Raw genomic sequence first — 137,545 nt, forward strand, 5'->3', positions numbered from 1 at the left:
GTTTTCCAGCACCCAAAGAGAGTCAGCCTGAGAGTGTCTGCCCGCTCAGACATACCAGGCCCCCGCTGGGCTTCAGCGTCTCCCACAGGTCTCAGTTTCGACAACCACTGACCCAGTGTGGCAGCTTTGCCTGCTAATTCTGCCGTAGAGACTCCCTTTGACCTGTCATGCCGGCAGCCAGCAGCTCTTTACCTAGTTGATTCGTGACACTGACGTCTCTGTTCTAATAAGTGGAGTGGCCGTTATCGCTCACTGAAGCCTGATGAGTAAGGTCAGGCTGGAGGCCCCGAGATGTTGAGGCCCTTTGGGACCAATGATACCTTTTTATTGATTGAGCTGTGATCTCACTGTGTGGCTTAGGCTGGTCTGGAACTCTAGATCCTCATCTTCCTATCTCCAGAGAAACAGGACCACAGGCACATGCCATTCATGCCAGCAACATGCCAGCGGGCCCGTGCTGGTGGCCTTCTTGGTCGCGGTTTGTTCCAGAGCATTCTCGATTGTTCTAGTTAGCTCATAAGTAATATCCAGCTGTCCTGAGAAATTCCAACCAGGATGTTTTGGCAGCTACGGATTCCATAGTCAAGGGTATCTGCTAAAAAGGAGTGCATTTCAGATAGTCTCTTTTGATAAACGAACACAAATACCTTGCTGATTCGATGCATTAAACAGCCACCCACAGAAAAGCTGTGGCTTCACCCTTGCTCACCAGCAATTAAGTGAGCGTTTAGTAAGGGTTGGTGCTGTGCTAGGCAGGGGGGATGCTGGGGAGAAGGTGTCAGTCCTTACCTGGAGACCCTGCTGCCTAACGGGAAGACAGAGGCAGCTTCCAGTTAAATACGGCAGACTGAACACACATTCTCACTTACGTTCCCTTCTCACTTCTGCCAACACAGCGGTGACGTTGATTTATTTATCCACACACAAATTCCACATCAGTGGGTTGTTTTGAAAGTGGGGCCTGGTTTTACAGGACGGACTTACAGAACGACATGAGCATAATGTGAGTTTCGTATTTGCTTACACACAATTTTGTCCGTGAGAAACCTGGGCGACTCTGAAAACTGCACCTCATATGACTGAGCCAGGTAGGAACCATAAAACACATGCTTTGAACATCTGCCAGCGGCTTCTGCTCGCTGCACACAGCTGTCTACATGGTATTAAAAACTTCCTGTTGCTGGGTTTCAGGCCACTCTCCTACCACCTCCTGGCAGCACCTCAAAAGCCCTGACTTCTTTTCTAAACGACATTCACTGCTACAAAAACTTGAATTTTGCTTTTTCAAGAAAAACAAAACAAACATTGCAATAGCAATTCCTTAATCATTCAGTAAAGCATCTACCATTTTGATCGACTCCTGTCTTTTTTTTTTTGGTGTAAACTGATGACGTTCCTGAGGACTTGTGCCCAAACGTCGCTTTTCTCCTCTAAGTGCCGTGATTCTGGGATTGCGTGAGTTTGTGCAGCTTGGTGCTTTTTAGGAACACATCTGTGGCTTTAATAGCCGCACGGCTGTAATTTTATGGCTGCGCCGACTGAACACGGCAACAGCATTCTCACCTGTCAGCACGTACAACGGACAAAGAAAACAACAAAGAGATGCCTGCAGAATGCTTGGAAAGGAGAAAGGAGAACAAGTTGCAACTTAGGCCTGGGAATGCTGACTCTGGAGGCATCTGTGGGAGAGGACTGAGCGCGCTCCAGCAGCGGCCTCGGGCCTCCGTCTGCTGCTGAATAATTAGTTACAGATGTGCCAGGCCGACCTGTACCAGGCCGGGCAAGGGAGAATGGCTGCCGAGAAGGCTGACGATGTCCAGAGCTCGAAGTGGGCGGGAAGATGCATTAAGTTGCTCTCAGCGGTGGGGAGAGTCCTTATTGAATAGTCAGGGCTGTTAGCGGAGATCCCTGAAGGGTTGTGTTTTTAACGGGAGGCCCAGAATAGCCCAGAAGACAGACTCATCTGAACACGCCATGACAGCCCAGAGCCAGTGGACGGAGGCTCCTGGCAAAGTGGTGCACAGCTGGAGAGACCAAGGTGGTCTGGTCTGGGCAGAAGGACAAGCACAGGTCACTGGAGTAGATTAGACACTAGACGCAGTTACAAGACAATCCCACAGAGAAGGAATAGCTTTTCAGAAAGTGAACTAGATATTCAGATAAAAAGTAATTTAATAATTGTATATAAATTACCTGATTGCAGATCATAGCCTCCAATACAAAAATCTAAAAGTATAAAATTTCTAGAATAGAACAAGAGAATAACTGTACAGTCTGGGATAGAGAGAAATTTCTTAGATAAAATACAAAAACATGGAGCATAAAAATTGGATGAATTGAACTTAAAACTCTTTGGTTTTTGAAAGGTGTCATCAAAAAATGAAAAGATGGGGGTGGGTACAGCTCAGTGGTAGGGCAATTGAGTAGCGCACTCAAGGCTCTGGTTTGACTAAGTAAAAATATTTGTAATTTGTATATCTGATTATGAACTTAACTGCAAAATATATAGAGGGTGCATCAATAAGAAGACAAATAGTTCGATTAGAAACTGGGTGAAATATTTATTATATACATCATGGGATAATTTATTATATGCATCATAGGGTAAGACATATAAATGGCCAATAAGCGCATGAAATATGCTTGTTACTAATCACTTGGAAATCAAATTACAACTGTCACAAGCTGTCAAAGTGGTGATAATATCAAGAGTCGATAACTGTGTTGAGCAACTAGACTGTTCATATCTTGCTGTGTGGAAATCAAAATGATACAGCTACTTTGCATCCAGGGCTGGCCTTGGACTTGCTGTGTAGTTGGGCTGGCCTCTGTTCTGGGCTTCTCCCGCCTCCAAGTGCTGAGATTATGGATGTACACCACAGTGCCAGATTTTTTTTTTTAAAGTTAAACTGTATAGTCCAGAAATTGAGGGACAGTGGTGGTGCATACCTTTAAATCCAGCCTTTGGAAGGCAGAGGCAGGTGAATCTCTGAGTTTGAGGCCAGCCTGGCCTACAGAGTGAGTTTCAGGACAGCCAGGGCTACACAGAGAAACCCTGTCTCAAAAAAACCAAACCAAACAAACAAAAAAGCAGAAATTCTACCTTTTGGTACTTACCCAGGAGAAATGAACATTGATACATAAAAATACTTACACAAAAGTATATCTGTCAACTTTAATTATACCAGACAAAAATGGAAAACACTGTCAATGTCTATTTGTAAACAAGAAAGTACAATGCTGTTCACCATACGTATGAATGCTATTCAGCAATAATAAATAATAATAATCAATACAAGCAACAATATGGACAAGTCTTAAAAAATTTAATGTGAATAAAAAATCCAGACAGTAAATAGCAGTTATTCTGTAGGTCTATTGATTAACATTCTAAAAAAGACAAATTCACATATAAGAGTGGGTGAGGGTGTGCTTAGGGACTGGGGTTGTAGGCATCAACTGTAAAAATCTTCTTAGGGTGATGGAGATGCTATTTATCTTTATCTTGGTGACAGCAACACATTCATTAGAACTCATCCAGCTGTGTACTTGAATCGTATGTAACTTGTACCTCATTGGTTGATGTCTACAAGCTGCTGGGACTTGTTAACATCTGCTTAGAAAGCCACCAGACCTTGGGACCTCCTAGCCCATCTAGAACAGCCAGACTCTGTCCCTTCACACCTCAGCAGATCTGTAAACTTATTCTCTGGAAAGAGTTAAATTGAATCTTTATTATGACAGTAATAAAGCGTTAGTAAACCCTGCTGTGGACGGGGAGAAGTGAAAGCCGGTAACAGAAGACTGAGTCCTCCAGTCCTTTTCCTTCCGTCGGCTTCCAGAAGGCTGGAGCCCGGCAGACAGCACCAGCAGCTCACCTTGGGTTGACATGCTGCCTCTCTGCACTGAGTGCCCTGCCAGCCTTTGATGACAACCCCTGAAATACGAAGCAGCCACTGGCCACTGGTCACCAGTCAGACTAATACCAGAGCTTAGAGTACAGATCAGAAGACAAACAATACACCCCACAGGACAAGCAAAACACAAAACAAACAACCAAAACCAAAACCCAAATTAGACTGGAAGGAGGCAGCTAGATGGAAATGCTGGACAGAAAGTCCTTCTCCTTCATTAATATTGTGAGAGAGGTACAGGGCTACTTCATCTAGGAAGCAGGAAGTAGAGGCACACACATTAGATAGACACATGGATATACATTGTAAATGAAAGAGCTAAAAGTCAGAAGGGGACACAGACAGAAAGGTCCCTGGGGCTCAGTCGCCAGCCGGCCTAGCCTGCTTGGGAAGTCCCAGGCCAGTGAAAGACTCTGCCTCAAAAGAAAGGTGGATATCACCTGAAGAATGATACCCAAGGCTGTCCTCTGGCACGTGCACATGCACACACACACACACACACACACACACACACACACACACACACACACACACCAGCACACTACCTTGACTGCCTGGATGTTTTTACGTAGGTTCTGGGGATTGAACTCAAATCCTCGGGCTTGCAGGTCAAGTACTTTTCGGCTGCACCATCTCCCCAGACAGCACTATCAGCTTTACTGTTTGTCTCTAAATCATATTTATGCACACTTTGACAGAAATGTATAGCTATATACCTGTCCATTTATATCTGGGAAATGGTAGGAATGGTGGGTGAAGCGGAGAAGGGTGACTTTCTCCTTCACTGTCCTGCTGGGATACTGAACTGACATAAGGAATGGCTGGGGAAGCTCCGCTGCCTGTTGAAACCCAGAGCAGATGCAGGAGAGGCTTAGGATTCTTAGAAGCCTGGGGGTGAGGCAAGACACCCCCCGAATCACCTGGGCTCAGGACCAGAAGAGGGCCCAGCCCCAGCCACTCTGCAAAAGGTCTCAAGAAAAGCATGGCTTCCCCAGGAGGGATTCACTCTGCCCCTTTCTGTTGGCAACAGAGCCAGTGTAGAAGCTGGAGGCTGTCCCTACTCTTCAGACAAGAGCGTGCTGGTTACCTGCCCACTTGCTCCAGTCAGAAGGAGGACCCCAGCTGGACCTATCAGAACAGGTGCCACCATGGGACCTAGAAGAAAATGTCATGGGACTTAGAAAGATAGACTTCTAAAAAAATATCTACAGCAACAAAAACACTTTCAGGAGACTTCAACACCAGTGATAAAGAATGATTTGTAAATATGATTGATCTGGCAAATCATGGAAACCCCACATTTAAAACCCGGTTAAAGAGGTGAAAAGAAGGCGCATTACCAAGTGAATAAACTCTCCTGCCGCTTTGAACAGAAGTATTAGGAAATGAAGTTCCGACTGAAAAGATAAGAACGAGGACGCTAAAGCCAGGAAACATTGTATCTGAGTATTGTTCTAAAGGGAACAAATGGAGTAGAATCAACAGAGAAAGAAACAATAGACAAAGATGTAGGTGACCCAAAAGAGACTCCAGGCCTGGCATAGTAGCATATGCCGGTAATTCCAGCACTTGAGAGGAAGGCAGGCAGGGGGAACAGGAGTTTGAGGCCAGCCTTAGCTACATAGTGAGTTTGAGGCCAACCTAGGCTATGTGACGCCCTGTAATAAACAAACAAACCTCCCAAAGAAAGACTCGAATACTAAGATCTAAGCAAATAATAAAAATAAGACACATATGTAATCCTTTAGACTCTAGACACAACAAACCGGAAAAGGAAGGAGACTCAGGGTGACTCTGATGAAATCCTCCGCAGCTTAGAAACCACGGTCCATGGAAAAGCCTCGCCGCTCCCGAGTCAGATCTGGAGATCGTGGCCAGAAATATTATTTAACTGTGAGGATTCTAGATGGGGAGACATTTCCAGATACACAAAGATATCCACCATTTCTAAGTAAACTATTTCATAAGTTAGTCTAGGCAAATAAAGCTTAAATTTGAAAAATAAGAACATTCCCAACTCACAGTAAACAGTAAGACAAACAGCGTGAGGAACAGTGGACGCTAACAAACCTAGCAAACTTCATAGTAAATAAATGGGTGATGATGAAGTGATTTCAAATGATCATAGATTGGAAAGGATCTTGAAATGAATGAAAATGAAGGAAAATCCTTAGTAATGGATTGGAACTAAAATGGCAGTTTATTTCAACCAAGCCCAGGATTTGGAAGGGGGAAGTTTGTGGGCTTGGGAGAAATGGGGGAGGGGAGGGAAGTAAACTCTGAAGCCACCCTGGCCTAAGCTGAGGGTCACATGGCTACATTCTTTTAACAGGGAGTTCCCGTCCAATAGGACTGGAGAGAGGAAAGGAACTCTTAATAAACCCAGATGGGAAACTCCCCAAACGCCAGGCACGGGAGCTTCCATGAGATCCTCCTGCGGGAGAGGAAGGGTGTAGGGTTGAGGGGGATAAAGAGAGGAGTTAAGTCATCTCCCCCCACTGCCTTTATTTTTATTTTCTCTTTATAGACAGGGTCTCACAATGGAGCCCTGGCTGGCCTGAACTCAGAAATCTGCCTGTTTCTACCTCCTGAGTACTGAGTGCTGAGTGCTCGTCACCATGCCCTGCTCCTTTGACTCTCTGTCTCTCTCTTTCTCCCTCTCTCTCCCTCTCCCTCTCTCTGTCTGTCTCTCTGTCTCTCTGTCTCCCTCTCTCTGTCTCTGTTTCTGTCTCTCTCTGTCTCTCCCTTTCTCTCCCTCTCCCTCTCTCTGTCTCCCTCTCCCTCTCCCTCCCTCCCTCTCTCTCTCTCCCTCTCTCTCCCTCTCCCTCTCTCTGTCTCTGTCTCTGTCTCCCTCTCTCTCTGTCTCCCTCTCCCTCTCTCTGTCTCTGTCTTTCTCTGTCTCTCTGTCTCTGTCTCTCTCTCCCTCCCTCTCTCCCTCCCTCCCCCAAACCTCCAACAACAACACTATGGATCAAATGCCTTTATAATTAAAAGTAAAGCTGTTAAAAGAAACACTGGAAGGTCAGTGTGTTCAGAGACTCAGATGGTGCTGAGGCTGTCTGGAGACTGCTTCCCACCATGGCTTCGTATCCTCCCCCAGCATGCTCTTTCCCCCCTTCTCTTCAGAAACAATGAGTAATGCTTGTCACTAGGGAAAAGGGCCAGGGAACGATGATATGTCGATAACCCCGGGAGGCCCCACAGCACAGCCGAAGAACAAGCGACAGTCAAGATGACTATCTGTGCGCTTGCAAGTTCTCGTTTGTTGACGAAGGGCAATGTTCTGGCTCGTTCTGTAGGGGATTGTTGTTCTCATCCTCTGAGAAAAATTGCCCTCTGTGATGGGGTTTAGAAGACACCACATTGGGAGCCACTTAGAACAGTGGTTCTCACCCTTCCTAATGCTGCAGCCCTTTAATACAGTTCCTCATGTTGTGGTGACCTCCCACGCCCGTCACCCCATCCCTCCCTCCCGTACCCCCATCATAAAATTATTTTCATTGCTACTTCATAACTGTAATTTTTCTACTGTTGTGAATTGTAATGTAAATAGCTGATATGCAGGATATCTGATATATGACCCCTGTGAAAGGGTTGTACAAACCCCCCGCCTTGCCCCCAAGGGGTCACGACCCACAGGTTGAGAACTGCTGCACTGGAGAAAGGATCAGTGGGGAGAGACTCCTGAATCAGAAGCTGAAGTGGCTGAGGTCAGTGCTGGGTGCTTTCCTTGGTCGCTGTCTACCATATTTTTTGAGACAGGGTCTCTCACTGAACCCAGAGCTCGCTGGGCAGCCAGACTCCCCTGTCTTTGCCTCCACAGCACTGAGACTACAGGTGTGCTTTTCACATGGGTGCTGGGAATTTAATGTGAGGCCCTCATGCTTTTTTTTTTTTTTTTTTTTTTTGGTTTTTCGAGACAGGGTTTCTCTGTGTAGCTTTGCGCCTTTCCTGGAGCTCACTTGGTAGCCCAGGCTGGCCTCGAACTCACAGAGATCCGCCTGGCTCTGCCTCCCGAGTGCTGGGATTAAAGGCGTGCGCCACCAACGCCCGGCCAAGGCCCTCATGCTTACACAAGCACTTTGGCAGCCGAGTCGTCTCCCGCGCCCCATGGCTCTGCCACTTTTGTGGACTACGCATCAGTATGCAAATAATCTGAAGCTAGAAGCATCGGGCTGCTACACAGCTCAGAAATCTCCACATGTCTGCCGACTAAATTTTTAATAAATGGAGGATGTGACCAAGGTCACCCTCAGGGTGAACTGTGTCTGCACTAGCAGCTCTCTTGAGCTGGCCTGGTGCTCTGTCCAGCTTAATACTCAGCACCCCCACGAATCTTCTTCTGGTGGTTCCCTGAGTACAGACCACCGCATCCACAGAGCCATCGGCTACCTGGTGCATGTTCTTCCTGGCTGCCACCACGAAGTGTGTGAACTGCAGCTGCCGGTTCTCTGCCATGCTCTTGAACAACAACTTCTTGAAGCTGGGTCACCCTGCACCCGGGGGGGGGGGGGAATAGAACTTGAAGTTGACCCCACTGCCGCAGCCCAGCTCCAGCACCAGCAGCTTCCCCGAGGGGCCTGCGAACTCCTGCAGTTTGCGGAAGAGCTCCTACCTCTTGCTTGACCTTTGTTCACTTTATATCAAGTGGACCTCAACAAGAAGTAGGGAAACCATGTTTGTATGTCTAGGTCCAGAACATTCAGCAAGCACATGGGAAATGCCAGGGTTTAGATGACCAGAGAGAGCACAGTCTTGTGAAATGAGGAACAAATTAGGGAAGGTGATGTCCCAGATGGCAACCTCTGGGGGCCCTCATCAGAAGAGCGACTGGAAATGTCCACCAGCATGACAGATGTGTCATTGATCAGCTGGCATGGTGGCATCTCCGTTACTGAGTCTTTCTGAGGAGTGCAGGGCTCCTAGCACATCATAAATGTTTTGTTCCTCAGTACTTAAGCCCCACAGGGTAGACACGGTTGAGCCCTGCTTTATAGATAAAGAAGTGGAGTGTCACGGAGGTCAGCTACAAGGTCATGTAGCTGGGATGAGACAGTCAAATCAGCCACCCTTCTGCTGGAGAGCTGTGTGGCTTCCCCTCATGGCTGAGCTCTTCTTACAGGGTGGAATGTCATGATGACTGAGACTAGAGAAAGCCCGCACATGGGATGGTCAGGTGTGGGGAGTGGAGGAAGCCCTAAGTGAATGAATCCCGAGTGATGTATGCTGTTGCCATGGGCACCACCGTGTCTAGACCCCAGTGTCTAAGACCCAAGGGAAATGGCAAAACCTCCCTCAGGTCAGACATAGGGAAGTGGCCACGTCTCCCCTTTTGGTCCAAATGTAGATATGGACAATGTGTACAGAAGATGTCCATCCTAGCTTCCTCTGCCTCCCAGATATTTCGGCCTGAAGACTGCTGCCCAACAGGGACTGCTCTTGCAGCTTAGTTTAACCCCGCCTCCTTGTTCAGCTGCATCAGTGACCCAGCCTCCCTGCATGATTGTATATAAGAAAATGCTGAGCTTCCGGGGTGCTGTGGCCTCTCCATCAGAGAGCCCAGCCCGCCCAATGCCAACTTTTCCATGTCAGTGTGTTTGTCTTTTCTTCATTCACTCAACAACCCAGTCCCATCAATCCTCGGAGCTGTGCTGGATGTGGCAGTCAGGTATAGCAAATTCCAGACACATTTGCCAGAAGCAGACCTAGGTAGACACTCTGGAGCCGGATTTGGCCTGCACCACCCCCTGTGAGCATCTGAATATGTGTCCTTGTCTGCCTCAGCTCCTGTTGCCACCATAGACCTAGGGCTCTTCCTCATGTGCTCCACCAGGTCTCTTAGGTGCATCCCTGTGGACCCTGCTCTAGTGACTTGAGTCTCTCATGTTTACCATCCCTTTAATGTGTCTGTCTCCCATGCGCCTACATGTGCATAGGTCTCACCTGTTGGAAGTATGCCTTTATTTAGGCTTGCCTCCTGCTTACGTCAACTTCTATGTCACCTTCCTTTCCTCCCCAGGGGTCCTTCCGGAGCCGGTGACGGCTCAGTGGGTAAAGGTGTTTGATCAAACCCGAGTTTGATCCCTGGAATCCACATGGTGGAAGGAGAGAACTGACTCTAAGATGCCCTCTAACACACACACACACACACACACACACACACACACACACACACACACACGATGGTAAGCGTGTTTCCTGCCTGCTCTGTACTTACAAACAAAGTCTCAAAGGGTCCTTCCAATTCCTGCTTCCTCACCCCACCGAGACCACAGCCTGACTTCCTGCCCCCACATCAGCAGTGATGGTGCTTGGTGACGACCAAGGTGCCAGGAGGAATGATGGCAGGCAGGAAGGACTTAATAGCAAGGAGGAGGTGGTCAGAGTGAGCGTGGACGGGGGAGAGAAGGGTATGGAAGTGCTAGGGAGAAGAGGGAGCGAATGAACGGAATGGAGTTCTGGAGAAGATGATAGCAACTGATGTCCCAGGGGCAGTTTGTCCCAGTCTGGAGGGAGGAGGAGGGTGAGGAGGAGGCCAGTTTGGGGAGGCAGGAAGGTGAAGGAGTTTCTCCCAGAGGGTCTTTCCGCAGTGAAGAACACAATGATTCTCTGTGGAGGTGAGGAGAGGGGTAGGACCAGGAAGGAAGCAGGCTGTCAGGTGGGAAGAGAGTGGAATAGCTGGGTTCAAGACCAGGGCCGCTGGTGTAGCTGAGGAATCCATCGGCAGTTCAAAGCCTCAGGAGGGAACAGTTCGGGTCTGGTGTCTGACCATGGGTGGAGTCATCAGAACGCAGATGGAAGTGAAAGTTGCTGGGACTGAGCAGCTCAAGGGACGAGGAGGGTGAGATGTGGTGGATCATCTGGTGGACAATGAGGGTGCCAGGGCAGGTGGGGGCCCGAGGACCTTCGTGCACAGGAGGCAGTGGTCAGGAGGTTAGGGGGTGGCTGTGGGCTGGCAGGAAGTAGTCACAGCAGAGGGAGGGAGGCCTGTACAACCTTGGAGGGTATTTTAAAGTTATACTGGGAGCCAGACTCAGAAAAACCACTGTGCGCTTTCTCTTGTGTGTGAGACCTAGAAGTACAATTGTGTATATGTGTGTGTGTACATGTACGGGTGTAAGTGTGTGTGTACATGTACGGGTGTAAGTGTGTGTGTACATGTACGGGTGTAAGTGTGTGTGTACATGTACGGGTGTAAGTGTGTGTGTTTAGAAAAGGACTCAGTCGATGCCTTCATTTGCTTTCTGCAGCTGTGACCAAACACTGACGAAAAGCAGCTTGAGGAATAAGGGTTTGCTTCAGTTTCTAGGCCACGTCCCATCTCGGAGGGAAGCCAGGACAGGAGATCACGGCAGGAACCTGAAGGCAGAGACCTGGATGCGGAGACTGAAGCAGAGGCTGTGAGGAGTGCTGCTTACTAGCTTGCCTTCCCTGGCTGGCTCAGTTTCCTTTTAAATACAACCCTGGTCCATCTTTTCAGGAATGGCACCATCCACAGCGGGCTTTGTCCTCCCACATCATTTAGGAATCAAGAAAATGCCCCATGGGCTTGTCCACGGGTCAGTTTGATAGAGGCAATTCCTTAATTGGGAGTCTCTCTTCTCAGGTGTGTCTAGTTTTGTGTCGAGCTGACAAAATGAACTATGACATAGGGTGATGGAAAACATGCTGAGGAAGGTGAGGGAATACCTGGGGGGAGAGGGAACCAGCTGAAGTCCGGGGTGACATGAGAGGGGGTAGGAGAGGGGACGAAATAAGAGCAAAGTATAACGACACACATGTGCGAAGTAACGCATTACTGTGCAGGCAAAGCTAAAGAAGTCATTAAAAATAAAGGAAAACCACACCAATTTTTCAGTGGATATGTAAAGGTTACAAACTCAAGGGAACTGGAGAAGCGGCTCAGCAGTTAAGAGCACTGGCTGCCTTTCCAGGGGACCTGGGTTCGATTCCCAGCACTCACATGCCAAGTCACATCAGCTCTAACTCCAGTCTTGGGAGATTTGACATCCTCTTCTGGCCTCCTGGGTGCTTCATGCATGTGATGCAGGCCCATACATGCAGGCAGAGCATCCATGCACACAAAAATCAACTGTATAATTAGAAATTTGAAAACTCGGTCAACATAGAAAGATGCATTCACTTCCTTGAACGGCGATCCACTGAACGAAGCAGCGACGACAGTTTGAACGGGATGCCCCCGTAAGATGACAGTTTGAACGGGATGCCCCCGTAAGTCTTACCCATCTGAATTCGTGGTCTTCAGTTGGTGGCTGTTTGGGGAGAAATAGGAGCTGTGACCTTGCTGGAGGAGGCATGTCACTGGGGACAGGCTTTGAGTTTCAAAAGACTTTCTGCTTGCAATTCAGGATGTGAGATCTCAGCGGCTGGTCCCACTTCCTGATGCCTGCTACCCCTGCCCCACTCTCAAGGACTCTAACCCTTTGGAACCATAAGCTGCAGAATAAACTCTTTCTTCTATAAGTTGCCCTTTATCACAGTGAGAAAGTGCTGACTAATACAGCAGCTAGCTCAACTCATTATTTGGGCTCCCTGTTGACAGGCACTTAGGTTTCCAAATTTCCTTGGATGTGAGACAGTACAGAAGGGACCCTGTGTACATGTGCAGTTGTTGTGAACTCCAGGAAGGGAAGAGCTCACAGCAGAACTTCTCGGCCGAGGACTGATGGGTTCATCTGGTTTTACTAACACATGTAAAAGCTGGTGACATGTTTTTTGAAAAGACTTATTTTTTTTTTTTTTTTTTTTTTTTTTTTTTTTTTTTTTTTTTTTTTTTTGGTTTTTCGAGACAGGGTTTCTCTGTGTAGCTTTTGCGCCTTTCCTGGAACTCACTTGGTAGCCCAGGCTGGCCTCGAACTCACAAAGATCCGCCTGCCTCTGCCTCCCGAGTGCTGGGATTAAAGGCGTGCGCCACCAACGCCCGGCGAAAAGACTTATTTTTTATCTTATGTGTATTTGTGAGTGCCTGTGTGTATGTGTGTTCACTGTGTGCATAGCTGGGTCCCATGGAGGCCAGAAGAGGGTGTCAGGTCCTCTGACATTGGAGTTACAGATGGCTGTGAACTTCCATGTGGATGTTAGGAACTGAATTCGGGCCCTCTGCAAGAGCACCCAGTGCCAAGACTCTTAACCATTGAGCCATTTCTCCAGCCCCTGCCGATGTCTTTTTAATTAATTCTGAGATCTTTTGCCAACTTTCCCTGAAAGAGGAAGTGACAATCAATAACCCTGGTAGCAAAGGACAAGATTTGCTGCGGCCTCCACAGCCACAGCCTGCGTGGATGCTGCTAACGTCAACTTCAGTCTTGGATGACTTGACAGTCACAAAAGGATCTCACGTCCGTTGTGCTGCAGGCTTCTGAGACAGAGTCTTGCTCTGCAGCTCAGGCTGATCCCCAGCTCACCATCCTTCATTGTCAGCTCTAGCAGTGCTGGGATCATGGGCGTGGCCATGACACCAGCCTGGCTTCCTGTTCCTATTCTTTCTCCCACTCCAATTTGAGTGGTGCCGAGCACTCTTTCATATTTGGAAGTAGTTTTCCTTCTTGCAATTATATATACTTTAGTGTGTGTGTGTGTGTGTGTGTGTGTGTGTGTGTGTGTGTGCACATGTATACACCTTCAGGTACTCACAGAGGTTGAAAGTGCTGGATCCCTTGGAGCTAGAGTTCCAGGTAGATGTGAACCACCTGCCACAGGTGCTGGGAACCTAAGTGCTCCTAACCACGGAGCCAGTCTCCCATCTCCCTAGTCTCATCGTTATTATTTGGAAGTAATCCAGTGGTTCCAATTACTGGGCTCCACATCTTAGCTTTTCTATGTACTGGCTGTGGAAGCCTGGGCAAGTGACTTACATTATTTGTGCCTTAATGTCTTCTCTTCAGATGGGGACAATAACTGGGTTTGGTGACACATGCCTGTTATCCTAGCACTTAGGAGACTGGGACAGGACCGTTGAGAATCTGAGGCCAACTTGGGCTATGTGGTGAGAGCCTGTCACCAACAGACCAAATGGTTCAATAGGTTTGAAGCAGGCACATGTGTGGTAGGCATTAGGTAAGCAGCAGCCCACACCCTCCGCATCTGTCCCTCTCTTGGATGGTGGTTCACAGTCAGGAAAGTAGCCTGCTGTCGGTCACACTGTTCTTAGCCTTTGTCACTTGGTTCCTCTGTAAGTGTTACGTCTGTGCATTGGTGTGGAGTGTGTGTGTGTGTGTGTGTGTGTGTGTGTGTGTGTGTGTGTGTATCAAAGATTGAGAGTAGGACCACATGCATGCTGGTCAAGCATTCTGCTACAGAGCCATCTCGCCCAGTAGTCCACACAGAATGTTAAGTGGCTTTTTAGTGTGGTTAGAAGCATTCACATTCTAAAATAATGAAAAAAAGGATTTTTTCCCCCTTAAGAATCAGAAGATGTGGGGCTGGAACTATGGCTAAGTTAAGAGCACTAGCTGCTCTTCCAGAGGTCCTGAGTTCAATTCCCAGCAACTACATGGCGGCTCACAAACACCTATAAAAGGATCTGATGCCTTCTTCTGGCATGTAGGGATACATGCAGAACACTCACACATAAAACATTTTTAAAGAATCATAAAAAAAAAGAATCAGATGTGTTTTTACATTGCTGGGCTATGAGTAATAGTTACGAATGTTTCCCCTCCTGTGGGAGGAGCCACAGCGTCCATGGGCCAGGATGTCAGGGGCCAGGTGTCCAGGTCAGGAATTGTAGACAGAGGTAGGGCTAAGAACCTGGGTCTCCTGCTGTTGATGGCTAGGTTCCAAAGGGTGCTTAGTAAAGCAGCCGAGAGAGTCAGAGGACAAGTAGAGTCTACACTTGGCTTAAAGTGAGTGAGTGTGAGTGTGTGTGTGTGTGTGTGTGTGTGTGTGTGTGTGTGTGTGTGTGTGTCTGCTCTCTGTCTCTGTCTCTCTCTGTGTATATAAGTAGCAGAATGCTATCACTGAGTTGGGCAGAAGACAGTGAAGGAAAGAGTTTGTGGGGCTAAGACAGGATCTAGGAAGGTGGTCTCTGTGAGGGCCAGCAGGAGCATGTGGGGCGTGTGCGTGCGTGCGTGTGTGTGTGTGTGTGTGTGTGTGTGTGTGTGTGTCTGGGTTCAGATGAACACTAGACTGTGAGCTCTCTTGGGGCAAGCATTTGATGGGAGGCTTCCAGGGCTGTGAAACGAGAGTGGGGGAGGGGGAGCGAGAGGGGCAGGGAGAATGCTGCTTTCACCTGGCACAGAGTGGCCTCTCAGGTTGGCCTGGGAATGTGGGGTTGGGAGGAATCTAGCCAGCACTGGAACCTTTAAGAATGTTCCAGGGAGGGGCAAGAGGCCCAAGGAAGACGTGGTGCAGACTCTGGAATGAGGAAATCTCTCTCAAGTCTGTGTGCGGTGGTAAAGAGGGGCTGAGGCCTGGACTGAAGTGTCCAGGCACCTTTCTTCTTCACAGTGTGCTTCCCGGCTTTCTTTAGGCATCCGCCCTGAAGGAGCTGTGCCCTAGGGAGGGCCAGTGCCTTGTCTGGGTCATTGTACCGGCTGTGCCCTGCTAGGGTGTCTCAGCCCAGCTGGAGAAAGAGGAGCTCTTGGGGTGGGCAGGACCCAGCCTTTAGAGTTGGGGACGGAGTGGGAGGGATGGCAGGGGATGCAGTAGATGTAGAGGGGTACAGGGAGCCGACGAATTGAGGAAGCACTCTGAGGGATGGGGTCTTCTTTGCCAGCTTAGGGCTTTCTAACTGAAATGGCAAAGCAGGAAGAACATTCCCTCCCCACCCTTCTCTACCCAGGACTCCCCTGAAGACTCAGTCAGCTCCCTGGGCGGGGTGGTGGGCTAAAGGCTGACCAAGTGAGTCTGGGAAAACGGGAGTGGGGGAGCACTCAGATGTCTAAGTGTACGGCGCTGGCTGCTACAGAGTGAGGCCAGGCTGGAGCCGTTGGGTCCCTTCTCAGGTACAACCTGGTGGACCTTTAAATAGGAAAATGCGGCAGGACGGGGAGGAGTGTTTGGATGTGAACCGAAGCCGGGACACACAGATGTGCATACAAGTGTGTTCAGTTGTATATCCAGGCCAGCATGCAGACTCCACTCATGTATGCGCACATGAGTGTGTCTAGGAGTGTGAACACACAGGAGTGTACATACGGGGCATCCTAGAAACCCAGAGAGTAGTTTGAGTAGGGGGTGAGGAAGGCCCTCCAAACTTGGGTGGAGTGGGGAGGGTGTACCACTGTTAGGGAAACAGCGGTGAGGCTCATCACCGGGTCAGGTTACTCAAGAACTGAGCATCAGATCTCTCCAGCAGCAGCTGGCCTGGGGAGGGAGTGTCCTAGAAAGCCTTGGGCTTCCCCAGCCACTGGGTGAGGGGTTTCAACTTTCTCAACCGGAGCGGAAGTTTGTCCTCGACTTCCTTCTGTAGCACTTGACTTCCCTATCTGGGTAATCACTCCCCAGGCCTGTTCCAGAAAGCCTTCCCCTGCCAGCTGTAAGGTGGTCTCTTTGAGGTCCAGAGACTTCTGGGCTGCGGGTGTCGAGGGCAGTCTGAGATGGGGCTGCCCCAGGACGGCGTTCTGACATTCTGCACACATTTCTGGCCTGGACGAGAGCCTGGGCGGTGGCTGGGGGCGGCGCGAGGGCGGAAGGCGGCCTCAGAGGGCCCTGGCGGCAGAGAAAGGTGGCCGGCGGCCAGCCCCGCCCCGTCCCCACCTGTGTGTGCTCAGCCAGCGGCCCCGCACGCACGGAGGGATAAAAGGTCGCCGTCTGCCTGAGGTCAGCGAGTTCCCTGCTTCTCCTCGCCCACCCCGTCCAGCTAGCCGCGTCCAGCCGCTATGTCTATCCACTTCAGCTCTCGCTCCACCGCCTTCCCGGGCCGAGGTGCCCAGATGCGCCTGAGCTCGGGCCGCACAGGCAGCTTCGGCAGCAGCAGCCTCTATGGCCTGGGCACCTCTAGGCCGCGCGTGGCGGTGCGCTCCGCTTATGGGAGCCCGGTGGGCGCTGGCATCCGAGAGATCACTATCAATCAGAACTTGCTGGCACCGCTGAGGGTCGACATCGACCCCACCATCCAGCAGGTGCGCCAGGAGGAACGTGAGCAGATCAAGACCCTCAACAACAAATTTGCCTCCTTCATCGACAAGGTGAGGCCCATGTGACCCAGTCCCAGTCATGCCCTAGCGGTTCTTACCTGCCATGCCTGCGTCGGTCCTGCCCCAGGAGGCCAGGCCTGGGTCTCCTTCCTCCGGTGTCCTGGGTGGGCTCTTTAGAGGTAGTATCTCTCCTTACACCTTCCTTAAGTCTCCAAGCTCCTTCTCTCCTCCAGCAGCTGGCCCAGGGCCCCTCCCTTTCCTTAAGGATCCAAGGATGCCGGCTAAGATCTGCCCAGCTTCTTTGGTCGACTGGTCTGAGGTCTCTGGGGCTTTGGGTGTGAGGCTGGGAGCTCTGGAAGTCAAGGCCAGCAGTTAGTTCTTTGCTGTCTGGGTCCCTTTCCCTGCGAGGAGGTTGTGGGGAGTCAGGAATGATGTGGAATGATTGTCCTTTCCCAGCTGAGAGAACGATGTATCTGAGGTAGAGGCTGAGAATAAAGGCCTGGGGGAGGGAGGCTTCTGCCCTACCTACCTGCCTGTTCCTCTACCTTCCTTTGCTGGTTGGAGGTGAGGTCATCTCTGTCTGCCTTTGGAGATGGCCCAGTGTGGGATAGGGACTGGGTTGATGGACCATCAATAGGAACCCTTTTGAAGGTACGTTCCCTGACTGTCCATTCCTGCCATTCATGGGCTCTTAGGGATGAGAGAGGCAGACTTGGGTCTCAGAGAAGGGGCCCAGGGAGCTGAGGCCTGTAGTCCTGCCTGGGCCTCTGGCTAGGACCCACTCCCCTGCCTCAGTGTCTCCCTTCCAATCCTCCTGCCTGTGCTATTTTGCCCTGGAAATCCTCAGCGGAAGTCCATCCGTCCGTCCGTCCATGGTCCCCCCCCCCCCCAGTCCCCCTGGCTGCCCTAGACCTGGGTTCTTGCCTTGATGTGGGGCCGGACTGTCCTAACAGAGTTCCTGGTTCTCCAGGCTGCTGGTTTCCAGGCATCTCCTCTTGCCTCCCACCTCAGGCTGAGTGTTCCTATTGGTCCAGGGATGGGTGCCAGCGCTTCTTTTCATTGGTTTGATCCTAACATGCTGCCCTGAGGCCTGGCTGGAGGGAAGGGGAAGGAGATAGGATGCTGAGGAAGAAAGAGAAGTTCCAGCCTGGAAGGAGGGGCAGTCCAGTCAACCACCCAATACCCCCTCACCTCCAGTTTCAGAGAAGAAAGGACTAGAGGGCAGAGGTGGAGAATACCATTGAAACAAAATTGGCTAGAAATCCTGATACACCACCGAACTGAGACCACCCACTCCACACCTCACACTTGAAATAGGGTTCTGGGGGGGGGACTGAGCATGGGGGACCGACTGGTGGGTATGTGGGCTCTGCTGGGTGACTCCAGACTATTCAACACCTGTGGTGGTGTGGTCTGGCTCCTCAGGCGCCTCTTCTTCCAACACCCCTCCAGGTGCGCTTCCTGGAGCAGCAGAACAAGATGCTGGAGACCAAGTGGGCCCTGCTGCAGGAGCAGAAGTCAGCCAAGAGCAGCCAGCTTCCCCGGATCTTTGAGACCCAGATTGCGGGGCTGAGGCAGCAGCTTGAGGCGCTGCAGCTGGATGGGGGCCGCCTGGAGGCGGAACTGCGAGGCGTGCAGGATGTGGTGGAAGAGTTCAAGAATAAGTAATGTCCCTGGTGCCCCTTGGAGGACCCCAGCCCGGGGACAGTGTGCCTGTCACGCATGAGCATTCTGCAGGTGTCTCTGGTTCAGGGGTCAGAGTGCTTAGCTGCCCAGCACTGGAACTGCCTGAGCCATGGCCTTGGCTGACACACAGTCCCTGCCTCACCTCTCCCCGCATCCCCCCAGGGGATGTTGCTGGGGCATTCTGGTCATGGCTTAGTCAGGAGAAATAGCACAGTCTACCCTGACAGCCCTGGTTCCTTTTGGGTTCCTAAGTCCCAAGGCCCCAGGCGCCATAGAAAGAAGATACCCCATGAATGAGTGCTTCAGAACTTGAAGTACCCTTAGATTATTCTAGAACAGGTGTTTTTTTTTTTTTTTTTTTTTTTTTCCTGTGCAGATGAAGAATTGGAAACCAGATAGTCCATGGGACTTAGTCGAGATTTCATAGCAGGTCACGGGAAACTTGGCCTTGAATTTGGGTCCCTAACTCCCAGATGTGAGAAGGGAAGAAATAGATGGCAATGATGGTTTTGAATGGTAGGCAGGGCTCAGGGTAGATGGGGAGAGCCGCCAGAGACAGGAAGCCTGGGGCTTGTGGGCAGGCCTTTGAAGGCCCCTGTGGCTCTTTTTTCCCCCCACTGATCAGAAAGCAATGCCTAAAGGCTTGAGCCGGGCGCACCCTGGACCCCTGCCACCGGGCACTGGAGGCAGCCAGTGTGCTCTGTGGTTGTGTGACTAAGCAGAGCCAGGCATACCGGCTCTGACTGGAGAAGAACAAACAGGCCCTCCGGGGAGTGTCTCCCACCAGCTGCTTCCCTTGGGCGAAAGTCAACAGATGCATCTCATAGCAGGTGGAACCAGATAGGTGCAGGGCAAGGGGGTTCTGGGTAGCCAGCCAGTTCCTGTTGTCAGGAATTCAGCCGGCCACATCTCCCCTCGCCAGCTCCCCTCAGAGCACCTGGCTTCTGTGGAGCCAGGCTGAGCGCTAGGCAGAGGGTGAATGAGAAGCTGGCCGCGGGCCCAGGGAAGGGCAGGGGTGCTCCGAGAGCCCCAGCAGCCCAGCAGCCCAGCAGCCCAGCACCAAGGCAGGGCATCAGAGAGCCCTGCAGATCTGCAGCTTCTATGGGACTGAGGTGCCATTCTGGATGCATGCACGAGCCCGGGCTCCTGGCTGGCACGCTGCTTTATACCCAAGCTCCTGCCTCTCTTGGCAACTCCTGTGTGCTGCTGAGCCCTCATTTCTTCACCCCCAATTCCCCACTTTTTTTGATCCCCATATATACTCTGGAACAAGCTAATGCACTCTTCCTCATCGCCCTGCTGGCAGAGGTCCTCCCAAAGCCAGGTGCCGGTTTCTTGAGAGGAGGAGGGATCTGGGGGAAAAGATGCAGGCTATACCACCCAGCTTGGTCACTCTGTCCTGATTCTACAAGTGTTCCCCATTTGAACTTCCTCTTTGCACCTCAGGGGTGGGCCTAGCTAGCAGTCAGAGACATGAGCCAGGTAGTCAGCTGCCAGGGGTTAAGCCAGGGCTTTGTCCCTTTGCAGTGCAGTGACCCGGACAGGTGACCCGCCTCTGTGTTTTCAGCTCTGACAATTACAGTTCTATGTTGTAGGGAGTGAGTTATCCCGCAGGAAGTGCATGCCAATGCAGGCCGCATATAACAGCCGCTAAGCATGGCCATGCTTGCTCGCTCCACCGGTAGGTACAGCCTTTGGCTTCTAATTCACAGACATCTCCCAAGCCCCTTCCCTCCGCACTGAGACACGAAGCCTTGGGATGATCTGCATGAAAGCGAGAGGAATCAGGGTTTGTAGCTGTGCCACCTGCTCCCTCAGGCACGTCACTGAGGCGAGCGTCCTGTGTGACTGTTGGGAGACAAAGCTGGGCAGTCACCATGCCCCTCCCCCTCCCGTGCAGGTATGAAGAGGAAATCAACCGGCGCACGGCTGCTGAGAATGAGTTTGTGTTGCTGAAGAAGGTGAGGGGTGGAGGCGCTGGAGGGTTGTTTCGCACACAGGGTGAGACCAGCTGGGGACCTTATACCCCAGGGCTGGGTCTGTGGTCAAGGCCTGCCTTGGACAAAACAGAAGGGAATGATGAGCTGGGGGAGTCTCAAAGCCACACATGCCCTGCGTTCATGTATGCTTGTATGTGCCTCTCTCTCTTCCTCTCACTCTGTGTGTGTGTGCACATGTGTGCGTGCACGTGTGTGCCTCTTTCTCCTCCCTCTCTGTGTACCTCTGTGTGTGCCCCTCTCTCTCCCTCTTGCTCTATGTTGTGTGTGTGTGTGTGTGTGTGTGTGTGCGTGTGTGTGCGTGTGCATGTGCGTGTGCCTCTCTCTTCCCACCTCTCTGTGTGTCTCTGTGTATGTGAGCCTCTCTTTCTCCCTCTTACTCTGTGTGTGTGTGTGTGTGTGCGCGCGCGCGCACACGCATACACGCACCTGTGCATATGCACATCTCTGGGGAATGAAGAGAGTTTTTTTCCAGACCTTTAGGATTAGAACTAAGACTGGAAGACAGAAGTTTGAGAGAAAGGTCTTAGGCTCATATAAGGGAGTGTCTCCTAGGGGTTAGAACATTTTACCCCAGACCCCATGGCTCCTGGGTGGCCTCAGATGTTTGCAGAATGAACAATGAACTGTCTTGAGTCAGGATGAGCTCTCTGTCCCTGAAGATGTGCAAGTGGCCTTTGGGAAGCATAGGCGTGTGTTAGAGGGATCTGTGCTTCCTGCCTTTTAGAATTCCGAGTCCAAACCCTCTCACCAAGGAGCTCTGTATCCCAGACCCTGCTGTAGGCATACAGCCTGGCCACAGAGGGGGCCCTTGAAGACTCACAACCCAGAAAGTGTAGGTAGGAGCGTGCGAGGGCTGGTCTTCATCATCAGCTTGGCTGGGCTTGAAATCACTTAGGAATTGGATGTGGTAGGACACACCTTGACTTCTAGTGCTTGGCGGGCTGAGGCAGAGGATTGCGGGCTTGAGGTGTGGACTACACAGTGTATCCCAGGCCAGCCAGGGCTACACAGTAAGAACCTGATTTTTAATTAGTATTACTGTTAATCACTTGTAACATTGGTGAGGAGCACTTCTGGGTGTCTCCAGAGTGGGTTAACTGAGGGAGGAGGCTAGGGCCCTGGACAGAATAAAAGGGAAGGAGAGAGAGAGAGAGAGAGAGAGAGAGAGAGATTATAGATAAACAGATGATAAACAATAGATATAGATAGATAGACAGATAGATTACAAATAGATTATAGATAAATAGATGATATATGATAGATTATAAATAGATTGATAGACAGATAGATTATAAATAGATAGATAGATAGATAGATAGATAGATAGATAGATAGATAGATAGAGCCAGAGTCAAATGAGCATCAGAATTTCCTCCCTCTGCTTCTGGTCAGCTATGATGTGACCTGCCATGTCTTTCAGGCTTTCTCTGCTGTGGTGGGCTGAGGCTTCTGAAGCCCAGAGCCCGAACAGACTCTTACATTGTTTCTGTTGACATTTTGGTCACAGTGATGTAAAAGTGCTGACAGAAGCCTGGCTGCCACCTGGGCTGTGACCTGGGTTCACCAAGTCACCCAGTGATTCCAGAGAAGCAGGCCAGTCGAAGCTGCTCATCTTTAGGAGGGGGGAGGGGAGGCTGAATGATTGATGCTCTATTCTTACACGGACTGAGAAGTTGAGGCTTTCAATGTGGAAGTGACTTGTTCTAGGTCACACAGCCAGTTGTGGCTGAACCAGGATTGTGTCCACACCATGAAGCCATTGGGACCTGGTCACACGTTTGGTTTGGGGCTCAGCTTCTCTGGGCTGAAGGTGTTGGGGAGGCAATGGTGGTTGTGGGGATGCATGTCACCAGTTCAGCATGCAGCCTGGAGGGCCAGGGAGGAAGTGTCTGGGGAGGCAGGGAGAGGGGTTTTGTCCTGAAAAACTGGGCAGGATTGGCTGACTTGCTCTCATCTCTACCGTCCCCTGTCTTGAGGACATGGTATCACTCTATCCTGTCTCTCAACCCCAGGACGTGGATGCCGCCTACATGAACAAGGTGGAGTTGGAGGCCAAGGTGGATAGTCTGAATGATGAGATCAGCTTCCTTAAGACCCTTAATGAGACGGTGAGTTCCAGGGTGGGTGGTGTGTCATCTTCTAGCCTTAGGAAGGAGATCTGCTAATCGTCATCTGGCAGAGGGTGGGCCAAGGCTAGGTCCTCTGAGGGGACCTCACAGGAGGAGTCATCATGTGCCCCACATTGCCTGCTTTTGCTATCTGCCCAGGGTGGGCAGAACTATTCACATGTGCTGGGTCTGAGTCCCTCACTACCTGGCCATTCTGCCCACTCCAGGGTCTGCTTTTTCTTTTCCTTGGGTGGGTTCCAGTGCGGTGTGGGAACAGGGATGGGTCATGTCCCAGACACGCAGCCCAGTGTCCCGTTTGGTCCCTCAGGAGTTAGCAGAGCTGCAGTCTCAGATCTCAGACACATCTGTGGTGCTGTCCATGGACAACAGCCGCTCCCTCGACTTGGACGGCATCATCGCCGAGGTCAAGGCCCAGTATGACGAGATGGCTAACCATAGCCGGGCTGAGGCTGAAGCCTGGTACCAGACCAAGGTGAGTGGCCATTGGGGGGCATCTTTCCTCTTTCTGCTAGGCTCTGGGTGGCAGCCCCCTTTCTCCTCACCTTGTCTCCAGCCTTTGGGACCTGTCAGGCACCAGTGATTAAGGCCGTGGTACGCTCTGGGGTTCAGGACAAAGGAGGTGCCAAGGCTGGTTCCCTGCCCTAGGGTTGAGCCCAGGCTGGTGGGGCGGAGACAGAGGAATGAGACGCGTATTGATAACAGTTCCGTTTCATAGTGCTGATCAGACAGGGCACACTTGCACGGGACTAGGCAGTGTCTTAAGTGTTCTGTCACTTTTACAAGTTCAAGCCACAGAACAGCCCTTTTTGTGTGCACCGCTATGATTGCCATTGAGGCCCAGAGAGGCCAAGTGAATTTTCCAGCTCTGCACAGCTAGTAGGTGAAAGAGCGGGGACTAGATCCTAAAGTCCAGTGTTCCAGGAATGGGAGGCTTGATTGTTCCTATAGAGTCAAAACAGCTGAGAGCAATCTGCTAAAGACATGGGCGGGACATCGGCTAAGCCAGTGTCATGAAGGAAGCCAGAAGCCAGGTCTGAAGGGTGCACAGGGTATGGAGCCCAGCAGCATGCATGGACAGAAGTACAGGCTTGGAGGCGTGCTCTCAGATCCTGGCTGGGAGGGGACAGAGACTGCCCTGTAGTCTGACCTTTTGGGGTTGCAGTTGTGGGGGGTTGGGTGGTAGTGGTGGCTGGGAGGGGCTTTCTGCGGATGGGGAGCAGGCCCAGTGTCTGGCAGTGACGGTCCACCTTGCCATAATTGTGTTCACGGCCTTTCAGTTTGAGACCCTCCAGGCCCAGGCTGGGAAACATGGAGATGACCTCCGCAACACCCGGAATGAGATTGCGGAGATGAACCGTACCATCCAGAGGCTGCAGGCTGAGATTGACACCGTGAAGAACCAGGTGGGGCCCCGCCTTCCTGTTGCCCTCATCCCTGCCTTTTGGGAGTGAGAGGCAGCTAGCCAGGTCAAGGTCAGGGTGAGTCTGGGAGGCCTGGGCCCAGGTGGGTGCAGCTCACATCTAGGCCACTAGTGAGACCTCCAGGGTGGAATGCTTTTGGCCAGGGTCTGGCTTGGGTTGAAAGTAGGAGTCATGGCTGGGCATGGAGCCCATGGAAGGGAACTCAGGTTACCTACCAAAGAGGAACCACCTGACACTGAGCACCCTGCTTGCCCCTAGCTCGGGGCTCACAGCACATGGCTCAGAAACCCTTCTATGTCCTGCCCCTGTCTTCACTCTGGACAACACCCCTTTCTCCTCTTACTCAGGCCATGCTAGCCTGCTTCCGGAGTCTCGCCTTTACTAAGTATTCATGCTCCAAGGCCTCTCAGTCCCCCTGGACTGTGATTCTCCCAGCTCTGTCTATGGCTTTTGCTTTATCATGCGTGGGATTCGGGACCAGAGTCCTCTCGTGGGGGTTGGGTAGCCACCACACCAGCAGCCCATCTGAAGTTCTTTGAAGCACCTTCTACTGTCTCGAGTGTTCGAGGTTATTATTTAATTATTGACTGTCTTCACCCCACTGGAATTGCATGCTCCTTGAGAGTGGAAGCCATCTGTCTGGCTCATTGGTCTCTAGAGGCAGCAGACTGGCCCTGCCTGGCCCAGGGGACATTAATGCGAGAGGACTCCACTGAGTGGTGCCCATGGAGCAGAAAGGCAGAGACTTCAGCTGAGGGAAGAAGACCCTAGGATGGAGAGGGGTCCTTGAGAAGGGCAGGGAAGCCCTGGGCTGGAGTGTGGGGGATGGGAGAGTGAGAGCTCTTGTTAGTGGCTGTGTCAGCCAGCTGTCTACCCATGTGGTAAAATGCCAGAGAGAACCAACTTAGAGGAGAGAAGAGTTATTTGGTCTCATGGTTTTAGTCCCTGGTCATGGAGCATAATCACTTTGAGGGGATGGCTGTGCAGAACACCATGGTGTGTGGGGGCGCATGGTAGTGCAAAATTCCTCATCTTACCTCAGCCAAAATGCAGAGAAGATGGACCAAGCTTCCTCATTCCCCTTCATGGACATATCCCCAGTGACCTCAGTTCCTTCCACTCTCTCTGCCCCCCCCCAATGGTTCTACCCCCTCCTAATAAATGCCATCAGCTGGGGACCAAAGCATCAACATAGGGGCTTTGAGGCACATTCAAGACCCAAACTGTGACCGTGGGGGAAGTGCCCAAGGCTGGGGAAGCCCTAGCGCCAACAGTAAGTGGTAGCGACTCATGGCAGATGCCAGTCCATGGGACTGTGTCACCCTGCTCCAACCACATGATATGGTATTGGATTCAAGCTTCTATTTGGACTGCTCACACCTGGTTCCTGCTTTATCTTATTTTTGAGAAAATATCTTTGAATTAAAATGTAATCACATCACCTCCCCCTTGCCTTTCCTCTCTCCAACCTCTCCCACGGCCCCTGTTCACTCCCTCGCCAATGGCTGGTTTCTGTTTTAAAGGTACCCAGTTCTTGTCCTCTGCTGGTATTTGTTGCCCAACTGGGATCCCATGCCTTGGTGCTCTGGCTAGGGGTGAGCAGGTGCTAGGATTTGCAAGTTAGAGTAACATTGATGGAGCACCTGGTGCATGCTAGGTATCATGTTAAGACTTTGTGTGTCTCTTTTAAAAAGACGTTAAAATTTTTAATTAAAAAATTTGGCTTAGATGTATTTGTTTTATTTTATGTGTAGGAGTGTTTGGCTTGCATGTCTATCTGTGTACCATGTGCATCCTGGGACTGGCCTTATGAACAGTTTTGAATTGCCATGTGGGTGCTGGGAATTGAACCTGGGTCCTCTGCAAGAACAAGTGCTCTTAACCACTAAGCCATCTCTCTAGCCTGACTTTATGTGTCTCATCTCCCCTTACCCTAACAGTCTCCCTATGAAATAGATGCTGTGATTGTTACTCTTTTAGGAAGAGGAGACTTGGGCTTGAAGGGGTTAATCCCCCCAAGGCTACACTGCTACAAAGTGGCGGAGCCAGCATCAGACACTAGGCATGGGACCCCCACATCCTTGTGTCTAACCTTCAGGACTCGCTGGTGTTTGGGGCAGTAGGCAGGGCTGGTGAAGCCACCTTAAGCAAGGTGGAGCAGCATGGGTTGGTAGGAAGATAGTGGCCAGCTGTCCCCTCCATTCATGGTTTCATGACCTTCTGCAGCGTGCCAAGTTGGAGGCCAGCATTGCTGAGGCTGAGGAGCGTGGGGAGCTAGCTCTCAAGGATGCTCACGCCAAGCAGGAGGAGCTGGAGGCCGCCCTGCAGCAGGCCAAACAGGATATGGCGCGGCAGCTGCGAGAGTACCAGGAGCTCATGAACGTCAAGCTGGCACTGGACATCGAGATCGCCACCTACCGCAAGCTGCTGGAGGGCGAGGAGAGCCGGTGAGAGATGCAGGCTGGGCAGGAGGTCCGGGCGATCAGTGAGGTCTGGCCTTGTTCTTAATACGCCCACATGCATCTCCTAGGTGCTCTCCTTTGCAGGGCCTCGGTAGAAGAGACAGGGTGCACAAAGCTCATGATTGCTGCTTAGCTCTGTAGAAAACATCCTTCTAGATGGAAAGGCCATGTGGCAAGTTCCTTCCTAAGTAGGGCCATTAGCGGGGCTTTCTTGGTATGGTGCGTGAGTCTAGTGTATGCACACATGTGTGCACAAGTTCCCACATCCGAGGTGATGCTTGGAGGCCAGAGGAGGATACCAGCGTCCTGCTCTGTGTTTGCCTTATTTTGAGACAGGGTCTCTTCTTGAACCTGGAGCTAGGCTGGTGGCTAGACAGCTCTAGTGATCATCCCATCTCCCACTGGCTCCCCTATAGCACTAGGGTTACAGGCATGTGTGAGGCCATACCTGGCTTTGTCTGTGGGTTCTGGGGATTCAAACGCAGGTCTCCATGATTGCTCAACAAGTGCTCTCACTCACTGAGCCACCCCACCCCCAGCTCCTAGCAGGGCTCTCTTCCTGATCCTCAGCATGTTTCCAGGGAGGCAGGCCAGGAGCATTGCCCCCAGGGTCTACAGAGGGACAAGCGGTGGTTCAATTCACTGAGGGACAGGCTAGTGTGCGGCTGAGGCCTGCTGATTGCTGGCCTATGAACGAGCGGCTAGGCCACTTCTCATGGCTAACTGGGCTAACCATGTGGCCCTCAGTGTGCTAGGAGGATTTCCTCTGTCCCTAGAGCTATGTGTGTAGTCACCTGCAATGGCTGGGAAGCTGGCAGGGGCTGGGCTGGCTTCCCCCAGGACAGAGCACATCCGTCTGAGGTTGGCCTTGTTCTTAGTGGCTGCAGGGCCCGATTCCCTGTGAACGTACAGAGCTGTGCCCTGGGCAAGGTTAAGTTTTGGAGAGGTGAGAAGCAACCATGTTGGCAAACGCACGGGAGTAGACTTACTTGTTAGTCTCCATTTGTTAGAACCCAGCAGAGTCAGGTAGTATTTAAGCCATGTTTCTGCCCTCAGGGAGGAAGTGCATTCACTGTGGAGATAAACACCTGCGAAGGGAGAGCTCAGAGACCAGGAACATTTATTTATTTATTTTTAAACATTTATTTACTTGCACTTAAAAATTATTTTAAAAAACATTTATTTAGTGTGTGTGTGTGTGTGTGTGTGTGTGTGTGTGTGTGTGTGTGTGTATGTGTGTAGGTGAGGATGAATGGAGTGGACAGGAAGGTAGTGGTGTGTTGGGGCAGGAAGCCTGTGTGGTAGGAAGAGGGGGGAGAAATGTGGTTGAGAATGTAGGCCAGAGGTAGAAGAGGGTCTGTGTAAGCTCTTTAGTATTATTTATTACTCCATTTATAAATGATTTATATTTTAATTATTTATCTGCTTGGCTTCCTTGTGAGAAGAGGAACTAAATATCAGAGGCCTCTGGAAGACAGGTTGTCCTACAGGCATGTCACACAGGATGTCACACAGGCTGTCACACAGGATGTCCTACAGACATGTCACACAGGATGTCCTACAGACATGTCACACAGGCTGTCACACAGGCTGTCACACAGACTGTCACGCAGGCTGTCACACAGGATGTCACACAGACTGTCACACAGACATGTCACACAGGATGTCACACAGGCTGTCACACAGGCTGTCACACAGGCATGTCACACAGGCTGTCACACAGACTGTCCTACAGGCATGTCACACAGGATGTCACACAGGATGTCACACAGGATGTCACATAGGCATGTCACACAGGCTGTCACACAGACTGTCACACAGGATGTCACACAGACTGTCACACAGGATGTCACACAGGCTGTCACACAGACTGTCACACAGGATGTCACACAGGCATGTCACACAGGATGTCACACAGGGTGTCACACAGGATGTCACACAGGCTGTCACACAGGATGTCACACAGGATGTCACACAGGCATGTCACACAGGATGTCACACAGGGTGTCACACAGGCTGTCACACAGGATGTCACACAGGATGTCACACAGGCTGTCACACAGGATGTCACACAGGCTGTCACACAGGGTGTCACACAGGGTGTCACACAGGCTGTCACACAGGATGTCACACAGGCTGTAACACAGGCATGTCACACAGATGTCACACAGGATTTCACGCAGGCTGTCACACAGGGTGTCACACAGGGTGTCACACAGGCTGTAACACAGGCATGTCACATAGGCTGTCATACAGGCTGTCACACGGGATGTCACACAGGCTGTCACACAGGATGTCACACAGGCTGTCACATAGGCATGTCACACAGGCTGTCACATAGGCATGTCACACAGGCTGTAACACAGGCATGTCACACAGATGTCACACAGGATGTCACACAGGCTGTCACACAGGATGTCACACAGGCTGTCATACAGGCTGTCACATAGGCTGTCACACTGGCAGCTGCATCTGAGAGGCCTCTCTGCACCTTCCTAGATGCATGGGGCCCTGATTCTTCCTGTTTTAAATCCCTTAACCTCCTCAGCTCTTCTTGGGCATATCAGGAACTATGGCTGGCTCTGAAACTTTCATAATTGTTTTGAGTTTGGAGTCTTCGAGATGCAATGTTGCAAATATAGTCACTGCATAAAATAAGTCAATGCATACTTATTAGAAAGGAAGAATCAAATCAGTTGCTATAACTTGGACATCAGGTCTGTTCCCAGTGAGTCCTTTAGACAGTGCACTGGAAATTCTGACATGGAATTGCTGATTGGTGGCACCCTGCCCTTGGCTGCTCCAACTTCTAGTAATCCTTATCATTTGATCCAGCATCCTGGAAACATCCTGAAAACCTGACTCTTTTTTTTTCTCCTTCAGTTTGAGGCTTAGGCCAGTGGCTCCTCGCTGCCCCTCCCCCACCAGAGTAAGGTGTCTGTGCCGTGTCCTCCCCCCCACCCCCCCCCAAGCAAACTGAACCCTAAGGCCAAGAGCTTGGTGACGATGAGGCTATGAGTCACCAAACAAACACACCCAGCTGTCTCGGATCTGCAATTTCCACTGCAAGACCTGTTTCAGACCCACGGGCGGCCGGGCGGCTAAAGCCACCCCGCCTTCCCCCACCCTCGCAGTCCTGGCTGGAGCCGAAGTCGATCAGTCAACAGTTCATTAGTTATTTCAGCACCTATTAAGTAACTGCTAGTTCCAGACCTCATGCTAGGGGCTGGAGATGGGAGTCCACAGGCAGCAGCCCATTCTGAGACCTTCTGGTGAGGAGGGCAGGGCTGCTCACCGATAATAAGCATGGTAACCATTTCCCAAGCCCTAGGTGTTCGGGGCTTGTAGGGAAAACGCATGCAGCAATCTTCACAAAGGAACCTGTCACCTTGGTTCTGGAGGTCGGCCCAGTTTAGGGGTGGGACACGAAGGCTCTGGAACTTGGATGCAGCTCATGTAGTTGGCTGGGAGAGGGGTCTAAGTGGGCCTTCCCGCTCCTCCTCCTCCTCCTCAGTCATTTTGCAACCAGGCTAAAGACAAGCAGGGAACAAGGAGGGAGGGGCGGGGACTCTGCTGGGGTCTGGAGGCTGGAGCCTGGCAGTGCTAGGTCTGCCTTGAGGCGAGAGCCGCTTTCACAGACCTGTCCTCTTCTCCCAGGTTGTCTGGAGATGGAACGGGCCCTGTGAACATCTGTAAGTTCTCCACTACCCCCTGAACTGTGTAGACAGCTGGCTTTCTAGCATGGTAGACTGGCCCAAGGGCCCTGGCTGGTGGAGTTGGGAGCCTCCCATCCACACACAGTTCTGGCAGGTTCCATGGAACTCATATCCACCCAGCTCAGTGGCCCAGAACAAGGAGGCAGGGGTGGGGGTAGGGGGAAGCCAGGGGAAGGAAGGCTTTGAGCTCCTGTGGTGAAGACCCCCGCCACTGTCAGAAGTTAGGTTGGGGGAGGGCTGCTTGGGAGGGGAGGCGGGAGAGGAGAGGGGCAGCTGTGTCACGAAGGTGTGTTGGGGAAGGGTGGGTTCTCTGGGTAGGGGAGTGAGCACTAATCAGACCTCTTCCTCTTCCAGCTGTAGTGAATTCCACGGGGGGCAGTGGCAGCAGGCTCCTCTTCGGGGGAACCATGGGCAGCAACGCTCTGAGCTTCACAAGCAGTGGGGGACCCGGGGCGCTCAAGGCCTACAACATCAGGACCACATCTACCACCCGCAGGGGCCCCCACAACTGAGCTCGTATCACCAAGCTTGTGGGCTTGGAGAGTCCCTGTACCCCTTGGCCCCCACACAGGAGGACCCCTCCTGCATCATGTCCCTGCCCTGAGACCGGAAGATGGCTTGAAAATGCTGCTGGTTTGAATAAAGTTCCTCTCTGAGTGAGCGTCACTGGCTAGCCGGGAATGATGTGCACAGGGGACAGAGACTCGGGATTGGGGTTCTAAGGTGCTGAACCCCTACCAGGGTGCTACCTTGGCCCCTGTCCAGGCCGGGGCTGGTTCCAGCGCCTCTCCCAAGGCCATTCAAGAAGACCACAAGGAAGAGGTGGCAACAAGTGGGTGCTGAAGCCCTTTCCTACTCGGGGAGGGTCTGCTTGCACCCCATGCCCTCTGCTGCTAGCCTATGGTCTTCTTGCACACACATTCAGCTGTCCCAGGCTCTGGACTTCGACGGCCCAGCAAACTCCAAGACACCCATCCTCAGCTATTCCTGGGACCTAGGACTACGTGTTCTGATACTTACAAGGGGGCCCTTTGCAACTGAGGTTCTCTGGGAGTGACAAAGGGAGATCTAGTATAACAGGGGTCTTGGAGCCTAGGTTGTGGGTAGAGAGCCTGTGCCTAGATCCTTGGATGAAGGAATGGCTGTGTCTAGATACCTAGGGAGGGGGGAACCTCTGCGTTGGAGCCTCCAAATGTCTGGGTCTCTGCTGTGGAGGTTCACGTGTCTATGTATTGAGGGTTTTATCCCAGGACAGAGTGCATGGGAGGGGTACTGAGGAGCTGATTGAAAGTCTCCAAGAGTGTTGGTCCACAGGGCAGGGGTGGAAGCAGCATAAGGTGGTTATAAAGATCTACAAGTAAGCGTCATTGGCTAGCCAGGAGTGGGTGGGCATAGGGAACAGAGGATAGGGACCATCATCAAGGATGTGTTGACTTCTGAAGAGTCTATGTATTGGACCCCATGGGAATGGAATTTTGAACCTGGGCATGGTGTGGAGCAGGGCATGGAGGATGTAGACCACTGGTGTCTTAGCAGCTCCTAGTGGTGAGGTCCTCATCCAGGGTGTTGGTAGGGTAGAGTCTGTCCCTCGGTGCCTTTGTGGTTCTGTGTGATTGGGTTTGGGGCTACCAGCTCATCCCCTGCTCCTTGAACATTATCCTGTGCAGAGGGGGTGGTATCCAGAGACAACCCTCCTCCCTCCCTGGCTCACAGCCCCGAAACAGGAAACCTGGGCAGTGGAGCCAAGTGGAAGGAGTGGTTATTGGAGCGCACTGTGCGTGAGTGGGGCTTTATTGGGAGCGCACCGTGTGTGAGTGGGGCTTTATTGGGAGGGCAGAGCTCAAGCACAGGAGACAGAGGGGGCCCAGGCAGTGGAATTGGCCCCTGGGAAGCTGGAATACAGTCTGTCGTCACACACAGCTAAAATTGGATGAAAGGGGTAGGGTGCACAAGAGTCCCGGGGCCACTTTGTCACACAGAAGCCCAAAGTGTCCAAGCCCCCAGGGCATCCTCCCTCAGAACTGGGCCTTTATCAAGAAGGGTGAAGAAACCATTGAGACACAGTCTCCGTCATCTGCCCTGATCTCAACATCCCTATCTTCCAGAATCCTATGGAACAGCCCACTGAGCTCTCAACAATCAGTGGCTTTTCTAGTCCAAAGTTCCAAAGACCTTCTACAATCCTCCACAAAACAACTTGGTCAGGTCTGTCACAGCAATGCCCCACTGTCCTGGTACCAACTTCTGTCCAAGTCAGGGTCACCATTGCTGTGACAAAACACCATGGCCAAAGCAATTTGGGGAGCAAAGGGTTTGTTTGGCTTATGCTTCCACATCACAGTCCACCATTGAAGGAAGTCAGGACAGGAACCTGGAGGCAGGAGCTGATGCAGAGCCCATGGAGGATGCTGCTTACTGGCTTGCTCCCCATGACTTGCTCAGCCTGCTCTCTTATAGAACGCAGGACCACCAGACAAGGGATGGCCCCACCCACAATGTGTTAGGCTCTCACCCACCAATCACTAATCAAGAAAATGCCCTCTAGGCTTGCCTACATCACAGCCTTATGAGGCATTGTATCAGTGGAGGCTCCCTCCTTTTAGATGACTTTATCTTGTGTCAAGTGGACATAAAACTAGCCAGCACACCCTGTCTCAAAAGACAATGTGGAGAGTATACAAGGAAGACACTTGTCTTTGACCTCTGTTCATTAAACACACACACTACATGCATGTACACATGTGCACACACGTGTACACACACAAACATGCAAACATATATACTACACATACATATTCATGTGCACACACACATATACTTTTTTTCTAATAAAAAGTCTATAAAGGAACTTGGGTGGCTCCTGTTGCCTTGCTGAGGGAACACAGCTCTTGTTTGAAGAAGGCTACATGAGCCCCAGAGTCCTGTGGTCCCAAGAGTTGATGCTGTGTCTTTGCTGCACACAAACATGGGAACATTAAAGGGCTTACTCATGTCCTCAAAACTCTGACCTTTTCACTAGTCAGTGTGTGGTGTCACAGTTCGGGGTCTAAGATTATGTACCTCAGGTTTGTTTAGCCTGTATCCTTGTTGAGATCAAGTTATTTTCTCCAGCATGGACTCACTTCAGCTTCCCAGGAGCACAGGATGTGGCAGAGCTGGAAAGGCTACCCTGCTATCTCAAGCCCTGCTGGGGCCCAGAACACAGAGGCTGCTTCTTGCCAAAGACGTCACCAAGACCTGGCAGTCGTCCGCCCCATTGCCATCGCCTGACATTTTAGCCTCTGAAATTCGGTTTCCTTGTAGACAATCACGTGTCTTAAGTGATGTAGTGATCACAGTAGTGGTCAGGGTCCAGAGAGTCGGGATGAAGGAGGGGAAGGCTTACAGGAGCCTGTCTGGGGTCACCTGGCAAACCTCAAATGAGCAGTCAGCATTCTCCAGCTGCTCATAATCCTTCAGGCTTGAAGTTAGGAACCAGCAGAGTGACTCAGGTCTCACCTTCTACCAATGAAAGACGCTGAGAGATGGGGATGGAGGAGAGTAGGGCAGCAGAGGGGCTGGTGGACAGCACCTGCCCCAGGAGAGTGACAGCCGGTGTGTTCTAGTGCAGAGATGGAGTCTGAGGAGGCCGAGTGTTGATGGTTCCTACTTTCTCAGCTTCTTAAGATCATTCTACACATCACAGGCCTGGCATGCCCTGAGCTCCATCCTGGGGCCTAATGAAAGCTCAGAGCAGGAGACACATTCTGCCCTCAAGAAATTTCTAGATTAACCTTTTGATAAGGTCTGAAGCCATGGAAACAGATCCAGGTATCTTCAGGGTTCTAGATTCTGTGATGCAGAGGTGGTGGCCACTAGAGAAGATCACTGAGTACAGGTACAGGTGATAGATGAGGGGCACAGGACTGGCTGTGTGTCTGCTTTGGAAGGCAGTGAGGTGGTCCTGGAGCCTCAGGAGGGCAGACCTGTCTCTTTGTGGAGTGGAGGTCTGGGGAACCCGCACTGGGAGGGAAGTTGTCCAGGAAGGAGGAGTAGGTGGGGGAAGAAGCACATGCCAGTGCTGGGAGTGACCTGAGCCCAGTGGTGGGAGTGTGGCAGTGAATTTGGGAAGGGACTCTGGCTGCTAAGCATGTGAAGGGTGGGGCTAAAAGACCGCTGTGCTGGCTAGTTTTAGGTCAACTTGGCAGGAATCATCAGAGAGGAGGGACCCTATGTCAGAAAATGGCTCCGTAAGAGGCTGAGCTGTAGGCAAGCCTATAGGGTATTTTCTTAATTAGTGATTGATGGGGGAGGGCCTAGCCCATCAGGGTCCTGGGTCAGTAAAAAAAAGAGTAGGCTGAGCAAGCCAGGAGGAGCAAGCCAATAAACATTCCTCCATGGCCTCTGCATCAGCTCCTGCCTCCAGGTTCCTGTCCTATTAGAGTTCCTTTCCTGACTTCCTTCAGTGATGGAGAATTTGGAAGTGTAGGCTGAATAAACCCTTTCCTCCCCAAGTTGGTTTGGTCATGGTGTTTCATCACAGCAACAGTAACTTTAACTAAGACAGCAGGATGACTTATTTGGGGGAGAGTGCTATGGGGGGGGGACTGTGCTCCAGCCTGGCAGGGACAGAGGAGGACAAGTGGATCAGGCTGTGGGAATGGACTGGAAGAGGACGAGTCGCATGGGTGCATGGAGATGGTTACCCTGTGACATTCTCGATACTGGGTTTTCCAGATGCTGGTTACCAGTGTGGGCTGGCCTAGGGTTGGTTGGCTGGTGAGGGCAAAGAAGCAGGGAGCGGCGACCCTGGCACAAAACATCAGGCACCCTTGCATCGCAGCAGCATTTATTGAAACACAGATGGGGTCAACCCAGAAGGCAAGGCACCCACAGACAGAACCGGAAAGTGGCCTCATAGTCCCCATCCCATCAGCTCTCCAGCGGGCAGTTCCCTTCTGCACAGACAAGGAAGGCCTGGAGCAAGAATGGAGTCTTTGAAACGTGTAAAGGTGTCTTGAATAGCAAGACCCGTTCAAATCCCCCTAGCCAGGGGCTGTAGGTAGCAGAACTCCCCAGAGAGTAGACTTGTTTTCTGGGAGGCAACCTAAGGAGCCTGGCTGGAGCAGGTTACCCCAAGGAAGGCAGTCAGTCAGGGAGATGAGCAAACACAACCAATGATAGGCAGGTGCTTACTGCCTCTGAGGCCATGTTCCTGGGGCCAGAAGTGGGAGCTGCTTGGTGAGGGTTTCCTCTGGTTCTTGGTTTTGGGGGGAATCACTGGGTGGTTAGGACTATGCCTTGACCTATGAAAGCCAAGCTTTATTATCCAGCCATCCTTGGTGACTGGTAGTGTCCCTGAGGACTTGGTGAATGACACAAATCAATTATAGGTATTTGAAGACAGGTTGGAATTAAGGGAAGGCTTGGGAATAAGCTTCTAAAGTGAAGCCAGAGGAGAACCAAGAAACAACTCCCTAAAAGAAGAAGGTGAAGGAAAGAGACCCTGAGCTCTTTTCCCTTACAGAACATCTGGACTATTCTGGAAGCAAGCGCACATTTTCCATTCACACATCACTCCATTCAGGGGCAGAGAGGTGGCTCAGTTGGAGGTTCTGTTTCTAAGCAAAGCGCACTGAGCGGCTGCTCCCACAGCTGAAACTGGAGGGGTGTGGCTGGCAAGGGGAGCAGGAGTCAGGGGCCATCACTGTGAGGCTGCCCCCAGTGGCAGAGGGGCCAGAGGCAATCTGGCGCCCTGGGGTTGAGCCATATGTGAGGCCCCCACATGTGACTCCACCACGGGAGCTGCTGACACCTGTGGGAAGAGGAACAGGGAGGGATAAGGGGCTTGCTCAAGTGTCACCCACCTACCACAGGTGTCTGAGGGCTTCACATTCAGGGCCTGCCCCCTCCTCAAGGGATCAGTGGTTAACAAGACAGGTTTTGTTCTTTCAACCTCACAGCACATCTGAGAGATATGGTGATTCCTGGACCCATTTCCCTGGACTGCAGTTTCTAGTGGCCACCAGCAAGGGGCGCTCAACTTTTTTTGAGCCTCCCTTACCCCCCAACTCTGCACTCCTCACTCCCCCACCTGCCACCCTCACCCCCTGCCCAGCAGTCCTTAGGGAGGAGCCTGGAGAAGAGGAAAGACTATGAGAGTTGGGGAACATTGGAGGTTGGGTGGGGTTGGCCCGTGGTGAAGCTTTGCCCATCCCCAGACCATTTTTCTAGGGGTCATTTCCTGCAGATACTTACAGACATTCACAGAGCCCACACCCTCACACAGCCTAGGGAGAAAAGAAAGCACCATTAGTTCCAAGCAGGAGCTGGATTTCTTGAGACAGTTGCTTGGGGACAGACAAGGTCAGCTTTTATTCTAGGTTGGATCTATCTCCTGAGAGGCAGGAAGGGCTCCCCAAGTCTTCATGGAATATTCACTTTCTTTCTTTAAAGTGTCCCCCATCTATGGAGACCAGTCCTCCCAGTTTAGAGCATTAGTTAGTGGAATTGTGACTTCCACACACTACCTGCCATCAGGGTGCCTGAGCCTGCTGAATGCCAATAGTGCTCACAATAAGGATGAGGCAGAGCTACAGGGAACATCATCCTTATCGTACATGAGCCCACCTTCAAGGGAAGCTGCGAATGGGCTTTAGAAGCCCAGGACTGATTGTTGGGTCTCAGCTCTGCAGCTTAGTAACTTTGTAGCCATGGGAAAGGTGCTGAACATTGAGCCAACCCATTTCTGGTTTTGGATAGGATGGAGGATTATAAATGGGTGCTTGACACAGAGCATAGGATATATGATAGGTAACTATTATTACTGAAGTCTGGCCTGGAATAGGGATTGTCAGAGCTGTGTCACCAGGGTCTCTGCCCCTTCCATGCAAGGTTTGACAGGCCTTAGAGAGCTTGTTTGTTGGAGACAGTTTGGCCCTCAGATGGATCCCCACATGGCCCTTCTCAGCTCACCTGTGCTCCTCGCCCTCCAGCAGGCGCCTGTAGGTGGCGATCTCGATGTCCAGCCCCAGCTTGGAGTTCATCACCTCCTGGTACTCCTTGAGCAGGCAGGCCATGTCCTGCTTGGCCTTCTGCAGGGCAGCCTCCAGCTCAGCCAGCTTGCAGCGGGCATCAGTGAGGGCAGCCTCTCCCTGCTGCTCAGACTGGGTCACTGCGGCCTCCAGCTTGGTGTTCTGGGATGCAGGGAAGGTTGTTAAAGTTCCTGTTCTCTGGGAACGTCGGTTCTATGGGTTCGGTTCTGGCCATTAGCCCAGTGTTGCCGACTCACGCTTCCTTTGGAAACGTTATGGGGTGTCACCACGCTAGCCCTGCAGGCCCTTGTTGCCTGTCTCTGTTGGGTCTTGTCAGTTCTGCTGTTTTGTGTTTTTCAATTGGCCACACTCTTGTGCCTTGGACTAGCCTGTTGCTCATCATTACCAGCCTCTGTTTGCCTGAATGTGTGACTGCTGATCTCGAACGATGGGCTGGAGGAGTTAAACAGCTCACCCAAAGCCTGTGACTTGTGGGTGCCAGGACTGGTTTTAGAATCCATTTCCCTATACCTTACAACCAGTGACATTCTCTCTGCCTCATTCTGGCCTCAGGACCAGGAAGTCCTTGCATCTCCACACTGGGCATCGTCACCATGTAGCAGTATTTTTCAGGAGGCTTTCAGCTTGGTGTTGGCTTATAGTCCTACTCATTGGCAAGGAGCCTAACTCGCATCTGCCTGCTGCTAGCTGATGCCACTCTCTCCTCATGCTGGGCGTGGAGTGGGGGTTGGGCTTTTTACCTGGCACTTGGCGTTCTCAATCTCGGCCGTCAGCCTCTGGTTGATGCGGTTCAGCTCATTCATCTCCTCTCTGGTGCGACGCAGGGTCTCCCCATGACGGATCACTGTGGCCTTCATTTCCTCACACTGGGGATGGGGAAAACAGAGATGCCCATGAGGCACAGGATGCAACATCAACCCAGTGAGCACACCACCAAATGAGTGTGCAAGATCTGCAAGATGCACAGCAGCACAGTGCTCAGCCAGGGTTGCCTCCTCCACCTGAGAGCTGTCTGCAATCTTCTTGCGATTCTTGGGGTGCATGAAACCTTTTCTGATAGATCCTGGAGTCCTTCCCACTGTAGTGTCTAAGGACAGGTGTTGTGACCAACTCACCTTGGTGCGGTACCAGGACTCGGCCTCTGCCCGGCTGCGGGTGGCAATGTCATCATACTGAGCCTTGATCTCAGCCACGATGCAGTCCATGTTCAGGTCCCGGCTGTTGTCCATCTTGACGATGACAGAGGTGTCTGAGATGTGGGCGTGGAGGATTCGGATCTCCTGCAGGAGAGGGAGGAAATCTCTTTTTAGTTCACACACTACTCTTGGCAGCCTACCTTCTCCCAGTCTCTGCTCCCCTGCCTCCCCAATGATCTCAGTCTGGTGGCCACTGTGATGTCCCAGTGTCCCCCTTCCCCCCACTGCACCCTGGAACCATCCCTGTGTCATCCCTGCGGAGACACAATTGATGTCTGTAAACTCTGCTCGGTGCTTTGGCCCCAAGACCTCAGTTTACCACTTGTGATCACTGTGGTTACAGTAACCAGGGAGTCTAGCTTGTGTGGGGTGTGAGATGAGATGGCAAGCTACCATCTTCACTTGGGAGTAAGAAATACGCCTCCGATTTCTACAGTATCCTGTACCCTGCCTCCACTGGGGAGCTTAGAGACCACAGTGGTCCCAAGTCCATCCCAAAGTGTTCCAGGCTCCTCCTGCCCCACTTCCCTGTGTCCCCTTACCTCCTCATAGAGTCGCCGCAGGAAGTCAATCTCCTGTGTCAGTGCTTCCGCATTGGCCTCCAGGTCCGACTTACGGAGGTAGGCACAGTCCACATCCTAATGGGCGAAGACAAACCAAGGGTCTCACAGGGTGCTCACTAGATTTCCGTTTTCCCCCTCTCCAGTTATTGGGCTGAGCAACTCTGGGGAGGCCCTCCACTGTGGTCATCCCAGGGCCCAGGGCCGTGGTGCGAGCAATACCTTTCATGCCATTGGTGAGGAGTGGGAATGGAAAGGGAGGGGGATCTGAGGGTCCCAGGCACAGCCTTGTTGCCATGGGAATGGGTCCTCTAAATCCACAGCTGGCATCATCCCCCAAACCTGGGGTCTAGTGTGGAAGTGTGGGATGCGTCATTTCTAATTGAGGCCTACAGCTGTGTCCTGGGTCTTACAGAAGGACCAGGCCTGTGCTGGAGCTGAGGACCCAGGGCAGCCCAGCCTGACTCTCTGCTCCTGGGCCTCAGGTGCTCACAGAAGTGCCCTCACCCCGGTGGTGAGGAGGTGAGTCCTCAAGGAGGCTCACGCTTCGGAAGCAAGCAACACCAGTCATCTTTACCACGGTGTCTCCACTGTGGCTGTCTAAGGGTGCCTTGGCAACTGGTGGTCTCTCCTTCCCCTGTGTATCAGGTGCCCACTCTACTAACAGGCCCAGGGCCAAGGGAGGCTAGATGCCTAGGCAAATGAGCATGAAATAGCAGTCCCCAAGCGAGGCTGCCATGGGGCTCTGAGGCCCGGGGCTATGCAGGGGTTGGTCCTGGTGAATCTGGGAGCAGCGGCCTCTGGTGTCCAGTATATTGTGTTCCATGTCAGCTCTGACCAAAGGATGACCATTCTGAGTCACTCACCTTCTTCAGGGCCACAAATTCATTCTCAGCGGTGGCCCTGAGTGCCACTTCCTCTTCATACCTGGGGACAGAGGACACGAGGCTCAGATTTGAGAAGGGGGAAAAAAAAAGAGCAAAGCCCAGGTGAATATATCCCAGGACCTGGATCCCTGGAGGAGACCACGACAGTCCCCTGGGCTCCTAGATTGTCCTGGCTGATGTGGCCTCCTCTCTGTGCCTGGGCTGTGGCTCTCTGAGTTTAAGAAGCCTGCCTGACTCTGGAACCACCCTTTGCTCAGCGTGCATCCAGGGTCTACCCCAGTACCTAGAACACCAGCAGGTGCTCCATGAGCCTTTGTGAATTAAGAAAATAAATAAGTAAAAATGAGTATCTTAGAGCTTGCAATCTTTATTTAAAACAGCTTTTTGGGAATCGCATTTATTTTTCTTTCATGTGTATGGGAGTTTTGCCTGCATGTATGTCTGTGCACTATGTAAATGGAGTGCCCATGGAGGCCAGAAGAGAGTGCTGGACCCCCTGGGATTAGAGTTATAGACGGTTGTGAGCTGCCATGTGGGTGCTGGGATTTGAACCCTGGTCCTGTGAAAGAGCAGCTTTAATACTGAGCTGTGTTAGTCTTAGCCTCCTCTGTAATCTTTAAATTCCCAGTCTAGAAGAGAGTGTGCTTTAAAGCAGTGGTTCTCAACCTGTGGGTTGTGACCCCCTGAGGTGGCATATCAGATATCTACATTATGATTCATAACAGTAGCAAAATTACAGCTATGAAGTAGCAATGAAAAGAATTTCATGGTTGGGGGGATCACCATAACATGAGGAACTGTATTAAAGGGGCGCAGTGTTAGGAAGGCTGAGACCCACCACTCCAGAGTCATGTGCCACTGTCTCCTCTGTTGAGGAGGATCCCTTTAAAGCCCGATCTAAACCCATTGGTCTTTGACCTCACTTCGTTTTGTCTCTGCACACGCTCATCCCCACAGCACTCACCTCTTCTTGTAGCCCTCCATGGCCTCCTGCACGTGGTTGAGCTCCGCAGCCAGCCTCCCGCTGTCAGCCTCCACACACTCAGCCTCCCTCCTCAGGGTCTCGATGTAGCCCTCGAACAGCGGCTCCACGTTGCTCTCACAGCACTTGCGGTTCTGGTAGAACTGCCACTTGGTCTCCAGCAGCTTGTTCTGCTGCTCCAGGAAGCGCACCTGCCGTGGGAGAGGAGTTTGTCAGAGGGAGCCGGCCTGCCTTGCCCTCCTGAGGGCCTGGGAAGAGCCAGGCACAACTCATTGGGGAGGTGTGCAATGGCTGGGCAAACGAATGCCTGTCCAGGTGGGTCCAGATGGTGGAGCACGTAGCTGTGCAGGCAAGGTAGAGGCAATCAGGAAGGCTTCCCGGAGGAAAGGACACAGAGCAGTGAAGGGAGAGAGAAAGGGGAGAGAGAGGAGGAAACCTTTCACTAAGAGCTTCCTCAGGGCGGGTTGTGGCTTACAGGATGTCCTTGGTGGCCAGGGAGCTTGGTGAACAACTGAGAATGGACAAGGTGTGTGTGTGTGTGTGGGTGTTCTGAGTGGAGGGACGTCAGAGAGGCAGGGGTGAGTGTTCTGGGGCTCTTGCCACAAAGGAGGCCTGCAGTTCCAAGTGAGCCTGAACTCACAGGTCCTTGGAGAGCATGTGGATGATGTAGAGCGGAGATTTTGGAAAAAGATGTCACCGTTTACCATCAGTCATGTAGACAGGAGTGCCAATGTGGCCAAGACCTACCGTGCTGGCTGAGAGGAATGGCAGGGAGCTAGACTAGCCCTGGGTCTCTCGGTCTCCAGTCCCTGAGACTGAGCAGGAGAGGAGTGGACTGTCACCTGCAGGCCTGGTCCACCTCTTACCACCAGGTCTGGAGCCCCATGTACCTACTTCCAAGAGTATACATAGCTGAGCAGCCTTGGGCTGGAGCTTCCAGAAATGGGGACTAGGGTTCTCGGTACTGCGTGGGATAGTTTTGGTGGTCTTAGCTGATAGGATCTCATGGTTGTCTCAGCTCTACCTTCCCTTTTATGGCCATGGCCAGCTCACACACTGCCAGGATGGGAGGCTCTGAGGTGGAGAGAGGAGACCACTGGACCACGTCACCCAGCGAGCCAGAGGAGGAAGTAGGTGTTTGGTCAGGGGCCACAGATTCTGGGCTCCAAGATTCTTCTGCTTGACTCTGTGGCCACTTTCCCAGGGTGTAGCCTGGCTGGAGGAAACAGTGACTGTGGGCTTTGGGCCCTCTAACTCAGGGGCCTGGGAACCGACAGTTCGTTCCTGGGTCTCATCTGACTGTGGCTGGACAGCGCTGTGACCGCCATTTTCCTCTCCTGGGTACAGAGGGCTATGCCAGAGGCATTCACTCTTTAACTGCCCTCTGTTCTGAGGCTGGCTGCAGCGCTCTGCACTCCGGAGACACTGTGCTGGTTTTTCTACACAAGTGTGTGCGGGTATTTGCATTTGGGGCACACTAAAAGAGAGATCTCACAGTGTTGGAAAAGGAGCCTCGCTAGGCATGTGTCAAATGATCGCACAAAGCATGACGTCCTAGCTGAGACTATCCCACAGGGCTATGAACTCTCTCCATGAAAAGTGGGAGAAAAGGCCGAGTTAGAAGCGGGAGAAGTTAGCACCCAGCAAGCTTTTTCCACTTCAAGCGCTGGAACAGTCTGGAAGAGGCGTGACTTTTCCCATCAGTGAAAGTTACCCAGAAGCTCCCGTTCTCCCTGCGCTACACTGGTCTACTTGGTGCTTAGGCTCCAGAAAGGGGCTGGTCCAGGACACCCACCTTGTCGATGAAGGCTGCAAACTTGCTGTTGAGACACTTGATCTGTTCCTTCTCCTCATGCTTCACGCACTGAGCATTGGGGTCGATCTCCAGGTTGAGGGGTGTGAGCAGGCTCTCATTGACAGAGACTGTGGTGATGCAGGGGGGTGTGGGCCCACAGACACCTCCAGAGCGGTATCCGAAGCTGCGTCCACAGGAGCCGGAGCGGAAGGCCCCGCAGACGCTGCGGCTGCCAAAGCCCCCTGAGAGTCCGCGGTAGCAGGAGATGCCGCGGTAGGGAGCTGCAGAGATGCAGCATTTGCCAGGCCTGGGCCCGCAGGCTGAGGCGCAGCTGAAAGCGCGGACCCCGCAGGAGGCGCCAAGGCGGGAGGAGAAGCAGGACATGATGTGTAGGCGATTCAGGGCCGATCTGGACCCCAAGGCCCGCGAGGAGCCTTATATCCTGCAGGAAGGAGCGCGCCCGCCGCCCCGGCGTTTACGAGCTTGCCGGTTGGAATCAAAGCAGCCGGGGCTGCCTTGCTGCCCCCATAAAACGGCGTTCTTCTCCCGCCCGCCTGGACTTTATGGTGCCACGAAGCGCCTGGTCAGCTCGCGGGCCTGGCACTCTGGGCATCGGGCGGGACCCTCCCGCCCTGCTGCTGGGACTCGTTGGGTCATTGTGTCCATCCCAGGTTGGCTCACACCCCACCTGGTCTCCCACCCTGAAGGCTAGGAAGTCCTGGCCTTGGGTATACAGTGACCTTTGAGTTCATGGTGTGTGTTGGGGGCGGGGGGTTAAGGGGGTGTGTGCACACACGTGTGATGAGGGGCAAAGCCTTTGAAGTTATGGGTAAGTTCATGTCATGACTTTGGGCAGGTGAATAATCTTCCTGAGCCTTAGATGTCCTGTGGGGAGTAGGGATAAAGGGATAATAATTATAACATCCACCTGAGAGCAACTGGGAGGAGCTAATGGGATAATGGACCCGAAAGCCTCCGGGGCGAGACCTAGCACTTACTAAGAGCTCCAGAAATGTTTGTTGTTTATCTATTTGTTCCACTATTATTAATTTGTTATTTCTCCTGTGTCCCTTTGGGCAGAAACTTTCTCTTCTCCCTCTCACAGCTCAGCTCCTGCCTCCTCTCACCCTTCTCTACGCAGCTTGGAGAGGGAAGCCAGTAATACTGCTGGGATGCCAGCAACCTGCCTAGCTCACCGCAGAGCGATTTTCATTGTTTTTGGAGACAGGGTTTCATGCAGTCCTGGCTGGCCCCAAATCACCGAGTAACTACCAGTAGCCTTGAGCTCTCATAGCTCTCACCCCCACCTCTCAAATGCTGGCACGGCAGGCGTTAACCACCACACCCACTGTGGAGGGTTGTTTAACACTTGATTTCTCCTAACTCCCAAGGCTTTCTTCAGAGGGAGATGAGCTCATAGCGGCATTGAGACTTATGTGGAAGCTTCGAGGAGTGGACCCGGCATCTGTGAGTCCAGGGATGCTCCATGCGGTCTCTGCAGGGCATGTACCTGTGTGGCTGGGGTTGAGTGAGGCTGAGTTCTTGGAGGCAAGATTTGAGCTGCTCTAGACTCCCCCCATCTCGTTGTTGGTCAAGGGCACTGACTCTAGGCGGCCAGAACCATCACAAAGGAGGTTAATTATGTGTCCCATTATCAGCAGCGGAAACCGGAGTGTGTGCTCAGCAGTCAGCATTAAAGAGAGACATGCGTGTCACCCCACACTTCCTTTGTTTTAAAGCTAGGCTATTATTGTACATGCAGCAATTAAATCTGGGAACTCCAAGATCATCATGGTCAACCCTGACATCTCATTTCCAAGGAGTGTCCTATTCCCATCACTGCTGTGTGTTTTTTTACATACTCTCTTGGGTTGGGTTGTTTTGGGCCAGCCTGGGTTTGTTTCATATCAGTTTAGCCCAACCATGGTTCTCTGCATGAGATGGACCCCCAACTCTTTTGGCTGTAAGATTCTTTTTCTTCTTGACAAGGTCTTACTCTGTAGCTCAGAGTAGCTTTGGATGCTCTGTTCTTCTCCTGAAAGTCTGTGCTACCATATCTGACTCAAGATTGTATATTTTTATTCATTTATGTTGGAGATAAACCCCAGGACCTTATGCATGCTGATAACTTGATCCTCCAGTGGGCTCACATTCTAATTTTCTTTTGGGAACAGTAGTGTTGAGGAGTCCTCTCTCACCAAAGGAGTCAGGCTTTCTCTGATTATGAGTATTTAAATCAGATGTGTGGTAAGCCTCACACAGTTCTGGCTTGCAGCTTTTCTGGGTTTTGAGCAGACTGTGCTAGTGCATCCAGTCAGGGTGTTAATATCCAGTCTCTCTGCACAGAAAATTATGTGTATACGAAATTCAGAGACTGGGAGAGCCGCAGGCTGAGTTGAGACTGCTAAGTACACAACCTGAAAGGGTTAGCTTGACACATAGGCTACAGTGGTCCCCCCAAATGTTCATACTAATTCTGGATCCAGCCCTAGCAAAGCATGCTCCTAAGGTCCCTATATTATTTTTAGAACTTGGGAGGGAAGTAGGCTGAATCATGAGAAATAACAGATGCAATCCAAGACTGGCATTTCATCAGAGGGATAATGGTGACTGGTACTGGGGAGGTGAAGGGCTTCCCCAGTCTCAGCCCTGGAAAGTATGTCCTGGGCCTTTCATCTGTGGCATTGGGGTGGAGTTACTGTCTTGTCTTGGTCATCATACCCGTCAGGAACCAGGCTCAGAGTGTGAATGAGGAGGCTGCAGCTGGGACAGGGCAGACATACACAGGTTCTGTATAAGAAGGTGTAAGGGGTCTGACCTTTGAACCCCAAATCATATGAATTTTTCACTGGATGAACTTCCCATATTGGGGTTTTGGGCCAGATTAGGGCCGGTCCTTGGAAGAGATGGCTCTTTGATTGGATCTGGAGAATGTGAGGAGTTGGAAGGTACCAAGATTAGAACATTGTCTTAGGGTTTTATTGCTGTGAAGAGACACCATGACTACAGCAACTCTTAATAACATTTAATTGGGGCTGGCTTACAGTTTCAGAGGTTTAGTCCATTGTCATCATGGCAGGAAGCATGGCGGCATGCCGACAGACATGGTGATGGAGAGGTAGCTGAGAGTTCTACATCTGGATTTGTAGGCAGCAGGAAGAGACTGTGAGCTACTAGGCCTGGCTTGAACTTCTAAGACCTCAAAGCCCACCCCAGGGGCACACTTCCTCCAACAAAGCCACAGCTCCTAGTAATGCCACTTCCTGTGGGCCTGTGGTGGCCGTTTTTTCAAATTACCACAAACATCAACGCTCCTACCTCAGAAATACATTTCTTCCGTCTCCAAGGCGTATGTGTCAAGTATGGAATCAAACGCACCTCAGGCCCGCCATTACCACCTGAGAGAACTTGTACCTAGCATTTGAGCCTCAGCTTCCTTTGTTGCTGGCACTGGCGTAACCAGACCTGTCCAGGACACCATGAGGGCAAAGTGAGGGGTGTCTCTACCAGGCTTTTTCTATTGTGCTGTCAACCAGCTCCCAAATCATGACACCGAGACCTATTATTAGTTTTGAATGCTCGGCCTAGCTTAGGCTCGTTTCTGGCTCGCTCTTTTAACTTAAACGAACCTGCTTCTCTTTTCTACCTTTTCCCCGGGGCTTTTAACTTTTCTTTCCTTCTGTGTATCTTATGTTTATCTTATCTTTTGGCTCCAGGTCTCTCCCTCATTCTCTCCTCTCTTCTCTTGTCCCCTCAACAAGGTTTCTCCTAGTTATTCTCTCTGCCTGCCAGCCCTGCCTAGCTTTCCTCTGCCCAGCTAATGGAGTTCAGCTCTTTATTAAACCAATCAGGTGCCTTAGGCAGGCAAGGGGAAACAAATGCAATACCTCTTTACATGATTAAACACACATCCTTACATTGTTGAACACATGCGGCAGAAACAAATGTAACACACCTTTACACAGTTGAAGTAATATTCCACAACATAAACAAATGTAACATCTTTGCCTAGTTAAAATAATATTCCACAACAGGTGTCTGTACAGGGTCAGCACAATACCTGATTGACAGCTCTTCTGACAGTACATTGTAGCTGCTCTTCTTTCTCCTTTACCTGCTGGTCACTCTGGGTGCCTACCTGGTCATCACCAAGAGCTGCTAACCTCCCCAGTCTCACCTGCTCTGGGTCTGGAGAGGCCTTGGTTTCACCTTTCAGCTCGGGATCTGGTAGGCTGGACTCAGAGTTTGTGAGACAAGCTCTCATGAAGGGAGCCCAGGGTAACAGAACCGATCCGAGAGTAGCCCTGGGCTTTTGCTCACATTGAGGTAGAGGCGTGGAGTGGGACATCCTGACAGCACATAGGAAGGATGGAGGCAAGTGAGCAGGCTGGGGTACTTAAAGACACAGGTATTGGGAACTCTCCAATCAGATGCTCACACAGGCTCACCAAACCCCTGGGTCCTCAGGGAGGAGGAACACTTTTGGCTGTGTGTTGGACCTGTCATATTATTCCCTTGGGCCATGCAGAGTCCAAGTGTCCCAGGTTACCCTGAGAACTTGACCCTTGCAGCTCTGCCTGGGAGGCTCCTGAGAGGCTCTTTGTCTCAAAGCTGCCAAGGTACATGGGGTGAGCATGGCCTGTCCTTTGTTCTTGGCCACGGCTCGTCCTGTGGCCCAACTGCAAAGCCGAGGTTCTGAGTCTGGCTACTGATCCAAAGGAAGCAGCCCGATGTGGTCCCCCTTCATGCCCTGACCACGGAGTGCAGCATGCATAAGCACCAGTGGAGCTTGACATCTGGACACTCAGACCTCAACAAGGAAGAAGCCTGCTAAGATTTCAGAACTCCTAGAGCACAGGATTCGCCAAAGCTGACTCCAGGGGAAAGGAGAAATGGCCGGCAATCCCCAAGTCCAAAAGTGACAAAATGGTTACTACACCTCAGGAGGCAGAGGACCCTTGTATCTGGGTTTATAAACAGGTGGCATTGAGGGAGGCATCAGATGGTGTTCTTCCTCCTCTGGCTCCATCCTTTCTGGCCTAGAGTCACCACCACCACAGGTAGGTGGTTTTGTCTGAACTCTGGCAGTGGAGTCTGGGTACGTCTTCAGTGGTATTCCCCTAAACCCCAGCTCAGCACCTCTTGCCGCATGTGGCCTCTCCGGGGATGCAGGCAGAGCATTGGTGGGACCTTTGGCCTGGGTTCCTGTGGACATAGCTTTAGATACAGCTGGCAGTGTTGGGGGGCCCAGCTCTTCCCCACCATCACCATCATGTCTGTTGGCAGCCTTCATTAACAAGGTGGGCGTCCTGGAGCACTGCGGGGTGCAGCTTCTGGGTTGACCATTTGCAAAGCTCTAGGCTCAGTCTCCAGTAACGAAAGAGTAAGGGGCAGGGCAGCTACCCTTCATCCCATGAGAGGGGAAGTGAGAGACAGGAGGGCTTGGTTCCAGAGCACTCCCAGTCCGATGGACGAGGTGGGCAGAAATCCAGGGAACAGATAGATGAGCCTAGAGCAGTGGTTTTTAAGAATATATGATTTTTTGCTGTTTCTAGAGACAGGGTCTCCTTATGTAGTTCTGGCTACGCTGGAACTTGATATGTAGATCAGGCTGGCCTTGAACTCACAGAAATCCTCCTGTCTCTGCCTCCCAAGTGGTGGAATTGAAATCATGTGCCCCCACACCCAGCAGAGCAGTGTTTTCTATGGGCAACCTCTATGAAGAAGAAGAACGCGAACAAGGTTGTCTTTATTTTCTCTTTGCTCTTGACTGTGACCAGCTATTGAGTTCCTGCCCTGTCTTTCCCAGGAATGATGGGCTATAATTTTATACTGTAAGCCAAATAAACCATTTTCTCCCCTCAGCTGCTTTTTGTCTGGATATTTGTTACCACAACAAAAAGTTACCACAACAGAAATGAACCAGGACACCGTCCATCTGTCCATCCGTCCGTCCGTCCGTCCGTCCACCCATCCATCCATCCATCCATGCATCCATCCATCCATCCATCCATGCATCCTGCACACCTCTTCTGAGCACTGATTGTAGCCTGACTGCTCTAAGTACTGAGCACTGAGATAAAAGGACGCCGTTCCTGCCGCATGGTTCATGTTATTCCCTTTTCCCTTGATCTGAACTCAGGGAAGCTAATTTTTTTCATCGATAGGGACTGAATCCAGGACTTTGAACATGCTAGGCAAGCATTTTACTAATGAGCCATCCCAAACCTAGGAAACTTAATTTATTATGTTAAAATAACAAAATTGAAATCTTTACAGGATCTCCACGACACAGGACAACAACAGGCTGTCCAGGAGGAACGCCAGTGAGGACCCATTAGCAGTGGGGTAGCAGAGACCAGAGGCCTCGAGCCAGACCAATGACTCATTCTTGGGTCCTGTAAGGTGTGTGTGTGTGTGTGTGTGTGTGTGTGTGTGTGTGTGTGTGTGACGGTAGTGAAAGAGATAGGAGGCAATTAGTAGTTTACATCAGGGAATAGGGTGTGGACAACCTTTTTATGGTTAAAAGGCTTGAAGTGATGGGTGAAGTGGGGCATCCTGTCTTCCAGGAGAGTGATGTGTCCAAGTCCTTATCTCTCTCCAGAGCTTTGGGCCACTGAGGTGTGGTGATCTGTTTTTAATGTCCAGGCAGCAATCTTTTTTTTTTCTGCGTTGCTCATAGTAGAGTCAGTGATCTTGGAGACTGGTAGTAGAAATGTTCTAACCCAAAGAATAGAGAAAAAATACTGAAGGGAAAATGGCAGAGTCTCGGGGACCCAAAGGACAATAAATAACTGAGTATCCTTGTCATAGGTCACCTGGAAAGGAAGGAGGGGGAGGCAGGAGAAAAATATACAATGTCCAATGTTTGATGAAAACATCACTCTTAAGATCCCCGTGATCTCCAAATGCAATACAAAGACCACACAGAAGATGTTTTCTGTGTCCCTGGAGTTTATTAAGGGTCAGCCCAACGAGCCAGCTTCAGCCTCTCACCTTTAATAAGCCCGTTAAACTAGTAACAGTGAAACAGGGAAGAGATTTATTCTGTGTGATCATATTAGGAAGGGGGACAAAGAGATCTAGGATTTTTAAACAAGGCTCAGAAGACGATCAGAAGAAAATATTGATATTAATAAAATTAAAGCTAAGTACTTTTATTTATCAAAATAAGACATTGAGTGGTTCAAGATATTTGATCACACTGTGAACCCCGAGATTGTGTTGTTTACTGGGAAAACCTGTTTCTAGTGGTGTGGTTCAGCCCTAGCACACACCTCAAGCCTTCTGCTTGAATACTGTAAATAAAGTCAACCATAGGTCAAGAGGCGGCGCAAGCAACCAGTTGACAGGAAAAAAAACAGAGAGTAAGAGGTAGTCAGGAAGATGGATAGCGAGACACACAGGAAGTAGAAGGGAGGGACATTCCAAAAAAAGGAATTTTGTTTGAGCTAGCTTAGGAGAAAGCTCTTCCTGGGACGTGGATGTGAAAGAGGAAGGTCAGCTGGCTGCTTTCTCTGCCTCTCTGAGCTAGCACGGTTTTCACCCCAGCATCTGGCTCTCAAGTCTTTATTGGTAAAATGGAACAATTGAGATTTAGTTAAAAAACAGTAGAACAAAAAAAAGCTATAGCCGGGCGGTGGTGGCACACGCCTTTAATCCCAGCACTCAGGAGGCAGAGGCAGGTGGATCTCTGTGATTTTGGGGCCAGCCTGATATACAAAGCGAGTTCCAGGAAAGGCTCCAAAGCTACAGAGAAACCCTGTCTTGAAAAAACCGGAAAAAAAAAAAAGCTATAAACTTGACATTGTCTGTAGCACTTGTGAAAAGTGGCACTACCTGGAATACAAAGAACACTCACAATCCCATCAACTCAACGGGGAACAAGCTGGAGAGACCCCTTAGCCCGTGTTTGAAGTGATATTAGACTTCACTAGGGATCCTGAAAATGCAGTCAGACCCAAACCAGGGTTCATTACTGTGAGGGTTAATTTTGTCGTCAACTTGCTGAGATTTAGAATTACCATGGAAACAAACCTCTGGGCACATCGGGAAGGGAGTTTCTAGATTAGGTTAGCTGAGTTAGGAGCACACACCCTACATATGGGGAGCACCATTCCCTGGGTTGGGTCTTGGGTTGAACAGAAGGGAGAAAGTGAGTCTGGCACGGTGTTTATCGCTCTCTGCTTCCTGACTGCAGATGCAGTGGAGCATCAGGTGCCAGCTTCAAGTGCCTGCTGCCCTGCTTTCCTGCTGTGACGGGCTACGCCACCAAACCGTGAGCCAGAGCTAACCCTTCCTGTCCCAGCAACAAGTAAAGTAACGAAGACAACTACATAGTTTTAACTGTTAAGTTAACACACAGGGTCTCCAGAGATGGCTCAGTGGTTAAGAGCACTGACTGCTTTTCCAGAGGACCTGGGTTCAATTCCCTGCATCCACATGGCAGCTCACAACTGTCTGTAACTCCGGTTCCAGGGGACCCGACACCCATGGCAAAACACAAATGCACATAAAATATAAAAAAGTTAATACACATTGAGGAGGATCTCTTTTATACATTACCAATGAATGAGTAATTATAACATATTTGGAAGACGACTTTCTATCATCCTGTCAAGTTGGATGTCTGCCTATCCTGCAGTTGTACTCCTAGCTGTCTACGTGAGGACCATGGGCATGCACCGTCTTAATTTATTTTAGATTTATTTGTGTGTATGAGTGTTTTGCCCATATGTAGAGCATGTACCACCCCTGTGCCCAGTGCCCACAGAGATGAGAAGAGGGTGTCAGATCCCCTGGAACTGGAGTTACTGAGGGTCTTCTGTAAGGGCAACAAATCCTTTTAATCACCAAGTCGTGTCTCCAGCCCCATGTATACACCGTCTTTGTAAGAAAAAAAAAAACAAAATAAAAATAAAATTACACCAAGTATGAGCCAGTCACACAGAGTAACCCGGGTCCTCCAAGAGGAAACCTCACCCTCCAGACTTCTCCCCACCTGGGCTCACAGCAAGGTCTCCTTCCGACCCCTGCCTCTGAAAACTCCAATCAGAACTTGGCAACTGTAACCAAGTGAGGTCACAAACCTCCCAGGAGTGAGTGTCCTCAGAGATGAGGATTTTGTGAGCTCTTCAGGTTGGAGCTGGGCTTTGGCGCTGAGAGGCGCGAAGGAGTCAAAGTTCCTTTACCATGGTGAGGCTTGCCTACGGCTCATTAGTCACACTGTTGGGGGTGTGTGTGTGTCTAGGTATTCTAAACGCTTCCAGCCACAAGTTGTCTGCTGTATCCCACTTACCTTGGGCACATGCAACAGGAAAGGGGTCGAGAGGGACCAGAGACCCGTGTGGGAGACGATGTTTTACAATCCGGCCTTGTCCCTCCCCCATGTTCTGCCTGTGAAATTTGCACTGTGCTGGTGTGAACAGTTCCTTGTCAGGGTGGAGGCCTGTGTGGTTTCATCCCTCCTCCAGAGCGCAGAGCAGAGGGCCTGACTTAAAATGAAGTCTGGGCAGCTGGGGAGATATCTCCATCCACGAAGCAGTGCTTGTACATGTATGAGGACCCACATTCGATTCCTAGAACCCATGTCAAAATGTGGGTTTGGTGGTGTGTGCTTGTGATCTCAGAGCTGGGGAGGCAGAGACAGGAGGACCCCTGAGGCTCTCTGGACAGCCAGACAGGCCTAATTAACAAGACTTAGACTCCACTGAGAGACCCAGTCTCAAAACAACAAACAAACAAACAAACACCAAGATGAAACACACCCACAGTCAGGTCGACAGCTTCCTAGGGAATAACACTCAAATTTGGCCTCTGGTCTCCACACACACTTTCACACACATGTATACACACACATGCACACACACACACACACATACCACAAATATAATTTCAAAATTTAAATTGTTTTTAACTTTAAGAATTACCATTGGGTTTTCCTAAATGATGGTCATATGTGGTAAGTTTCAGTGTTTGATTTCACAGAGCTTAACTCTTCCTGTCCTTGAGACGAACCCCAGGTTGTCCAGCCCCTAAAGCCCCCTGAGAGATCCCTGGAGTCTGCACCAGGCTCTCTTTACTCCCTGCCAGTCTGGCCCATGGAACTCACTGAATTCTCCCAGTAACAGCGATGGAGAACTGGATGCTTGGAGAAGAGGGTTTGCTGGGGACACCAGGTGTCTGGTGGGCACTGAGGTTGCCTTATCCTCGTCTTTCCCTCTCCCTGATTTCTGCTCTGCTGCCCCATCCCAGTGCGAGGAGATGAAGGCCACTGTGCAGAAATGTGTGCGGAGCCCACGGCACAGCAAGGAGGCCCTGAATAGACTTAACCAAGCCATTCAGCAGCTGAAGACGGAGGTGAGCAGTGCTCAGAGCCAGGTGAGGGGTTGGTGGAGCGTGGGTGCCATTAACCTATGACACCTTCTCTGGATCCCCTCATCCTTAGGAAGAGGTGAGTTTTTTTTTTTTTTTTTTTTGTGTGTGTGTGTGTGCATGTGTGTGAGTGTGTGTAATGTGAATGAGTACATGTATGTGAGTGTGTGGTGGGTGTGAGTTTGTGAGTGTGTGCAAGAGTGTGTGTGTGTGTGTGTGTGTGTACAGAAGTATTGGCTGCATGTGCAGCTCATGCTTTTTTTTTTTTTTTTTTTTTGGCCTGGGCTCTGTTTTATATGGAAAGACAACTAAGAGGATATGTATCAGTTCATATTGCTTGATCTTCCCTTTATACGTGTTTTTATATTTTTTAATGTCTCTAGGTTTGTTTGGTTTTTGTTTTGCCCTGTAATAATTCTGAGCTTATTTTCAGAAATGATAAGATTTACCAGAAACTCAGTTTTCCAGTTTTTCCTTAAACACACGAAAATCAAGGTGGATGTGGTAGCACACATCTGTAACTCCAGCACCCAGAAGACCTCAAGTTCTAGGCCACCTGCGCCGTATCCTGAGTTCAAGAGGGGTCTGAGTTACATGGTTGGTTAGAGCTTTAGTTCTGGCTCATCAGCAGAATGTTCGCCCTGGTTCTCATGTCCTTTGCTGGAAAACCAAACATAAAAAGAGCCCTAATGCCAGTGCTTGGGAGGCAGAAGCAGAAGAGTTTCCAGTTGAATCCAGTCTGGGCTGCCCGATGAGGTCCAGGCAGGGCTAGAATACATGGAGTGAGACACTGTCCCAAAACAAACAAGCAAACCCACAAAAACAATACAGAGAAACAAAAGCCACCTCCTTGCTCCCCCCCAAAACCAAACCAAACATGAAGAGCTGGCAGCAGCAAACCGTGTGATTTCCTGCGGGAGCATCTGGCTACTCCTCACAGGGCACCAGCTCCCTGGTGGGCCACCGTCTCCGCCATCCTGACTGTATCCTTCGCTCTGACAGCGGTGATACTGTCTTATGGCAGAGGAAGGACTCTGACTCGATGCTTCTAGAGGAATGTGTCTCTAGAGAAAGCAAATGCTGGAAGCATGTAGGAAAAGTCCTGGCCATTCCGGGGAGGGGCGTGGGGTGGGGTGAGAGAGATCAAGTCCCCCTGGGAACAGGATTTTGTGTGTTTGGCATTTGGCCTTGCCATTTTCACTTCCTCCAGGCAGGCCCTGAAGGTGTTTGCGACTCAGGCTCAGGTGCACAGGGAGAGAATGCTTACGGATACCTTCCTTCTCCCGGTCTCTTGCTCTCCAGCCTCCTCTCTCTGCCCCCAAAGCCCTCTTTATTAAGTCTGCCTGGCTCATTCTGCAGCCCTGCCCAGGGCTTTTGTTCTGGGTCTGGCTTTACTTTTTGCAGATACAAGTGTCTGGGGCTTGAGGTGTATTCTCAGCATATGGTTCCTTGTTCGGGAGCTGGTGGCTTTGAGGGAAATGAGCTGGTGGGGTCCTAGCGGTGACAGAAAGGGTGGGGAGGCCTACAGTGGCCGAGTCTCCCACTAGCCATAGCTGCCCCCATTGCCCAAGCAGCGGGAACCCTCACCAAGACTGTGCTGTGAACACTGTTTCCAGAGATGTGCGCTCTAGGGCCTGTGGAAAAGGGGTCTTCCTGCTCACTTCCTCTTGGCTTCTGATTTGGGGGTACCGGGGGCAGGGTCCAGAGCCATTCCCATAGCAGTGAGCACTTTGCTAATACGCTGCTCCCCAGCCCTCAATCCACTTTTTCAGTGTGAGGTGAGGTCTCTGCGAGTTTCTCCAGCTGGCCTTGAGTTCTCCGGAGCCTAGGAAGGCTTTGAACTTTTGATCCTCCTGCCTCAACCTCTGGAGTAGCTGGGATTGCATGTTTGAACCTCAGATACTGTTGGTTCCTTATGAAACACTAACCCTAGTTTTCTTGATAGAGAACAGTTGCACATCCTCTAATCTTCACTCACGTGAGCTATCACCGTTCCCGTTGGTGGCCTCCAGTGTCAATCCTGAGTGCGGGAGCGGGTGGTCTTTTCTTTTTAGTCTCCTGGTCTAGACATACTCAAGTACACACATTTCAGAGCAGGGCCTCCACTTCCTCCCGACCGCAGATCATCTTCCCACCTTCATTGGCAAGGGGAAACGAGGCTGAGGCTGTCTTTCTATCTATGGCCTTTGCTTCGTTCCCAGCCCCGTGAACCAGAGAAAGCCAAAGATGTGGAGGCCCTGCGGGATGTGGCCTCAAGCGGCGCTAAAGGTAAACTGGCCTGGCTGGAGGCCGCCCTGCAGAGGGCCAAGCAGGAGATGGCGCGGCAGCTGCGTGAGTACCAGGAGCTCATGATCGTCAAGCTGGGCCTGGACTTCGAGATCGCCACCTACCGCAGGTTGCTGGAGGGCGAGGAGCAGAGGTGAGGTATCATGAGGGGGAGAATGGGCGTCAAGCTCTGGCTTTCCTGCAGCTCTTCCCTGCTGCCCTGGTGTGGGCTGGGCCGGTGTCAGACAGCAGAGCCGTTTGTCTGTCCATCAAGACGAGGAGACAGTGGTGGGAGCCAGACCCAGACCCAAGGAGGTTGCAGGCTGGAAGGCTCTACAGGATCTGGGGGCGTGGGAGTCAGAGGTGTCTGTCGTGGGGAACCTGGTAGGGGGACTGACTTAGCTGTTGCTGCCTCTTTTTGACGCAGGCTTTGTCTGGGACTTGGGGCAGGCAGTGCGGGTAAGTGACTTGGGTAAGATGTGAGCTCTTCTGGCATCCTCCCCCTCTCCCATTCCTTTCAGAAGGGGTTTATCTGTCTCTCTGTCCAGATCGAGGTTGTGGGGTACTGGTTCTTCTCAGGGGGTGATTCCCTGTGTGTGTTCTGGGGGAGGAGTGTTATCTACTCCTGTGTGGGAGCCCAGCCTCCCGTCGGGTGCCCAGGAGGGTCTTGGAGAAGTCTATGGGCCTCCCTGGCAGGGGTAGGGCGGGAAGGCTTCCCTGAGTGCTTTGGTCTCACCTCTCCCCGGCTCTCCACGCAGCTCCAGGCAGTGATGCCGCCGCCGCCGCCCCCGGAGGCCCCCGAGTCTGTTCCCGTGGCCCGGACATGAGCGCCCCCAGCGGCGTTTGCGCGCTCTGCAGCTCCGCGGGCTGTGCCGGCTGCCTTGGCTTCCGCGAATGTTGAACCCTTCCCTCCCCGCTTCCCTCCAGAGAAGACTAGGAAGGCGTGCTTCTGCCCAAAGACTTGGCCCTCTTGTCTCAGATTCCCTCGCCCACAGAGCGGGCCCTCACCTCCTCGTCTCTTTTGCACCTCACCTGGAACTCGATGGGACGCTGGTGTCACCCTGTAGACACGGCCTGTGGCTTACCGGATCCTTGTGTCCTGCCCCCTCTGACTTGCCCCATCCCTTTTTTCTAGGCTTCCCCTTTTAATAAAACTTTCAGTGGTGGCTAAGCGGCCAGCCTGTCTGATCCTGACTTCCAGGCTACCCCACAGCCGAGTTCCAGCTCTGACCCATTGGCTCCAACCAATAATACTGGGAAAGAATATGACGGTGTGTGGGTACAAAGTGAGTTACACTTTGGGTGTCTTGTTACTGTACGACTCGGATCTTTATGATGGCAGGTGAATTGCAGGGTGGAGAAAATGAGAAGTGGGTAAACCCCACAGACTGTGTGCCGGGGTCCACAGTCAACTCTCCTGGCAGAGCAGTCCTCGTCTGTCTATCACCCACTCCCTTATTCTGTCAGTCTTTGTTTTGGAGTTGAGGATAATGAACCCAGTGACTTATACATACCAGGAAAGTGCTCTACTATTCAACTACATTCCAGCACCCCTACCCAGTTTTTGAGATGGTGTGTGTGTGTGTGTGTGTGTGGTGTGTGTGGCGTGTGTGTGTGGTGTGTGTGTGTGTGCGCGTGCGTGTGGTGTGTGTGTGTGTGGTGTGTGTGTGTGTGTGTGGTGTGTGTGTGCGTGCGTGTGTGTGTGTGTGTGTGTGTGTGTGTGTGGTGTGTGTGTGTGCGTGTGTGTGGTGTGTGTGTGTGGTGTGTGTGGTGTGTGTGTGTGTGTGTGTGTGTGCGTGCGTGCGTGCGTGCGTGCGGGGTGTGTGTGTGTGTGTGTGTGGTGTGTGTGTGTGTTTCACTATGCAACTCAGACTGGCGTGGGACTTCCTATAATGGCCCAGGACTGAACTCAAAACTCGCCTGCCTCAGCATCCCGAGTGCTGGGGTTACAAGCATGCACCACAACACCCAGCTCCTACTGGAATGCTGATATAAGATCCCATATAGTTCTTAGCCCTGGAGACTTGACAGTGAGTTAGACACTCTAGCCCTGCTCTCTGGAGGCGGGACACTGGTACAGAAATAAATGGCAGTGAAGAAGGCTGGGACAGGGAAGACCATCCCTCTCCCTCTGCTGCCCTGATACACACTAAAGGCCAGGATAGACAATGCCGGGTGGCCCAGGCCTGGGTTCTAATTTAGGAAATGATGGTGGTGGTCCAGGAGCAGCACACTGAGGCACGGGGAAACATTCTCACCTCTATTTCCAAACCTGAGGGATAGTTTGGTCTGAGTTTTCACAAAGGACAGAAGATAGGGAGGTTTTCTGAAGGCGGGGTGGCCAGAGCAAGGCTGGAGAGCAGAGTGTTTAGAGAGTTCACATTCTTTCCCGTTGCGAAAAGGATTACATCATCAGTGTGTCTTGGGAACAATAGTTCCTGCTCTCCACGTCTCTGGGTGGGGCGCAGGTGCGTCATTAGCCAGAGGCCCGGCATCGCCTTTTAAGGAGCGTAAGTGCCAGAGTGTCTGCTGCTTTGCTGCTGCGGCACCTGAGGAACAGGTATCCGAAAGGCTCCTTTCTTGGGTAAACATGACAGTCTCATGGAAAAGGAATGGATGGAAACTTGGCTTGCTGGTGGCCGCAGTGGGTCATCTCTGGTCTCCTCTAATCAGATACTCATTCTTACTGACTCTCCCCACACAAGGAGCCCTGGGAATGCAGCCCTCTCTGTGAGCTTCCAGAGTCCAGCTTCATGTCCCTTGTATTTTGCTGGGAGGTAATGAGTTTGATTTTTCAAAGGCAGCTTTTTGTTTTTGTTTGAGCTCCAGTTTCAGTTGCATGCGTCAGTGAGGGGCCTTTGAGGAAGTGCAGACGAACGTCTCAGGGACGCAGGTAGCATCCTGCATCCCTCTCCCTGGAGACTGGCTGCCCACATTTTTCCTTCCCAACCCCTATGTTTTGACTTCCCTGGCATCTGTCCAGAGATCCTGAGGGCCTGGGGTCAGGTCTAGGCTAGGGCTAGGGTCATTTGAATCACCGGAATATCTGTGGTTTGGGACCTGTTCTCTGAGAGGTTCCCCAAGCCATGGGCCACATTCCAGTGAGGGATGGGGTGGGGGACCCGCCTGGTAGCTTTATGAGGAGTCATTCGCTCTGAGTTGAGGTGACTTCTGAAGGAAGCAGGGTTGTCCCCAGTTCAGTCATTGCGTCTCATCACAAGCGTGAGGCAGGAGAGGAAGACAGGAAATGAAGGGTCATGGGAAGGGGGGAAGATCCATATCCTAGGACTTAGTGTACATGTGTAACTGGCTGAATGAATTTAACCCACTGGCCAAATCACAGAAGACAGCTTGAAGAGAAAAGAGCCCTTTTTCTGAGAGGCAATTTGAAATGAGTGTTATAACAACACATGGGTCATATTTGTTAAAGACCGAGCATTTGACTTTGCATCTAACTTATGGGCATTTATCTCTTTTTTTTAATTAAGAAATTTTTTATTCATTTTACATAACAACCACAGATCTCCCTCTCATCCCTCCTCCTGCCACCCCCATCCCTCCCTGACATCCCATTCCCCATCCCCTCCTCTGAAAAGGTAAGGCCTCCCATGGGGAGTCAGCAGAGCCTGGTACATTCAGCTGAGGCAGGTCCAAGCCCCTCCCCTGCATCAAGGCTGTGCAAGTGTCCCACCATAGGTAATGCACTCCAAAAAGCCAGCTCATGCACCAGGGATAGATCCTGATCCTACTGCCAGGGGCCCCTCAAGCAGACCAAGCTACACAACTGTCTTTCTTATGCAGAGGGCCTAGTCCAGTCCCATGCAGGCTCCACAGCTGTTGGTCTAAAGTTCATGAGTTCCTATTAGCTTGGTTCGGTTGTCTCTGTAGGTTTCCCCATCATGATCTTGACCCCTTGCTCATAGAATCCCTCTTCCCTCTTTTCAGCTGGACTCTGGGCATTTATCTCTTAATCTACACCTGAACAATGCATCTCACGAGCCCCCCCCCTACAGTTTTTTTTAAGATTTATTTTTTAGTTTTATGTGTATACATGTATGCCTGCGTGAATATTTGCAACGTGCATGCAGGTTCTTGAAGAGGCCAGAAGAGGGCATTAAATTCCCTAGAACTGGAATTACAGGTGGTTGTGAGCCTCTGATATGAGTGCTGTGCACTGAACTCAGGTTCTATGGAAGAATAAATGGTTCTTAATTGCTAGGCCATCTCTCCAGCTCCCACAAGAAGGAATTCTTTAGGATAAATAAACCAGCGCATATGTTTTTTCTTAAAATTTAATCTTTACTTATTTTTTTATACTTTAATTTTTGAGCCTGATTGTAAATTACATCCTTTGACAATAAGTTACAATAAGTTTAAAAGCCACAATACACACACACACACACACACACACACACACACACACACACACAGTGCTTAGGTCTCTCCTTTCCTTTCTCCGCCTCAATAAACTGTACTCTGTTCACACAGACTTGTCAGGATATCAGGCCCCAAGGGGAAGATCCCTTGGGAATGCCCATACCCACGCCAAGAGGTGCATCCATAAAGATGGCCTTCTGTTGGCTCCTCGGACCCACTACATCCCTGCCTCACAGTTCATAGCACTCAGATGTTCCGGAAGCTGACCTGGGTTCATATCTCTATTTGAACTCCATGAGGACAGTGACTGTCTCAGTCACCTGTCTTTAGGGCCCAACCATATAAGTAGCTGTGGACAGATTGAGACTTTATGCTCTAAGTTGACCTATGCAGGAATATTTTGTGTCCCCCCCCACACTATTAGCACGTCCTATCTTACATAATCCCTCGAAGTCATTTAAATATGTGTTTACCACAGTGCTGGAGATTGAACCCGGGGCCTTGTGTGTGCCAAGTGCACACTCTGTTCCAATCTGCATGCACAGCCCTTCGGGAGCATTTAGAATCCCTTTCACAAAAGTGGTGCAAAGCCCAAGGCAGCTGCCTTTGCTCGGCTGCAGTTAGATCAACAGCAGGCAGGGACAGGCAGACAAACCCAGGGGCTGGAACATCAAAGACAGCATTTCCAGAGGAACCCTTCCCAGAATGCTGCGTGGCGGCATGCGGCTATCACCACTCTGAGTTGACTCCGCGTCCTCCTGTGACACCTGCCTAAACAGCACACACACACACACACACACACACACACACACACACACACACACACACACACGGTATAGTAATCAGGGCTCTCTAGGGGAGCGGGGCCCACAGAATGCATGCATATTACAAAGGGGAGGAATGGCTTACGCAGTATGAAGTCCAGCAATGGCTGGCTACACACCAGGGAAGCTGAAGACCACGCAGCTGTGGGATCTATGAGGCTGCACATCTCCCAGCTGCCCCCGCCTGGCACCGATGACGTCTCAGACTCATTGGTCTCAGCCCAGGATGCAAGGCTGAAGAAATGAAGGCTGCCGGTATCACTGCAAACAGCAGAATAGATGTCCTCACCAACAAGGAGCAAAGACAGGCAGACCAAAGCAGCGTCATCTTCCTCTCAGACCTCTTTATAGCTGGGCCATAACGTGCTGCCCACTCTGGGTGTGGGTCTTCCCCCTCAGTCAGTCTTTCCAGGAGACACCCTCATAGATCTGCTCAGGAACAGGTTTCTTAGTTGACCCCAGAACCAATTAAGTTGACAATCTAGATTAACCGTCAGGTGTAGGATGTTCACAAACATACTGCACTCACAAATCCCTGAAGCTTGGAGGATGTGAAGGTTGTGTAGCTGGAACAGAGGAAAGAGAGGATTGGAGCTCAGCCAGATGAAGGAGTGACAGAAGAGCCACCCAGTGGTCCGTCAAGGCCCAGTCTGGCTGGTGAGAGCAGCGAGGTTGACAGGAAGGGGGCAAGAAGTGGCCGGTCAAGACTGGAGCTTGATATGAGCTTCTGAACAGAAGGGTCCTAGAGGGCTGTGTCCGTGGCTGAGCTGGGCTGTGGCTGTGGCTGTGGCTGTGGCTGCTCTTCTAGTTATGGCCATGGCCGTGGCTGGGCTGGGCTGTGGCTGTGGCTGTGGCAGTCTGGGCTGGGTCTGGGCTGGGGCTTCAGGGCTAGAATCTGGATATAGGCTCTACTTCTTAGTTATATGATACCCTAGGACAGAGGGCTGTAAAGAAGAATCATACACTCTGGGAACTCTCTGGGGCTCTGTCTATCAGAGATGGCTGGCATTGGCTTGACCCTACCTCTGACAAAGCCTTTGTTCAGGCCACTCTCTCCTGCTCTCTCAATAGTCTTCATTGTGGGGGCTTCCATCTCTGCAACATCTTCTGAGCCTGGGAGTAGAAGTTTTGAGATGCGTTCTGCTGTAAACATGTATGTCCATGGACAAGCCTTAAAGTCATAGGACAACCTTGCTGTTCCAGCCCCTAGTTGTAGGATATGGACATTTCTTTCCATGCTTGTGACTTCTGTTCATGAATATGCGTGTAATAAGAGGCTGGTGGTAGTTCTGATCCCTGGAGACATTTTACTAAAATAAAAGAGCAATACTAATTAATGCAGATAGTGGTTGCTCCTGCCTGGTTATTGTACATTTGTGAAACTGATTTACTCTCCCATGGAACCTGAGTTGGGGGTGGGGGGTTGTCATCCCTGTCTTAGCCTTGTGTAAACAGGCACAGAGAGAGCAAGCAAGCAGCCCACTTTACCCAGCTGGGAAGAGACCGAGCAGCCTGGATTGCTGCTGCTGTGTGCTCTTTGCTGTGTTTGAGGCAAGGCAGCAGCTCTGGCAGGGCTCCAAACCCCAGCGGGACTCCATTAAGAAAAGACAGCCAAATCAAAGGCATTTTTTGAAGCTTTACATCACATTCGTATATTCATGCCTTTAGGGGTCCAGTAAATTACTCGGGTGTGAGTCTTCTCCATCAGACAGTGAGTGATGTTTTCCCAAGCTTCAGGCACTGGGGAATGTGATGCTTATTGCCCGTCATTTACAAAGGTGCTCTGGCTGTTTTCTGGGAGGTAGTGGCGGTTACAGGAAATGAACACAAGCAGCAAACGCAGGACTCATGGCAGTCGCACCCCTCAACTAAGGGACAGCCCCTGCCCCAGCCTTTGCTCATCTCTGACGGCTGTCTTTCTCCATCTTGGGAGATGTACTTTTAAGGTGGTGTGGGGAAAACTTGTCTCAGCCAGGTCTAAGACGGATGGGAGTCCAGGGACAAGACTGTCCTGGAAGCCCTGCTTTCCCCATGTGACGCTGGAGACAGGAACCCTGACTCCTCAGAGGACTAACAGAGACACAGACAAAGCTCAGGGTTGACTACATTAATTTATTGGAAACAGATCAAGACAGAGATTAGAGAGGAAGAGGCAGAGCTGCGGCTCTAGCAGCTAGCTCCCAGGTAAGCAGGGTAAGTGCTCTCTCCTCGCCCCACCGTCCAGACCCCCACCCTGCGGCTCCAAAGGGACTTCTAGAAGCCCATCCCAGTATTCACTTCTGAGAGCAGCGGGCTCATCCAGGGAGACCAGAGGGGCCGAGAGTGAGGGGGTCGCTTCAAAGCGAGCAAGTTGCTGAACGCCTTGTTTCAGGTCCCAGTACTGGGCAGCCAGAGACAGCTCAGAGGGAGAAAAGCCAAGCCCGGTGAACGCGGCTCCTAACATTTACGGCCACAGGACACAGCAGAGCCGCAGGGCGCACACAGGCCTGTGCTCACCGCCAAGTTCCCGCTGCAGGGGGCGCTGCAGACGCTGCCGGTCACTGGACGCGAACCTGACACGCACAGGTCCCCACACACGACCCCTCCGCGGGAGCTGCTGACACCTGCGGGTCCGGGAAGAAAGGATCTGAGCGAGGATCTGAGCAAGGATACGATACGGGGAGAGGCAGTAACCCAGAGAGCCGCCTGATTTCCTAAGGACCCCATCCCCATCCCTTAACTCCTGGGATTAAAAGCCAGACCCACCCACTTCCGGTGAAGCACTCGGGTTCTATCTAGACCCAAAGACCGTGGTCTTTTTGCATGACCCCAAATCCTGCTACTGTGCATGCAATACCCATCTAAATCATTCCTTTCAGAAACACTGCCTGCTGTCCCTGGGGGTGAAGCCCCCCCCACCCCCAATACTTACAGACATTCACAGCTCCTACACCTTCACACAGTCTGAGGGAAGACAAGAGAAGAATTGATGAAGCCCAACATAGTAGCAAACACAGGCCCCCAAACTGTGCTCCACATGTCAGAATTTGCCCACAAAAGACAATCAAAATATGGCCCACTATGAACACAGCCTCCAAGGGACCAGTGAAAGATTTTATCCCCAGAATCCAGCTATTGGTCAAGCCAGTCCGGCCAAAGGCAAAATGGGGTTCGGTTCCTCTGAGAGGGACTTGTTGGGGACCAGCCCCCACACTTATATACCGCAGGAACTCTTGAGGAACGAGGAATAAGAGACTTAGAAGAAGAGAAGGGAGAGAGAAAACAGAGAGAAAACACAGGATAGACATGAGTGGGCCTGGATCCTTATCCACCAGCCCAGACCATTATTCCAAAGGTCGATTTATAACAATGCCAAGGGGTGGAGCGATAGACCTCCCCCTTGCTAGTTACAGTCACCTGGTGCCCAGGTCCACAGTCCAATCAACCTCTTATGCAGTCCTGCTGGGTACAGCCACTAGGAAACCTAGTGGGCTCTAAAAGGGACTCACCTGTGCTCCTCGCCCTCCAGCAGGCGCCTGTAGGTGGCGATCTCGATGTCCAGCCCCAGCTTGGAGTTCATCACCTCCTGGTACTCCTTGAGCAGGCAGGCCATGTCCTGCTTGGCCTTCTGCAGGGCAGCCTCCAGCTCAGCCAGCTTGCAGCGGGCATCGGTGAGGGCAGCCTCTCCCTGCTGCTCAGACTGGGTCACTGCGGCCTCCAGCTTGGTGTTCTGGGGACACAGAAGAGAATGAAATCACTTATGGTCCCTGGGTTGCTCTATATATTACCTGCATGTATCTAGTCTGCTACTAGCTGGGAAACATCCTTCACCCTCAAATAAGAACTTTTTCTTATAGATGTGGATCAATCAGAGTGACCGTGGTCAGGATTCTGTTCACATGCACAGGAAGTATACTAAATGGTAAGATCAAGCAGGGCACATGCTGGCCCTATGGCACTGAGTAGGCACCCAGACTCCCTGGTCTCAGCACAGCTGACCCCTACATACCTGGCACTTGGCGTTCTCAATCTCAGCTGTCAACCTCTGGATGATGCGGTTCAGCTCATTGATCTCCTCCCTGGTGCGACGCAGGGTCTCACCGTGACGGATCACTGTGGCCTTCATCTCCTCACACTGGGGATGAGGGAAGCAGAGACGCCCATGAGACACAGGATGCAACATCAACCCAGTGGGCACACCACCACTGAGTGTGCAAGATGTGCAAGATGCACAGCAGCACAGTGCTCAGCCAGGGCTGCCTCCTCCACCTGAGAGCTGTCTGCCATCTTCTTGCGATCCTTGGGGTGCATGAAACCTCTTCTGATAGATCCTGGAGTCCTTCCCACTGTAGTGTCTAAGGACAGGTGCTGTGACCAACTCACCTTGGTGCGGTACCAGGACTCGGCCTCTGCCCGGCTGCGGGTGGCAATGTCATCATACTGAGCCTTGATCTCAGCCACGATGCAGTCCATGTTCAGGTCCCGGCTGTTGTCCATCTTGACGATGACAGAGGTGTCTGAGATGTGGGCATGGAGGATTCGAGTCTCCTGCAGGAGAAGGGAACAGCAGTCAAAAGCTTGTTGAAAATTCAGTCTATCCCCACATACCTGTGCAAGCCTCTCAGACCTCCCCTGGTCCACACAGGACTTCACAGCCCTGGAATGACTGTCTTCAGTCTACTTGCCAGGCTTCCACCTGGCTGCTGCCCTCACCTCCTCATACAGTCTCCTCAGGAAGTCGATTTCCTGGGTCAGTGCCTCCGCATTGGCCTCCTGGTCTGACTTGCGCAGGTAGGCACAGTCCACATCCTAGGAAAGAGGGGTGTGTGAGCCTGTTTTCTCATCCATCCCATGCAGCTTAGGGAAGAAGGGTCCCAGTGTTTCTATGTGCACCCCATCTCTGCTTCCCTTCCCAGCATGCACATGGCAGCGCCTCTCTGTGGAGACTCTCATGCTTTGCAGACTCTCCCTGCCTCTTAGCCTTGGCTCCAAGTGATTCTGTACTGCTCCAGCAAGCCTCCCAGATGGGTTCCAGCTCTGCCATTGGAGCCTGTCCTGCCCCCAACAATGGTCCCTGTCTCTCTTCCATCATTCCTTGTACACTTGGTTGAGTCCTGGCATCATGGTCCTGACTTGTGGAGTGGGAGATAGACCACACAGTTGCTCAGTGGCAGAACAAAGCCCAGTGGTTCCCTCGGACACAAGTCACAGACTACAGCCTTTAAAGCAGGAAAGGCGGCAGAGGTCAGTGTAACCATCCACTGTAGCAGGGCCACTAGACATTCCAGGTAATTTGCCCTATGTCCCAGACTTGACACGGCATTCATTGAGTAGCTTCTCAGGGAATTTCCCATCCTACATGAAAGGGTTCATACCCTTGCTCCCTTAAATTAGCACCAGTTACTCTCTCCCCAAACAGCGTGTCCCTCCGGTATCCATGTTACCCTGCCTCCCACACCCTGCTACTTGCCTTCTTCAGAGCTACAAACTCATTCTCGGCTGTGGCTCTCAGAGAAACTTCCTCCTCGTACCTGACATAAAGAGAGGAGAGGTCAGGCGGAGAAGGGGGTCTCTGAACCCCACATGGCCAGCCCTGCTTTAAGATCCCCTTAGGAGATGAATGAAGGCTCAGCCTCAAAGTGAACATCATGTATTCTTGGGCACATAGTCCTAGCCTTCCCTCACATACATGCCAGTTCTAGCCTAGCTGCTGAAAGACCCAGAGAGCCAGGACTGAGAACCTAAGGCCGTGGGACATTCGGGGCCTGGGGCCTGCCCCCCCCCCCCAATGCGCTAGGCTGCATTTACTTGGCCGCCACAGTACAGAGGCCAAAAGTCAGATGGAGCAGGTAGAGTGAGTGTCCTCCCCCAGAGGGGAGTGGGGCAGAGTGCTAGACAGTTTCCAGCTGAGTTAGATAGAGTCTGACCAAAGGCACCAGGTCCCCTTCAGGTGACTGTCTAGACAGAAATTCCGGAGATGGCAGGATCCAGCAATGCCATAGCCCTGGGGCCACACACTTTCCTGTCACTTCCTGTGCCTTGATTTCCATCTAGGTGAAATCCGGTGTCAGCTCCCCATACACTGTCCTCACCTCTTCTTGTAGCCCTCCATGGCCTCCTGGGCGTGGTTGAGCTCAGCAGCCAGCCTCCCGCTGTCAGCCTCCACACACTCAGCCTCCCTCCTCAGGGTCTCGATGTAGCCCTCGAACAGCGGCTCCACGTTGCTCTCACAGCACTTGCGGTTCTGGTAGAACTGCCACTTGGTCTCCAGCAGCTTGTTCTGCTGCTCCAGGAAGCGCACCTGCCATGGGAGTGAGAAGGGGTTCAGGGGCAGATCTGGGGTGATGGTGGAGAGGAGGTGGAGGGGCTCTGGGAAGGAGCCCAGCTCTCCATTCCCTTATCGTGGCCCTGCCTCAGCTTTCTCACTTGGGGAGAGCACAAGAGACCGGGGCAGTGCCCACACTCACAGATGCAGGTGGCCACTTCGGTGTCCCGTGCTGGGCTTGGTACTCTCCTCTGAAGCTAGGGAGGCAGGAGCCCCCACAAGCAGAGCACCCACAATCGCATCCCAGGATGAGGGACTGGCATGGAGCCAGGGAGACAGTGTCACAGGCCCTTTGGGGGAGCTAACTAGGCTGGCCTCTGCCCCTCCCCCAGCAGTCCACATCCCAGCTCCAGGGCAACCTTCCTCTTTGGGCTGCCCAGAGCCCCACGCTGCAGTCCCCTGGACCTCCCTGCAGTCAGCTTGTGTCCAGGGCAGCCTGGCCACCAGCCCTACTTCTCAGGACTGGCAGAAGATCCCTGTGGGTTCTTAGTGTGCCCATCTGGACACACCTCTCCCTTGAGACCAGGAGTTCAATATGAGGTCTTTCTGCCTCCTGTGCCCCTCAGTGTTCAGCCTCGGCCATGCCTATGGTGGGCTCCAGGAAGGGGCTGGTCCAGGACACCCACCTTGTCGATGAAGGCGGCAAACTTGCTGTTGAGACACTTGATCTGTTCCTTCTCCTCATGCTTCACACACTGAGCATTGGGGTCGATCTCCAGGTTGAGGGGCGTGAGCAGGCTCTCATTGACAGAGACTGTGGTGATGCAGGGGGGTGTGGGCCCGCAGACGCCTCCAGAGCGGTATCCGAAGCTGCGTCCACAGGAGCCGGAGCGGAAGGCCCCGCAGACGCTGTGGCTGCCGAAGCCCCCTGAGAGTCCGCGGTAGCAGGAGATGCCGCGGTAGGGAGCTGCGGAGATGCAGCAGCGGCCAGGCCGGGGCCCGCAGGCTGAGGCGCAGCTGAAGGCTTGGCCACAGAATCCTGATCCGCAGGTCATTGTGCTTTTGAAGATGGACTGCAGAGTTCTGAATGGGAGCTGTGGAGTCCTGACGGAAACTCCAATGTGCTAATCCAGATGCCTGGGTCCTATTTATGGCAGATTCTCAGGGGTTTGGCTAAGAACGTGGCTGAGGCAATTGGACTTTATGGGCTTGGGCGGTTAGCCCTGTCCAAGCCTCTCTAGAACGTGCTTTAATGGTGGAGTGGCCCGCACCCTCCTCTTTGTAAAGCACGCCAGCCTGTGCCTGGGGCACTCAGCTGGTTGCATCTTCAAAGTGCCTGAGGTGGGGCATGCGCACTCTGCAGCATCAGGGAGGGCAGGAAAGACCCATGCATACAGGAGAGCCAGGAATGGGGCGCAGTTGCCCTTGCGCCTTCAGTGAGTGTGTGTGGGGGGACGACAGGCACTCCAGCAAGACTGGGGAATCAACACCCAACCTCCAGAGGCTTTGGTCCGGACTTCAGCTGCTCCAATCAGAGTGGGATCTTTTCCCTCCGTGCTGTGTCCTCTGAGAAGTGCTCTTCCTGAAGTGGTAGCACCCAGTGCAAGGCTAAGTATCTGTCTGTTTAGTCCTCTGAAACCTGACTGGAGTTTCCAGAAAGTCCGACGCACAGTCCTTAGGTGCTTCAGCATCCCCACCTGAATTAAACCCAGGGTCTTGAGTGTGCTAGCAAGTGCTCTATCCCTGAGTGACACCCCACCCCCTTCAACATACATTTCTTAAAAATACGAGCAGTGCCCTTTTCACACCCAAGAAAATCAACAACAAATCCAGAAAAGCACTAGACTCTGTTCGGTATTCTGTTTCCCCAGCTGTCCTAGGATTGTTTTAAAGCAGGTTTTAACAATTTAACATGTCACTCTCACCCTGTGCCCTCTGTATGGGATGTCAGAGCTTTGGACCGACTGCTCCACGTGGGACATCCTGGGTATTGTGGCAGCTGAAGTCTCAGTCCGTTGACTCTCTTGCTCTCTGGTTTGTTGTGGACATTCGAGCCCTCACTACCTACTTGTGAGTGGTGCCTATTTGTCGCCCAGCACAGATGAGGAACATCCATCACTCTTTGAGATAGTGCTGGGCTAGAGGCTTGGCACTATCAAGTCAACATTTGGGGCAGAATACTTCATGGTGAGTTCTGGGTTCCTACTGCCTCAGACCAGGAGGCACAATAGGTCAGATTGTGGATTTCAAGTTGGATGGTTTGAGAACATTTCTCCTTTTCAAGGAGTGAGGACTCTGTAGGGAGTGGGTATGCACACCTTACTTTGATAAGTGTGCATTCCTTTGCATGGGTCATCTACTGTGTTCATCAATACAAGCAAGAATCAATCTTCAGTTATTACATCAGCTATCTGAGGGATGCACCAATCCTCTTTTTCTACAGAAGGGAAAATGGAGGCTCAGAGAGGCTGAATAATTTGCCCAAAGTCTCCTAGCTGTCAAGCGATGGGTTTAGGAGGTGCTAAGCCTTTGAGAAAACCAACCTTCTGATTTACTAGTCTCTGAGAAAGTTCCAGAAGGTGGAGAATGCTGGCGGGGGTAGATATCTGTGAACTTAGACAGTACAAGGAAGATGGCAGAGTTGGTGACTGGGACAGGCTGAGTGGGAGGGGCTGGTGGTGTGTGTTCTCCCAGGGCAGCCTGGGGCCGGCATGTGGCTGAGAGGTGGCTTCATGGATGTGAGCACTGAGAGGCCATGGGAAACAACAGTTTTAGCTATTTTGCATTCTCTGGGCAAATCGCAGTTATTTTGGTTCATTACTGGGTTCTACTTGTCCACCAGCCACTTCTCCTCCAATAATACCCTAGAGAAACCACCCGGGACAGTCCAGAGGACAGCACAGTGGCATGGTATGATGGAAGACTCTGAGCCCAGGCTAGGAGCAAGGGTGGGCTTGGTGAGAGGGTAGGAAGGAGGAAACCTCAGGGCAGGGCTCCCACATCTGTGCAGAGCGTCCAGACACTGACGGGACAGATGTTGTGGGGGTCACAGGCTGTGCCAGGGATCTGGTCCCGCAGATGGGTGTGGCACCTGAGGGCACTTCATGTGTTCTGAGAGCTGGGCTAACATGTTGGAAACTCTTCGCAACCATCCTGGGCACTGCCCACAGCAGTGGCCCCAGCCAACCAGCTGGCCAGGTGTCCCTGGAGCAAGTGCTGAGCCAAGCAGCACTTGCCAGGAGGCCGTTCCTGGCAGGGGAGCTCCCCATTAAAACACTGTGCGCCAGCATGAGCCATTAGGAATGCCTAGCTCTTGCTAAGCAATTTCCAAGCCCCAAGAAGCAATTGGAACAAGATACAAAGGAACTCAGCTATGACACCATGTCATTGGACTTCAGGGGCTATTAATCACTGCTAATTTTTGAACACCTAATAGGACATTTAGCCTGTTTACTTCCAGAGAAAAGCTGAAAAACTAAAAGGGGGAGGTGAGAAGGGTAAGAGAGAGGGAGAAGGAAGGAAAAGAGGTTGACTGAACCATGCTGTTCGGCTCTGATAGCGTCAAGTCGGTACACCGCAACTACAGAAGTTAAAACCATTTTTACTGTGAACTACACCAACAGACACTAACACTACAGTAAGAAGTAAAACATGTGAGCAGGAGTCCCTATGAGCGCCTATAGTCTGTGACTCCTTCAGAGATTATGCCTTCTGCCCCCTGGCCCAGGCGATCCATTACCTGGGTCTTATAACCATTTATTCCTTGTTTCTCTTTACAGTTTTTAGAGCCGGTGGTTCTAAAACCAGTGGCCTATTTGTCCATTTCCCAGGCTTTAAATTTTTCATACATAGATTCACATCGTATGTGTTCTTTCATGTCTGGCTTCTGCTCTGTGTTGCCTCCTGTAGCTGTCCTGTGTTGGGCTCACTTGGTGTGTGTTCACTGTATGAAAAGACCCCATCTAGCCCCCTCTCTGCCTAGGTAGGCTCACGGTCTAGTGTCCATACATGGAAGAGAGATGCTGGGGACATCCCTTCCCATCCTCTGATGCAGTTGTAGCTGGACATCAGCCTTTATAGGGTGAATTTTCTCAATACTCTCCCAACTTTGAAAAGAATCTCTCCTGATGCTAACCTTATTTCGTACAAGGTATATTCCAGCAGGTCAATGCACATGAACTTGTGTAATTAAAAATTTTATTACATTTATTTACTCTGTGTGTGTGTGTGTGTGTGTGTGTGTGTGTGTGTGTGTGTGTGTGTGTACACTACAGTGTGCACATGGAGGACAGACAGCAGCTTGTGGGAATCACTTCACTTCTCCCACCATATGAATCCTGGGGACTGACAGGTCATCAGCCCCAGTGGCAGGCACTCTTACCTACTCTTATCTTGCTGGCTTTTGCATGGTTCTTTTCTACAGTTTTTATTTTATGTGTGTGAGTGTTCTACCTGCACATATGTCTGTGCACCGTGTTCACGTCTGATGCCCGTGGAGATCAGAAGAGGATGTCAGAGCCCTTGGAAGTGGAGTGGATGGAGTTGTGGATGGGTTATGGGTGGTTGTGGTGCAGACTCCTTGCTCTTGCCTCCTGAGCCACTGTACCAGAGGCCCATCACCTTATGTAATGCCGTCTCCTCTGAGGCTAGTGTTCTGAAATACTGAGACCAGGGAAGGTGAAGAAGATACTTGTTCCAGGTGAGAGTCAGAGACAGCTGACCCCAGAGGCTGATGCACCAGACCCTGTTGGAGAGAATGAGTTTGGCTCCTTGCACACCCATCTGCTCACCATCAGCAGCACACTGCAGATGTGTTTGCATGGAGCACCTAACATACATGTTCAATTCCCTCCTCCTCAACACCCTCTTCAAGGCCTTCTTCCCACATTGCTCTCAGGGTTATGGGCTGGAGGATGGAGGGGACCTCATCTTTGCTCTTGTGAGCCTCTGGCTTTAAGAGCAAAGCTGGACACATGCACAGATCACAAATAGTGAGGCACATCCTGAAACACATTACTACATACAAAGATTTTGTTTGTGGACACATTTCAAGGGCTTGGCACATAGTAGGTGCTCAATAAATGTCTGTTGAATGAATACAGTGAGTACCAGCTACACATTAAGTACTGAGTAATGGGGCCATCAAAGCTTGGTGGCCAGTTGTACAAAGCTTTGTGGTCAAATGGGGTGGGGTCACACGAAACAGACCAGGAAGTGGCCATTCCTGGGGGTGGGGTGGGAAGGAGTGATGCTGAGGTTTGAAGGAGTGACGTAAGAGAAATGTGTTCTTGGCCAAAGAGAGCCAGCCAGTGAAGGTGAGCATTCAGAAAGCCTGGGGCAGAGTAGATGGGGTGTGAGCCAGGTTGGGGGTGGGAGGAGGGGTAGGAACGGGAGGGGATTTTTTATGGGGAGAAGGAGCTGTGTGGGAGCCACTAGCAGAAGGGAAGGAAGCTGGCGGGGTGCAGCTGGGAAGAAGGAGAGGCCAGAGAGATAGGAGGAAGTGGAGAAGGGTGGAGGACAAGTGAGTGAAGATCCAGAGGACAATGGAAACACTTCAGCAGAAATGATTGAGGGGAGAAGGAAGAGGAGGCGAGGAAGGGGGAGGAAGAGAGGAGGGATGATGATAATGATGAAGAGGATGAAAATGAGGAGGATGAGAATGAGAAAAAGGAGGACGAGAAGGATGAGGATGATGAAGATGATGATGAGGAGGAGGAGAAGGAGGATGATGAAGATTAGGAGGAGGAGGAGAAGGAGGAGGAGGAAGATTAGGAGGAGGAGGAGGAGGATGATAACGATGAGGAAGCAGCTGCTGTGCTGGAAAGGTACAGCTTGAGGTCAGGGTCTGGACCAGTCTGCAGAGGGGCAACGTCAGCCCAGATGTCAGGTGATGAGGGATGCAGGCAGATGCAGGGATTAGGGAGCGAGGCTCAGCAGGCTGAGCTCCAAGGGTTGGGCATCCTATTCTTCTGACCCTCTGGCCAAAGATACTCCCTTTGTTCCATTCTGATGGATGCTTAGCCAGTGTCCTGGGCGTGAGCAGGATGAGAAGTGGGGTTCTGATGTAGAATGCCCCCCAACTTGCCTCACATATGTATAGGCTAGACCTGAAGTCAGTTCTCTCACTCAAGAGTCCTGTTAGTGTGTAAATATCCTCCTTCACACAACTTGGAAGCCTTACTGGCCTTGGCTTCTCTTTCTGCTTATAGGTGGGAAGGACACACCCAGTAGGCGATGCTTAGGTGTCTTCCAGATGTAGAGCCCACGAGCTACTCCAGTCTAAACTCCCACTAGTGTCTCAAGGATGACACTGGCCTGCTTCCTTGGCCTTGGCCTCTGCTGGACGAGGGTCTTTCTCTCTTTCTGTCTCTGTTGCCTCTATCCATCTCTGTCTCGAATCTCTCTGTCTCCGACTCTGTCCCTCTCTCATCATGAAATCATAGCACTTCATGACCCTTCTTTCAAGGACCCTCAGCCTTCCTGGGCTTCCATCCTCGGCTCTGTCTCCCTGCTACCCATTCTCCGACTCCTCCAGGTTTCTGCCTTGTGAAAGCCCATTCTTGCCCTTCCCAAGGGGCCCCCTTTTCCCTCCTAGAAGGACACCACAGTCAGGCATTCCTCCGCACCGTCTGGCTTTCCTCACCATGGTGGCTCTGTTTTCCTTGATGTGAGAGAGCTGCAGAGGTGGAGCTTCTGTCTGTGTAGTCTCCCCTTTCCAGTCAGCACATGTTCAGGGGCTACCTGACAGGACATATCAACCCCAGGGTCCCCAGATGCCCCATCTGTGAGACACATCTCGTCTTTGCCAGCTTCCACCTTGATGCTCTGTCGCACGCGTTATACTTTCCCCGGAAGCGGGGAGGACTGAAGTGAGCTTTGAGTAAGGACTCCATAAGATGAAAATGGCCTGATTGTCTTGTCACCACAAGGCCTACCTGACCACATGGGCTGGAAGAAGAAACCATACCACGTGGGTCCCCCGTGTCCCCGCATGCAGGGTGGCCGGTCCAGAAGGGGTTTGCTTTGATACAAGGCTTCCTGAAGTAAAAGAGTTAACGCCCCTTCTTTCGGCAGGATGGCTGTGTGTTCTTCCCCCAGGAAGCTTTTCCTCAACCCCAGCTTCCAGCCAGCCTGCTCTTGCTTCCTCTGCAGTTCCGTTGTGTTAGGACAGATTTCCAAAGGCATCCCCCAACAGACCCATGGGATCTCTGGCTACCACCCCATCGGGAGGTTTGAGGATTAGATGAAAAAACAAGGCACACAAGCTGGATGTTGTTTAATTTATGACCAAGGATTTCTTTTTCTTAAATAATATTTCATTTTTTGAGGCAATGTAGCTCCATCGTTTCTCCTTCTCTTTCTTTCCTCCAAACCCTCCCATGCACCCCCTTGACCTCTTTCAAATTCACAACCTCTTTTTCTTTAATTGTTGTTGTACATATATGTGTATAAATACACATATACATCCCTGAATGTATAAATAAGACCGCCTCAGTCCATATAATGTTACTCACATGTATGTTTTCAGGGATGGCCATTTGGTACTGGATAATCAACTGGAGGCCCTTCCCCAGGAAAGGTTATTCACTCCACTGTCAGCTTTCCTTAGTTGCCTGTAATTCTTCGCCTAGGGTCGAGGCCTTGCCAGACTTCTGTCTACATTAGCATACCTAATTAGACACCTGTTGGTGTCTTCTTTCTTCCGCTCATGTTTAGGCATCCAAGCTAGTGAGACTTTATGTAGCTTCTGACATTTCTAGGCGACACAATCTTCCAGCAAACTTCCTATTCCTCTGGCTCTTCCAATCTTCCTGTCTCCTCTTCCCCAGGATCCCTGAGTCTTAGGGGCGGAGGCTGTTGTGGATGTATCATTTGGGACAGGCATCTACAACTCTGCATTTTTATTGGTTGTGTGGTCAATGATCTCTGATGCTTTTCTAAGACCAAATGAAAAATACAAATTTTTGACTTATTTTCCAATTAATGAAGTTTCAGATCATCTGAGCATTTTTTTCTCTTAGAGTTGCTGCCTAAGTATTGGCCCAGATGAGGGTCCATGAGCGGGCCTTTCCTGAAGCAGTTGGGCTGGACCGGGAAGGAGATGGACACTTAGGCCATAGTCCTTTCATCTCCTGGGACAGGCCCATATGGTAGGACAATAGTGCACTCAACAATAATTAAGCACTTTCCATGGACCGGCTGCTACATTAAGTATTATCCTTGTATTATCTTAATCAGATCTCCCACTGCTCTTTCAAGCAAGGCCATATTACTGGTAATTGAACATAAGTGGTTTGGGAAGGTGAGTGAGTACACCCCATCAAAGCTGTCAATACACCCACAACAGCAACAGCACAACAACAACAATCCACATCTATCTGTGCCCTTGGTGTGTATCAGGCTCAGACCTAAGTGCTTAGCATAGATTAATTATTTAATCCTTAAAACAACTTTACGAGGTAGGTGCTAGTATTTATCCTCATCTTACAAATCATAATGGAGGCTCAGAGATGCTGAGTGGCTGACTAGAGTTACCCAGTAGCGTGGTGGAGCTAGGATTTGAAACTAGGCACTTTGGAATCCGGATCTGTGCCCTCAACTGGTATAACATGTATTTCTACTTTTTAAGAATTACAGCTCCAGAAGGAATAATTTTATGCAATGACAGAACCACATATGTCTGAACTAGAAGGTCAGGGCACAGTAGTGAGGCAAGAAAAGCAAAGATGCCCTCTGTTCTACTCTGGATGCTTTTGTTCTGGTCTGTTCTGTGACTGAGAAATGATGGCTATTCCCCTTAGTGGGTAACAACATGAACTCAGGAAAAGCACTGCCCAGAGCAACTGGAAAAGATTGGGGGGGGGCAGCCTACCACAGTGTGCTCTGGGATTTACCAAGCCTATACACTCACATCTCTTTTTCACACTTCCAGGACAGTCAGGGGAGCAAAGCCACAGCCTGCTTCCTAGCAGAGTAAAACATCTGCTTCCATCAGGTCATGTAGAGCTGGTCAGGGCAGTGTTCTGGCCCTACCCAGCTCTTGTGAGCTCAAAGCTTGTACTGGATGGGCATCATCAGATGGCATAGTTGTGTGTTAGTGCCTATCAAAGCTACTGGTAGGCTGACGTGCAAAGCAGAAGGTCATGGGGGGTGTCACAGTGTGGGAAACAGTGGGGACTTGAGTGACAGTTGGAGGTGACATGTTTTCTTCATGTCACCTTACTGGTTTTCATATCCCAAGACAAATACTGTGTAGATACATTACAGTGAGGCCACCCCCTGCCTTGGATGACATAGGATCCTGAGGTGAAATGAAGACATTTTGATCCTTGTTTTAGGCTTTCCTGGGGCCAGTCAGCCAGTATGTACCCCTAGGGCTTGGGGAGACTGAAGGAAGATACTCTCTTGGTTCAGGCCAGCTAAGATGGGCCAGGGATAATCTATGTCCATAGATGAGTGTGTGTGTGTGTGTGTGTGTGTGTGTGTGTGTGTGTGTGTGTGTGTGTAACATAGACATGAAGTGTGTGAAATTGTGTGTGTGAAGGGCCACACGAGGAGGGAGGAGAGGAGGAGCCAGTGGGGCCAGGGGATGGAGGAGGGAGAAGATAACTAACAGAGGTTGTGCAGATAGGGGGCCTTAGGAGGCACAGAAGAGAGCCACCCTGGAGAGGAATCCCTCTTAGTACCCCAGTCTGATGCCATTGGTCTCCCTAGCCCGGTTAGGTCAGGACCACGGACAGCGGTGCCGACCTTTTCTAGTTCAGTCAACAGCTCAGCCCCTTCTCCATTTTCCTGGCAACCTGAATCACCTACCCTGTCTCTCCACCTCTGTTTCTGAGTACTGGGCACATGAGCAGAGGATGGAGTAGGTGAGCTGGCCCTTTGAAGAAGAAAATTGGACAGTTTAGGGTAAAGGACCATAAACATCTGGCTGCAACTGGGCACCAATTAAGCACATTTAAGGAGGAGCTGCAGCAGCTAAACAAGCCAAGCTCATAAAGGCATCTAATTGCTCCAGACCACGTGCTCACAGTCAGGGTCCCCACGTATATAAAAGGCCAACAGAATCTAAAGAGGTAAACACCCGAGTCCACGTCCACTGTATCCTCCACTTGGACGTCTCCAGTCTCACAGTCTCCCTTCTCCCCAAATAACCATGACTTGTGGATCCTACTGTGGTGGCCGCGCCTTCAGCTGCGCCTCAGCCTGCGGGCCCAGGCCTGGCCGCTGCTGCATCTCCGCAGCTCCCTACCGCGGCATCTCCTGCTACCGCGGACTCTCTGGGGGCTTCGGAAGCCGCAGCATCTGCGGGGCCTTCCGCTCCGGCTCCTGTGGACGCAGCTTCGGATACCGCTCTGGAGGCGTCTGCGGGCCCACACCCCCCTGCATCACCACAGTCTCTGTCAATGAGAGCCTGCTCACACCCCTCAACCTGGAGATCGACCCCAATGCTCAGTGTGTGAAGCATGAGGAGAAGGAACAGATCAAGTGTCTCAACAGCAAGTTTGCCGCCTTCATCGACAAGGTGGGTGTCCTGGACCAGCCCCTTCCTGGAGCCCACCATAGGCATGGCCGAGGCTGAACACTGAGGGGCACAGGAGGCAGAAAGACCTCATATTGAACTCCTGGTTTCAAGGGACAGGTGTGTCCAGATGGGCACACTAAGAACACACAGGGATCTTCTGCCAGTCCTGAGAAGTAGGGCTGGTGGCCAGGCTGCCCTGGACACAAGCTGACTGCAGGGAGGTCCAGGGGACTGCAGCGTGGTGCTCTGGGCAGCCCAAAGAGGAAAGTTGCACTGGAGCTGACAGGAAGGGATGTGGACTGCTGGGGGAGGGGCAGAGGCCAGCCTAGTTAGCTCCCCCAAAGGGCCTGTGACACTGTCTCCCTGGCTCCATGCCAGTGCCTCATCCTGGGATGCGAATGTGGGTGCTCTGCTTGTGGGGGCTCCTGCCTCCCTAGTTTCAGAGGAGAGTACCAAGCCCAGCATGGGGCACCGAAGTGGCCACCTGCATCTGTGAGCGTGGGCACTGCACCGGTCCCTTGTGCTCTCCAAGTGGGAAAGCTGAGGCAGGGCCAAGATAAGGGAATGGAGAGCTGGACTCCTTCTCAGAGCCCTCCACCTCCTCTCCACCATCACCCCAGATCTGCCCCTGAACCCCTTCTCACTCCCATGGCAGGTGCGCTTCCTGGAGCAGCAGAACAAGCTGCTGGAGACCAAGTGGCAGTTCTACCAGAACCGCAAGTGCTGTGAGAGCAACGTGGAGCCGCTGTTCGAGGGCTACATCGAGACCCTGAGGAGGGAGGCTGAGTGTGTGGAGGCTGACAGCGGGAGGCTGGCTGCTGAGCTCAACCATGCCCAGGAAACCATGGAGGGCTACAAGAAGAGGTAAAAAGGCCTGGTGTGGTGCTGGCATACGATGTGTCTTATGTCAAAAGCCAGGGCACAGACAGCAAAAGTCTAGCCAGGCTGAGGGCATTGTGGGATCTTGCCGTCCATGCAGTATCTGTACAGATGCTCCCTGGAGAGAATTGGAGAGTATCATTGAACTACTTCTGCCTCAGCCTTTACTTTTGCCTCAGCTTCCCTCCGGAGACTGAGACCAACTCCTCTGCCTTCTCTGGGAAAGGACAGTCCCAGGACCCCCACCCACACTTTCTGACTTTGATTCCCCCACCCCCGGCACTGAGGCCCCTGAGCAGATTCAGCCCACAGAAGCAGGAGGGCCAGGTCCCATGCTCATCTCTCTCCCTGACTTGGGTACTCAGCCCTTGGACTCTGGGTCTAGTCAGCAGCTGGGCTGGGACTGACCTTCAAGTGAGGGGAGGTTGGAGCTAGCTGCAGTCCCCAAGACCCCATCCACTCCCAGATTGGGGATAAACCCTCCTTTCCTTCCTGGGGTGACTTCGGAACAGCACCGAGAGGTTCCTTTACAGCCTGATTCCACTCCCAGACAGCCCAGCTTCCTACAGAAAGCCCTGGCAGGGCCAGGGGCGGCAAGGGCTCTTCTATGGCACTCCCTGGCAAGGAGTGTAGGGTTCCTCACACTGTCTCCTTTCCCTTTTCTGTCCTAGGTACGAGGAGGAAGTTTCTCTGAGAGCCACAGCTGAGAATGAGTTTGTGGCTCTGAAGAAGGCAAGTAGCATTGGTGTGGGAGGCATGGATACCGGAAGGACACACTATGCTTGTGGTGACCCCAAGGCTTAACCTCTGCAGGGGTTGTGACCTTCCCACATCAAGATGGGAAAATTCTCAGAGAGGTGTCCCAGCGAATGTTATACCCAGGGCTGTGACAAAGGGCTGTTGGGAAGGCGGTAGCCAACTGGAATGTTGGTACTAGCGGAGGGCTAGTGGTTCCACCGCCACGGAGCCATGGATCAGTTTGGAATGTCTGTTCGTTCCTGCCCTGATGCCCCTATTGACCTTAGTGTGCCTTTCCCTGCTTCTAGGGTGTAAGTTGGGGTGCCAGCAGCCACAGGGCTTCATTCGGTCCATTGAAAAATATCGTGGTCTACATCCCATTCTACAGTCTGACCAGAGTGTTAGGACCTCAGCCAGTGTGTACAGGATGATAGGGTCACTCGGAGTGGCCAGATGCCCTCTTGATGCCTTGCTAGTTCAGGTCAGGGTCAGTTGGCTGATCTGGGAGCCAATGGGAAGCTCTTTAGAATAGAATGGGATCAAAGAGCGAGAAGAGGGAAGGTGTCTTGGGTGGCTGAGAGGCAGGGACTCTCCAGTCCTGAGAAGCTGCCAAGTGCATGCTGGGAATTGGGGGCTGAGATGACTTGCACACAGGAATCTTTTCCCACTGTGTTGCATGGGATGTATGAAGAGAGAGAGGACTTTAGGAAATGATCAACCAAGTGATTCTGGCTCACACACCCCTCTTTCCCAGGATGTGGACTGTGCCTATCTGCGCAAATCAGACCTGGAGGCCAACGTGGAGGCACTGACCCAGGAGATTGACTTCCTGAGGAGACTGTATGAGGAGGTGAGGGCAGCAGCCAGGATAAAAGCCTGGCAAGTAAACTGAAGACAGTCATTCCATGGCTGTGAAGTCCTGTGTGGACCAGGGGAGGTCTGAGAGGCTTGCACAGGTATGTGGGGATAGACTGAATTTTCAACAAGCTTTTGACTGCTGTTCCCTCCTCCTGCAGGAGATCCGAATCCTCCATGCCCACATCTCAGACACCTCTGTCATCGTCAAGATGGACAACAGCCGGGACCTGAACATGGACTGCATCGTGGCTGAGATCAAGGCTCAGTATGATGACATTGCCACCCGCAGCCGGGCAGAGGCCGAGTCCTGGTACCGCACCAAGGTGAGTGGTGACACACCTGTCCTTAGACACTACAGTGGGAAGGACTCCAGGATCTATCAGAAAATGTTTCATGCACCCCAAGAATCGCAAGAAGATTGCAGACATCTCTCAGTAGAGGAGGCAGCCCTGGCTGAGCACTGTGCTGCTGTGCATCTTGCACATCTTGCACACTCAGTGGTGGTGTGCACACTGGGTCGATGTTGCATCCTGTGCCTCATGGGCATCTCTGCTTCCCCCATCCCCAGTGTGAGGAGATGAAGGCCACAGTGATCCGTCACGGGGAGACCCTGCGTCGCACGAGGGAGGAGATCAATGAGCTGAACCGCATCAACCAGAGGCTGACAGCCGAGATTGAGAACGCCAAGTGCCAGGTATGTAGGGGTCAGCTGTGCTGAGACCAGGGAGGCTGGGTGCCTCCTCAGTGCCATAGGGCCAGCATGTGCCCTGCTTGATCTTACCATTTGGTATACTTCCTGTGTATGTGAACAGAATCCTGACCACGGTCACTCTGATTGAACCACATCTATAAAGAAAAATTTCTTATTTGAGGGTGAAGGATGTTTCCCAGCTGGTAGCAGACTAGATACATGCAGGTAATATATAGAGCAATCCAGGGACCATAAGTGATCTCATTCTCTTCTGTGTCCTCAGAACACCAAGCTGGAGGCTGCAGTGACCCAGTCTGAGCAGCAGGGAGAGGCCGCCCTCACCGATGCCCGCTGCAAGCTGGCTGAGCTGGAGGCTGCCCTGCAGAAGGCCAAGCAGGACATGGCCTGCCTGCTCAAGGAGTACCAGGAGGTGATGAACTCCAAGCTGGGGCTGGACATCGAGATCGCCACCTACAGGCGCCTGCTGGAGGGCGAGGAGCACAGGTGGGTCCAGTAGCTCTTGACTGTCCCAACCCTTCTTGGGTCCTCAGCATTGAGCCTCAAACCTAGGGTTCTCATCAATCTTCGCTTCATCATCTCATCATCCTGCACAAGCATAGGAAATCTGTGTAAGTCCTTTAACCTTGATCTAGCTCCATCTCACTTCCTCAGCTGACCTGTCTCTGAGGTTGTCTACAGGAAGTACTGAGTTTTGCTCCCTTGAGGCCTAGCTGAGTCCATTCCTAGGGTGATGTTTCTTCTTTCCCCATCATGATCTGCATGTATTCTCAGGACCCCATCTTCTTTCCTAACCTGGCCCTGGCCAGCTCCACTCCACCCTTGGGAATTCAGGTTTATCTTATAATAGCAGCTTGTGGTAGCTAGCAGATTCCACCACCTCCTGCTTAGATATTTGGCAATGAGTGCCCTAAAGTGATCTCCCATTGCAGTTCGGAGTGCGGTATGGACAGCAGAGGAACTTGGTTAGTTTTCACTAGTCAGAGTTGGATACTGGTGGAAGAACTTCTGGTCATTCTGCCTTCTTGTGGTGGAGGACCCCTTACAACCCAAGACCTTAAAGACCCCACTCTAAACCAAGATCTCATCTTGCACTCTTGCTTTCTGTCTCCTGGTCAGTCATTGGTCGTATCCAGAGCTGCTTTTTGTGTGTAGCCAGCCCCCAGGGCAGCACACAGATGGAGAATCATGTGTACCGGGGACATGGGGACACAGACTTGGTCCCTGGAAGTCCGTGTGGTTACACAAAGAGACCCCCCAACACAGTGACGTAGCTTGGGAAGCCCAGAGGCACAGGGGGATAGGACCTGGGGATCTGGACGTCGGAGAAAGATATAGGCAGAGCATCGGGAAGGGAACCATAGCTCCTCCAACACATGGGGTGGAGAGAAGCAGTTACTCAGGAGACCAGAGAGGGCCGGTTGCGGGATCTGAGGCCGAGTTTGCCAGCTCTTGGCCATTGCCTGTTCAAGGCAATTCTGTTTGGTGCCCTTCTGGGAGATAATGCCAAGTGGACAGGAGATACAGGCCAGGTGGGGCTGGAGTTTTAGCTCTTCACTGCCATTAGTCTGTGAGTTCCCAAGGAGACAGCTGCTGTAAGTGGTTCCAAGCGGGCTCTGGGTTTCCAGTACCTATTTCTTCACAGGGAGTCATGTGTGATGACAGGCGTTGTTTCCAGAAACGGGGGCAAAAAGTCCTGGCTTCCTTTAGGCCCACATTGCCATGATGGCAATCAGACAGGATTTAGAAGGTCACGTCTGGTCCCCTGGAATGCACTCGCAACTCAGAACCAACAGGACAACAGCAGCCAGTGCTTTCCCACGCGTGTCTAGGTCTATTTGTCCCCACGGGAGCGATGGATTATTCTGGGTCAGGGGGAGACCTAGACCCCACTGGGGAGGCTAAAACTCAGGGTGCACAGAGAACAGCGTGGTGAGATGGAGGACATGCCTTGCCTTCCGAACTCACGTAGTACCCCCAGGCTTACCCCCGGTTCCTGGTTTCTCGGTCTCTCCCACACACCGTTTCCCTAGGGCAAGAGCCTAGGAGGGCCCACGATGTCCCCTGCCCCATGCTTTCCGTGTACTAACAACGTCTGCCTCCTTTTCCTCTCCCACAGGCTGTGTGAGGGCGTTGGCTCCGTGAATGTGTGTAAGTAATCCCAGCCTTCCCCTTCCCTGCGGGGTGGAGCGAGCCTTTGGGGGCGGGAACACACGCGCTTGCTGCAGAGCCGCCTGGCCGTGGCCGTGCCTGACGCGGTCTCCCGTGTTCTCCCCGCTTCCAGGCGTGAGCAGCTCCCGCGGTGGCGTCGTCTGTGGCGATCTCTGTGTCTCCGGTACTGGCCCTGCTGTCAACACCAGAGTGTGCAGCGCCCCCAGCGGTAACGTGGTGGTGGGCACCCCCAATGCCTGCGCCCCCTGCGCCGGGGCGGGCGCCTGCAGCGGAGGCTGTAAGAAGTGCTAGGAAGAAGCCGCACGGCTGCCACCGCCCACTCTGCCCGAAGTGACCGCACAGCGCGACAGTGGCCTCGGCGCCTCCATCTCATCCTGTAGCCTTCTCTAGCTTCTTGCTTTTATTTCCCCTTCTGTTTTTTGCCGGATTCATTGGTCTTAAGATCTTGGAGGATCCGCTGCCCCAGGATCCTCTTTGTCCGCCGGGTCCCTAGCATGATTTTGCCTGGGCACGGAGACAGGGACCAACACGGTTGCTGGCTTTCCTGTCACTCAGCGAGAGACCACGTGACCCAGAGCATCTCCTTCCGGGTCTGCCTGGCAGCCGCTCCCCCCAAACCAGGGACTCGGCGGCGGCGGCCTGCACTTTGGCCTTTGTCTCACTCTGCGTTCCCAATAAACTAATTGCAGCGAATCAAACCTGCGCCTCAGACTCTCCAAAGTTCTGCCTATGACAGGTGCCACCGCCAGAGGTCTCAGGATCCCCCCCCCCCCCCCAGCCACCTGGTGTTTTCAGGAGGCGAAGGCAGCAGTAGGCAGCTCCCATCGCTTGGAGAAATCAGGCCTTGGGGACAGCAAAGGCAGAGTCAAGGCAGAGAGTCTTGTGGGGTGGTCAGTATTCTACCTGAGGTGTTCTGTCTCAGCACTGTGCATCGTGGACTGGGTGACTGTCCCTGAGGTCTCCCTGGACACTTTATTTTGTAGCATCCTTGGCCTCTGTCACTAGATGCAGGCAGTATTTCTCTCCCCTTACTGTGATCAGCAAAGATATCTCTAGACAAGGTGAAATGTCACCCGGGGCTTCTCAGCCACAGTCATTTTGCTTCCCTTCCTTGAAGGGCGTTTCTGGGGTGCCGTGCTTGAGGAAGGACGGTAGTGGGGGGCAGAGGAGAGGAGGAGAGGAACTCCTGGTAGGTCAGGGTCAGAAGACCTGGTATCAGCTGTCACCTGTTGTGTGGGTGAATGAACAAGTTGCTTCCATCCTGAGTGTCCATTTCCTTTGCTGGAGGGTGAGGAGGGGTCACGCCATTCCTAGGGTGGCTCTTGGCTCTCTGAGGAGAAGGGGAAAGGCTTTGTTTCTAGAAGCTCTATCGGATCAGCAGTCCAGTTCCATCTCAAAGGGCAGGTCTCTCATCCTCACCAGACTTTGGCTCTTCACCTGTAAAATGAGACGATGGTGCCTACATTTTTGTGGGAAGAGGGTCACACAGTGATGGCACACGGCAAATCTCTCCAGAGAGGCGTCTTTTTTAAAATTTAAAATAAATGTATTTTCCCTAGTGCCGAGGACCAAACCCATGTCTTTGTACATGTTGACCAAGTGCTCTCCCACTGAGTTATGATCCCAGCCAGGAAGGCTTCAAACACAACTTCCACACACCCCCTGCTTCCTCCTGACCCTGTGGGCTGGCAGGGGAGCTCTTCCTCTTTACCTGGCATCTTTCTGGGTACTGTTCGAGAGAGGTTCTCAGGGCCTCTCTGGTAAGGCTGGTCCTGGTCCTGGCTGCCAGCTGAGAGCTTAGGTAAGGGTTGTCAGCTAGAATATATCAGCGAGGCTCAAATGGGAAGGTAATAACGGGAGCAGAGGAAATTATCACAAATAATTATTAACTACAGCGGAGGACTAGGGGAATGAGGGGTGGCTAGTAAACAGTTAAACAATAAATACAGGAGCTGTAGTGACAGACATGGCTGGGCCTGCCCGGTGGTGTGGCTAACCTTGATTTTCAGTCCATTGGATGGAGAATGACCTAGGGTATTTGCAAAGCACACCTCTGGTTGTGTCTGTGAAGGGGTTTCCAGAGGAAACTAATTAAAGGGGAGCAGACACCCTCTGAATTGGGGGGGCATTGTCCCACAATCTAGAGGACTGGGTATGACAAGGGAGAAAAGGAGGAAGTCTGTGAGTTCTCTGTTCACTGGCCACAGTGAAAAGAGCAGTTCTGCTCCCCCAACATGTTCTCAGTGACAGAGGGAAAAGCCCGCAACATTTAGCCAAAGTAATGCTTTCCTCTTTCACATAGTTTCTCTGAGACATTTATGCTATGGTGTCAAAAGGTCTAATACACTTTGCATGTGTGATGCCCTTGTTTCCATTCAGAGAGAGAGAGAGAGAGAGAGAGAGAGAGAGAGAGAGAGAGAGAACACAGAAACGCACACAGACACTCGGAGCATCCTCTCTGCCCCCCAGTATTAACATCCATTATCTCACTGTAATTAGTTCTTCCCCACATATCTTCCTGAGGACACTCAAGCTCAGCCTGAGGCCTAGCCCCAAAGCCACAGGTTCTTGACTTTGTTACAACAGTACCTCATTACCAGGTACCACATTCTCTGTACTTAGCCCTTATATCATAACTAAACTTCCCAAAGGCAGTTGTTTAAAACACTATTTTTTTTGTGGGGTCAGGTACCTGTTTTCCTTTATGATGCTGGCTTCAGGTGGCTGGAGAGCCCTAAATGCCTTCGCTGAAACGGTTGACATTTGGTGCTGCCAGCTCAGCTGGCAGGATGGTCAGGGCCCTTTCTTCTTCTTCATGGCTTCCTGTTCTCACAAGGCCAGGGCGCAGAAGCCTGGAGGGGCCCTCCCTGGTAAAGAGACCGTAGGGACCAGCCCCAAGTCAAGAGGCTGGGTCTTGAACCCTTTCTGTGGTTTGAATGGCTGTGCTCAGAGAAGGATAGAATTGTTGGGAGCCATATTTGAAGACAGTCTCCTCAGGAGGATGAACTGGAAAAGACATAAATTGTTGGACATTGTGTAGCATTAAACGATGCTGGGACAAGGGCTTCATCCTTTTTGTTACTGTTGCTATGATGGCATTGGAAACATTCCAGCAGGCCTGAAGATATACTACAGAGACTTGTGTCCCTCCTTTTCAGGCTATTGAAACAGTGTTTCCAGAGCAATAGGGATTTCCCAGGAATCTCATGTTCAGATAAGTGAAGTACTCAAGCTGGGCGCCAACCCTGAGGAATTCTGACAACTTGTTGGACAGATTGTGGGAGAGACTGCAGCAGGGTCAGACGGTAGGACGGTACCCCCGCCAACACTGCTTAGTTACGCATGCCTCTAGCTGTCGATTTAAACCTAAACCTCATGCCAGGATCCCAAAGATGGACCGGGGGTGGTCACTGGACTGTTTGTTCCTCTTCCAAATGTAGCATTCTTGGGTAGATCTTCTGTTTTCCACTGTGTATAAGACAAATTATTAAACGGTTTTTATTAATAAAAAACCCAGAGCCAGATATTTAGGTGGCCAAACTTGGCATACCAGAGCTTCCAGGGCAGGCTCCAACCTTAACAGCTCTGCTAATAGCGTGTGATACAGCATCCCTCGCCATCCAACTGAGAAGGTGGAGTGGGGTGGTAGAAAAAGGCCAGGATGCCCAGGCTCTTGTCACAGGGTTGGCAACCAGTACATGTAGTTGAGGGCCCTCACTTCCAGACCCCATATAGTTCACCTACGTCAGCAGTTCTCAACTTTCCTAATGCTGTGACCCTTTAATACAGTTCTTCATGCTGTGGTGACCCCCAACCATAAAATTATTTTCATTGCTATTTCATAGCTATAATTTTGTTACTGTTATGAATCATAATGTAAAAATCTGTGTTTTCCAATGGTCTCAGGCAGCTCCTGGGAAAGGGTTACTCACCTGCCCCAAGGGGGTCACAACCCACAGGTTGAGAACTTCTGACCTGTGTGATGATTGGGGTGATGTTGCCAGCCCACAGGATGCTCAGGCACTCCGGCTAATGCACAGAGCAGAGCAGGAACCAAGGGACAGTTATTTTGATACTGTCCACTACCTGAGCCATCTCATCTCAAGCATGTCAGCACAGAGGCTCTGCCAGGGCATTCCCATTCTTCATTAGAGATGCTGGAAAGCCTGGTCGCCATTGACCCAGCAAGACGATGGGCAAAGATGACAGGAACGAGAAATTTCTCTGTATGAGGAAGCTTTTCGTGGGTGGAGGCTGGGGTGGGGCTGGGGCCAGAGAGCGGAGTGGAAAGCAGATTGGTTCACTTGAAGCTTCCAGGGCATCCTGCAAACCAGTCCCCAGCCTCCCTGAGCCCATGGATTGTCTGTTCCCTCTTCAGCTGATACTCCGTGCCTGCCACATACCTGTCTGCCTGGATAGTTCCTCACAGACAATAACTTTTTCCTTTAAAACAAGCTTCAGGGACTGGGACAAAACCCCCCTCTCTCTCCAGTGTTCCTCCCTCCCTCCCTCCCTCCCTCCCTCCCTCCCTCCCTCCCTCCATCCCTTTCTTTTTTTTTAATTTTAATTTTTTTATTAGGAGATTTTTCTATTCATTTTACATATCAGCCACAGATTCCCCTGTCCTCCCTCCTCCCACCCACCAGTCTTACCCCCCATACCCCTCCATTCCCACCTCCAAGGCAAGATCTTCCTGGGGAGTCAACAGAGCCTGGTACATTCAGTTGAGGCAGGCCCAATCCCCTCCTCCCTTCACCGAAGCTGAGCAAAGTGTCTCAGCATAGGCACTAGGTTCCAAAAAGCTGGCTCATGCACAAAGGACAGGTCCCGGTTCCACTGCCTGGGGACCTCCCAAAGAGTTCAAACTAATCAACCGTTTCACTTATCCAGAGGTCTAGTTCCATGGGGGCTCCTCAGCTATTGGTTCACAGTTCATTTGTTTCCACTAGTTTCCTCCCTTCCTTTCTTTACAGAGTCTCTCACACTGTGGCCCAGGCTAGTCTCAAACTCATAACAACCCTCCTGCCTCAGCTTCCTGAGTGCTGGGATTACAAGTGTGTGCCACCCAAGCTGGCACAAGACAGCCATCTTTAACTCTTCTTCTCTTTACCTGAGTGAACACAGGGACTGTACTTCTTGGGTGATTCTGACGGAGACCCCTGCTTCTCCTTAAGGTCTCAATTCCAGCATTGCTTCTGACTCTGGCTAGTGATCCTCCCGCCCACTTCCTTTTTCTCCCAGCCCTAACACCCAGGGCTCTGCAGAGTCCTTTGTTCCCTCCAAACTCAAAAGCTCCTCCGGGAAGGAGGAGGGAGGCTCATAAGACCAAGGAAGACAGTGAAGACCCAGGCTCAGGAGGCTCCCCAGATTCACAGGCCCTGCCCAAGGCCATAAAGGTGGAACTGACAGGGAGCTTGCCCGAGCTCCAGGATGCCACTCTGTGTGTGTGTGTGTGTGAGCACCGCCCACGCTGGGTGGGTGGGCTCCTTCATGATGCAGCTGCCTTTCAGTCACTCACCCTTCTGTGTGTGTGGATCTCCACACACTCATTGGTTCTTCAAATAGACTTACTTAGAAACATTGCTTTTTTTGTTTTGCTTTTCATCAGTGCCCTATCTAGGTGAATATGCAGACATTTGTCTCCCCAGGAAAAGCCACATAGTAGGTGACTATTGTGACAGGGAGGCAAGCCTGGAGACTCATCATTGGGTCTAAAAGCTGAGACTACGTGCTGCTTGAATTTCTAAATGTCCTTTAAATGAAAACCTAGAGTCAGATACCAGGGTAAAAGCTGAAATATCAGAGAAGCGGAGCAGCCAGCCGCTAGTTCTTACCTCTACGAAATCCTCAGCCTAAGGAGAGTGAGTTCCTGCTTCCTCACACCTTATGCACCTTTCTCTGCCCAGACATCACTTCCTGGGATTAAAGGCATGTGTGCTTCCCAGTACTGGGATTAAAGGCGTGTGCCACCACTGCCTGGCTCTGTTTCCAATGTGACCTTGAACTAACAGAGATCCAGAGGATCTCTGCCCCCTCCCCACATACCTTTATGTCCAATCTAGTGGCTGGCTCTGTCCTCTGATCCTCAGGCAGGTTTATTAGGGTACACAATATGTCACCACATTACAGTGTCAGCCTTGGAGAGGGTAGGAAGAAGGTGACCCTCTGAGTTCTCCCTGTGCTACACTGTGATGCGCCCCCTGAGGTTGCCTGTCCTTAATGTCACCCCCTTAAGTCCTTGGGAAGAAGTATCAGTGTCCCAGAGCAGCTTCCAAGAAGGGAAGAACTGCAAGAGCCCCACAGAGCTTCTGTCCTAGCACTTGCTGGGTGACAAGGACACCCGAGGCCCCGTGGGGAGCAAGTGAAGGGACCAGGAGACCTGAAAGATATTAAGTGGGGGTCAGAGCCAGAATGTGTGTTGGGGGGGGCTAGTATACTCTTCTAGATAGCCTGAGGTCACTTGGAGGGCAGAGAGAGCCATGGTAGATGGGGCTCGTGTTCTGTGGAGGTTCCTACTGCTGTGTGGTGTGAGGAAGCTTCACCTTGCTCCGAATTATGTAAAACGATGGCTTTTGAACTGAGTCTTGCAATGGGTGATTCCATTTTATCAAACAGCAGTTGGCTCTATCTGAAACACTCTGCATCTTGTGTGTGTGTGAAGACACCATCAACTGTCTCGTATCTGACATGAGGCACACACTGATAAATCTCATTTACGTAAGCTACAAAGTGTCACCCACAAACTTATCAGAGTAGATGGAAACACATGGACACATGAGCAGATTAAAACTATATCGGAAAAACCAGGCCTGTGAACTTACCCAACACACTAAGAACAGTGAAGGCCATTCTGTCCATGCAGACCTGACCTCGGAGCTCACCTGACTGTACTGGTGGCAGGTAGGCCTGGCTCTGCACCTCTAACATCTCTCCAGCTGACTTTCTTACCTAATGGCCCATGGCCATCTGCACATGTGTTAGTTCTCTGTGCTCAGTGAGATCTCGGTGAGGTCTGTGGCCTCTTGAACTGTCTGGTAGCCCCTCTGTCACTGACATATGTATTACTGTGTGAATGTGTGTGTCATCTGAGGAGTGACATTAATAACTATTATCGGAATAAAAAGAATCTGAAGCTGGGGGTTGGTGATATGTGTGTGTGTATATATATATATATATATATATATATATATATATATATATATATATATATTCCACTCAGGAAGTGGGGGCAGGAGCATCAGGAGTTCAAGGCCAACTTTGGCTACACAGTGAGTTGGAGACCCATCTGGATGACAGGAGAGCCTGTCTCAAAAAAACCAGTCAACTAACCAACCAATTGTGATTGCCAGTGGCCATACTATTTAGTGGGATCAGAATTACCAGATAAATTGCAGTCAAGAATACTTATATAGCTAATTAATTTACTGCTATTCAATAATTCTAAGCTTGTTGAAAGACACGAGCATTTGTTGTATGGTTTTGTGGTAGGAGGGAGAGAAGCAAGTACTTTGGAGAGCTGTGAATTCAAGGGCAGCCTGGGCCAGGAGGGATGCTGGACAGGACTGTGGCCTCAAAGGGTGCTGCTCTTTGTTGTAGAATATTAGTTAAAGATATGTTGCATGCATTTATGCTGTGGAATATTTGTTCAATGATGCAAAAATGTGTTGCATTCTTTTATGTTGCATTTGTTTAACTCTGTGAAGCTGTGTTACTTTGTCTGCCTAAAACATCTGATTGGTCTAATAAAGAGCTGAATGGCCAATAGCAAGGCAGGAGAAAGGATAGGTAGGGCTGCCAAGAGGAGAGAATAAATAGAGAAGAGAGATGAGGAGGAGCGAGAAGAGGAGAAAAGGAGGAGAGGAAGATGCCAGGGGCCAGCCACACAGCCAGACATGGAATAAAAAGCAGAAAAAAAGATATACAGAAATAGAGAAAGGTAAAATCCCAGAGGCAAAAGGTAGATGGGTTAATTTAAGAAAGGCTGGTTAGAAACAAGCCAAGTTAAGGCCAGGCATTTATAAGTAATAGTAAGTCTCTGTGTGATTATTTGGTAGCTGGGTAGCTGGCCTCCAAACAGCAAAGAGTAAAAACAAAACAAAACAACAACAACAAAAAAACCCTACAGCTCTGGACAAAGTAGAGAGGAGAAAGATGTGGGGAAGGGCAGGAAGAAGCCAGGAGAGGCAGAATTCAGGGCCATGGCTGTGGGAGAGGGATCATGTGGGGTTGGGGCATGGAGCCTGCTGCTGAGCAGTGAGGCCAGTGAAGGCCTCAGGATTCTGAGCACAGCCTCGGGATTAACCAGGTAGGACCTTGAGCATAGTGGGAGCTGAGGTGGAGGCTGGTACAGTGGTCCAGGGCCAGGGTGCAAGGTAGAGGGGCCCTGAGTGCTCAAGGTGAGGCTGCAGGGTCAGGGGTGTGAGCCAATGAGTGATGTCCATGGGAGGAGTGAGACCCTATGAGGCAGGAGAAACAGGCTGGAGACCTGACACTCAGGGGCCACAGAGTGGAGGAGAGAAGGTGACAGCTGTGGATCCCAGGGGGCCTGAGACCTAAACAGTGAGGAGGTAGGGCATGTTTCAAGAGGGTGTGGCTAGGTGGGGAGGAGGTCATGGGCAGAGGCAGGGCTGAGGAAGGGGGAGTGGGGAGGGCGGCAGGGGTGGGTGCGTGGGGGTGGAGGATATTTTAGCTCTGATTCCTCTAGCCTGGGCTCAGAACTCTTCTGGGTCTTCTATTCTGGAGCATTCCCAGGACCAGTGAGGTCAGGCCAAGAAGAACAGAGTGGCCACCCTAGTGCTGGGGATGAGTCACGGAGGTACAGGGAGCAAGGCAGTGAGGTGGCCATGGCAGCAGGCAGTGGGGACCGGAGCGACACAAAGCGGTCCTGGCGGCACTTCTGATAGTTGTTGCTGTGATGTGTGTGTGGTGTTAGGATGCAAGGAGTGAACATATGGGGGAGAAGAAAGTGGTGTGTAGGTGGAAGGGGGTTAGGACCACACACACACACACAGAGAGAGAGAGAGAGAGAGAGAGAGAGGACAGACACACAGATACACATGCCCTCCCCATGAATGGACTGACTGACAGACAGACACCTACCCCCAATCCCTCACACCCACACACAGACAGATGGATGGGTAGACAGACAGACAGATAGACAGATACCCCCAGCACCCTCATACCCATGCACAGATGGATGAGTGGACAGACAGACAGGTAGATTACCGCCCCCCCGCCCCCGCCCCGAGCCTCCCCACATCCACACACAAATGGATGGATGGACAGACAGAAAGATTACCCCCCACCCCTCCATATCCACACACAGACTGATGGATGGGAAGACAGGCAGATAGACAGACAGGCAGGCAGACAGACAGACATGCAACCCTGCCTTCAGCAGAGCCTGTGGCCTCTGGTTTCCTTAAGGACTATTTGGAGGAGGGAATTCTATCGTCTTGCTGTACCAACCGCAGGGATTGACTGAGAAGGCCTCTGGGAATGAAGAAAGGACATGTATGTATGGGGGAAACGGGTGTCAGGGGTCACATCTGCCTTTGGTGGGCAGCACTGAGAGCATGCCCCCAAAGCCACACGGCCTAGTAGGTGTAGTACAGGCAACCTGAGCTTTGAGCTCTGCCTGGTGGGGATGGGGAGACAATTCTGTTTGGGAACAGGCCCTGTAAATGTCTACCACAGGGACAGGCCCCAGTGGGCTCAGTCCTTCGGCCATATCACCAAGCCAGTGCTCCCCAGATGACAGTGCGAGCTTACCCCAAGAAAGCACGACACCTTACACACTCTGAGAGTAGGCACAGTTTATTGCATAACATAGCCTAGAGGTTGGAGGCACAGGAAGCAGGACCGGGCACCTCCAGGGCCGCAGCTGAGGCAGGGGGCTGATCTATCACAGCCAGCAGTAGGTAGCTGGACAGAGGGGCAGCTGCTGGGGGTAGGGACTGTATTCTCAGAACACAAGGGCAGCAGACCTTGGGGCAGGCCACTCCCTGCTCCCTCTTGACTCCTAACACCTCCCCTGGTAACAGGAGCCGCTTCCACAGGGCGCACACATGCCAGTGCTCACCGCCACATTCCCGCTGCACGGGGCGCTGCAGACGCTGCCTGTCACTGGCCGTGAGCCAGACACACACAGGTCTCCGCACACAACTCCACCACGGGAGCTGCTGACACCTGTGGGAACAAGGGAGGGGCCTTGAAGCCTGGCTGGTGGCCACCCCAGCTAGTCACCCATCCCTTGGTCAGTGTGGTTGCTCTGGCCCTTCAGGGAAGGCCACAAAGAGCCTTCAGTTCTAGTTTGTAAGCTGTGCAGGGAGGCCTGTGGGTGGGACCCGGGAGACCTGAGTTACGGGCCTGTTTCTGCGCTGTAACTCCTGTTGTGGACTCCCTCGCTGCTACAAGGCAGACACCATACTAAGTGACTTCTGGGGTCCCTGGGGGTGATATCTTCCCCCTTTCCCACACTAGCCATTCTGGGGGCTGACCTCAGTCTCTCTTTCTGCATGAGCAACCTAGTCCCCTTGACAGGAGTTATGAGTGATATTTGCCCAGTGTCTGTATACCACACTGGGGAACCCTTGCTGATGCCCAAGCCTACAGTTTCCTTTCAGGATCATTATACTTACAGACATTCACAGCTCCAACACCTTCGCACAGCCTGAGTGGAGGAAAGGCAGAGAAGAGAGAGGAGACAGAATGAGATGTCGTCAGGTTTCCCTCAGATGCCACATTCCCATTCATATTTAACTTCCTGCCACTTAGACAAAGGTGTCTCTGTGGTGGTTGTGGCCATGCGGGGCGCACTATATTGAGCAGACGTCAGAATGGTTTCAAGTCTCACTTGCCTTCATTCGGCTGACTCAGCAATGTGTAGCCCCAACAAGTCCCTGACAGACTTGGCTAGGCCCAGCTTTAGGAAGAAATGGCCCCCACAGGCTCTGACTGCCGGTGCTGTTTTGGGAGGCTGTGGAACTTTGGGAGGTGAGGTTGAGCTGGAGAAAGTAGGTCACCAGAAGTGAGACTTCAAAGGCTCCACCCTGGTCTCTGGCTCTTGATCCTGCCTGGTCTGCTGCTGTGTGGACAGCCTCACTACATACTTCCACAGCTGTGAATGGAACTGCCTTGCCATGGTCTCCTTGCTAGGATGGGACCAGATCCCCCGAAACTGTGAGCTGGAGGAGCTCCCCCACCTCTGTCCAGCAATGCACAGTAACAAAGGCGTTCTCCTGGGCATACAGCCCAAGGGCAGAAGTTGGCCAGCAGCCCTAACCCAGGGCAAAGCCTTATGGACCTATAGGCAAGGTGCCCATCTTGGAAGACCCAAGGGAGTTCTGACCCAGAGGTAGGGCACTTTGGTTCTGGTCTTAGCAGGGTCCTATGATGGCTGGAGCTCTGGCTCTGTGGTGGCAATGGTTTGTGTCATGAGGGCCACCCAAGGCCAATTCAAGAACACCGGGCTCCAGTCAGTAATGGCTCTAGCTTATGCTGCTTCTTGGGGCTGAAACTGAGATGCGCAGGGTGGGAGACAGACAGACAAAGCAGGGGAAGTTCCTGAGGTAGTGGAGTGTGTGAGGGACCCACCTCTGCTCCTCGCCCTCCAGCAGGCGCCTGTAGGTGGCGATCTCGATGTCCAGCCCCAGCTTGGAGTTCATCACCTCCTGGTACTCCTTGAGCAGGCAGGCCATGTCCTGCTTGGCCTTCTGCAGGGCAGCCTCCAGCTCAGCCAGCTTGCAACGGGCATCGGTGAGGGCGGCCTCTCCCTGCTGCTCAGACTGGGTCACTGCGGCCTCCAGCTTGGTGTTCTGAGGACACAGAAGAGAATGAGATCACCTGTGGTCCCTGGGTCTCTTTCCATTATCAGCATGTTGTCCAGTCTTTCCCGCCAGTTGGGAACATTCTAGAAGCAGCCTATTGCCTTGTTCACATGGACCAACCTGAGTGACTGTGGTCAGGATTCTATTCACATGCACAGGAGGTATACTAAATGGTAAGGTCCAAGCAGGGCACATGCTGGCCCTATGGCACTGAGGAGGCACCCAGCCTCCCTGGTCTCAGCACAGCTGACCCCTACATACCTGGCACTTGGCGTTCTCAATCTCGGCTGTCAGCCTCTGGATGATGCGATTCAGCTCATTGATCTCCTCCCTGGTGTGACGCAGGGTCTCCCCATGACGGATCACTGTGGCCTTCATCTCCTCACACTGGGGATGGGAGAAGCAGAGATGCCCATGAGGCACAGGATGCAACATCAACCCAGTGGGCACACCACCACTGAGTGTGCAAGATGTGCAAGATGCACAGCAGCACAGTGCTCAGCCGGGGCTGCCTCCTCCCCCTGAGAGCTGTCTGCAATCTTCTTGCGATCCTTGGGGTGCATGAAACCTTTTCTGATAGATCCTGGAGTCCTTCCCACTGTAGTGTCTAAGGACAGGTGTGTCACCACTCACCTTGGTGCGGTACCAGGACTCGGCCTCTGCCCGGCTGCGGGTGGCAATGTCATCATACTGAGCCTTGATCTCAGCCACGATGCAGTCCATGTTCAGGTCCCGGCTGTTGTCCATCTTGACGATGACGGAGGTGTCTGAGATGTGGGCGTGGAGGATTCGGGTCTCCTGTGGGAGGAGAGAGAAGGAAGATAGTCAGGTTCTCTGGGCTTTTCCTCACCTGCCGTTCCCCCAACCCCCATGGCTCTCTTGGAGCCTGCCAGCCATACTTGTAGGAAAACGACTGCCCCCCAAAGAAGTGACAGCTTTCTGTTTGTAAGTTCCCTTTGAGGCAGCCAAGAATTTCTCAAATTCTTGCTTGGGGAGTTGCTTAGACCCAGCAAGCCCAGGCTGTATCCAGATGGTTCCTTAGGGACAGACTATGCCCTGGGGCCTGATATTCTCTAGACCAGCCTTAGGGTCAGTAAGACCTAAACCTGTTGGTTTAGGAAGGACTAGGTGGCCCTGGATGGACAGCTTATCTCATCTGCCTGGTTCTTCAGTCCCCCACCCAAGCTCTCCAGTCTCCAACCTGGGCTCATGTGTCAGATTAGGTTACTTATGGGGGGGGGGCTTGGTGGGCTTGGTGGTTCCCTCCAAGCCTTGTGTGTGCTACCATGGCTACCACCCTTACCTCTTCATATAGCCGCCGCAGGAAGTCGATCTCCTGGGTCAGCGCCTCCGCATTGGCCTCCAGGTCTGACTTGCGCAGGTAGGCACAGTCCACGTCCTGTGGGGTTTGCAGAGAGCCATAATGCTACCTCTTCCTTGGGCTGGGGGCATCTGGCTGCTGAGAGGGGACAGGGCGGGGTGGAACTGGGTGGGGACTAGCTTCAATCGCTCACCTTCTTCAGGGCCACAAATTCATTCTCTGCCGTGGCTCTGAGTGCCACTTCCTCTTCATACCTGAGGCAGGAGGGAAAGAAGGTCTTGTTCAAGTGGCCGTGGGCCTTGGCCATGAAGCTGACTTACAGAGCAGCCTGAACTCCAGGCCTCTTTAGAGGATGTGGGATGGGCCAGGCTCTAGACACACGCCCATGAAAACATTAGGTCTTTTCAGTAGAGACAGGATAGCGGTGTTCGGAAACTGTGCATTTGCACACACATACAGACACACAGACACACACACACACACACACACACACACACACACATGTATGTGTATGTGTGTGTGAGAGAGAGAGAGGAAGAGAGGGGGGTTGGGCAGAGAGGAATACTGTTTTTCCTCATCCTTTGCTCTGAGCCCTTGGTCAGCACCCTGTTTATTATCTCTTCCTGGAGTGAGCCAAGGGGCCACTCTGTACGAAGGCCTGCTCAGAGCCAGGGGCAGTGGCCAGAGTGCGCCACTGAGGAAGGCTCGTCCCTTCGAGAAGCAGAAGCTCTCTGACGCTCCCTGCCCATCTTTCACGGCTGTGTCACATGTAACTGAGAGTCTCCAGATGTGGCCATGCCATGCCTGCATCCCAGCAGACTGTAAACCCCCAAGGGCAGGGACCATGCACGGCGCTGGCTGGATTAGTTGCCTCCTGTTGTGTCTACCTGGGTGCGGTAGTTTTTGGAGAAGACAACAGGAAGGAAACCCTACAAACATCATCCAGAGGCTTACGGGCTAGTTCTGGAGACCAGGAAATGTAGATTTTCCCAGATGTTTGTTGGATGGAGAAAGGAAGCCTGTACGACTTGGGGGAGGCTGATGACAATCTGTCTTGCAAAGGAAAGGGACCCTGTGCTTGGAGGAAGGCAGGGAAAGGGGCTCCTTGATGGACAAGGCAGGGGTGGGCTTCCTGACCTAGGCAGGTAGAGATCTCAACCACAGGCCAGATGTTTCTATGTACCCAGGGAGCTCCTACAAAGACTGCCCAGTGACCCTCACCTCTTCTTGTAGCCCTCCATGGCCTCCTGCGCGTGGTTGAGCTCCGCAGCCAGCCTCCCGCTGTCAGCCTCCACACACTCAGCCTCCCTCCTCAGGGTCTCGATGTAGCCCTCGAACAGCGGCTCCACGTTGCTCTCACAGCACTTGCGGTTCTGGTAGAACTGCCACTTGGTCTCCAGCAGCTTGTTCTGCTGCTCCAGGAAGCGCACCTGCCATTCAGAATAAAAGTCTGAGAATGGACTCTTGCAGGATCAGAGGGCAAGGGTGCTCGCTGGTGCGCATGCATGCATGCATGCATGTGTGCATATGTCTGTGTGTGTGCATGCACACACACACACACACACACACACACACACACACACACACACACACACACATACACACGCACACACGCGCGCGCGCACACACACACAGCAACAGCACCTGAAAACCCGTGTCCTCCCTGTTTGGCATGTCATCTTTCTATAACCACACTGCGACTGAATCAGTTTACTTCCTGGAACTCCTCGAGAGCCGACTTCAGTCAGTTCATCTGGTGTCATGGGAAGTGCTTAAACCACACTCAAGGTCACACGTGACCCAAGGTCACCATACGTAACCTTGGATAAAGCACCCAGCTCTCTGCGGAGTGGAGCAGTTAAAGCACCTGTCACAAAGTGTAGAGAGAGATGCTACCCCGAGAAGATAACACAGCAAGGCAGCTGTGGCAGTCAGCCTGCAGATGGACCGGTGGGTCTGCTTAGACTAGAAACTCTGGAAAGTGAAGTGAGTGTGTGCCACAATTACGGAACGCTGCAACAGCAGCTCGGTTAGAATAATAGGCACCTGGGATGGGAGTGCAGGAATGTCTTGGGTTCCGCCCTTGCACTCAGGAGTCGAGCCAGGGAACATGGCTGACTCTGGAGAGAGACCCTTGATCTGCAGGGGCCATGTCCCACCCCTATAATTACAGATTATTGGGCCCCAAGCTACATATTACCCCCATCTCCCCCCCTCCCCCCAGGTTGGTCCATTTCCAGACATAGACGCCTTTGCCTAATAACCTTGCTATATGCCTGGTAAGTTCTTTCCCGAGCTAGCTGTCGTGTCTTGTGTGTGCCAGCTCTGGACAGCTCTCCCCAGCCCAGAGCTGCTCCCTCCTGGAGCCTTCCTCTCCCTGTGCTCACACTTCAGTTGCATATGGCTGCCTGGATTCTGTGAAGAAGGCTGCAGGCTGGGGTCTGTGGAGCCCGGACCACACACAGACTCCTTCCCAGAAGGCTCTGGGGATGGGGCCTGTGGCTGCACCTCAGGCCTTCATGCTGGTCTAGTCGCTTACACAAAGTACCCTGGCCCAGGTGCTCCATGGGATTAAAACAGCTCTGTGAGAGGAACTTCCAGGCAGTCTTCGCGGTCACTCTTTCTACTCTCGACGTGGAGAGGACACCCAGCTTCCCGCATGAGCATCTACTTGGTCTCACACACCGGAGAGTCCCGAGGGCAGCTCTGGGTGAGCTGTGAGGTGAGGCTGTGCCTGGCTTCTGTAGGTCCAGCTCCCAGTTTTGCTTTCAACTGGTTTCCCCATATCAGACTGGAAGGTACTGCTTCCAGTCTCTTTCTGTCTGTGACACTTTGGCCTTGGGGGTTCTATGGGTTTGTACTCTGATTTCCCCTCAAAACCTCACCTCCGCCATGCCTATGGTGGGCTCCAGGAGGGGGCTGGTCCAGGACACCCACCTTGTCGATGAAGGCGGCAAACTTGCTGTTGAGACACTTGATCTGTTCCTTCTCCTCATGCTTCACACACTGAGCATTGGGGTCGATCTCCAGGTTGAGGGGTGTGAGCAGGCTCTCATTGACGGAGACTGTGGTGATGCAGGGGGGTGTGGGCCCGCAGACGCCTCCAGAGCGGTATCCGAAGCTGCGTCCACAGGAGCCGGAGCGGAAGGCCCCGCAGACGCTGTGGCTGCCGAAGCCCCCTGAGAGTCCGCGGTAGCAGGAGATGCCGCGGTAGGGAGCTGCAGAGATGCAGCAGCGTCCAGGCCGGGGCCCGCAGGCTGAGGCGCAGCTGAAGGTTCCAGTTCGAAAGCCACAGGTCATGGTGGAGGAAAGGACACGTGCAAAGAGGAGAGAAGCTGACAGTGGATGGAGCCGAGGCCGTGTGCTCCCTGGGTCACTGAAGGACCTTTTATATGCCCACAGCAGCTGGCGTTAAAAGAGGCCAAGAAGAGACAATAGCTGTGTTTTATTGGCTTGGCAGCGCCTGGCCTCTTAAGCTCCAGTTCGCTTGCCTCCTGGTGTGGCTGTGTCAACAATCCTGGGCCACGGGCCTGTTTCATCTTCAAAGCCATTTACAAGCTTCCTCCTGGTCTCTCTGCCCCTCCCTTGGTCTCTGGGAGAGAAGGGCACGGGAATTCCTGGGCGCATGCTCTCTGAACCCTTTTCAGGAAGGGGCCTACCTGGGCTATGGATGCCGGAGATCCGACCTGGGTTTTAGCGGAGTGGCTGGTCTGTCCTTCCTATGAGGGATTATGTCCTTAAAGTCTCCTTCTCATTTATCCCCATCCAAAAGGCAGCCAGATAGGGTCCTGTCAACCTTTCCAGCTCCTTCTTTCATGGAGCCTGGCCAGGGTGGGGTGGGGGTGGGGGCTCAAGAGCCTGGAGTGGGAGTAGGGCTTGGTCTCTACATTTTGGGCACTCCCAGTGCAGGGAGAGCAGCTGGCACGTGGGAGGAGGCAAGCTGGAATGCTCAGGATAGACTCGACGAAAGCAGTGATTCTCAACCTTCCTAATGCTGCGACCCCTTAATACAGTTCCTCATATTATGGCGACCCCCCCAACCATAAAGTTATTTCATTGCTACTTCACAACTGTAATTTTGCTACTGTTATGAATCGTAATGTTATGAATCCGATATGTAGGATGTCTGATATGTGACTCCCCCAAGGGGTCATGACCCACAGAGAACTGCTGCTTGGGTTTTGGATGTCATTGCGGGTAGGATCTGGAGCAAGGCTTGAGAATGGGCTCTCCAGAGTTCCAGGCGTCTCAGTGGGGAATCGAAGGGGGGTTTGGGAAGGACTGGGAGGGGGCGGAATGAGAGGACCCCCGACCCTGTAGTCTAGCTCTGATCTGGAGACTGCTCGTTCCTCCGTTTTCCAGGAAATGCAAACTCGGTCACGTTGGCTGTAGCCACAATGCTGCCGGATCCCTGTGGATTCAGCCAGATGCGGGGTTTGGAGGTGGGTGGTGTGGAAAGAGCTTGGGGAAACCAGTTTTTGGCCAATGGGTAACGGAGAAGCTGCAATTGGGAAGAATGTCCTTTAATATCCAGGCTCAAGAACTGGAGTCTGACAAGGTACAAGCAGCAAGCTCAGTGACTGTCTTGGTGTGCCTGCACCCACTGGGAAACAGGAAAAATACTGCATGGGGTCTACAGGGTCCTGAATGGGGTCTAGTCCTCCCCTAGGGAGGACTCACTGAATGGCATAAGGCTGGGACTCAGGGGACTGCCCTTAAAGCCATGCTTTCTTTATTTGGCCTTATCTTTAAGCTCAGGTCACATGATGGCAGATCCAGGAGGGTTCCCTGACCTGGTGTCTAAGCTCATAAACCCTCCCAGGCACACGTCTCTTGGTGACCTTTGAGAATGATGCCTTTGATGGAACCATTTCCTGAGTAAGCTACAGACTGAGCTAAAAATAACCCTCCACGCATCCCACCAGCACCTCACCTTCTCTGCTCCTCCTTGGGGTGTGTGGGGTGTGGACCAACCGCATCCCACAGGGAGCTTTTGGAATGAAGAGGAGCCTGTGTGCTGTGGGGACTTGTCAGGAAGCTGGTCCACACCTTCCAGGGGTGTGGAGGAAAGGGCTCTTTTGGACCCCACATTCAGGTCTCTACAGTTTCAGGCTAAGGTGTGGGTGGTAGGATGGGGCGCCTGGTGTGAGAGTCCCACCACGGGGCTGGCCTGGAGGCTTGGGCCTGGTGGGATCTCTGCAGCTGCTGGAGAGAGGGTAGGGCTGAGTGGTTCTGTCAAGATAAGCCTTAGCAGGTTCACAGCTGCTAGACGACCAAGAAAGACCCTTCTCCTCTGTGCAGGAGGGAAGCATCAGGAATGACTTAGTTCAGTGGTCACGTGGGACCAGGTCCTTGAAGTGCTGAGGGGTGTTTTCCCGAAGCTCGTTTTCCTCACTGCCCGTAACTGCCCCACTGTTCTCTGGCTAGCTCATCTCTCACAGCCCTGGGGCTGGAATCAAGTGGGTCCTTTTGCTAAGGAACTCGAGCTGAGGCGTCACATACACCTCCTCAGCTCCGGAGCCATGATGATGTTTATGCCTGTCTGGCTATTGTTGCAACAGACTCGCAACATTCAAGGCATCTTTGGCAACTGTGGTACCAGCTCTGCGTGAGGCCCAGGCTGCTCCAGTTTCCTTACATGTACAGTTGGAATGGCTGCGGCACATGCTTTGCTGGTGTGGGATTCAATGGTCCCAGTCCAAGCCATGGGAAGGGCCACCTGACCCCAACTCCATGCTTACAGGGTGACTGGGTCTTGGTTGCTTGCAGTCAGCAAGACCTTGCAAAGGGACAGTGTCATGGCCAGGGAGATGCCAAGTACCACACCTTGGGTCAGCAGAAAACAGCCATGGATTTATGAGGCGACCATCGCCACCTCAAAAAGCCTAAATTAGAGTCCACAGGTGTAAGTGTTGAAGAACAAAGACATTGGGACCAGTGAGCTCCTGAAAACACACACACACACAGGAAACTGACAAAGGCCCCAGGCAGCTCTCCCCACCAAGGCTGGCTCTGCCCACCTGGGTCCTGGCTGTGATTGGTTCTGGCTTTGACCAAAGCCTTTAAAGGCTCCAGCTGAGACTACAGTTCCGTCATAAGGCCTGTGCTCCGTGACTGCTCTGGGCTGCTGCTGGATGACTCAGTTGCCTAGGGACTGACCTGTGGCATCTGCCTGGGCCATCTGCCGGCCCTGCTCAGTCAGCCCTCTGAGCCTGTCTGTTGTTCTGTGCTGGTGGCTCCCACCTGTATCCTCCTGACTATGTTTTGCTGGTGGTAATCACCTGAATGCCTGGCTTCTTATTTGGTGCTCTCTGGCTTTGCTATTTCTTCTTATCTTTGTGTCTCAACATCCATGGGCCTTTGCTTTTGTTTTCTGTCATTTTTAAACTGAATTTTGAGAAACACCTGTGACATTTCTGTACACAGCCTTCAGTTTCCTTAACACAAATTGTTCAACATGGGCCTGTGGGACCAAAGGGTTTGCCTGGCCAGGGCCCACTGTCTGGTGCCTGGCTGCTTGTAGAAGTGATATTTCTTTGGGGGAAGCCATTTCTGGGAAGTGGGAGGGTCTGGGAGTCAGAAAAAGTAGATACAAGTTCTGAGTTTGACGTGGTGTGAAAGGATAATTAATCTTTGCAAGGTTTCATTCTTCAGCTGTAAAATAGTGCAGTGGTTGTCTGGGCTCTGTGATGAGCTAGCCTGGGCTCTGTGATGAGCTAGCCAGCCGTGTATGTGAAGTGCGTCAAAGCACCCCATCAGAGGGCTCTGTTCCGGGTCTTTATAACCTCTCTTCTCTCAACCTAGGCATCTCTAGTTTTGCCTTCTGCCTGTGAACCCACAGCACAAGAAGGCCAGTGGGCCTTGCCACACTCTTAACAGATGCATATGGCAAAAGTGCTGTGCCCCTCACAGGACAGAGAGGGATTTACTATACACTGTGTGCCCTCTGGGGGCCAGCTGGTCAGCTGGCTCAGTTTGCAGCGATGCCCCAGTTAAATGGCCACTGACGAAGCAGATGGTCAAGGCTGGTGTGATAGGTGCACCTGTCTCAGCAGCTCAGAGGCGATGCAGCAGACTGAGGCTCGGAAGGACGGAAGAAGCACATCTCAGACAAGCATGTGAGCACCACAGGTGAGTGGCCATGCTGGGAGGAGCTCAGAGGATGTCACACCTGAAGGTGAACCTTGGGTACATGCTCATTAGATCAGTGTAACAAATACCTCATAGACACAGCCCAGGGGAGGAAGATATGTTTTGGTCACTGTTCAGAGGACACAGTCCGCCGTGGGGGGAAAGGTGGTACTAGAGCCACTTATACCCATGGCAATGGGAGCTTGGGGCTCCACTTGCTCACCTCTCAGCAGCCAAGGTAGCACAGAGACCAAGTTGGAAGCAGGCTGGGTTATATCCATAAACCCTGTCCCTAGAGCTCCACACTGGCCAGCTTGATCCCACGTCCACCGTGACGTCACCAGTTGGGGCTGAGCATTCTAAACAGTGGCCTGTGGGGGCCATTTCACACTCAGACCACGACATTCATTTTCAAGGTTGCGCTGGAACATTCCGGAATTACCAGCCAAAGAAAGGAATGAGGGGGTGGGGGAGGGGAGGTAGCTGAACGGGTTAAGGGTGTTTGCTGTGCAAGCTTGGGAACCTGGGTTCGAAATCCCCAGCATCCATGTAAAAATCTGAGTGTGGCTGTGCTGGGGACCAGAGGAGGAGCTGGGGACCAGAGGAGGAGCTGGGGACTGGAGCAGGAGCTGGGGACCAGAGGAGGAGCTGGGGACCAGAGGAGGAGCTGGGGACCAGAGGAGGAGCTGGGGACCGGAGCAGGAGCTGGGGACCGGAGCAGGACGTGTATGTGGATGCCATACACATACTGCATCACCATCACCACTTACTTCAGAGTGATGAATGCATCCTACATGTTGCAGAGAGATCCTCCGGGGCTGAGGAGAGAGAGGAAGGAAGAAAGAAGGCAACATAGACAGCCCTAGGCAGAGGATGGTCAGGGCAGACCACTTGACTCTCTGCCATGTCCAAAGGAAATCTGGAAACCGGGTGGGAGGGGCCTAGGAGGCCAGTTAGAACCAGCCGGGGCCCGAAGACTTCATGCGTCTTCTTTGGAGAAGTGAAGCTTAGAAAGAGACTGTCACAGGAGCGGGAGGAGGGGAGCCCGAGCTCTGTTTTGGAGTTTAGTGTGTTGGGCATGGGTGGTGGCTTCTTGCTGCCCAGGCTGGTTCCCATGAGCTGAGCACATGCAGGGATGCCACTGGGTGAGAGAAACCACACAGGGAAGAGCTGGGAGAAGCCACTTCCCACGTTCCTCATCCTGGGGGTGTTTCTTGTAGGAAAAGGACTTTCCCTGATGGTGTCCTTGGGAACTGGCTCAGGGGAATGGACTCCGGGTGAGGGAGCCCTCTAGTGGAGACACTGAAGCAGTCCTAGTGCGCCTTTTCAAAGGCTATTGGTGACGCACACACAGCTTCCCAGCCCTCCCTCTCCTGGGGCCTTTTGTCACTGCCAGTCTCCTCTGAGAGACCTTCAGCCTGTATGGGGTGGGAGCGTGGGGCTGCTCTAGACTTGATAATGACCCTGCCACTACCCCATCATTCTGGGGTTCGTTCTCATAGGTGCTGCCTCCCCCCCCCCCACCCGTCTGGTCCCATGTCAGCGTCCATACTGGCGAGTGCTGGCAAGATCAACTTTCAGTCTCAGTTCTCCGAGATCACCTGGCCTGGAGTGTAGTATGGTGGTGGTGGCCAGATGCACATCTCTTAAAGAGCTGTGTCTCCCCTGCTGGGTCTTGGCTACAAACCCAGGGTCTCATGAAGTAGCCACTTCCTCTCGCAGCCTCAGCCAGTCCCACAGTCAAGATTCTGGTTACTCTGCAGATGTCCCAGTGTCTCGATAAGGCGACCTCATTCTAGAAACCATGAGTCTGTGTCCCAGGCCCATCAGATACAAGGACTTTTAGGGGCCCCCAAGTGCCCTTCTTCAGTTCAGAGGTGGGTGCTCTCTTCTGATAACCCCAGCTCCAGAGACTAGCTGATTGGGAGATGGCTCGGAGAGATGTGTGACTTACCTCAGTTAGCGCCAGGCTGAGATGGAGCCAGCTTCTCTTCTCAGGACCTCACACAGGGTAGGTCCTCTGGCCCCAGGTGCATAGGAGGTGTTCTCCCCGAACCCCTGTGCTGTCCAGGGCCAGTGCAAAGAGGCCTGGGCTGAAAAGTAGCAACCCTGTGGCAGCGTCTCACGGGTTAGGACATTTTGCCTCTGAGCTACCCCAGGAGCCCATGTGTGCACCACTCCATAGAGATATGGAGGCAGGCAGTCATTTGTACCGTCTCTAGAGGACCTTGCAGTCAGTATACTGTCAAATATACCGTCTTGTTACTACTGTTCTGTTGCTGTGATGAAACACCATGTCCAAGACAACTTACAAGAGGAAGTATTTAATTGGGGGCTTGCTTACAGTTTCAGAGGTTGAGTCCATGACCATCATGGTGGGGAGCATGGCAGCGTGCAGGCAGGCATGGTGCTGGAGCTGTTGCCGAGAGCTTACACACTGACCCCTCAGGCAGGAGACAGAGAAAGAGAACTGGACTGGACTGGGCATGGTCTTTTGAAATCTCAAAGCCCACCCACAGTGACACACCTCCTCCAACAAGGCCACACCCCTTAATCCTTTCCAAACAGTTCCACCAACTGGGGCCAAGCATTCAAATACATGAGCCTATGGGGGCCATGCTCATTCACACCAACACACCTTATAAAAGTAGGATTCCAGATCTCTTTCTGGCACTTTGGCTGTCTCACCACTTTGGTTTCCCACTACCCAAAGGCTTTCTCCTTAGGAGGATGTGCAGTAGACTCCGGTGTTGTCTCTGGATCCTTGAGTTTCCTGGCTGTGTTTTACTCACCTTGTGAATTGTGTGTGTCCACCCTGGTTCGTAGTTTATCCCTTCCCCCACTTTGTATGAATTCCTGGAGAGAAGTTGTTTGCATAGGCTGATAGACTGATGAAAACTTCAATGGCTTTTTGGGTGATTGAAATGTTGTTGTTTATCTGATAGCCTAATTATAAATTCCTTTTAGCCTCTAAAGACTCATTCCTCGCCTACCTCATTATCAGACCTAACATCTTGATAAACAGGATGTTTATTTGGATGTATTAACTTAACAAAACACTATTCTCCACCAATGGAAGGGCAAATGCTGGCAGATAGGATCTGAGGCCTATAGCTGAGATTCCTCTGCCTGCTGTAGGTGACCAAAACACGTTCCCACTGATTTATTTATTTTTTTATTTTCTGTTTGTTTACTTATTTATTTTTGTTTTGGTTTTTCGAGACAGGGTTTCCCTGTATAGTTTTGGTGTCTGTCCTGGAGCTCGCTCTGTAGACCAAGCTGGCCTCAAACTTACAGAGATCCGCCTGGCTCTCCCTCCTGGGTGCTGGGATTAAAGGCGTGCACCACTGCCGCCCAGTGCCTGATGTATTTTTAAATGCCTTGATAAATAACTTCCTTTGTTCTGTTACTATAAAAACTCCACAAAGCTGCTTCCACATGGGAACATAGAACCTGGGCTCTAGAAGTTCCTCCAGGCTTTTGCCTCTTTACAGGACTTTCCAGAACAACTTGCTTTCTCCTCTTTAACTGTTTTTCAAGTTTGCAGTCAGGATCATTGCTCGAAGAGCTCAGTCCCTTTGACTTCGGGGCTGCTGGGCCCCTGCTGCCCAACAGCCTCCTGGGACTTGCTCCAGACTCTGTGAACTCATGCCTAAACTTCCAATTTGTGTACATTAAATATGTATAGTTGTTGTTATTAAATATGTACAGTTTTCATTATTAAATTATTAAATAATATTAAATAAATTAAATATAATTGAACACCATAATATCATACTACAATACTAAATAAAATTAATAAATATCAATTAATATTAAACATTAAATATACCATTGAATATAATATAGAATGATAAATATAAAATAATGTTAAATAAATATTAAATATTAAATAACATTATTAAATTATTGTTATAAATATGTATAGTGTCAACAGCACACTAATGAAGTGCTTTCATTGTATAAAAGCGCAAACAAACAGGGAACAATGGCGTGTTGTAATCCTAGCACTCAAGACACAGAGGCAGGAGGATCAGGAATTCAGGATAAGGTTCTGGGGCATAGTGAGTGGAAGGCTAGCCTGGGCTACATTAGATCCTGTGTCAAAAAACAAACAACAGCAATACACACCCAAACAAACTAAACATGGAGTCCTTGGCTCCTGGGGGACAAGAGGGGTCTCTGATCTCCAAACCTGGGAAGTGGGTAGTGTGGGGAGTCACCCGAGGGCCGGCTCGGTTCAGTCTGGGCCGTAAAAAGACACGCAAGGAAAAGGACCGTTTTGTTTTGTGTAGCAGGAATCTTAGAAGGTCTTATTAATAAAATCAAACCTGAGGCCAGTTATTGGGGCCAATGCTGGAAGATCAGAGAAGCAGAACAAGCCACAGCCACCTCACCTCGCCAATTCCTCAGCTGATCCTGTTTCCTCAGACTGGAAACCCCTGAGTCCTCATCCAGAATGAATCTCAGCTGAACTGCTGCTCCAAAGCTGAAAGCTTAACCAGCTAAAAGCTTCTAGTTCCTGGTCTTCACACCTTATATATCTTTCGGCCATCACTCCCTGGGATTAAAGGCATGTGTCACCATGCCTGGCTGTTTCCAGTGTGGCCTTAAACTCACAGAGATCCAGAGGGATTTCTGCCTCTGGAATGCTAGGATTAAAGGCATGTGTTACCATTGCCTAACCTCTATGTTTAATATTGTGGCTCTCCTGTTCTCTGACCCCAGATAAGTTTATTAGCGTGCACAATATTTTGGGGAACACAATACCATCACAGTTTTGCCCCTCCATCCTCTGTACTCAGGACTGGGAGTGTGTAGATGGTTGGTCCTGGCATGCTGAGGCAGGAAGATCACTAGTTCAAGGCTTACCTAGGTAATGTGGTAACACTCTCAAAATGGAAAATGAAAAAACCAAGTGTTGAGGGGTGTAGCTGGGGTGGTAGAGAACTTGGCTAGTGTATGGGAGGCCCGGGGCTCCGTCTTCAGCCCTGCAAAGCAAACGAACAAAGCGGGCAGCTACTGGGCTTTGACAGTGACAGCGGGAGATTGGCATCTAGCTGACTTACCTTCCTGGGAAAACTGATCCTAGCCTTTTTCATCACGGTCTTCTCCCTGCCCATCTCTCCCCCAGACCTCACTCCCTTCACTCTCATTCACCCCAGCTACGTGGGGTTTCTCAGAATGGGAGTTTGCACAGGTTGGGGTAGGGATGCCATCTTGTTATGCTCGGCCACATCTGGGCTGGGAGACAGCTGTCAAGACTCTGGGAAGAGGTTCTGAGGTTCACAGCGAGGTGCCTGTGTCTGCCTGCCTGCCTGTCTTCATGGACCCTGTGATCACACTCTGTCTGCAGAGGACACCGTGTGGAATCACAGACTCGAAAGGAGTTTGACACAAAGAAGGTCACCCAGCTTCCTTGAGAAGAAGGTCATGTGGCGTGACTTTCACATGCACTGTTCAGAAAGTCGGGGGCCAGTGAGGGGACTGATAGAAGGTCACACAAGTCCATAAAACCAGGACATGCGTCTGTGGCTCTCTTAGCATCTGTCTTACTGACTTCCTCCTCCTTTTGAGGAGCAGTTTAGCCCCCAAGAAAGCAAGGAGCCATCCCCTCTCCCCACTTCCTCTCCTCAGTCCCTCTGGATCCTATCCACAGCTGGCTGCCCCTCCTTCCCCCAGAGCTCCCCTGGCCAGAGCTCATCTGCTCTCTCCTGGGGTCCTGGCAAGACCTGTGGGACCCTGCCCCCTACTCTCTCTCCAGACAGCCATCAGCAAGGTCTCACAACGTGCTGGGTTGTATCTGTTTGCTTCACAAACCCCTCCAGCGCTCCCTGGTGCACTCCGAGGGAGCACACAGAGGCCAGTCCCTTCACAGTTCATGCTGACTGTCTCTGTGTCTCTAAGGCCCATGCTCTGAGCACTCCGTCACTCTGTAGAGGCTGTGTATGTATGAGAGAGAGAGGGAGAGAGACAGAGACAGTAACAGAGAGAGATACACCCACACAGAGACAGAGAGACAAAGAGACAGAGACACAGAGAGACAGAGACAGAGGGGTAAAGACAGGGAGCAGAAAGGCTCCTGTCACCTCCTGCTGTGTTGGGCTTTTTTTTCTCTTAGGCTGCTAGACCTGTTTCCTGACAGGGCCTTTCAGAAGATTCTTTTAAATATTTTGTGGTGCTGGGGAAGGAACCCAAGGCTTCTCTACCATTCAACTTTGTTCTCAGCTCTTTCTTTCTTTCTTTCTTTCTTTCTTTCTTTCTTTCTTTCTTTCTTTCTTTCTTTCTTTCTTTCTTTCTTTCATCTATCATCTATCTATCTATCTATTTATCTATCTATCTATCTATCTATCTATCTATCTATTGCAAAAGGATCTTACTATGTAGATCAGGCTGGCTTTGAACTCAGATATCCATCTGTTTTTGCCTCCCTGGTGCTAGGGTTAAAGGCGTGTGCCACCATGCCCCACTTGTTTGTTTTTTTGAGACGGTCTTACTGAGTTGCCCAGGCTGGCCTCTCACTCTGTAGCCCAGTAGGCCTTGAACTTGTGACCTTCCTGTCACAGGCTGCCCTCTGACAGGAGGTTATTTCCATTCCTGTATCATCAGAGCCAGGGCGTGTTCCAGCTGGCCTTCACGGGCGGGCGGGTGCTTCCCTCAGCCCCTCCCCGTCTCCACGCTCCTCTGAGTCTCACACAGAAGGTGCCCTATCCGATTGGGTAAAAAGTGAAGGGAGCAGCCCCTGGCTGAGGTCCCCCTGGCTGAGGCCCTCGTCTTTCTGATGCACCCCACACTCCGGAATGACTTCTCCAGAAATCTCCCTCCGCCAGGTGCCTTGGAATCCATGTCTCTTTTCTGCTGCTGCAGCTGACCACGTGGGGCCTTGCCTGCCCTGTGAGTGAGCTGTGAGGAACCTTCTGTAGGGTGCCAGGCTCCAGCTGACCACGTGGGGCCTTGCCTGCCCTGTGAGTGAGCTGTGAGGAACCTTCCGTAGGGTGCCAGGCTCCAGCTGACCACGTGGGGCCTTGCCTGCCCTGTGAGTGAGCTATGAGGGGCCTTCTGTAGGGTGCCAGGCTGCAGCTGACCACGTGGGGCCTTGCCTGCCCTGTGAGTGAGCTGTGAGGAACCTTCCGTAGGGTGCCAGGCTGCGGCTTTGTGTTCTCCTTGGGCTTGCCACCCTCACGTGGCTGGTGTTCCCACCGGATCAGGTCTTCTCAGAGGCAGCATGTCCATCTTGTTAAACTTCCTTTGAGGCAGCTGCGGGTTTGGCGTATGATGAGTCCAGCTGATTCAGTCATTCAGACCAGCAGTGTTTCCTGGGGACATGGTTATGCTTGTGGCCAAGGAACGAGAAGGCAGATGGATCTGTTTCCTGCCTTCGAGGACAGCTACATTGTAGTGGTCACACTCCAGGGTTGGGTGTGGGGTATGGTGGTCATAGGGAAAGATTCGAAGTTCTTCCTCGTATGCTTGCTGAGATGGGTGGCTGTGTAGAGCCCTAGGAGAACACAGGACACTTTAGTCCCAGGAATATTGTGGTCAAGCCTGGGCCTGCCCAGGAGGGGTTAAGGATTCCTGACGGGAGGGAGACTGGAGGCTTGGTAGACAGTGCTGGTTGAAATGCCAGGGGCAGGTTTAATCTGCTGCAGGGTCTCCCTGTATGCCTATAAATGAGTTTCACCCTTCCCTTCAGGCTGCCTAGCGGCATTCTCACACTCATTAGTGCCACTAACGACATTCTCCTGCCTTTCATGTGGTCAGGAGGCCCCTCCTCAGCCTGATAAAAGGCAGGGGCACTACCAGGTCTCAATGTGAGACCTTGTCCTCCAGTCCTGCATCCCCAGAGCAGTTCCATACAGCAGAGACATGGCCGTCAGTTCTTACCTCCTCAGTTCTGGCTGTGGGGTCAGGAACTTCAGCTCCTCCTCTGCTTTGGTGCCCAAGCTGGGAACTCACAGCAGAGTCAGTGCAGCGGCCTGCCATGGGGGCAGTCCTGGGGGGCCAGGCCACAGGCACCTCAGGGGCTCCAGCAGCAGGAGCCTGTGTACTGTAGGGTCCCCCCGGATTGCAGGGAGTTACAGATGGCCTCTGCACAGTGGGAGCAGCAGCTTTGTTTACCGAGCGGGGGGCCTTTGCGGGCCCACACCCCCCTGCATCACCACAGTCTCCGTCAATGAGAGCCTGCTCACGCCCCTCAACCTGGAGATCGACCCCAATGCTCAGTGCGTGAAGCATGAGGAGAAGGAACAGATCAAGTGTCTCAACAGCAAGTTTGCAGCCTTCATCAACAAGGTGGGTGTCCTGGAGCACTCTGTGCCTGATCGGGCAGGCTCGTGTGGTCCTCCCTAGGGTTCCAGCCTAAGAACAGGCAAGAGACTTGGAGCCCATGACGGCTGCGGCTCTGACTCTCTTGCCGCCAGCCACCTGTACCGTGCAGAACACAGCTGAACTCCAGTCCTGGCTTGCAAATGTTGCCACGGGACTCCAGTATAACTGTGGACGTGAAGCCACCACACAGAACAGGAGGGCTGTTAACTGCTCTTTACACACGCAGTGAGTTGCACATGTGTCTGTGACCCCGACTTCCAGATCTCAGCTGCCACACACAGGAAGGTTGTCACAGAGAAGATGCTGTCACATGACATGCAGCGCAGAGCCAGGACCAAGAAGGGCTAGGCTCCTTCCCCCTACCCCCTTCTGGGGACATCCTGAGAGAGTCAATGACTCCTCAGGACTTCTGCCCAAGGCATCCTCTGCCCCTGCTTACTCAGGACCCGAGAGACACAGAGCCCCTTGGCACCCTTTTTTCGCCTGCCGGCTCAACTCTCTTTCTCTTTCTCTTTTCCTTCCTCCCTTGCTCCCTCCCTTCCTCTCCCCCCTCCTTCCCTTCCTTTTTTCTTTGTCACCCAAGAAGATCCCCTAGTCTTCAGCTCCACAACCATAATTCTAATAGCAAGACCCTTCGCTAGGAACATTACACACTCATAGGTCCCAAGGACTAGAGAGCAGACACCTTTGAGGACTCATCGCTTGGTCTTCCGCAAATAGTTCATTCTGTAGAATGAATACAAGGCTGTAAACTGTGTGCTTTTTCTGGGAGGGGTAATGGGTGCCAGGGAAATCACTTCAGGTATGATTATGACCTTTGACAAGTCACAGGTTGCTTCGGGGCAGGGGCCAAGCCAAAGGGCAGGGAGCTGTCGGGGAACTGGCACCCTCCCCAGGCTTCCCCTGAGTCTTTCCCCTTCTCACTCCCATGGCAGGTGCGCTTTCTGGAGCAGCAGAACAAGCTGCTGGAGACCAAGTGGCAGTTCTACCAGAACCGCAAGTGCCGTGAGAGCAACGTGGAGCCGCTGTTCAGTGGCTACATCGAGACCCTGAGGAGGGAGACTCTGTGTTCGGAGACTGACAGCGGGAGGCTGGCTGCTGAGCTCAACCGTGTGCAGGAGGCCATGGAGGGCTACAAGAAGAGGTTAGCATAACCGGGCTAGGGGGAAGACCAAGAGAAGAGGTGGCCCAAGGCCACCAGGGTGAAGAGCAGGTGGGGCAACCATCGTCAGTGGGAGTGGGCAGGAAAAGGCTCTGGGGGAGGCATCCCAAGACCCTCTGATGCCCTTCAAAGCATCTGAGGAATGTGGCTTATTAGTCACTCTGCAATAAACCACCAAGCTCTCTTTTTGCGGGGCTCCGCAGCTCAATGTCAGTGTGAATCCTTTGTTTTAGTCTTACATGTTTAACAGTCACGCTCACTGGATCATTGTGAATTTGCCCCTCTCTCCTTTGAGGATATGGACAGAGTGGAAGATGATTTTACTGAACTACTGCTGCTGCATGGTTCTAGGGATGAAACCCAAGCCTCCCGCATACATAGCAAATGCTGTACTGCTGAATATTGTTAGCCTTATGAAAGGAGATTTGATATCAGTTTGTCCTGGTTGTTCTAACCTGGACTCTCCTGGAATCAGGTGTTGGAAGACCAGCTTTTACAATCTCAAGAGCAACAGCAGGGGGCTTTTCTCCCTGTTGGAGTGCCCCAGACACTCACACACCTTTCAACAGGCAGGTGGCCAGGTCTAGCTCTCAGCTGGGCATTCGAGGGCTGGTAATTAGAGAGCTGAGAGTTAACTGCAGCCCAGGATTACCCTGTAAGGAAGAAGTCACGGGAACCCTGCTCTGGGGGCTGAGTTCTCCCCTGTTAGCTGGGTCCATGCTGGTCCAGGAGGTGGTGTCACAGGTGGGGCAAGGGGCAGGCTGGTGGAGAGGGCTAGGGAAATGCTCTGGACTGGGCTTACTTTAGGAATTCAAGTCCTAGGGTATTGGGTGGGTGAGGGATTGATGTTAGGGAAAGGCTGCAGGGGAGCCGTCTTAATATTTCGGAGAATGTCATGGTTTGTGTAATGTTAAGAGCTGAAGGATTCTGGAAGCGACTTCCTCGCTTTCACTCACCCTGTCTCTGGCTTTGCTCACTGTGTAGGCTCACAGAGGTTCAGTGACTTATCTTAGATGTTGTTGAGATATCAGTTCAAGCTGGGACCAGAGTCCAGTGTCCTTTTCATAGGCATCCGTGGCTGGAAAATGTAAACCCAAAGAGGACAAGCTTCTGTCTCCCTCCCCCTCCTCATGTTTCTCTCCTCCTCGTTCTTCCCCAAACCAAACCTCACCCAGATCAATGAAAGCCAACTTCCATCCAACCACAGTACTTCAGGAAGGACATGGTCAGGCAATCATTAATAGTATTCAAGAACTTTCAAACTCCTTTCTTGTAAGGTCTACCAAGATCAGAGAGCTACTGCAGGAGCCAATGAAGTCTTCATTGGAGGCTGTGAGGAGGTGAAGCATTGAGTGACAGCTCACATTTCACATTCAGCACATGGTTGACTGTTCACAAGCCCGCCTTGACTTTCAGGAAGCCAAATGAAAATGGCGGAATGATCAGTCAGAAGGTACCCAGCCTTTCAGAAATGAAATAACTGCTATTCTGAGGAATGTTAACATACAAACAAAACCAATTTTAGGGGCTCAGGCCTCCACATGTCTGGATTTAAAGGAGTTGAGTCTATGCTGATGGCAGAGGGAGAGGAGGATGTAAAAAACAAAATTAGAATTTTCTCACACCACAAGGCATTCCAAGGTGGTTGTGTGCGTCAATTTCAGGAAATCCCTCCTGGAAGCCCAGAGGAGTTATATTAGTTACCCTTCTGCCTCTGTGAGAACATCTTGACCAGAAGTGACTCGTGGAAGAGAGAATTTATTTTGGCTTATGGTTCCAGAGGATGAGAGTCCATCATGGCGGGGGAAGCCTGGCAGCAAGTGTAGGCATGTTGACTAGAGAAGGAAGTGGACACCCCACACACACCCTTCTGCAAGTGTGATGCAGAGAGAGGGAGCTGGAAGTAGGGTGAGACTACCTGACCTCGAAATCCACTCCAGCAAGGCTATACGGCTTAAACTTCCCTCCACAGCACCACAGCTGGAACCAAGTGTTCAGATACTGGGATCTGGGGTGGGGAGACATTTCTCATCTCAACCACTGCAGGAGTATTTCAACGCTGTCAGAGGAACGGCGTTTTCCTCTGACCAATCCACCTTGAGAGACATTTTGTTAGTGACGCATGTTCCTTCCTCCCTGAAACAATGACGTGTTCTGCATGCTAGCCACAGAGTTTAAAAGTAAACAAATCCCACATCTTATAAAACTCGATAGAAATAGAATTCCAAATTGTACACTCACCAGAAGCACAGTGTTGTAAAACACACACTTCCCTTGGTGCCTCCAGCTCCTTTGGCTTTCTGTGCTCTGTCTGTTTTGGAATCCCCGTTTTTTCCTCAGGGTTATTCCCACCCTTGCCAGCCTCAACTTACCCCTTCTCACCTTTGGGAACCTTCTCTCCCATCTTTTCTGGGCCTTTTAGGCCTGGGCTCTGACTTTGGAGGAGCAGGTTTAGCAGAGAACCTTGCAGGCCTCTCTGCCTCCAGTCACTTTGGTTTTCTCTCCATTTTCGCCCTCAGGCTTCTCTCGGGCAGGACCGGGATGTTGTGGTGCAGTGATGTGCTGCTCTGGTTAGTCTGGGGTTGTTATCGATCATTTCTTCACACTTTCCTCAAGCCCCTTTCTTGAAGGCACTGACCTAGTTTGCTGACTGTCGCTGTGATAAATATTCTGACCAAAAACAAGGGGAGGAGAGGGTTTGTTTGAACTTGTGGGTTACAGTCCATTGTCAAAGAAAGACAAGACGGGAGATTGAAGCAGAAACCGTGGAGGAAAGTCGTTTACTTGGTTGCTTCCAGGCTACCTTGGACCCAGGACCATGCATCCAGGGGTGGCACTGCCCAGGGTGATCTCCCCACCCCCATCAATTAACAATCAAGAAAACACCCCCCTCCCCAGACATGTCCATGGGACAATCTGACGGAGGCAATGCCTTAGCTGAGGTTCCCCCTTCTCAGGTGTCTCTATTTAGGTCAAGATGTCAAAAACTGACCAGCACAGGCCCACACAGAGAGTAGGGACGACCAAGGAGGGTTGCTGCTCGGGCTAATGCCGGCCAACCTTCCCTGTGCCCTCTCCCCAGGTATGAGGAAGAACTGGCCCTCAGGGGCGTGGCTGAGAATGAGTTTGTGGTACTGAAGAAGGTGAGTGGCCTCCTGCGGGGTGAGACTGAAGTCACAGGGACTGGGGACTGGAGCCAGTGCCTGGTCGTGTTCCTGTGACCAGTGGTGGGTGGAAGGCTCTCTCGCCGACTGGATGGTGACTTGCAGGAGCCATTGTGGCCCCCACGCAGCAACCTGGACTAGTCCAGCGGGGGAGTCTCGGGATCTCACGCGACCGCCGGGCTTTCTGTCAGTAGTTACGGCTGACGTTCACGCTGGCCTTTCCTGTGGGCGTGGCTCCTACCACCATCCCAAACGCGAGTTGTCTGGAGCTTCCCTTGTTAGTGATTTTCTAAGTGTGGCTGTCAGTCAATGCTACAAAAGAGGGTGGGATAAAGAAAACCAGGATAAAGCTGCCTGTGATCTCTATTTTTGTTTCAGCCAGGTGAGCGGAAATGTGAGCTTGCCCTCTTCAGTGCTTACCAGCCCCTCTATCTGGAACCGTAGAGTGGAGCTCTATAGCTTGGCCTCGGGCAGGAGAGGCAGTTATTTGGGCTCTGTTGCCTGCCACACTCTTGTGCTCTCTGGGCTGCTTGGCTGAGAAGCTGCTGCTGACGCTGGCGCGGGGCTGTAAACCTTGCTTTCCTTCCGGCAAGCCCCGGGTGTTGAAGTGCATGTATGAGAGATGCAGCTCTACTTCCTTTCCCAAGTAACCGGTCTCCCTGCCTGTCAACCAGGGGAGAAATGTCAGTGGTAGACACTGAAGAGGGGCCCTGGAGGTGAAGACACATAGCCTGTTGGCCAGGGGCAGGCTAGAGACAGAGAGGTGACTAGGAGATGGCCTCTCAGCCACGGCAGAGTGCAGAGACTCAGTGCCTGGCGAAGCACATGCCCACCCACTCTCTCCCATCCCTCTCACCAGGACACAGACGGTGCCTACCTGCACAAGGCAGAGCTAGAGGCCAACACAGCGTCACTGAGGGAGGAGACGACCTTCCTGCGGTCCATGTACAAGGAGGTAACAGAGTTTCCTCACCGAGTTTTTTTCACCGGGGCCCTGTCTTGGTGCCAGGGCTTTGGGGGTAGTATTGCCTTCCTTACTCTGCTTACATTTCGTTTCTTCTCTGTGACCAAAGGGGATTTTTCTCACTAGGGCTCCTTTTCAAATCAGAAGTGAGCCATACCCCTCTTTTAGGGCGATTCGGGAGACTAAGGTAGTCCGGTTCCGCTCAGCATGGTGTAAAGTGGAGATTGACCATGAGTGCACACATCTGGGTAACGTGAACACACAACTGGAGGACCTGGGGCTCTAACTCTGGCTCCTGTCTGCTGGGTCACGTTTGCACTCATGGCTCCTGCCAATCTGGGCAGTTCTGGCCCCGAATATAGTTGTCCTGCAGACATACTCATCTGCCTTACTGAGCCAGGTGATGGTGGAATTCTCTACTCACCGCCGTGGACCATGGCCCTAACTCCAACCTTTTCCTCTAAAAGCTGTATGTTTTCAGTGTCCCGCATCACTAGTAGTTTTGAGTTCTTCCCAAGGTTTCAGAGTTGGCACCGCTGTTGGACTTGCCATCAGAGGCAGGATTGAGGCTAACGCCACGGGTTGTGTCTCCTGCAGGAAATCACCTACCTCCAGTCCCAGATCTCGGAAACCTCAGTGGTGGTGAAGATGGACAATAGCCGGGAGCTTGACATGGACAGGGTCGTGGCTGAGATCAAGGCTCAGTATGATGATATCTCCAGCCGCAGCCGGGCAGAGGCTGAGTCCTGGTACCAGGTCCAGGTATGAAGAGGGCTATGTTGTCCCACTGAACAAAGGCGCTTAGCCCTGAGTCTGGCACCCACGTGGGCTGGGCACACATGCATTCCAGAGACCCCCAGGCAGAGTGGGCAGGGAGGTGGGAGCCCAGAATCAGGGCTGGGCAGTCGGACTCTGCTCTGGCATCCCACCGTCCCCTCCAGCCGGTGTTTGCTCATTTGCCTTGAAATCACAGTGTGAAGAGATGAGGATCACGGTGACCCAGCAAGGTGAGAATCTTCGCAAAGGCAAGGAAGAGGTCAGTGAGCTGAACCGCATCATCCAGAGGCTGAGCTGTGAGGTGGAGAGCGCCAAGCAGCAGGTCAGGAGGCCAAGACAGCCGGGGCTCCTGCTACTTCAGAGCTGGGCTCTGTGTTCTTCCTGTCTTCGGGGATGGCTGTCCCCTCTGGCGTGGCTTAGGTTTCACCTGTGACAACACTCCTGCGTTGTCCCAGCACATTCTGTGGTCACTTTCTAGTTCTGTGGATCTGATGGGTGCCCACTGCCATAGAATTATCGATGCTTCATTTCCCTGGTGGACCGGTGATGTGGTCTGTCTGCTTGTATTCTTACTCGTCATTTGACTGTCCTCGTCTGGGTTTTTCATCTGCCCCATGTTTTCTACTGAGATTCTTGTCTTTTCCTTAGGGATCTGTAGCTTTGCCTTGTCACTCCATCACCTGTAACCCTTTGGTTTCCCACATTGCCATGCATTGGTTTCCTCTTGGCCTGCCTTTGTCTGCTTGCTTTGATGACGTTTGCTACTGAACAGAAATCTCCAGCCTGAAGCCGGCCAAGTCTGTTGGCTCTTCCTTCAAGGGCCTTTGCAGGGGAGCTCTGTGGCATTAGAGATGTCCTCTGTTTTTTTCCCCAGTTATTAGATTTACAGCTCTGTTTCTCACACTTAGGTCATTAGTCCATTTGAGCTGTATTTTTTGAACATACAGCAAAGAGGTTTCTAGTTTAATTTTCCTGCATAAAATAAGAAAAAGACTATGTAACCTCTGGCTTGTGATGCTCTAATGCTGACTTTGCCCACATTCCTGACTCAGTTTCCACTCTCTCCTTTGGTGCAGCTGTTTTCAACCACGATGCAAAATGTATCACAGGCACCTTATTACTCATAACAGAGGAACCAAAGAAATGTGGGAACGGGCCCACCGTAGCACGGCTCCTTTGCATTGGGGTGCGCTGTCTTCGGGGAGGAAGGGGGAAATACTGCCAGTGAGTGTCTTATTAGGAACTGTTACAAATGGGTCCTTCCTTCAGTATGCTGGACTCTGTGGGTCACAGGTTCAGATCCCACCCCACCCCCGGAATCTGTGCTTAGCCCCTCCCAGTGGAAAACCTAGACAAGTCACGACCTCTCTGAGTCTCAGTTTCTTCATCCACAGAGTGGAGACAATAGTGCATGTTCTGACAAGCCCGTAGAGTAAGCCTGAAGGTAAATAACATAGCGTCTGTGAAAGTGCCTTGTAAATGGACCTTGGCACACAGACATACGGTAATGTTACTAATTATTACCAGGGCGATTCCAGTGTTAACATTCTTTCCCTCTTCTGGTTTGCATGTGAAATCAAATGGACTTTATAATAAAGTGGTACCCAAAGAATGGAGGAAAAGAGGTGGAGACATGGTGATACCCACCTGTAACCCCAGCACACTGCCTGCCAAGTGCTGGGATTAAAGGTGTGCACCACCACACCGCTAAGGGTGGCCATTTAAATGGCAGGGAATAGTGTGACCAAGGTCATTGACAACCTACCAGGAATCCTCATTGGCTGTACCCTCTCAACTCCTTCTCTCCTCTGTCCCCAGCGCCATAAGCTAGAGGCCGCCATAATTGAGGCAGAGCAGCAGGGAGAGGCTGCCCTCACCGATGCCCGCTGCAAGCTGGCTGAGCTGGAGGCTGCCCTGCAGAAGGCCAAGCAGGACATGGCCTGCCTGCTCAAGGAGTACCAGGAGGTGATAAACTCCAAGCTGGGGCTGGATGTGGAGATCGCCACTTATCGGAAACTGCTGGAGGGAGAGGAGAGCCGGTGAGGACGGGGCTCTGGGGTGTGAGTAGGGGTGTCCCTTTAGGTCTTCATTCAGGGACACAGCAGTGCCTGGGTGGGACAGAATCCTCCAAGTAGAGGAGGTTCAAAGGGGGATGATGTCACTCATTTTACAGATGGGGAAACTGAGTCCCAGAGGGGGTGGGAGAGGCTTGCTCAGGTCCCATCCTGCTTGGCTAAGCTAAAGGACATGAGCAGACCGCAAAACCAGTGGAAGTCGTCTCTGACCACTGATCTCTCCTCTTCCCTCAGGTTGTGTAAAGGCCTGGACTCAGTCAACATCTGTAAGTTGGATGTGTGGGCATATGGCTCCCGTGGGTGTCCATAGTCTATTAGGTTACCTCTAACTGGGAACTGAGCCTCCTTCCACGGAGTACTGGGTGAGAGAGGACAGACCTGAAGTCTCTGAAGTGATAGATGATGGCACCAAGTACTTGCCCTGTACCTGGATCTGTCTAAAATATCTATGAAGCTTAAGTCAATGAATGTGGCAACATCCGAGCCCCCACCCTCATACAATTAGTTCTGCAAACTAGCTTGAGCTTTCTGTTTCTCACAGATGGTTCCTTGTGGGCCATTATATGGAGAAATAATAGACTTAGGCATACCAGGGTCTGCAGGAAGCTGGGAACTCCTGGACTTTAGGATTCCACTGTTCAGGCAGCCGCTACATAGGTGCCCTCTTCTGACCCAGCTGCCCCTCACCCTTCCCACAGCTATATTTCTAGATGATTCCTCCAGCTCTTCCCAACAGTTTTTGCTAATTTGTTGCATGGACACCTCTCAACATTGGTCCAAGCAGAATGAAACATCCGAATTGGCTGAGCACGCTCCCCTGAGGAGGGGGGCAGCAGCAGATTGCAGTTTGCTGAGGTTTTAAAAGATCCATGCTCCGGGACGTCAGCGTACCAATAGAGTCCATAATCTTGGGTTACCCAACTTCAGTTAGGAAGAGGTTTCTGACCGCGTGTCTCTCTCCACAGGTGTGAGCCATTCCAAGGGCAATGTCCTGGTCTGTGGGGACCTGGCTTCCCCCATCTCTCGTGGCCCAGAGGACACGGCCATCAACAGTGGTGCTCAGTGCTCCTCCTCTGTAGCGGGGGCTTGCTCCAGTATGAGACTGGTGCAGTTTTCATAGACAGGCCTGGGATTCTGGACTCTTGTGTCCAGGGGCTGGGGTGGGTAGGAAGGATCACCGTTTCTCTCACAGACCAAATGTCAGTTTAGAAACTTTCCCCTTCAGGGGCCTAGAAGTAGCTCTCTAGTTTTCTTCTTGTTGGAGATATTATTTACTGTTTGCAGTTAAGTCCTGGGCCAGGTTGGGGCTAGGTAGAGAGGCATATGGCATGTGGGAGCATCTGTGGGCTTTGCTCTCGGATGAGAGGGGCCGCAGATGTTGCACTGAGGAGGCAGAGCTGCATTGGGGATGAAGGGAAGCCGTTTGCTTTATCTGAGAGACACGACTCTGTGCCTGGAGACCCAGTTATCCAGGCTGGAAACCCCAGTTATCCAGACACCAAGGTGAAAAGTCTGGCTGTGGAGAACCAGTGAGGCTGATGTATGGTTGGGGTGGTGCTGCATTGGATGAGACCCGTGTGACTCCTTTCCTTTGGATTAAATGGTGGTGTAATAGGCTTTCTCCTGCTGACTGGATGCTCATCTCCTTCACTGCTTTTCTCCGGACCCAGAGCTGGGCTTGTTTTATGTTCCTCGGGTATGGTGTGGTCTCTGTGGGGTATTTATCTCACACACAGATCACTGGATCTCTGGAGTGTGAGTCTGTAGTTCAAGGAACCATTTTAGGAACCCGCATTTAAACATGACTCTGGGAGATTCCTCTGCCAGTCAGCGAGAGGGCTGCTGCTTGGTGCAGGCGGAGGCGAGGGTGGGGTTGGGCACCTCTGTCTATGCGGGAGACTTTCTTTTCGATTCTCAGAGCATCAAAAAGAAGAAAGAGAGCCAGATGGCTGACCCCGGCAACATTCCGAGCAGTGGCAGAAATTGAGCTAAGGCTCCTGGGGGTGGATAGTAGCGACTTACGGGAGGGGAAAGGGAGAGATGGTCTTTAAGCAACCCCCTCCCCCCGCCCCCTGTGACCTTTTAGGGCTTCTTACAAAAGAGCAGATCAAGTCTGACGGGAGTTTGCCCAAGTTTAGTGGTTTTTTTTCCCTCTTCTTTGATGTTTAATATTTCCAACTTATTTGATAAGATTCTTAAGGAATTACATTTATTTTTGAAGAAATTTCCCCAGCCAGGCAAGGAAAGAAAAAGCACAGTGAGATAGCAGGGCAGGAGAGGGGCAGAGAGACCCCGGGAAAGGGGTTCATAACAAACGGGCTGCCCCTGAGCCGGTCGGTACACCACAGGAGAGGGCGCTGTTCCTTGGGGATGGGACAGTGATGGTGATGGCACTTGTGCTTCTGTGCTGCTGGTGGGAATGGTGACGCAGCAGTGGAGCCGGTGGTGGCTGGCGGTGGTTATGGAGCCGGTGGTGGCTGGCGGTGGTCATGGTGCTGGGGGTGACTGGCGGTAGAAATGGTGCTGGTGGTGACTGGCGGTAGTTATAGTGGTGATGGTGACTGGTGGTAGTCATGGTGTGGGTGGTGACTGGTGGTAGTCATGGTGCGGGTGGTGACTGGTGGTAATTGTGGTGCCGGTGGTGACTGGTGGTAGTTATGGTGCTGGTGGTGATGGCAGCAGTGGTGCTGGTGGTGGCTGGTGGTAGCTATGGTGCCAGGGGTGACTGGCAGTAGTCATGGTGCTGGTGGTGACTGGCGGTAGTCATGGTGGTCATGGTGACTGGTGGTAGTCATGGTGCTGGTGGTGACTGGTGGTAGTCATGGTGGTCATGGTGACTGGTGGTAGTCATGGTGCTGGTGGTGGCTGGTGGTAGTCATGGTGGTCATGGTGACTGGTGGTAGTCATGGTGCTGGTGGTGACTGGCGGTAGTCATGGTGGTCATGGTGACTGGCAGTAGTCATGGTGCTGGTGGTGGCTGGCGGTAGTCATGGTGCTGGTGGTGCTGGTGATGTGCTTATGATGGAGTGGTGGTCATGATGATGTGTAGTAGAGATGGAGGTAACAATGTTGGTGGCCTTGGTGGTGGTGTAGTAGAGTTGGTAGTGGTGATGATAGCAGTGGTAATGATGGTGGTGATGGTGGCTGTCTTAGTTACATTCCTGTTGCTGTGAAGAGACACCATGACCAAGGCAACTTATGAAAGAAATCACTTAACTAAGCACTTACAGCTTCAGAGGGTTAGTCCATGACAATCATGGTGGGGAGCATGGCAGGCAGGCAGTCATGGCGTTGGGGCTGTAGCTGAGAGCTTACACCTGATCCACAAGCACCAGAGAGGGATACAAACACTACACACACACACACACACACACACACACACACATACATACACTACACACACATACATATACTACACACACACACACACACACACATACACACACACACATACATACATAAACACACATACGACTCTTTTCTAATAAAAAGTCTATAAGTGAACTTGGGTGGCTCCTGTTGTCTTGCTGAGGGAACACAGCTCTTGTTAGAAGAAGGCTACATGAGCCCCAGAGTCCTGTGGTCCCAAGAGTTGATGCTGTGTCTTTGCTGCACACAAACATGGGAACATTAAAGGGCTTACTCATGTCCTCAGGACTCTGACCTTTTCACTAGTCAGTGTGTGGTGTCGCCGTTTGGGGTCTAAGATTATGTAGCTCAGGTTTGTTTAGCCTGTATCTGTAGCTGGAGAGCTTCTCTTCAGCTCCTGCCAGGTCCCACCAGTCCCGCAGCCCACTTATAAAAAACACACAGACACTTATATTATTTAAACTGTTTGGCCTAATGGCTCAGGCTTCTAGCTATCTAGTTCTTACATCTTAAATCAACCCATTTCTATAAATCTGTAAGTTGCCACGCAGCTCGTGGCTTATCAGTATCTTAACATGTTGCTTCTCATCATGGTGGCTGGCAGCGTCTCCCTGCCTCAGCCTTCCACATCCCAAAATTCACTTCTCTGCTTGTCCCTTCCTGCCTGGCTACTGGCCAATCAGCATTTTATTTATACAGAGTGGTATCCACAGCATGTATCTTTGTTGAGATCAAGTAATTTTCTCCAGCGTGGACTCACTTCAGCTTCCCAGGAGCACAGGATGTGGTAGAGCTGAGAAGGCTACACTGCCATCTCAAGCCCTGCTGGGGCCCAGAACACAGAGACTGCTTCTTGCCAAAGACGTCACCGAGACCTGGCAGTCGTCAGCCCCATTGCCATCGTCTGACATTTTAGCCTCTGAAATTCGGTTTCCTTGTAGACGAATGATGTGTCTTAAATGATGTAGTGATCACAGATGTGGTCAGGGTCCAGAGAGTTGGGATGAAGAAGGGGAAGGCTTACAGGAGCCTGTCTGGGGTCACCTGGCAAACCTCAAATGAGCAGCCAGCATTCTCCAGATGGCTCATAATCCTTCGGGCTTGAAGTTAGGAACCAGCAGAGTGACTCAGGTCTCACCTTCTACCAATGAAAGAGGCTGAGAGATGGGGATGGAGGAGAGTAGGGCAGCAGAGGGGCTGGTGGACAGACACCTGCCCCAGGAGAGTGACAGCCGGTGTGTTCTAGTGCAGAGATGGAGTCTGAGGGGGCTGAGTGTCGATGGTTCCTACTTCCTCAGCTTCTTAAGATCACTCTACACATCATAGGCCTGGCATGCCCTGAGCTCCATCCTGGGGCCTAGTGAAGGCTCAGAGCAGGAGACACATTCTGCCCTCAAGAAATTTCTATATTAAACTTTTGATAAAGTCTGAAGCCATGGAGACAGAACCAGGTATCTTCAGGGTTCTAGATGCTGTGATGCAGAGGTGTGGTCCACTGGTAAATAGAGAAGATCACTGAGAACAGGTACAGGTGATAGATGAGGGGCACAGGACTGGCCGTGTGTCTGCTTTGGAAGGCAGTGAGGTGGTCCTGGAGCCTCAGGAGGTCAGACCTGTCTCTTTGTGGAGTGGAGGTCTGGGGAACCCGCACTGGGAGGGAAGTTGTCCAGGAAGGAGGAGTAGGTGGGGGAAGAAGCACATGCCAGTGCTGGGAGTGACCTGAGCCCAGTGGTAGGAGTGTGGCAGTGAATTTGGGAAGGGACTCTGGCTGCTAAGCATGTGAAGGGTGGGGCTAAAAGACAGGTGTGCTGGCTAGTTTAAGGTCAACTTGGCAGGAATCATCAGAGAGGAGGGACCCTATGTCAGAAAATGCCTCCATAAGGTTGGCCTTTGTATCAGTGACTGCTTCCAGGTTCCTGCCCTACTTGAGTTCTTTCGATGATGAACAGTGATACGGAAGTACAAGACAAATAAACCCTTTCCTCCCCAAGTTGACTTGGTCATGGTGTTTCATCACAACAACAGTAACCTTAACTAAGACAGCAGGATGACTTATTTTGGGTGAGGATGCTATGGGGGGGGGGACTGTGCTCCAGCCTGGCAGGGACAGAGGAGGACAAGTGGATCAGGCTGCGGGAATGGACTGGAAGAGGAGAAGTCACATGGGTGTGTGGAGACGGTTACCCTGTGACATTCGATACTGGGTTTTCCAGATGCTGGTTACCAGTGTGGGGCTGGCCTAGGGTTGGTTGGCTGGTGAGGGCAAAGAAGCAGGGAGCGGCGACCCTGGCACAAAACATCAGGCACCCTTGCATCGCAGCAGCATTTATTGAAACACAGATGGGGTCAACCCAGAAGGCAAGGCACCCACAGACAGAACCGGAAAGTGGCCTCATAGTCCCCATCCCATCAGCTCTCCAGTGGGCAGTTCCCTTCTGCACAGGCAAGGAAGGCCTGGAACAAGTATGGAGTCCTTGAAATGTGTAAAGGTGTCTTGAATAGCAAGACCCGTTCAAATCCCCCTAGCCAGGGGCTGTAGGTAGCAGAACTCCCCAGAGAGTAGACTTGTTTTCTGGGAGGCAACCCAAGGAGTCTGGCTGGAGCAGGTTGCCCCAAGGAAGGCAGTCAGTCAGGGAGATGAGCAAACACAACCAATGATAGGCAGGTGCTTGCTGCCTCTGAGGCCATGTTCCTGGGGCCAGAAGTAGGAGCTGCTTGGTGAGGGTTCCCTCTGGTTCTTGGTTTTGGGGGGAATCACTGGGTGGTTAGGACTATGCCTTGACCTATGAAAGCCAAGCTTCATTGTCCAGCCACCCTGGGTGACTGGGAGTGTCCCAGAGGACTTGGTGAATGACACAAATCAATTATAGGTATTTGAAGACAGGTTGGAATTAAGGGAAGGCTTGGGAATAAGCTTCTAAAGTGAAGCCAGAGGAGAAACAACTTCCTAAAAGAAGGTGGAGGAAAGAGACCCTGAGCTCTTTTCTCTTACAGAACATCTGGACTATTCTGGAAGCAAGCACACATTTTCCATTCACACATCACTCCATTCAGGGGCAGAGAGGTGGCTCAGTTGGAGGTCCTGTTTCTAAGCAAAGCGCACTGAGCGGCTGCTCCCACAGCTGAAGCTGGAGGAGCGTGGCTGGCAAGGGGAGCAGGAGTCAGGGGCCATCACTGTGATGCTGCCCCCAGTAGCAGAGGGGCCAGAGGTAATCTGGCGGCCTGGGGTTGAGCCATATGTGAGGCCCCCACATGTGACTCCACCACGGGAGCTGCTGACACCTGTGGGAAGAGGAACAGGGAGGGATAAGGGGCTTGCTCAAGTGTCACCCACCTACCACAGGTCCCTTAGGGCTTCACATGCAGGGTCTGCCCCCTCCTCAAGGGATCAGTGGTTAACAAGACAGGTTTTGTCCTTTCAACCTCACAGCACATCTGAGAGATATGGTGATTCCTGGACCCATTTCCCTGGACTGCAGTTTCTAGTGGCCACCAGCAAGGGGCGCTCAACTTTTTTTGAGCCTCCCTTACCCCCCAACTCTGCACTCCTCACTCCCCCACCTGCCACCCTCACCCCCTGCCCAGTAGTCCCTAGGGAGGAGCCTGGAGAAGAGGAAAGACTATGAGAATTGGGGAACACTGGAGGTTGGGTGGGGTTGGCCCATGGTGAAGCTTTGCCCATCCCCAGACCATTTTTCTAGGGGGCATTTCCAGCAGATACTTACAGACATTCACAGAGCCCACACCCTCGCACAGCCTAGGGAGAAAAGAAAGCATCATTAGTTCCAAGCAGGAGCTGGATTCCTTGAGACAGTTGCTTGGGGACAGACAAGGTCAGCTTTTATTCTAGGTTGGATCTATCTCCTGAGAGGCAGGAAGGGCTCCCCAAGTCTTCATGGAATATTCACTTTCTTTCTTTAAAGTGTCCCCCATCCACAGAGATCAGCCCATCCCCTCCCCCCTTTGTTTAAAGCAGCAGTGAGTGGAATTGTGACTTCCACACACTGCCTGCCATCAGGGTGCCTGAGCCTACTGAAGGCCAATAGTGCTCACAATAAGAATGAGGCAGAGCTACAGGGTGCATCATCCTTATTGAACATGAGCCCACCTTCAAGGGAAGCTGCAAATGGGCTTTAGAAGCCCAGGACTGAGTGTTGGGTCTCAGCTCTGCAGCTTAATAATTTGGTATCTGTGGGGAAGGTGCTGAACATTGAGCCAACCCATCTCTGTTTTTAGATAGGATGGAGGATTATAAATGGGTGCTTGACACAGAGCATAGGATATATGATAGGTAACTATTATTACTGAAGTCTGGCCTGGAGTAGGCTGGTCAGAGCTGTGTATCACACTTGTGCCCAAGACCGTTCACCAGGATGACCATGCAGCAAGGACTGACATGCTTTAGCCAGCTTGTTTGTTGGAGACAGTTTGCCCCTCAGATGAATCTCCACATGGCCCTCCTCAGCTCACCTGTGCTCCTCGCCCTCCAGCAGGCGCCTGTAGGTGGCGATCTCGATGTCCAGCCCCAGCTTGGAGTTCATCACCTCCTGGTACTCCTTGAGCAGGCAGGCCATGTCCTGCTTGGCCTTCTGCAGGGCAGCCTCCAGCTCAGCCAGCTTGCAGCGGGCATCGGTGAGGGCGGCCTCTCCCTGCTGCTCTGCCTCGGCCACAGCAGTTTCCAGCTTGGCACGCTTTGGGGTAGAGAGGGGGCATCTTGTTAGAACAAGATGGGGGTGGGATGGGGGCACAGCTGGGCTCCTCCAAGTGTTTAGTGCCAGGGAAGAGAGAGCCCTTGTGAGGGTCCATGGCAGGTAGCTCATAGAGCTGGCAACCCGAAGAGAAGATGGCTTCTCAGCACCCCTCCTTCCCCGTGGGCAATGGCTGAGGAAAGGGTTGCATCTTTTAGAAGTCAGTGATCCTGCTTGTCACAGCAGGATGCGGTATGACATGGGGGAATCCTGCCTTCCTTCGGGGTCCCTGCTTCCTCTCAATCTTAATTAGAGACAGGCCATTTCATTCTCGTGGGCACAGTGCCTGGTGATGTTGCCTGTTGCCTGCCTGTGCTTACTGCACATCTGAGTTTGCCTCGTGACCTACCTGGCACTTGGCGTTCTCAATCTCGGCCGTCAGCCTCTGGATGATGCGGTTCAGCTCATTGATCTCCTCCTTCGTGCGGCGCAGGGTCTCCCCGTGCCGGATTACCGTGGCCTTCATCTCCTCACACTGGAAGTTGAGGGTGGAGGGGGGACAGATGCTTATGAAGGAACATAGGACGCCTGTCCCCTCAGCCAATGAGTGTGCAGCATCTACAGTGCTCAGCATGGGTAATATTTACACATAGCAGCCCTGGCTGGCTACTCCATCCAGAGGTCAGTCAGCTTTTCTCTTACCAGTCCTGAGGGAAAGGAAACCTTTTCTAATAGACACCTTGCATGGCTCCCACAACCATGTCTAGGAGGCACTCACCTTGGTGCGGTACCACGACTCGGCCTCTGCCCGGCTGCGGCTGGCAACGTCGTCATACTGAGCCTTGATCTCAGCCACAACACAGTCCATGTTCAGGTCCCGGCTGTTGTCCATCTTGACGATGACGGAGGTGTCTGAGATGTGGGCTTGCAGAACTCGGATCTCCTGCAGAATCAACAGGAAGAACATTATACTTGATGCCTTGTTTGGGGCCTGGTGTCCCATTCTAGGGGCTGGGTTTATTCACTGGTGGAGCTCTGATGAGGAAGTCCTGCCTCTACCACCTTCATCCACACATGGGCACAATACAGAACAGCTGGGCTGGAAGCCTTAAACCTCACCCGAGATCAGTCTCTGAAAATGGGCCTGACCCGAAGTCCCAGGCAAAGGGGCCGGTTTGAATGCTAAACAGTAACTTGTCCAGAGTGATCCTCCATACATGGAATCCCCATATACCTTCATATCCACCTGTTGTCTAGCATGCAAACACACTCCAACATGCAGAGATGCCCACAGGCACAGAAGCCAAACACATGCATGCATGATTATTCTTGTACATGTGAACACAGATGCACTGTACATATGTACACCCAACACTCTACACCCTGTATAGTGAGTGGGGCCTTTTCATATGCGTGGGGTGATATTTTTATCCATGTTATTGAGTGCCCACAGATCTAGGACCCTGAACCCCCACCCCATCTCCGCGTCCTCATTTCACCAGCCACGCCAGCACGCAAATACGTGTCTCTACCTCTTCGTAGAGGCGCTTCAGGAAGCTGGACTCCTCCACCAAGGCCTCCACGTTGGCCTCCAGGTCTGATTTCCGTAAGTAGGCGCAGTCCACGTCCTGACGGGGGTTTGGGGGGGAGGGGAGGGAAGCACACGTGGTGGAAGGGACCGAGGGAAGGTCGTCTGGCCAACCTGGTGGCTGCCCGGAGGCCGCAAAGGTGGCTCCCCTCCCTCCCTGTCCAGGGAGTGGACCCTTACCTTCTTCAAAACCACAAACTCATTCTCTGCTGTTGCCCTCAGAGCCACCTCCTCTTCATACCTAGATGTGTGGGGAAGGACAGAGCTCAGGGTCCACACCTGGATCCCACCTCAGCTGGTAGCCGAGTTCTCCCAGGGGCCACGGAAGGGACTAAACCGTCCATGGTGGTGGTGGTGTGACTGCGTGTTTGTGTGGTCTGTTTGTGGATTGCTCTTGGCTAGGTCTGTCTCCGCTTGGCTGCATTCCAGGCCCTTTGCCTCTGAGGTGGGTTTCTGATTGCAGGCTCCACCCCATCATCCTGACAGCCCAGATTCCAAGAGCACTGTGCTGTGGAGGAGGGCCCTCGGCCCAGCACCCGGGTCAGGAAGGCAGCGCTGGGACCCCGGTGTGGATTCCGACCCTCAGTTCCTGGAGCTGTTCTCAGGCACAGGACTTGTCCTGCTGCACACGCCCTCCCAGGCCTGGGAAGTCCTGGATTTCAGAGAAGCTGCAGCCGGAGGCTTCCCACCCACGCGCCCTCTGAGATCCTGCGGGCATGCGCAGCACTCACTTCTTCTTGAAGCCCTCCATGGCCTCCTGCACGTGGTTGAGCTCAGCAGCCAGCCTCCCGCCATCCGCCTCCACACACTCAGCCTCCCTCCTCAGCGCCTCTATGTAACCGCCAAACAGCGGCTCCAGGTTGCTCTCGCAGCAGCGCTGGTTCTGGTAGAACTGCCACTTGGTCTCCAGCAGCTTGTTCTGCTGCTCCAGGAAGCGCACCTGCCATTCGGGGAGGAAGGACACTTAGTGGGAATTTAGGAAGTGTGTGTGTGTGCATGCGGTATGTGTGGTGTGTGTGTATGTGTATGTGTATGTGTGTGCATGTGGTATGTGTGGGGTGTGTGTGTATGTGTATGTGTGTGCATGTGGTGTGTGTGGGGTGTGTGTGTATGTGTATGTGTATGTGTGTGCATGTGGTATGTGTATGTGTGTGCATGCAGTATGTGTGGGGTGTGTGTGTATGTGTATATGTGTGCATGTGGTATGTGTGGAGTGTGTGCATGTGTGCATGTGTGGTGTGTGTGGTGTGTGTGGTGTGTATGTTGGTGCAAGTGATGTGTATAGTATGTTTGTGTGTGTTGTGTGTGTGCATGTGGTGTGTGTGTGATTGGTGCGTGTGTGTTTGTTATATTGTAAAAGTGTGGTGTGGTATGTGTGTATGTGTGTGTGGTGTGTTTTGTGTATGTGTGGTATGTATTGTGTATATGTGTGTTTGTGTATGTGTATGTGTTGTGTGTGTGGTATGATATGTATGAGTTGTGTGTGTGCTGTGCTGTGTGTGTATATATTTGTGAGTATGTGTGCATGTGTGTGTGTCATGTGTGTTGTGTGCTTTGCTGGGGCTCTCTGCCCTTTCATGTTGGCTGAACAGCTCTGAACTTGGGCTCCAGCTCCAGCTCTGGGGCTGTAGGCGGGCAAGCTGCTGAGCCTCTTGGTGTTAGGCTTCTCATTCTGTGATGATAGTGCTACAGTTGTGAAGACTGAGCCAGTTCATACCTGTAAGTTGTTTAGAACAGTCCCCGACATGCAGCAAGGACAGCGAGTCAATAAAGCTGCTCTAATTACTAGAGGTCCTTCAGTCGCTCTCTCCCAACAACGCATCTCCAGTATCCACTCTGTGGCACTCAGGCCTGTGCTAGGACTCCCACACACACATACACACATATGCAACCCCCATACCACATCTGTGTACACACACGACAATACCACACCACACACAGACACCACACATACACACACACACTGCATACACACACCACATACACTGCATACACATATACCACACCCACAATACACTACATACACACACAGACCACACCAAACCACACCGTACCACACATACACATATACCACACATCGCATACACACACATACACACTCACCATGCCACACACCATACACACTACACCACACCACACACATTCACTACATACACACACATCAAACCACAGCACACAACTACACACACACATCACACAGCACCCAATGCACATACAAAACATCATACCATACCACACCCAACCACACACCACCGTGTGCACCACCACATGTACCCCCCACACCCACACAACTCCTATGACTATCTGTTTATGTCTGTGTTTAAGATCTTGTTCTTTTTCTGTGTCCATGACTTTGTCTGTTTCTGTCTTTTCTATATCAACGTTTTTATGTCTTTGTCTCTAAATTTTTGTATCTGTGTCTGTGTGTCTGTCTATTCTATGTATTTGTGTCTGCCTATGTCTACCCCATTTGTCTATGAAGTTCATTCATTCATCATGATCCTGTGTGTGTGAGTGCAGCGCTGCTGGCTGTTTCCTCCACATTGTGGACAGACAAGCAGACTCCCGAGGGTGAAAGCACCAGCCCTCACTGGTGGAGTGGTGTCTCAGTCCCCATCTGCGGCCTTCACTGGCCCACAGTGTGTCTGAGCAGTGCCCCAGCTCCCTCACCCCACTGCCATCGTAACACAGATATTAAGATCTACCCACGGGGTGACTTTCAGGATTTATTGAGAGCACTAAAGAAAAGCATCAGGAGTTTCAGACTTCCTCCCCACAGCCCCTTGGGAGGCAGCTGCCCAGTTCTGGTGCTTTGCCAGCACTGATGGTGTCCTTCCAGGTGGGCCTCCTCCCTCTCTCTCTTCCAGCCCCGAATCCTCACGTAAACCCACGAGGCAAGTCCTGCTCTTCAAGAGTGTAACGCTGGGCTGCCGCACGGGTGAGTGTCACAGCCAGCCCCTGAGGAAGGAGTGTGAACTGAGCAGTTACCCATGCTGCCGAGGCACAAGCCATGTGCCTTCTGTTTGTATTGTCCCCTCTCTTCTTCCCTCAGCCCTCAACCAGGCTTGCAGGGACACCCCTGCCTGTTTATATTGTCCTCACTCAGATATACACACATGTACACACACACACACACAACCATAGACTCCACTTCTAAACTACATAATGAATTTTCCAAGTACCAAATGGAGGCATTTGTGGGCCTGCATTTCTTCCCCTCTCCTGTCTCTAACCTGGCAGCCAATTTGCCTTCCCAACAGACTGGGACCTTCCAAAGGGCTGAGGTCGCAGGCCACACTGACCTTGTCGATGAAGGCGGCAAACTTGCTGTTGAGACACTTGATCTGTTCCTTCTCCTCATGCTTCACACACTGAGCATTGGGGTCGATCTCCAGGTTGAGGGGTGTGAGCAGGCTCTCATTGACGGAGACGGTGGTGATGCAGGGGGGTGTGGGCCCGCAGACGCCTCCAGAGCGGTATCCGAAGCTGCGTCCACAGGAGCCGGAGCGGAAGCCTCCAACAGCCATGCGTGGCCCGCAGGGGCTCGGGTTACAGAGGCTGCGGCTGCTGAAGCCCGTCAATCCCCGGTAGCAGGACACTCCTCGGAAGGGGGCAGCGCTGATGCAGCAGCGGTTGCCAGTTTTGGGGGCCACAGCCGAGCAGGAGCTGAAGTTTCTGGTAACTCCACATCCTGGGCTGATCCTGTAGGAGCGACAGGACATGGTGTGAGCTGGATGGCGTCTAAGTGGCTGTGGGCTGGATGGCGTCTAAGTTTGGTGTGGGCTGCAGAGTGTGAGGCTTGGAATCCTTTGGGTCTCTCTGATCCTCTGCGGTCCTTTTATTGGTGGGGAGAGCTGGGGTTGGCCGTGTAAAAGCAGTGAAAAGCCATTTTATGTGGTTTATGGGCTTGGGGAGGCTGCCAGCAACTCCCCAAGGACTCATCTTAAAGGTGAGCTCAGAGGCGACTTGGGCTCCGTAAAGGATTGAAGATGTTATTAGGGACACTGTGCTGCACTTTTCATCTTCAAAGCTCTTTACATACATTAAGTAATTAATTTTCACACAGTCTCTCTGAAATGGCCTCAACCAACACCCGGGGACGGATTTGAACTCCATAACAATCTGGGGGAGGCTAGGTTTGGGGTACCAGTTCAGGGCATGGAATCACTGCAGTTAGCTGAGACACAGGAAGACTCTGCTCTGTCCCCTGGCCCCATGCAGACATATCCTCATGTCCATCACTGTCCCTGGAGCAGCTTCACATGCCCAGAAGCTTGCCTGTGTCTAGATGGGTCAGGACCAGAGGGGTCCTTTTGATCATGCCTTCTTAGGGACAGAGGGCTGGAGAAGACAGCCCCTTGGAACCGTCTGGATTCCAGCCCAGAGAACCGTGGTCCAGAGCCCATCTTTCTCACCCAGCAAAAGTGCAAACCACTGAAGTTTCAGTGGCCACATAATGACCACTTGTGGGTAATGGGGAGACTCCACTTCAGCCACTTTCTTCCATGTGGCCAAGACGGAAAGGTGTGCCCAACTGTGTTTGCATATCCGCTTGTTCTGAGCCCTTTCTATCTGCTCCTTAAGAAGAAACACGTCTTGTGAGTGTCTACCCCTTCCCAGACCACCGGCCAGGGCAGTAAACCTGTTCATAGACTGTCCCGGCCTTGTCCCTTCCCGAGGTCTGTTTAGAACCTGCACTGAATGTACCAAGATGGGAGTGGAGTAGGGCTCACTCTTGTCAGAGGACCCTGGATTTCTGTCTCCTGGGGCCCTCTGGGAACCATGGCCTCCTCACATCCCTGTTACCTGTGTGTCCCTGGGCCACTTATTAGGATAATGATGCCATTCCTCTAATGTTTATGGATCACAAACACCAAGGATGTGGTCTCTGCCCCCAGGGAGGCTATGCAGACACCTGAGGAATTAAGACCTTGAGGAAGGAAAGCCGGTGAGCTTGCCTAGAGACCGATCCTTTAGTCAGAACCAAATATTCCCATCTAAATACACGCTTTGCTCTCTGCCTTGGGTCTGCCTTCGTGTCCATGGCCCGCCGACCTCAGGTCTTCACCTGGCGTTAGGCAGAAGGCTAGATATCCTACATCCCATTCCGACTCATCAGGAGAGGTAGAGGGACTCTGGGTAGCTGGTGGGGGAAGCCCAGGCGCCTGTCCATCAGCTGGCCCTAAAGGACATTTCAACACTGGTCCACCCAGGAAAGCAACAGAGATTAGCAACTTGGGTAGCTGAATCAAAGCTGTAAGACCGAGTTCAGCTTGGACCCTTTCTAGCCGTCTTTGAAAGTTCAACTCTTAGAAGTCTTCGTTGCCTTTCAGAATTCGATTCTACTCTTGCCCTCCTTGTTGGTGGAGGCAAATGGTAAAGGCAGGAGACTGGGGCAGCATAAAGGTCTATGCAAGAGGAGAGCATCTGCCTCCCGTTGGGAACATCCCACCCCACCCCAGCTGTGTGGGCCTGCTCTGGGGGGCCCCACCCTTAGCTTTCGCCTCCTCTGCACCTTCATAACTCCTTTACCCTTTCAAGGCTAATGTTTCCTCGGCCTGATTTCACTCTTATAAAAACTTGGGGTGGAGCCTGGGGGTGGAGGGAGAGGCTGTTTGGGGGAGCACAGGGGATGACTCCTAGCCCTGTGCAGGGCCCTGCTGTGGGGGTGGGGGGTCCAGGCTGTGTATTCCAGGGCTTGGACAGGAACCTCATTGGCTATCTTTTGTGTAGACCTGGAGCTTGTGTTGAAGGCTGAGAACTGGGGGGAGCATGCTTGAAAGCCCCCTTGAACCCTGGGGTGCCTCCACCCTCCTCTCCGCCGCTGTTTGAGTCAGGTTCACCTCCTGCTGTCCTTGAGGCTACAGGCAGTCTTTGTCCTGAGGGACCCACATTCAGTCCTAGGCTTCCTCTTCACCAACACATGCAAATGTGTATGCATGTTCTCCATCATCACCCAGAACTGGCCTGGGCACCAGAGCTCCTGAAGGCCTGGGTGTCCACCGTTTCCGGGCAGAGCACCTGGGCCTGGACAGGCAGGGACAGAACATGGGTACAAGCTGCTCGGGTGTGCAAGATTAGAGGTCTTGAGGTGCAGGAAAGGATGGATGTCTCTGCCCCCTGCCCCTGCAGCGCTGAGCCCCCCTGGCAGGCTGCTCAGGGAAGCGGTCCCCACAGAGCTCTGGTCGGATGGCCTGGGTAGATGACAAAGGGGCCAGGGAGGCCAAATCCTCAGTGCTGACCAGAAGTCGCACAGAGCAAGGGAAACATGGGCAGGGCCAGGTCAGTCTGGGACAGCTGTCCTGGAGAGACCTGGGCACCTTCTGTGTGGGAGGGAGAGGGAACCCACCGCTCCACACTGGTCTCTATCTATCACCCCAACCCCCTGCTGGGGACACCCAGGGCCCTGACCAGGAGCTGTCCCAGGTCAGGAGCTTTGAGGACAGGTGTGAACAGGCCCTCGCAGTGTTCAGCCCTCACCTCGGAGTGTCGTTATTACACGGTACCCTTGTCTCTACCTCTAGGCCTTCTATGCAGTTACACCTTTGCCTGGAATGTTCCAGAGCAGCTGCCTCTTCCCGGAAGCCCTTGTGGACGACTCATTGGGAGAGAAGCTGTGATTTCTCTTCCTCTGCGCCTCATAAACTGCCTCTGTGGATGTCCCAGGTCACTCAGATCATGTCCCTCTGTGGCCTCTCGTACCCGATGATGTCATGCATCCTGCCTTTTAGTCCAGTTAATCTCCTGGTCTGACATCTTTTAGGACCCCGCCCAGTGTTAGAACTTCCGCTCAAGACTCCATGACTGTCACTTGATTTGAAATGCTTCTCAGCGGCCCTTTCTAGGAAGCCTTCAAAAGCTAACTGAATGAAAAAGGCCCCTGACTACCCTGGAGTCCCCAGCTTCTGGGACGCTCTCTGAGTCACCTGTAAGTCCACAGAGCACACACCTGTGTTCTTCGGAAGCTGGTCACTCACACTTCCCTGCCCTGTTTGGCCCTCTTTGCCTTCTCTGTACCAAGGCTGGGTGCCCTGGGCCCATCTGACCCTCCCCACATGAGGCCTCCCTGTCTCCCTTTCCTTTGGCTTTGTCCTCTGGGCTTGGAATCCTCCGCTTGCCGGAAGCCTTCCTGGATTTATCCGAAGAAGGAGAGCACTTATACTTCTTTGGTCCTGTTCTGCTTGGCCCTGGAGACACCTGCTGACTCCATCAGTTCTATATGTGTATCTGCCTGGCTGCCTTTTCATCCCAAGTATGGTCCAGGGACCCTGGGGACATCTGGCTCACCCCAGGAATGGCTTTTTTAAAAGAAAACTTTGCTGGCCCACACTTCGACTATGATATCAAATCCATGCCAAATGCTCGTGGCTGGAGCAGCTCTTTAAGGGGATTCTTGGCCCCCTGGCTCTTTCTCCAATGTTACAGATCTGGGCAGGTCTCAGAGACCCAGTACAGGAGGAGGAACTGTCCCTCCCTGGGATATCACAGGCTTGTCGCACATCTGCTGGCTAAGCTCCTCCCCTGCTCTGTCCCCACTCTTTCCTTGTGGTTTTCCCTCCAGAAACTCCAAGAGACCCCATTCTCTCCCAAGCTGTCCTCACATGCTGTTCCCCCACTCCACAACCCATGTCCTTGAGTTCTCCCAACAGTGGCCTTGCCGGTCCTGCAGCTGCCCTGGTCAGAGCAGACACTCCCACAGCAGAGTCTCTAGTCTCGGAACTGGGCCACATAAGTGGTTCTCACAGTTTTACTTTCTTTTTAGCAGTAGAAACATGTCCTAAATCTTAGGAAGAAGACAATAATATAACGCCTTGAAATCATTCCTGGGTTTCCATGGGAGATTGGTTCAGGAACCCCGAGGATAATAAAATCCAAAGACTCCAAGTCCCTTCTGGAAGATGGTGTAGAATTTGCTTAGAGACAACGCAGTCATCTTGAGCACTTTCAGTCATGTTTAGGTTAACCTCGGTATCTGATACAATGTAAATGCTGAATACATTGTCACACTGTAGTGTGTGGGAACAGGACAAGGAAAAACCCATAACATCCAGTGCAGGTGCAGTGTTCCCCCCCCCCCCCCGCCCCGCTATGTTCGGCGAACCATGGACCCAGAAAACAGCTGTGTGTTTACTTCTGTATTTAGCCAGAAAACAGACAAGTTTGCCACTGGCCTCCCTGCTGCTGCCCCCAGGCCCCCGGCTCCCAGAGACCGACCTACCCATCTTATGTTAGGTTGGATTATGTCACTTACCTGCTCTAATGTCCCGATGGCTCCTTATTGCATCCAGAGTCTGAAGAGCAGG

At 52.0% G+C, this 137,545-nt stretch overlaps 8 protein-coding genes across 12 annotated transcripts; 4 read left to right on the forward strand and 4 right to left on the reverse strand.

The window, feature by feature from the left end:
- Positions 1–16,619: 16,619 nt before the first annotated feature.
- Positions 16,620–31,094, forward strand: LOC102925271 (keratin, type II cytoskeletal 7). Its single transcript, XM_006981888.4, has 9 exons — positions 16,620–17,065; positions 18,467–18,678; positions 20,601–20,661; positions 22,713–22,808; positions 23,137–23,301; positions 24,107–24,232; positions 26,477–26,697; positions 30,370–30,404; positions 30,783–31,094. The coding sequence occupies exons 1-9, from the start codon at positions 16,757–16,759 to the stop codon at positions 30,938–30,940; spliced, it is 1,383 nt and encodes a 460-aa protein (XP_006981950.1). The 5' UTR covers positions 16,620–16,756; the 3' UTR covers positions 30,941–31,094.
- A 3,187-nt stretch (positions 31,095–34,281) lies between these two features.
- Positions 34,282–56,004, forward strand: LOC102924959 (keratin, type II microfibrillar, component 5-like). Of its 4 annotated transcripts, XM_076556885.1 has the most exons (5): positions 34,282–34,305; positions 49,162–49,287; positions 53,137–53,262; positions 55,458–55,675; positions 55,949–56,004. In XM_076556885.1, exons 3-5 carry the CDS (start codon positions 53,146–53,148, stop codon positions 55,986–55,988), a joined length of 375 nt encoding a protein of 124 aa, XP_076413000.1. In that variant the 5' UTR covers positions 34,282–34,305; positions 49,162–49,287; positions 53,137–53,145; the 3' UTR covers positions 55,989–56,004. The 4 variants fall into 4 exon arrangements, with proteins under 4 accessions (XP_076413000.1, XP_076413002.1, XP_076412999.1 ...); XM_076556887.1 differs by lacking the exon at positions 34,282–34,305 and having other exon boundaries at positions 49,165–49,287; positions 53,137–53,241; XM_076556884.1 differs by lacking the exons at positions 34,282–34,305; positions 49,162–49,287 and adding an exon at positions 51,929–52,077.
- On the reverse strand, positions 35,240–43,266 carry LOC102911403 (keratin, type II cuticular 87). Of its 2 annotated transcripts, none has more exons than XM_042264739.2 (9): positions 42,883–43,266; positions 41,070–41,278; positions 40,085–40,145; positions 39,201–39,296; positions 38,578–38,742; positions 38,203–38,328; positions 37,383–37,603; positions 36,666–36,697; positions 35,240–36,222 (listed from the first exon to the last, which is right to left on the reverse strand). In XM_042264739.2, exons 1-9 carry the CDS (start codon positions 43,264–43,266, stop codon positions 36,029–36,031), a joined length of 1,488 nt encoding a protein of 495 aa, XP_042120673.1. In that variant the 3' UTR covers positions 35,240–36,028. The 2 variants fall into 2 exon arrangements, with proteins under 2 accessions (XP_042120673.1, XP_076411823.1); XM_076555708.1 differs by having other exon boundaries at positions 35,240–36,215; positions 36,662–36,697.
- Positions 56,005–62,828: 6,824 nt separating the features above from the next.
- Positions 62,829–68,085, reverse strand: LOC102911102 (keratin, type II cuticular Hb1). The gene is made up of 9 exons (XM_042264707.2): positions 67,653–68,085; positions 66,794–67,002; positions 66,172–66,232; positions 65,415–65,510; positions 65,085–65,249; positions 64,711–64,836; positions 64,211–64,431; positions 63,634–63,665; positions 62,829–63,325 (listed from the first exon to the last, which is right to left on the reverse strand). Exons 1-9 carry the CDS (start codon positions 68,019–68,021, stop codon positions 63,159–63,161), a joined length of 1,446 nt encoding a protein of 481 aa, XP_042120641.1. The 5' UTR covers positions 68,022–68,085; the 3' UTR covers positions 62,829–63,158.
- Positions 68,086–77,122: 9,037 nt separating this feature from the next.
- On the forward strand, positions 77,123–83,141 carry LOC102907346 (keratin, type II cuticular Hb6). Its single transcript, XM_042264681.2, has 9 exons — positions 77,123–77,491; positions 78,147–78,355; positions 79,042–79,102; positions 79,863–79,958; positions 80,125–80,289; positions 80,535–80,660; positions 80,941–81,161; positions 82,795–82,826; positions 82,960–83,141. Exons 1-9 carry the CDS (start codon positions 77,123–77,125, stop codon positions 83,136–83,138), a joined length of 1,458 nt encoding a protein of 485 aa, XP_042120615.1. The 3' UTR covers positions 83,139–83,141.
- Positions 83,142–92,648: 9,507 nt separating this feature from the next.
- Positions 92,649–99,377, reverse strand: LOC121824324 (keratin, type II cuticular Hb1-like). Its single transcript, XM_042264935.2, has 9 exons — positions 98,934–99,377; positions 97,218–97,426; positions 96,190–96,250; positions 95,979–96,074; positions 95,309–95,473; positions 94,937–95,062; positions 94,443–94,663; positions 93,488–93,519; positions 92,649–93,035 (listed from the first exon to the last, which is right to left on the reverse strand). The coding sequence occupies exons 1-9, from the start codon at positions 99,294–99,296 to the stop codon at positions 92,869–92,871; spliced, it is 1,440 nt and encodes a 479-aa protein (XP_042120869.2). The 5' UTR covers positions 99,297–99,377; the 3' UTR covers positions 92,649–92,868.
- An 11,616-nt stretch (positions 99,378–110,993) lies between these two features.
- LOC102910777 (keratin, type II cuticular Hb5-like) lies at positions 110,994–121,207 on the forward strand. The gene is made up of 9 exons (XM_076555709.1): positions 110,994–111,419; positions 112,391–112,599; positions 115,700–115,760; positions 116,641–116,736; positions 117,343–117,507; positions 117,719–117,844; positions 119,341–119,561; positions 119,832–119,863; positions 120,563–121,207. The coding sequence occupies exons 1-9, from the start codon at positions 110,994–110,996 to the stop codon at positions 120,715–120,717; spliced, it is 1,491 nt and encodes a 496-aa protein (XP_076411824.1). The 3' UTR covers positions 120,718–121,207.
- Positions 121,208–125,275: 4,068 nt separating this feature from the next.
- On the reverse strand, positions 125,276–133,035 carry LOC102924641 (keratin, type II cuticular Hb5). Its single transcript, XM_006981886.3, has 9 exons — positions 132,545–133,035; positions 129,974–130,182; positions 129,423–129,483; positions 129,187–129,282; positions 128,433–128,597; positions 128,064–128,189; positions 127,437–127,657; positions 126,692–126,723; positions 125,276–126,248 (listed from the first exon to the last, which is right to left on the reverse strand). The coding sequence occupies exons 1-9, from the start codon at positions 132,962–132,964 to the stop codon at positions 126,055–126,057; spliced, it is 1,524 nt and encodes a 507-aa protein (XP_006981948.2). The 5' UTR covers positions 132,965–133,035; the 3' UTR covers positions 125,276–126,054.
- Positions 133,036–137,545: the final 4,510 nt, after the last annotated feature.

This window comes from Peromyscus maniculatus, chromosome 20, assembly GCF_049852395.1.
Source record: "Peromyscus maniculatus bairdii isolate BWxNUB_F1_BW_parent chromosome 20, HU_Pman_BW_mat_3.1, whole genome shotgun sequence".
Classification (NCBI taxonomy): domain Eukaryota; kingdom Metazoa; phylum Chordata; class Mammalia; order Rodentia; family Cricetidae; genus Peromyscus; species Peromyscus maniculatus.

Coding starts and splice junctions, on each gene's coding strand:
- LOC121824324 (XM_042264935.2), bottom strand. CDS start 99,296: ATGACCTGTGGCTTTCGAACTGGAACCTTCAGCTGCGCCTCAGCCTGC. Junction 96,251..97,217: donor ATGGAGGGCTACAAGAAGAG/GTGAGGGTCACT, acceptor CTCCTGCCTCAG/GTATGAAGAGGAAGTGGCAC. Junction 95,063..95,308: donor AGTCCTGGTACCGCACCAAG/GTGAGTGGTGAC, acceptor TCCCATCCCCAG/TGTGAGGAGATGAAGGCCAC.
- LOC102907346 (XM_042264681.2), top strand. CDS start 77,123: ATGACTTGTGGATCCTACTGTGGTGGCCGCGCCTTCAGCTGCGCCTCA. Junction 80,661..80,940: donor TTGAGAACGCCAAGTGCCAG/GTATGTAGGGGT, acceptor CTGTGTCCTCAG/AACACCAAGCTGGAGGCTGC. Junction 82,827..82,959: donor CGTTGGCTCCGTGAATGTGT/GTAAGTAATCCC, acceptor CCCCGCTTCCAG/GCGTGAGCAGCTCCCGCGGT.
- LOC102911102 (XM_042264707.2), bottom strand. CDS start 68,021: ATGACCTGCGGATCAGGATTCTGTGGCCAAGCCTTCAGCTGCGCCTCA. Junction 66,233..66,793: donor ATGGAGGGCTACAAGAAGAG/GTGAGGACAGTG, acceptor TCTTTATGTCAG/GTACGAGGAGGAAGTTTCTC. Junction 65,250..65,414: donor TGAGGAGACTGTATGAGGAG/GTGAGGGCAGCA, acceptor CTTCTCCTGCAG/GAGACTCGAATCCTCCATGC.
- LOC102924959 (XM_076556884.1), top strand. Junction 53,263..55,457: donor TGAGCAGTGCTCAGAGCCAG/GTGAGGGGTTGG, acceptor CTTCGTTCCCAG/CCCCGTGAACCAGAGAAAGC. Junction 55,676..55,948: donor CTGGAGGGCGAGGAGCAGAG/GTGAGGTATCAT, acceptor TTTTTGACGCAG/GCTTTGTCTGGGACTTGGGG.
- LOC102910777 (XM_076555709.1), top strand. CDS start 110,994: ATGGCCGTCAGTTCTTACCTCCTCAGTTCTGGCTGTGGGGTCAGGAAC. Junction 116,737..117,342: donor TGCGGTCCATGTACAAGGAG/GTAACAGAGTTT, acceptor TGTCTCCTGCAG/GAAATCACCTACCTCCAGTC. Junction 117,508..117,718: donor AGTCCTGGTACCAGGTCCAG/GTATGAAGAGGG, acceptor TTGAAATCACAG/TGTGAAGAGATGAGGATCAC.
- LOC102911403 (XM_042264739.2), bottom strand. CDS start 43,266: ATGTCCTGCTTCTCCTCCCGCCTTGGCGCCTCCTGCGGGGTCCGCGCT. Junction 41,279..42,882: donor TTGCAGCCTTCATCGACAAG/GTGGGTGTCCTG, acceptor CTCCCACGGCAG/GTGCGCTTCCTGGAGCAGCA. Junction 40,146..41,069: donor ATGGAGGGCTACAAGAAGAG/GTGAGTGCTGTG, acceptor CTCTGTCCCCAG/GTATGAAGAGGAAGTGGCAC.
- LOC102924641 (XM_006981886.3), bottom strand. CDS start 132,964: ATGTCCTGTCGCTCCTACAGGATCAGCCCAGGATGTGGAGTTACCAGA. Junction 128,190..128,432: donor AGTCGTGGTACCGCACCAAG/GTGAGTGCCTCC, acceptor CTCAACTTCCAG/TGTGAGGAGATGAAGGCCAC. Junction 126,724..127,436: donor CTGGAGGGCGAGGAGCACAG/GTGAGCTGAGGA, acceptor TTTTCTCCCTAG/GCTGTGCGAGGGTGTGGGCT.
- LOC102925271 (XM_006981888.4), top strand. CDS start 16,757: ATGTCTATCCACTTCAGCTCTCGCTCCACCGCCTTCCCGGGCCGAGGT. Junction 20,662..22,712: donor AGTTTGTGTTGCTGAAGAAG/GTGAGGGGTGGA, acceptor TCTCAACCCCAG/GACGTGGATGCCGCCTACAT. Junction 30,405..30,782: donor AACGGGCCCTGTGAACATCT/GTAAGTTCTCCA, acceptor TTCCTCTTCCAG/CTGTAGTGAATTCCACGGGG.